Below are 117,590 nucleotides of genomic sequence, written 5' to 3'. Positions count from 1 at the left end.
ACCATGACATCTGAACAGACCTTTGTGCTCCACGTAATTCTGTTTTCTAAAAGCAGCTTCTGGTAGTCTGTTTTTCAAAGACGACACTTTCATTACATACTTAAACTCTAGTTCGTGTGGTCTAAAAAACAAAATAACAATATCATGTAATGTAATAAACACTGAAACTACAGCTTCATAAGTTTTGGTTTTCGAATATAAAGCAAACAAAAATATTATAACCACAAAAAATTCTTAAATCTATAAACGCCAGATCAAATAATGTACATATTCATAAATATTATAGATTTTTGAGTATGTGACCTCATAAACCATGGTCTGCAAATGTGTTCCCATTTTCTGAATGCATGCATTTCTGTTATAACCAAAATATCCAGACATGTGGAAGAATTATGCATATTGGAACGAGAATCTTCTAGAAATTACACTACGTAAGAACTTTTGATAATATGGGACTGCCGACCATGCAGTGCCACAGGATGAACCGCAGCCAGACTTGCATCATTTCCCCTGACTACCTTTTCCTTCTTTAAAACTCATTTTTAAATACTTGCAGACTTACAGATGCCTCCTTTCCCCCCAAATACCTCTTAATGTGTACCCTTAAGAAAAATATTTCCTTATATAACCACAAAACAATTAGCAAAAATCAACAAATTAACAATGATACAGGACAATTTTTTAACCTACAGACCTCATTCAAATGTTGCCAACTGTCTCACTAAGGTCCCTTGTAACAAAAGAAGGTACTTTTTTCTGGTTCAGGATCCAATCCAGGATGCCACATTGCATTTACGTATGTCTCTTTAGTCTCCTTCAGTCTGCAACAATCTCTGAGTCTTTATCTTCAGTGACCTTGATATTTTTGAATAATATAGACCATTTATTTTGCAGAATGTCCCTCAATCTGGGCATGTCTAACCTTTCTTCCTGATTAGATTGGCAGGAGCACCACAGACTGATATCGTGTTATTCTCTGTGCATCATAACAGGAAGCACATGATGTTTATTCCTCTCCTGGTGACATTAACTTAACCACTTAGTTAAGATGGTCTCTGTAGCTTCTTCCATTGTAAAGTCTTTATTTTTTCCTTTGCGAGATATGTAAATACCATCAAACTTTCACCTACTACATCAAGCCTCCACTGATTATTATGATGTTGCCAAAATGTGATTTCCAAATTCCATCGCTCTTTCTATACCTATTAGTTGCACTCTACAGTGAGAAAGAACTTTCCCTTCTCTCCCATTTATTTATTCACAGAATCCTTAATTTATTCTATGGGCTATAAATTCCCTCTCTCTTCTTAAAAAAGGCCAGTAGAAAGTAAATGATTTCTAATAGCACACCAGTTTTCATTTTATTTTTCAATTAAAGCATGTCTAACTTTCAACAGTTGTGGGTGCAAACTAAGAATAGATTAAACAAAAAGATATCACAAGATGCCCTTCACAGTTCTCTCTGCAGAAGCAAGTACTGTAATTCATCATAATGTAAATACATGTAAAGGCTACTCTAATACTAGTGTAGGAAAATCGTGTGAAAATTAAAAAGCTAGATACTGCAAACCTTATAAAGATTCTAATAGAATTCAGTGGCTAGAATCTGTTGCATCTGTTATCTAGGCAAGTCCAAGTTGTTTCTTGGGGAAAGTCAAACTTCTAGCATCAAGTAAATTAATTTAGCCTGAGAGATCATTTTCCCATAAATGGATTAAGATACTAAAATATAAAAAGTGATTTGTCAAAGATTATAAAACTAACTTATTTCAAGGCAACGGTCAGATTTATATCTGAATTTAGGTCTCCTGTGTCATGGCCCTGTGCTCTATACATCTCCCCAGGAGTAATCTAAAACCAAGTACAGTTGCTGTATTTCACACCAGTGCCAACAAGCAAGACCTCAAAATGAGAATCAAAAAATTATACAAGCATCAGTAAAGGCACTTATTCAATACTTACAGTTGTTTTGGAACCAATGTGCCGTAAGAGGACCAAAGGGTTATATCACACATCAGACAGCCTTGAATAATTAATTTCCCTTTCCATGGATAGATGAGAACTGTGAGAAATGAGGGTAAGAAAGAAACTGATTATTTTATTTATGAACAAAACATTTACTTAAAGAAACAGCTAAAAGAACCAATTAAATAATTTCTTACCATCTTCTTTGAGTTCAAGTCTAGGGGGAAAAAAAAGAAGCATATTTTATAAGAGCAAAGGAAAGAAATCCAGTAAAACAAAGTATGTACATAATTACTTACTTGCTTTTATGATTATGAGCTGGTGCTGCCATCTTTTTAGGTTCCCTGTACTGAAAAGCTACAATCACATAAGGACAGATCTGTCTGGGTCGCTCAATAACAGTGCTGCCTGAAAGTTCATAGAGGTAATACTGAAAGAAGCAAAATAAGTATTATCAGGGTAATACTACAGAATTCCACGTGCATCAAGTTTATTTCAACCCTACCCAACCCCAAAATTTAACTCCTTAGATTTAGAAATGATTTATTCCCAGGTGACTATACCTGATTCAGTTCAAAGGTGCGAAACTGACTTGTCTTGTGAGAAAACTTGTTAGTACTTACAGCCACGTGGCAATCATAGCCAGAAGATGGGCTGGTATAGTTAGTTGTATAATTCTCAGACACAAACTTGACTCTTCCCTAGAATGAAAATATTAAGACTAATCAAATGTTTTCAAATAGCAATAATCTGACTCTAGGATTTATTTAAAAGTAGCCTAATAAAGAACATATACACATGTTTGCTGTCAAGGTCCCGCCTCTTCATCAACAGGACCACCAAAGGCAATACTAAGAAGACAAATAATATAAATGGTACTTCAGTGAGCAATCAAAACCTGTATTCTCTCCCCATCAAACAGCTTATGATGTTGGGCAGGGCTGCCTTCTAAGCAGTAAAGTAAGGAAGACTGAGAGCACATAGGCAAAAACTAAACAGCAGTATCCACCAGACAGGGTGGGATATGGGGGCACGAAACCAATGGCGAGGCACAATCTGACATAAGCAAAAAATGTTTGTTACCTGAGCTGACAGGCACGTTGTCTGCGGCAGAACTACAGCACTTATCACAGAGCAGGAGAGGGAAGAGTAAGGGAGGGAAGCAGTGACTATGAGCCAATGCAATGCTACTTTCCCTCCAGTTCTTGGGGACAAGTTTTGGAATATGAAGAGTTCACACTCTTAAAAAAATCAGTAGTGTTAGGTTTATAACCAAAGAACTTAAGATAGTAGGAAAGCTAAAACAAAAGCAAAACCAAAACAAGACCACAGAATATGTCCTCAAAAAGCCCCCCAACCTCTAAAATTAGAGTTTTCCTACTATTTGAGTGAAAATTCTAATTGCGTGATTCATTTATACTGGACTATTTAAGGGCATTTAAAAATTTCTGAGATCATCAGTTGCAGGTGCCCCATGAAACTGTGAACAAGGTCTCAATGTTTTAGGGGTTAAAAAAATATATAAAGGTTTCTCATTTTGACAACTTAAATCAATGAATGTTGCTTTCTAAATTCGTCTCTTATAACTGAAATCACACTGCTTTATAAGCAGCTACTCGTTTTCTGTTATTTACTATTTAAAAAGTGGCATTGTGGGACAGGGTGAGAGGAAAGCTTTTCACTGAATACCTGTTGTATTATTTTGAAGCTTTTTTTAAAAAAACATATTCATAGATCATCTATAAAATGAATTCAAAAAAAGCTTTGTCCGTAAAGGAAAGCAAAAAGCAGTTATTTTCTCTGACTTTAGATAGCTGTCTTTGGCAAGGACTATGTGTAGCAAATGATCTGCAAAGAACATTATCACAGACTGATAATCTTTCATTTTTAAAAGAAAAATTACATAGAAGCACATTTAGTCTTTACCTTAATTAGATTAAAAATTACAACATAACCAGACTTCCCATGATACCAAGGTCTTGCATGAAGATAGTCTGAGTATTTGGAAATGTATACACCTATAAAAGTATAAAAATAGATTAATTTACACTTTAAAAAGATTATTTACACATGGGTTACCTTTAACTGAACAAGACAACACAAAAGACAAATAAATGCTAACATTAAAAAACTATTTTGAAACTGCTTACCTTTTAAAAACTATTTGAGATATTCTAAAGGTATGGAAACATTAGAGCTAAGATACAATACATCTGTTCGACAACCAGTTTTCTATTTGGGTATGGTAAGTGAAAAGGGATAAGAGTATCACATGTTTGGAAAAGTCTTCGTGAGTCTGTTTTTTCTCCATGCAATCATTCAGTGAAAAGGCCTATAGTAATCTGATTCTCAAGTTATTTTTTGCAAAACATCTCAGTAAGTACTCATATTTAAGAATGTGTGCTGAGGTCTACTACACTGCAGCTGTGTGCCAGGCAGCAGTGCCACAAAGGGAAATACAACGAGGTCCTGCCTTCAAGCAGCTTATTCTGCTGGGCTGTGAATTCCAGGGAGGCGGGGGTTATATCTGTTTTGTTCACCACTGTAGCCACATCACAGCCCACTGCAGCTTAATAGAGAAGTGAGTCTCAAGAGGGGAGAGACTCCTTTAAGTTACGACAGGAGAAGAGGATCCCCACCCGGCAGCAGCAGTGAGAATAAGGAGGAAAGGACACATTTCAGAGATATTCCTGAAGTATCTCTTTTGAAACATAAAAGACAATGGTGAGGACATGGATATAGCAGACAGAGCAATAAACTTGTGGCCAGGAGATTGGGTTCCAGTTCCAGGTTTTTCACTTACTGCTAATAATAACCATGTGACTGAGGAGTATGTCACTTAAGCGGGCAAGGTGGGCATGAGTATAGATACATAAATCACAGGGTTCTCAGGAAGATTTAAAAAGATCCATAAACTTTTAAAACTATAATACACTACAGTAATATAAAGGATTACTTTCATACACAGAACTATCCATTTCTATTTGAGCCCAAAACTATAGAACACACACAGGCAGTAGTGCTATTTTATTATTACCCCCAGTACATGTGATGAAGAAGATTGTGTATTTATAGGAGCAATCCAGCCTCTATCTACTCCACCACCCTACTGAAGCCAGCCTCTCAAACATCAACAATAAACTCATGTGACTGCAGTAAAGCGCAAAAATGGCCTTAATTTTTAGAGATGTAAGCTGACGTGTTTGCTTGTAATTCACTTTCACAATTTTCAGAAAAAAAAACTTTTTTAAACAAATGAAGAGAATAATGCAAAACATTATCTGTTAAACGTAGGTGATAGGTATATTATACTATGCTCTCTACTTTTTCTATGTTAGCATTTTTCATAATGAAAAGAAGGGGGGGGTTAAAAAGAGTAGGGGAGAAGGAAAAAAAGGTTTTAGGTAAACTGTTATTGGGGTTATGAACTTATCCCCTTTCATGTCCTTTAGAAGAGCTGAATATAAGTTTAAAAAAACATTTGTTTTACACAGAGTTACCATATGAGCCAGCAATTCCACTCCTAGGTATAAACCCAACAGAAATGAAAAAACATGTCCACATAAAGACCTGGACAAGAACGTACATAGTACCATTTTTTTATAATAGCCAAAAAGTAGAAACAACCAAATGTCCATCAAGTGCTGAATGGATAAAGAAAATGCGGTACAGTGGAATATTATTCAGTCAAAAAAGGAATGAAGTATATGCTACAACATGGATGAATCTCAAAAACACTAAGCTAAGTAAAACAGTTAGTCACAAAAGGTCATATACGATCCCATCTACATGGAATGTCTGGAATAGGCCAATCCATAGGGGCAAAAAGTAGAGTACTGGTTGCTTAGGCTGGTGGGAGTGGGGAGTGACTGATGAAAATGGTCTAAAATTGATTGTGCTGATGGCTGCATATTCATTTTAGTGAATATGCTAAAAAAAAATTGTATACTTTAAACAGGTGAAACGAATGGTATGTGAATGTTATCTCAATAAAGTTGTTATTTAAAAGAAATGGTCAGCAGGAATGTAGCCATGGAGCCCAGTAATCCTTCTCAGTGCTGATCTCCAACTTCTGTAGCATCTGACACTGCTAACACCCCTCCTTACAGCCTTCTGTTCTCTGTGAAACTCCACCTCCTGATTCTTCATCCCCTGGACTGCTCTCAACTCCCTCTTCCTAGCCTTGCCCCGTGGCCCCATCCCTTGCTCCCATAACCACCTGAAAGTTCTGCTCTTGCCATCTTTGCTGCCCCATGTAACAATGTTTTTGGCTTCAGCTAACACCCACCCGCTGCCACCTTGAACCCCAACCTCCAGTTCTAATCCCTTTTCCAACTATTTTTACCACCAGCAGGACAGCTTTCAGAAACACTTATGACCACCTCATTATTTCTCAAATTTAGCTCACTGAAGTAGTAGTGTTCATTTAGGTGTAAGCTCCAAGCTAAGCACTTGACACAGTCTCATGTAATCCTCACAGCAAATCTAGATGATAGTTTCATCTATTTTACAGATGAGGAAAGTGAAGCTTAAAGAAATTAGTGCTAATCCACATTCTTGACAGTAAGATTACCTTTCTCTTTTAACTCAACAGCTTCCCTACAATTTCCTCTCCTCCGTGTCTCTCTTCTACTGACAATATCAGTGCAGTGTAAGTTACCTTACATTTGATTCTTTGTTACTCCTCACATTCCACAGTTGCCAAGGTGCGTCAGTTCCCTCTATTATGTGTTCCTACTGCCATTATGATAATTCAGAAGAAATCCTCACTAGCCCCAGATGACTGCACTGAACTCTTGGCACTGAAAGATACCTTCAGTACCTTTTCTAGTCCAACCATCCTTTTAAAAAAGATAACTCCTATTAGAAAACCTTAAGTCTTAGACTCAAAGCTCATTTATATGTTTAAAGGTCTGCTTCCAAAGATCACTATTTATCATCAATGAAACTAGCATTTAACATAGGTATCTTATGTAACTAACTAAACCCCACTTCACCTTGTAAAAGAGATTCCTTTTCCTTACAGACGTACCTTTCCCTGGGTCACCCAGAGTGCTGATAGCACTGCTGCCAACACAGAGTCCACGCTGACATACCAACTCTGCCTTAAACAAAAGATCGTACTTTGCTTATCATATCGTTCTTGGGAGGGTCCATGAAATAACTCTATAATCTATATACAGACTTTCAATACAGAATCTGTACGTTCTATGCATTCATGGCACAAAGCAAGCTTACGTAAGGCAATTGTGTTTTAGTTAATATTAACAGCTCAAACTTTTTCGTGAAATTTTATTATTTCTGTTAACAAAAATGTCACCAGCAAAACCAAATTAAACAAGCTCACAGATAAGTCCTCTCTTGAAGATTTCTTTTTCAATTACAGCTTGGGAATCACTAAATTTGAAAATGTCTTCTCCGCAAATGCTTTTTTTTTTTTTTTTTTTTTAGTATGAATCCATAACATATCTTATTTGGAAGTTAAACAAACTCTCTAGTATTACTATATAATCCATAAGTTATATGGTAATGTTAATTATTCTTTAGCAAATCTATCCCTGTTCTTTAAAAATCATGACCTCAACCGAAATACTACCTTGGAATTACTTTAAGTTGGATTATAGATCTCTAGCATTGCTGAACTGTATCTAGAAGCCACACACATCTCTGGAGACATACCTGCACACAGTAGTCTCCTTCTCCACAATTTAGGTACAACCAACAATATGGATGTTCAATTTTCAAAATAAGGCATGAAACAATTCCAAGTAACTAGAATGCTGAACGTGTTCATCTTGTCCCCAAAATCATGTAATTTAAACTTGAAAAACCTCCACAAGAAATAGAAAATATCTATCTAAACAATGATCGAGAATAGAAAATATCCATTCACTCCATTAAAAGTCATTATTAATACTTAAGGGATCTGTATTAATCAAAATCTCACCACGAGCTTACAAATGTATTCAAGATAAAACTAAAGAAAACCTATGGAAAGTTGTAGAAATCCAATCTCTTTCATGACAAGCTTTCACTGTCATTTACATTGCCACCAAACTAACAAAAAAGACTGATGAACTGGTAATCTTACAAACTTTATAGACCTAAAATACCAATATTTAACTTTAATGATATAATTAATTTTGTACATTAACATCACAAAATTACTTTTCTACGATCGAATTCCCTTACCTGATTTTCAGTTTCAAACAGAAGAAACCCGTAAGTTTCTTGAAGTTCTTCGTGAGTACAGTTACTTGCTTTTTTTTCTTGGTAAAGAGTTTTGTACCGTATAAGGAGAGAATAATCAAATGTTATAAACATGTTATTTTGCCTTGAAAATTAACTTTTAAAAATGCATCATCTGAATTCCTCCTGCTAAAAGACTAATGACATTTATTATTTTTCTATTCCCTAGAATATATTATAATTACCTTTCAAGTGACTATTTCCAAGGATCTTTTATTTCAGCTGAAATGGGATAGCTAAAAAGAACTAGGCTTATATATCAAAAATAATGGGTCTCTTTCTTTAAAACTAAAATAAAACAGACACAGTGTGTACCAAGCACCTCACCTCATTTAAGAAAATGTCATTTTTCACCAGTCACTTGACTGTACTGAAAACCATGCTCAGATGCAGAGTCCAAGTAAGAAGTATGGAGAATTGAAACTGCCCTCTGGAAGAGAGAGTCTGAACTCAAGGACACTGTCTCAAAAACTGCAAAACACAAACAAAAATAATGCAACTGTTTAAGATAACCAAAGGATGGGGAAAAGTGGCACACTAAATATCACTGAATACTGATACAGGAAATATATCATCTATGATAATAGGAAATAATCATCTATTTCCTTCCTGTATGATTAAGACATTTACAATGTGTTTTGGCTACCATATCTGGACTATCTTAAAAGATCTCACATGTGAAAATAACCTAAATGGATTATAACTGAGGGTGAATGACTTTTAATGCAAGAATAAATCCCTTTTGGTTTCAAGCTGGGCGCTGTAGCCACACTGGGTAAAAGCAGATGCAACTGTAGTGTCAAGTTGGTGGTCAGCAACTGCTTAGACCAATGCTTCTCATTCTTAAATTTTTTTAAACCTAAGCCACATTTTGATAAACTTACCCTTCCTGTCTTCTCACCAAATCCCCAAGGAAGTCTGTTAGGTTCCTTGGAAGGAGCCTACTACTGCACACTCAGCAAACACATTAGAAATCATGTTTCTTTGGGGCTTCCTCACCAGCCTGTACATGTCTATTAAAATTTACTTCTTATGGGCTGTATTATAAAATCATCATTTTACAAAAATAAAACTTTATTACTTTTCTTGAAAGTGCTTTCTTCAAACCATACCCATGTGTTATCCCAAAGATGCTGGTATACCCCTCCCATGAGAGGCATGCTTCCTAATTGAGAACTACTGACTCAATCCAGTAATTCTCTTGATTGAGCCCTTGTGTCTTTTGATTTTACCAGTCCTCACTTAGCAAGAACTGAGCCTAATGAGTTCTCATAACATTGAACTATTTGATTTGTTTACTCCTTTCTATTTACATCCTCTCTATTCTCTTTAACAAGGTTGGGGGGGCGGATACACACTGATTATTTGTAAATAATAGAGAGAATAATTTATGTAAGACTGGAAGTTTGGGCCTTACAGTATAAATAAGTACATTAATCTGGCTTCCTACTTATGCCAGGACTCTGCCAATTACACTAGAGTTCAAAAGTTAAAGAAAACATAAGCTTTTTAATTAAAATTAATTTATGAACAACAGATTAAAAAACCCTAGACTATTACAGAAATCAAAACAAACATTTCAGTAAAATTCATTTGGACTAAACTGTCCTAATGCTTCAATTCCCAAGGTAATTTAAAAATGATTTTGATAATAATACTTCATCGTATCAAAAATAAAAGATTATAAATAGCAAGGAAAGAAAGAAAAGAGGATGAAACACTTAAGAATATTCTGAAGTTGGCACATCTGATCTATATCGATTGTATCTGACTTTGATTTTTCCTCAGTTTCACCTTCTCTCTTTCAATATCGGTATACCAGTGCTGTGAAAAATATGGATATTCTAAAGAGATTCAAACAGCAAAACACCAGTGATAACAATTTAAAAATTATGGCTTTCTTTAGCTACTTCCTCAAAACAAACTGGGAAGCCTATGCACTTGCAAACTCCTTTTACAAATAATCTGTACAGCTAGCTCAAATGCAAATCAGGATTCCTTTAAAAATTATAATTTTGGAAACCTAGTATTTAAATTTTTTAAAAGGCAATATAATATTTAAAGAATCTAATTATACCATGAGGCTCAATATTTGTGAAAGATGTTGCTTACAAGTGAAAGAAATAAAAGTTGTCATAGCTTTGGAAATGACCAATCTATGATTATCAACTTCCCTAAATTCTGCAAGATGTTAATAGATTATAAGTTTCACAAGTACTGAATACTACATATATCCCCAATTTTGAGCGTCAACGCACAATAATAAACTGAAAACTGTGAGAAATAATGCAATTTAAAAGACCCCATCTAATACAATGTGGGGAGTACTGCTCCCAATAAAGCTAGGACTAATGGTAATGATTTAAAATAAACAAGGAGGAACAAGTAAGAAATGACTTATTTTGTACTTTTATACTGTAACTTCTAAAACCATTTATTTATGGTTAAAAATGCTTCCTTTTTATGTCAGCACTCTCCAAATAGCCATATGTTAGAAAAGTAATAATTTTACAGTTGGCAGAAGGAAAAGCATATCAAAAGAGAAGTTAATGGAAAACCACAGTAAACCCTGAAGCTTTCATGACTTCATAATAAATGACCTCAATTATACTCTCAAGAAAGCACAAGTTTCCTGCTCTATAATTAAGGACATAATGAGAATTTTACTGATAAATCATTTGACGTTGTCTCTTCCCACACAATGCGCTTTCATTTAACCGCCTAAAACAAGCGTACAAAACGAGGAGCATTAAATAAATGGATAGTTTCATTTTTTGCTGAGCAATGCACATGCTCTAGTTTAACATTCAAGATGATCAGAATATTAAGAGAAAGAAGAGGGGGCTATTCCACAAAGAAATCTAAAGCAACATCTAAGAAGGTAACTTGAAAAGTACCTGTCTGTAAAGCATAAAGAGTGTCCCTTACGGTTTAAGTGATCAACAAAGAGCACATGGAAAAAACTGAAGTTGAATCAAAATGGCTCTGAAAACTGAGTTAATATTCTTTCCTGTAGCACCTGGCTTTGGGCACGTTTCTCTGCCATTTGTGGATTGGATCTTAAAAGTCAGGTCAAGCTTGGGTTTCCCTGGTGGCACAGTGGTTGAGAGTCCGCCTGCCGACGCAGGGGACACGGGTTCGTGTCCCGGTCCGGGAAGATCCCACATGCCGCGGAGCGGCTGGGCCCGTGAGCCATGGCCGCTGAGCCTGTGCGTCCGGAGCCTGTGCTCCGCAATGGGAGAGGCCACAACAGTGAGAGGCCTGCGTACTGCAAAAAAAAAAAAAAAAAAAAAAAAGTTAGGTCAAGCTTGACACAACAAGTTGGATTCTGCTCAAAGCGCCCTGCATCAATCTCCCCCATCTCAAAATCCATGACAGGGATACTGAGTGTCTGATTTCGGGACACTTTTTTCTCTCTTTATAACTTCTAATAAGAGAGATAAAAAAATTATAAACCAGCTTCTGATGCTATACCACAGGTATCTATTTTCCATTCTATAAGCATCTGGTCTGAAAGCAAATAATGAGATGAACAAACGTCAACAACTTAGGTGTCACAGTAATCTAACAGAATCTAGCCACTTCTACATCTCCCCCAGACTTACATGACCACAACTCCTGTTTGTGAATTAAGCAATAGCACTTATCAGAGACAGAAACACTAAGAACCCAACAATATGTGCCATTAAAGGCCCTTATTAGTAGAAGGCAACCTACACCTTTTAATACTCTCCATGCCTATATACTGTATCTCCTCTAAGTAGGTCATTTGACAGTTGTTGAAGGAACAGCCCATTCTTTAATCACCTAATCCTAAAATGTACTACCCTTACCTTTAAGATATCAAAGGACTGCCAGTTTAAGATATATACAGCTTTTTTAGAACACAATTTGGCAGAAAGTAACAAAAACTTAAATGGGCATACCAAATAACCATTCCATTTCTGGGAATCTGTTCCTCAGAAATATTAGCATAAGTGCAGGGGTTATATGTCCAAGGGTGTTCCATGCACCAACACCTATAACAGCAAAAACACTGGAGACAACCTAAATTGCCATCAATAGGGAAACACCTTGCACTTACTAAATAAAAACAAAGTAAATCTGTATATACTGACGTACAAAGATATCTATTGTATACTACTGAGTGAATAATATGTATTACCTGACATTTTGGTAAAAAAAAAAAACCATAAAAAATTATGTGTTTGGAAGTATACAGAAAAAGATGTAGAAAAGATGGGAAATCCAACCGTTAACAGTATATACACCAATGGTGATTGGGGAGTGGACAAAAAGGAGAACTTATACTTTTGCCTTATATATATCACTACAATTTAGATTTTTCTTACATAAGCATGTATTACTTCTACTATTTAAAATATCTCAATTTAAAATCAAGTAAAATAAATCATAATTTCAAAGAAATACAAATAGAGGAGTGTGACAATTTCTCTTGAACACACACACCTTTTCTGATGCAATTTGCAAACTTAATCACCTATCAATTTTGGACTAATAATTATAAGAAATCTGTAGCTACTGGAAGTTAGAATTTTTAAAAAAGTCCTTTCATTTTACATGATCTAAATTAAAATCTAAAAAACTGTACTGTGCAGCTTTGGATTCATTAGTAATAGCTTATAGCATTTAGTTTAGTACCCACTCTTCTCTGATATGAACCTTGTCTCGGGAATGTAGCTGGGAGGGTGGTCTTAATTCATTTGCACCAAGTATACCCCCGGACTTCTTGACATAGTCCTGTTCTCTGCTAATGTCATAAATGCTAAAATGAAAAAAGAAAAAATTAAATCATAAAGTGAATAGTTCTATTTCAGGCATATCTACTATATAAATAAATGTTTACTGAGCATCTAGTTTGCATTAGGTACAATTTTGTAATGTTTCCCTTCTTTGTCAAGTCTCCAGAGCTAAAGGCTAAATTTGCTGTATAAGTAGTAACACACATAGATTGAAGTGGTTTTCCCCCAATTCTTTAATTTCTAAAGAAAATTTTCTTCGCAGAGATAAACAGGAATCAATTTTGCCTCATTGAAAAAACCCTTTCAAAATGCACAGATTATAGAACCACACCCATGTTCTACTGGCTGGAAATAATAAAATCAAATAGAACACAAATAAAACCTCTCCCCACCCCTACATAAGTAATATTTGATTCACCCTTCATTAAACAAAACTATTAGTGATGACTATTATGTGCCTAGTACTATGCTATACCCTGCATTTTATCAAGACAAACGAGAAAAAGTCTCTATGATGAAAGTGTCCCGGTGGCCTGGAGATCTTAGAATGCGCTCACAAAATACTCCTAGAGTGAGTGTGTGACCTTTGGAAAGCAAGGGCTGTATCTCCTGGTGACAGTGGTCTCAAAGAGGAAAGCAGAGCTGGAAGTAAAGACCCTCCCAAACCAGATTACACTTGCAACTTAGAAAAGGAGTAGCAACAAAGGCACCATATTTTTAAAAACAATCCTCAGCTTCAGGAGCAGAGGAGGGAACCCTTAAGCCTGAAAACTGCTCTGTTGCATCCGTACACTGGGCTCAAACACATCTTCAGAGCTAGAATAAGATGAAGGCAGGGAGAGGGCATCTTTTCCTTTGTCCTCGGTGAGAAAGCTTTCCCAGAATTCTCTCTGCAGGCACCCCATTCTCAACTCATTGGCCAGAACTGAGTCACACGTTTATTCCTAAAACAATCACTAACCAAAGAGAGTGGAATTACCATAATGAGCTTAGAGTAACTAAGAGTCACACAGCCCCCCACTCTCACCCGCCCAAGCTGCTCCTGAAGCATGGGATCACCCCAAAAGCTAGACAAAATTGTGGTTTGGGGGAAGGGAAGAAAAAGGGAGGTGATTACTGGGAAGGCAGTCAACAACATTATCACACTAAGGTCTCAACAAGTTAGTGGTAGGTCTGCACTAGAATCCTGGTCTCCTGAATCCCAATTTAATTCTCCCCTCTTGACATAATGAACGATATAATCAATATTGCTACTTTTTCTAAAGAATCTTAAATATATTCACACAGTTCTACCTCAAATCCTTTTTGAAAAAAGGTGTACTATTATAAAACTATACATGCTATTTTTTGTAAAGTATACTGAATTTCTCAAATAATGAACTGCTTGCAGTTCCTCATGTGTATCGTGTTTCCACCTCTGCATTTGCTATTTCTATTGCCCTGAAAATGTATACACTAGTGCCCTTTTTTGGCTTATCATTTGAATACTTACTTAGATTTCAGGTATCAGTACCTCTCTGAAACCTTTCATGACATATCCCATCTCAATGACACTGGCTGTTGGTATCACTGGCTACCCACTGTATCATGTTCCAGATTCTCCCACATATCTATAGTACTGATTTCGTTATAGATTTTTCTTCCTGCCACTGGATTAGATGAAAAACTTTCTTGACTGGACCTTTATTTTCTAAATACTTTCTCACTCTTTTTGTCTAATTGTTGTGGCTATTCTATTTTTTAGGAGAGTTCTTCAGCTTTATTATCTAATCCTTTCTTGCTTCCTGAATAATTTCTCTCCCTTTTTTAAAAAAAGAATCTCTTCTTTTACGTAAGTTGTATTTTCTCTTTTCTTTTTAAAAGATACCACAGTTTACAGATACTTCTATTTCTATTCCACCCATATTCCTGCCCTGAGAAGTACTTGGTACCTCTAAATCCTGAGCCTTTTCCAGATTCTGTGGAGGGAATCGGCTTGCTTCTCTTGTTGGCTTACCTCTCTTCAGCCTTCAGCATTCTCTAATCCACTAAATCATTTAGTAATTGACCACCTTCTTTTGTAGTTTCCCAAATACTGATTTCATTTATCTTCTCCTTTCTCACTCTCTTGATCTTTGTGGATTTATATCTTTACTCTGTTACTATGATCTTAGTGGAATTTCCAGAGGAGTGTACAACTGGAGGTGTCACAGACATAACTGAAGTGTCTACTTAATGTAAGTCTTAATTTCTTCAATCAAAAAATGTGCAATATACCACCTACCATGGTAGCTACTATCACCATTATTTTTATTTTAACTTTTATAATTATGAAGACCTCATTTTATTTACTTATGTATTTATCACAGAACTAATTACATATCAAATCTTCAACAAATATTAATTTTAAAAGAATTAATTTTTAGTGTGTATTAACGCAATAACCATTGACTCAAATACATGAAAAGAACAGTCCAAGTAGATCTTCAACGATTTCTTTCAGAGTATTTATCATGGTTTATAATTACATAATCATAATTATTTCACTAATGTCTATTTACCTAATAAACCAAGCCTTATGAGGACAGGAATCATGTCTGTTTTGTCTACTTGTGATTACCCAGCATCAGCCCAATGCCTGGCACGCAGTGAATGTTCAGTAAATATGTATTTGATAATTAAATGAAAGAATAATACTTATGCAATTTAATCTGTTCCAAAACTCAGAAAAAGAGCTTCCCGATTTTTTTTATAAAGCAGTCAAATGCTAACACCAAAATCTGACAAAGAAAATACTAAGAAAGGAAACTATAGATCTCACGAATATTGATACTAAAATCCTAAAATATATGTATTGGCAAAGGGAATCCATCAGGACACTAATATAATAACAGAAGTCAATTAAGGTACATTTTAGGAATGTATGAATTGGTTCAATAAATAGGAAATCCATAAATTTAACTAACCACATTAACAGGTCAAAGTTATCATGAGGGGCTGCTGGAACATGGGATGAGGCAGGAGAGCCACATGTCAGACTGTCCAAAGGAAGTTACTATATACTTCTTTCCAAACAGATGACTTAGATAAGTTTTTGTTGCTGCACAGTATTTTTTTCATTTCTGTAGTATTATTTTGGCCATACTTAATCTACAAAACAAATTGATGCTTCCAAATAAAAGAAAGCTGTTCATTTAATGTAACACAGAAAAAATCCTACCATAAGTTGTTTAGGGGAAAGAAAAGCTGATAACAAAGGAGAAGTATGTATATATATACACAAAGTCTTAAGAACATATACTATGATTTAAACAATGGTCATCATCTGTATAATGCTTATCTGATGTTTTTCTTGTTTATTTGATTATGCGCCCACCACTAGATTATTAGCTTCATGAATACAGGAATTTATCCTTTTCCATGCTGTACCCCAGTGCCCAGAACAGTGCCTGGTACACAGTAAGGTTTCAATAAACATTTCATGTATTGAATGAATCAATCCATATTCCAAATCACTTCACTTCTCTACTTAAACCCTTAGCGGCTTCTCGTTGCCCCCAGAATACAACACACACTCCCTGCCATGGCCCTGTGAAATCTGACCCCTGCTTGCTTCCTCCACCTCACCTGATCCTCCCTCCTCTGGCTTACTACTACGGTCCAGCTACCCTGGTCTTTCCATTCAAGCTCTTTGCTCTTTTCAGGCCTTTGCACTTGCTGTTATTTCTGACTGAAACGCTCGCTCTCCTGTTTTGCCCTCGGCTTAGCTCCCTCTCTTCTTTGAGTGAAATCTCAAGTTATTCCCTCAGATAAACCTCCTCTGATCACCCCACCTAAAGTAGGTGTTTTCTTTAAATCACTCATTACAACATACAGCTATTTTGTCAATTTACTTTTGGGTGTGTGTGTGTGTCCATCTTCCCCAGCAGAATGTAAGGTCCACAGAGGCAGATACTCTTTGTCTTGCTCACAAAGACCTTCAGTACCCAGCAGAGCTCCTAGCACCACAGTACTCAACGCTCTACCAAGTTATCTTTGGGTAGGTCAAGTACAGGTAATTCCTGTTTCATTCTTTTTACAGCTTTACGTATTATCTGAAATTTTACGTAAGCATAAATATAATCTGGGGAACTAAAGCTATTTTCATTTTGGAAAAAAAGATCTTCCATGGCCCTAAGTAGTAGCAAGTTAGTTTTTAAAATGAACACAAAGTAAATGAATGGAAATAGCATTTCCCATAAGCCAAAACAGTAAGAGACCCATAAGATAAAGCTTCTCTATTAAAAAATAGAAAATACTACAGAATGAGAAATGTATGATTTTTATAACAATTTTTAAGTTCTTAAAAATTTTTAAACTTTAAAAATTTCTTAAATTAAAAAAAGTCTGCCATGTACAAAAGTTTAAATGTTTTCTAATGTCAAGATAATCACCCACAGAAAGAATAAAAACCAAGATACCCTTGCTATTATTTGAAGTGCAAAAGTCCATTTGGAATCACTGCTTTACAATTCAAAAGATTTCCTAAAATACTGTAAGTCTACACACACAGAAGAGTTGTAAAGAGTGATGCCATCTCTCTGGCAGTTCGGCAAGGGTTTCTCCACTCCACGCTCGCAGAATCCCATGAGTCAGGAGGCAAAGGCGCTCCGTAAACCCTTAAGTACATACAACCGTTTGTTCACCACCTACCTCGGCGGCCCCACCAAAGCTTCACTCCCCAAAACCCCCTGAAGGTGGGACACCTAGTCCGTCCCTTCTCCCAGTCTCCTCGTCACCCAGTTGTCTGGCAGGCAGCTCACCGGCCAGGTGGGAGGCCCCAGACGCAGGTGTCTCCAGGAGCCCCTGGCTGGGTGGGGGTTAGGGCCGGCCCCTCCTCCTCACCTCATGGCGTGTGGCGGAGGGGGCTGTCCCTCTGCCCAGCTGGCCCCTCCGGCCCCCTCCTGCCAGCGAAAGCCAGTGTGGCGGGGGCGGCGCGGGTTGTGCCTTTAAAAGTCAACGAGGGCGGGTGGCGAACCGCGAGCCGCGCACACGGGCACAGCCAGGCTACCTGGCCGTGCGCCGGGTCGGGGAGCCGCAGTCTGGTCCGAGGGCTGGACAAGCAGAGTGTCCTCAGTTCCCTGTTTCTGACGTCTCCCAATACTCTTAGGTGGACAGTTTTATTGTTATTTTACAACGATCGCTCCAAGCTTCAATTCCCTCGAAGGTCTTGCCTGCAGGTTATTCAGTAACCATTCTGGATTGCAAATCCTAGACCTAAACCGAAATCCATGTCTTTTCACCACAGTGACCCCAAGTTATTCTAACTCACCGCTGCTATAAAGCTTTCCCATTATTGTCTAGTAAACTCGCTGATTATAGTTTCATGGGGCTTTGCTCTGTAATTTACAAAAATAAAAGGTCTACTGAATATGGTTTTGGATACTCCATATATGCCCAGGAGATGCTGATACCAGCACCCAGGGTTGGGATGGGGTGCTTGTCCCTCCCACTAAGCCACACAGCCCTAACAAAACTCATGAAAAATAAAGTTGGAGCGTGTGTGTGCGTGTGTGCGTGTGTGCGTGTGTGCGTGTGTGTGTGTGTGGTGTTTGGCCTGATCTAAGGACGTCTTTCCTTTTGGCTTATGTTTTAACCAAGTAATCTAAGACATCCATATGCATTTCCTGGACCGTATCTGCACTTGCTAGCGGAAAACTAATCAGGAGCTCCTAGAGAATCATTGCCGCTATGGTATTGTACAAATAGAAAACATACAGGAAGACCTTAACTCACAAAGGAAATTACTTAAATTCATAAAGAATCACGTAGATTAATTACTATTGAAAATAGCAAAATCACTTTGCATATTTAACATATGCAATGGGAGAGCAACTGCCTTCTTCTTAAAAACTTTAAAAAATTATTTCCATTGCTAGGGGGAAAATTGGCTGCGGGTGGTAGTGGTGTGATGAATTGGGAGATTGGGATTGACATGTATACACTAATATGTATAAAATGGATAACTAATAAGAACCTGCTATATAAAAATATAAAGAAAATTCAAAAGTAAAAAAAAAATTATTCCCATTGCTAAAAATCCCTTTGTACTATGATTGTTTCATTTAACTGTGGCTTACTTTTAGACTTAATATTCAATTTTTGAAGACTGTTTGAACATTTTCAAAATCCATTTCTACTATAAAAAAGATTTCTATATATCAGACAGATGCTTATAATCTCATATCATATTTTGTTTTCTTTCTTGCTATGCTGTGTAAAAAGTCAACAGATTCTTTGGAGAACATACTTTCCATATTCAAGATTATGCACTTTTTATTAGAATCACTTCGAAGTTGATATGGTGCCATTTTCAGACATCTGTATAAAGGAACCGGCCTTTGCTCTGGCTCATCAAACCACGTTTACTAATTTGTGCTTCAGCATTAAACTATCAGCCTGCAATGAATGGCTGCATTAAACTCATTACTGTATTTATACACTACAAAGATACTGTTAAGTAGTTTTGTCCTTCTTCCAAGAAAATCCTAAGACTAAATTTCTCTCAGGGTCAATTACATTTTAAGACCTGCTTTAGATTATTTTGATTATCACATATAACAAAAGGGAAAGTGACATCTAATCCATACCATAACAATGATTTTTTTTTAATCACCACCACCCCTAGATATATCCCATCACAAATGCCCTGGGCAGAGAATAGGCCTATTTACTAAAGGTGGCTCATAGAGAAGTGGAGGATAACCACAGGGTGAAGCAGGTGCTTCAACTGGTCAAAACAGGCCTCAGGAGTTGGGGTCTTGAATAGTTAATGAGGAAGCAGGTGTACCCAAAGGTTCTAAACAGGGTCTATTTCACCGTACCAAGGAGGGCAGAGTCTTTAACACAGAATATTACCAAGGGATTTAGTTATCCAATTAAGTGTTACTCAATTCTTAAGAGAAAACAGAAAGTATGCCCCAGACACTTCTTAGAAAATTCATAAATGAAAAGAGAGGCCAAATTTAAAAACAAAAGGCCAATTGAGTTAAACAATAAAAACCAAAAGCTAGTTCTTTTTTTTAAAAAAAAGATTTTTTTTAATGTGGACCATTTCTTTAAAAAACTCTTTACTGAATTTGTTACAATATTGCTTCTGTTTTATGGTTTTTGTCCCCCCCCACCCCCGCCAGCCATGAGGCATGTGGGATCTTAGCTCCCCCACCAGGGGTTGAACCCACACCCCCTGCATTGGAAGGTGAAGCCCTAACCACTGGACCGCTAGGGAAGTCCCCAAACTGGTTCTTTTGGAATAAGTAACCTTTAGCAAATATAATCAATAAAGAGAAAAAATTAAATGTCAACAAAAGGAGGCTAACCACAAATACAGGGAAAAATTTCTAAAAGAATAAATTATCACACACTATACCAATAAATTTGAAAGTTATAAAAATATAATTTACTAACATTGGTCTAAGTGGAAGAAACATCTGAATAGACCAATTACGATGAAAAAACTGAAAGAGTAGTTGCAGTCCTACTCCTCTCAAAAGACCAGTTCCAGAGTTTTATTGTCAAGGTTCACTTTTCACTTATCAGATTATCAAAAATCCACGAGTTTGGCAATGCAGTCTGTTGGGGAAACTGTGGGAAACAAAGGAAAAGAAAAGCAAAAGACCAGGAGAAAATATTTACTATGAAGGTTATAAAAGATTTATTTATACATTAAGACAAACAGATCAACAGAACATAAAAATGGAAATTCACAGTTTAGGAATTATGAATAAGTCAATAAACACATTTCAAAACACCTCCAATTTACAGACTTAAAAAAGCCAAATAAACCCAAGCAAGATAAATATAGATACAGTGAAACAGCAGAAAGCTAAAGACAAAGGGAAAAATATTAAAGCAGCCAGAGACAAGGAACTGAAAGACTGACAGGTGACTTTTCAATAGCAATAATGGAAACCAAAAGACAGAGGAATGAGATCTTCAAATTGCTACAAGAAAATAACTGCCAACCTAAACTGCCATATTCAGCAAAAACATCTCCCTTAAGGGATGGTGAAACAAAGACACTTTCAGGTAAACACAAACTAAGAGAGTTCATCTATTCTAAAGGATAGACTTTAAGCAGAAGGAAAATGGCCCTAGGTGGATGGTCTAAAAGATAAAACAATCAATGAATAATAGAGAAAGTAGCAAAAATGTGGGAAATATAAAAAAGGACTGACGGCAAAACACAATAACAATTCTAAACAGGTCTCCTTCTGTCTTGTAAGAATATTAAAAAAAAATTAAACTACATAATAATAACATGTTAAGTCATGAGGGGCTGAATAAAATTAAACTACTAAGGTTCTTGTATTATGTAAGAGGAAGGTAAAGATATTGGTTATTTTTATTATTTAAAAAAATTTTTTTTTTGCGGTACACGGGCCTCTCACCACCGCGGCCTCTACTGTTGCGGAGCACAGGCCCCGGACGCGCAGGCCCAGCGGCCATGGCCCACGGGCCCAGCCGCTCTGCGGCACGTGGGATCCTCCCGGACCGGCGCACGAACCCGTGTCCCCTGCATCAGCAGGCGGACCCCCAACCCCTGCGCCACCAGGGAAGCCCTACTGGTTATTTTTAGATTTTGAAAAGTCAAGGATGCATGATATTTCTAGGATAACTATAAAAAGAGAAAAAAGTATAAAACTTCTGAAATAATATACGGGGAAAATGAAATGATATAAGATATTAAATAGCTATTTTTAAAAAATAACGAAAAAGGAGAAAAAAGAAATATAAAACAGCCAGGACAAATAGAAAGCAAAAATAAGAGCAACTGTAGCAAATGTAAATAGGCTATATCCCAGCTAAACATGTTTGAAAATTGCATTAAAATTCCAACTGATGCTCTTTAAAATAAGCATATCTAAAGCATACACATGCATACAAATCTATAGCTATCTCAAAAATAGTTTAATAAATGAAAAAACAAAAAATAAACACAAAAAGAAATATATGATAAGACTTCCCTGGTAGCTCAGTGCTTAAGAATCTACCTGCCAACGCAGGGGACACAGGTTCAAGCCTTGGTCTGGGAAGATCCCACATGCTGCAGAGCAACTAAGCCCATGTGCCACAACTACTGAGTCTGCAAGCCAAACTACTGAGCCCACGTACCACAACTACTGAAGCCTGCGAGCCTAGAGCCTGTGCTCCGCAACAAGAGAAGCCACCGCAACGAGAAGCCTGCACACCACAACGAAGAGTAGTCCCATCTCACCGCAACTAGAGACAGCCCGCACACAGCAACAAAGACCCGACGCAGCTGAGTATAAAATATAAACAAATAAATAAAAAAAGAATTAAAAAATAAAAACAAAGACATGATAGAGATAATCACAAAGCTAAAACAGGATTCACTAAAAAGACTAAGATCGATGATAAACTACAGGCAAGATGAATTAATAGAAAAGGAGGAGGGGAGTTGGGAACAGAAATATGCATTATCAGAAATGAAAAAAGGAGACATAATTACACATTCTTCAGACATTAAAAATAGGAAGAGGGCACTTTTAACAACTCTGTACCAATAAATATTACAAATTTAGACAAAATGGACAGAGTCCTAGAAAAAATCTAATCTACCAAAACTGACATAATTTTCTTTAAGAATCTAAGTAATCCTGCTACTATTAAAAAAATTAAATCACTAGTCAAGAATCTGCCACCACCACAACTTCAAACCCAAGTGGATTCAATGGTAATTTCTACCACAACTGGTTATCCATATGTGAATAAAGTTAAAATTACAGCTATACTCCAAACTACCCACAAATAACAATTCTAAATATACAGACATGAAATAAGAATGTTTAAAATTAAGAATTACTAGCACCACAAAGAGAAAAAGAATTTGCAACCTACTTAACTGTCAAAAGATTAGTACCTAGAGTATGTAAAGAAGTCCCAAAGTTCAACAACCCAATAAAAAACAGAAAAATGGACAAAGAATATGAGCAGTTAGTACAAAAAAAGAGGGGGGAAAGACCTTTAAGCATATATAAAGATGCTCAAACAGTCCAAGAAAATGTAAATTCAAATAAACTGATACCACTTTTCACTGATCACACTATCAAAACCTATAAATTTATAAGCATATTCCGTGAGGCGAGGTTTTAGGAAAAATAGTCACTTAGGTATACTGCAGGTAAGAGTGCAGAATCCAAGGAAAAGCAATTTGGCAATATTTACCAAAATTTCAAAAGCATTTACATATTGACCCAACAATCAGTTTTGGAAATTAACTGTATAGAAATCTCACATACAAAATGACAACTCTACAAAGTTACTCCATGCACCAGTGTTTTGTTTTTTCTAATAGCAAAAGATTAGAAAAATATCAAATACTCTATCTACTACAGATTAGGTAAAACTGGTACAGCCACAAAGTAGAAAACTGCTTTTCCTACTCTATAGAATGAGTATGCTTCCTCTATACTGATTTGTGAAGACTTCTAGAATATGCTGAAAAGTGGAGCAAAATAAAGGAGCATAATAGCAGAAATTACAGTAAGAAGGAGGAATATCAAAAAATACACTGGGGGAATGAGCTGGACAGGTACAGGGAAGAAAGACTTTCTTCAACGTATGCCTTTACATGTTTTTAAATTGTTTAAATAAATGATCCTAGTAACTTTTTTAGCAACAGGAAGAGTTCATCAACTAGTATATATAACATATTTCATTTTAATTCGTAGATATTAGTAAGAAAAAACAAGCAGCCTGTAGAAAAAAGACCCTGAGTTTCTTTTAAGTAATCAGAGAAATGCAGTTTAAAACCACAGTAATATATCATTTCACTTCTACCAGACCAGCAAAGATTTTAAAAGTTGGACAATGCCATATGTAGAGAGAATGGTGAGCAAAGGGAGGTTTCATTCACAACTGGTGGAGTATAAATCAGAATCACCATCTGGGGAAAGTTAGATATTATCTAATGAAATTGAACATGCAAATATCCTCCCAATGGATCTAGCACTTCCACTACAAATATGCCCGATCAACAGTACTGTGTATATGCACTTGGAGATGACTGAGAACATTTATGGCTCCACTAATTATAATGGCCCAAATGTTGGTAATAACCAATATGTTCATAAAGAATAAAATGGATCAACGTATAATATATTCTTAGAGTAGATTATTATACTTCAACAAAAACGAATGAATCACAGGAGTGGTTCTCAAAGTGGTGATGATAATGTAAGTGAGTTTTTGGTATTATATATTGAAATGTGCCATCATTTGGGAAATCTACATAATTCAGTGAACTAGTATCTTCCTCATGACCAATGCATGAGTGAAAGATCCCTTTAAAGTGCAAGCTACCAGACAAACATGTCACAAAGGAAGAAAACTACAGGCCAATATCACTGATGAACATAGATGCAAAAATCCTCAACAAAATACTAGCAAACAGAATCCAACAGCACATTAAAAGGATCATACACCATGATCAACTGGGGTTTATCCCAGGAATGCAAGGATTCTTCAATATACAAAAGTCAATCAATGTGATACACCATATTAACAAACTGAAGGAGAAAGAGCATATGACCATCTCAAGAGATGCAGAAAAAGCTTCTGAAAAAATTCAACACCCATTTATGATAAAAACCCTCCAGAAAGTAGGCACAGAGAGAGCTTACCTCAACATAATAAAGGCCATATATGACAAACCCACAGACAGCATCGTTCTCAATGGTGAAAAACTGAAACCATTTCCTCTAAGATCAGTAACAAAACAAGGTTGCCCACTCTCACCACTATTATTCAACACAGTTTTGGAAGTTTTAGCCACAGCAATCAGAGAAGAAGAAGAAATAAAAGGAATCCAAACCAGAAAAGTAGAAGCAAAGCTGTCACTGTCTGCTGATGACATAATACTATAGAGAATCCTAAATACTCTACCAGAAAACTACTAGAGCTAATCAGTGAATCTGGCAATGTAGCAGGATACAAAATTTATGCACAGAAATCTCTTGCATTCCTATAAACTAATGATAAAAAATCTGAAAGAGAAATTAAGGAAACACTCACATTTACCACTGCAACAAAAAGAATAAAATACCTAGGAATAAACCTACCTAAGGACACAAAAGACCTGTATGCAGAAAACTATAAGGCACTGATGAAAGAAATTAAAGATGATACCAACAGATGGAGAGATATACCACGTTCTTGGATTGGGAGAATCAACATTGTGAAAATGACTCTACTACCCAAAGCAATCTACAGATTCAATGCAATCCTTATCAAACTACCAATGGCATTCTTCACAGAACTAGAACATAAAATTTCACAATTTGTATGGAAACACAAAAGACCCCGAATAGCCAAAGCAATCTTGAGAAAGAAAAACGGAGCTCGAGGAATCAGGCTCCGTGACTTCAGACTATACTACAAAGCTACAGTAATCAAGACAGTATGGTACTGGCACAGAAACAGAAATATAGATCAATGGAACAGGACAGAAAGCCCAGAGATAAACCCACGCACATATGGTCACCTTATTTTTGATAAAGGAGGCAAGAATATACAATGGAGAAAAGACAGCCTCTTCAATAAGTGGTGCTGGGAAAAACTGGACAGCTACATGTAAAAGAAGGAAATTAGAACACTCCCTAACAACATAAACAAAAATAAACTCAAAATGGATTAAAGACCTAAATGTAAGGTCATACACTATAAAACTCTTAGAGGAAAACATAGGCAGAACACTCTATGACATACATCACAGCAAGATCCTTTTTGACCCACCTCCTAGAGTAATGGAAATAAAAACAAAAATAAACAAATGGGACCTGATGAAACTTAAAAGCTTTTACACAGCAAAGGAAAACACAAACAAGATGAAAAGACAACCCTCAGAATGGGAGAAAATATTTGCAAATGAAGCAACTGACAAAGGATTAATCTCCAAAATTTACAAGCAGCTCATGCAGCTCAGTATCAAAAAAACAAACAACCCAATCCAAAAGTGGACACGAGACCTAAATAGACATTTCTCCAAAGAAGATATACAGATTGCCAACAAACACATGAAAGGATGCTCAACATCATTAATCATTAGAGAAATACAAATCAAAACTACAATAAGGTATCACCTCACACCAGTCAGAATGGCCATCATCAAAGAATCTACAAACAATAAATGCTGGAGAGGGTGTGGAGAAAAGGGAAGCCTCTTGCACTGTTGGTGGAAATGTAAATTGATACAGCCACTATGGAGAACAGTATGGAGGTTCCTTAAAAAGCTAAAATTAGAACTACCATACGACCCAGCAATCCCACTACTGGGCATATACCTGAGAAAACCATAATTCAAAAAGAGTCATGTACCACAATGTTCACTGCAGCTCTGTTTACAATAGCCAGGACATGGAAGCAACCTAAGTGTCCACTGACAGATGAATGGATAAAGAAGTGGCACATATATACAATGGAATATTACTTAGCCCTAAAAGGAAACAAAACTGAGTTATTTGTAGTGAGGTGGATGGACCTAGAGTCTGTCGTACAGAGTGAAGTAAGTCAGAAAGAGAAAAACAAATACCGTGCAATAACACATATATATGGAGTCTTTAAAAAAAAAAAGTTCTTAAGAACCTAGGGGCAAGACAGGAATAAAGATGCAGACGTAGAGAATGGACTTGAGGACACGGGGAGGGGAAAGGGTAAGCTGGGATGAAGTGAAAGAGTGGCATGGACTTATATATACTACCAAATGTAACACAGATAGCTAGTGGGAAGCAGCTGCATAGCACAGGGAGATCAGCTCGGTGCTTTGTGACCACCTAGAGGGGTGGGATAGGGAGTGTGGGAGGGAGATGCAAGAGGGAGGAGATATGGGGATATATGTATATGTATAGCTGGTTCACTCTGTTATAAAGAAGAAACGAACACACCATTGTAAAGCAATTATACTCCAATAAAGATGTTAAAAAAAAATGCAAGCTAGACCAATAGGTTTTAATATCGCATAGTTTGAGAAGTTCATTGATTCCAAACTCTATACTTCAGCTAACCTTTAAGAAACTATTAGGTTTTGATGAGTATTAAAGAAAAATATAACTATTTAAAAGAATATTAAAATATTCCTCCCTCTTCTAAACATACAGCTCAGTGAGGCCGGATTTTTTCATATACTTCAACTAAAACAGTATATTGCAACTAACTGAATGCAGAAGCAAACATGAGACTCTAGTCATTAAATATATTTGCGAAAACGTAAAACAAAAACACTCTTGCCACTAACTTATTCTGGGTTTTGGAACACAGTTATTTTTCATTAAAAATGCTGTTTAAGATGTAGTAGGTTTACTATTATTAGTAGTAGTATTTTTTAGAGGTATACACCTCTATAAGCAATACACCATATACTTAATGGTATATGTAAATATACCAATATCTACGTTTAAAATTGGTTGGTTTCAATATCTAATATAATATTGATCCACAATATGATCCACAAAGGATCTTTGTGGTCCTCAATACTTCCTAGAACTGTGAAGGAGTCCTCAAGTTTCTGAATTGAGCTATAGGTACATGCTTCAACAGGGATGGATCTCAGAAACATAACGTTTAACGAAAGTAATTCACAGAGTACACAATATGATTCTACTTAAAGTTCAAAAACAGGTGAAAGGAAACAATATGTTGGGTAAGGATACATATATGGTTCATAAAACTGTAAAGAAAAGCAAAGGGATAATTAACACAAAATTCAGGACGACCATGGTGATGGGGGCAGAGAATCCTTTGTTTCTGGAGAAAGGCACACACCAAAGGCTTCTAAGGTACTTGTGATGGTCTATTAAGCAGAGTACACAGATACAGTTTTTTGTTTTTGTTTTTTAAAACAGTATATACAAATGGTATATTTCACAACAAAAATTTTAACAGAAGAAACAAGGAGGCATACCTATCCTCTTAGAAGAAAAAACTCAAAAGAATGTCTCTTCTCAAATTAATCTATAAATTCAATGCAATCACAAACAATATCTATCCCAGCAAGATTTTCTACAGAACTTGAAAAGATGATTTTAAATTTCATCTGGAAGAAAAATGCAAAAGAAGAGCCCAAAACTTTTTTCAAAAGAAAGTACCAAACTATATTATAAAGCTACAATAATTAAAACAGTGTGGTAGTAGATAAATGGGTCAAAGAAAAGAAGAAAATTCAGAACTCAATTAAAAAAAAAAATCAGCGAAGTATATGACCTGGCCAAAAATGCTTAATTTTCCTACTATCCAAGGAAGATAAACATTTAAATGAGATGTTATTTCAACTATTAGAAAATTAGTAAAATATTACCATCCGGTGCTGGCTAGTGGGGAGACAAAACACATCTTTTGAGAAAGTGAATATAAAAAGGTACAATCATTTGAGGGTAATTTAATAGCATTATTATCCATCATTCTCAGAAGCAATCAAGTCTACGATTCATAGAAATACTATGATGAGCGCATGAAACACTGCTTATAATGGCAAAAAAATCACTGCAGCATTTTAGTTATAAGGGAAAACTTGAAAATAATTTAAACGTCCATCAGTAGAGGAATGAAAGACTCATTTGACAAACAGATGTCATATCTATTTAATTACACTAAATAGATATATCACACTGCATTTATTTAACAAACACTACGTCTCAGTTAAGTTTTTAGACACTTTGCAGATTTTAATTCACTTAAGCAACTATGTCTGGATTACAGGAGATGCTCCTGATACAGCTCTTTTTAAAAAAGAACTGGTTACACTTGGACAAATGTCCTGAAAACACAAAATTTCAAACACTGTTCTTTGTCTTCCTTAAAATAGTTGTGAACACCGTGTCACTTTTAATGTTTCTCCAGTCTGAGTTATTTACTGTTGTACTGAGTATACTGTATAGAGCTATCTGGTTCTAGAAGGCAGTTTTTCAACAGAAAAGTATTTTTACACTATTAAGGAATAGCAGCTTTGTTATAAACCTCCTGAGTAAGCTTACTACCAATCTCAGAGCCTATAATATTAAATATATCCAAACCCCTTTCCCCTTCTAATGCTTTTTCAGGGGAACACCGTGGGCCCTTGGATCACCAACGTTACTGCAATAACACCGTACGCTTGCACAGCACTTAACGTCTGGAATATATTTTCAAAAACCTAACTGTTCTAATTTTACCTTACAGGGAGAATAAAGGGTAAAAGAGGTGTATTTAAATATATGGATTTCAAATAGACAAGTGGTGATTAAGAGAAACTTGAGGATTTTCAAAGGATCTTCCCCCCAATTTTGAGGTTAATGTGCCACGTTCTCCCACAAATGCTGCTTGGTGCCACCTTCAGACAAACTGCTGGGTTGAATGGACCAACCTACGATGACGCGCTACTTCTGTTTTCAGCTAAATGACCCTCCCTGGGGAAAGACCTCTTCTATGCCTACTTTAAAAAAGAAAAGGTCACACACGGCCAATGAAGTCTATGCAGAAGGAAAGCGGAGGTGCGGCCTTAACCAAGAATCCTTAGAAAAGTACTTCACTGCCAGTCCCAACCCAAGGAGCAAAGAAAGCTTCAGCTGGCCACTTCTTAACAACGTCCACGAGGATGCAGCGGTCCTCTCGCAGGCAACTCAAAGGAAGTGCTGAACCGCCCTACACTTCCCGCCTCCGAAAGGGGAAACAGGAATTCTGACGCCTTACACACCTGGAAGACGCTGACTGACTAGAAACAGGTGCAGATCGGTGTGTTAGCAGCTGAGAGCGGCCACAGGTGGAGTCAGAGCCGAAGCAGCAAAGCAAAAGCGATTCTGAAAATCTCCGACCCCCGCCCCTCCCACCCAGAGCAGCGCTACCAGGCAAGAACGCGTGAGTCAACTCAGCATCCAGGAGAAGCATGCAAAGTCGACTGGAACTCAATTTTTCATTAAAAAATAAAATGACAACAACGAACCCCGCACAACCCGAGCGGCCACGCCGGGCACTCGGCCCCGGAGGACGGGCTCCTCTCGCCTGCCCTCTGGGTGGGCGTCCACGAGAGGCAGTCTCACCTGTCCTGTGCGCCGCCGCCGCCCCCGCGGACCGAAGATAAGCGTTCAGTTTCCTCTCCATGCTAAAATGCTGTCCGCGCCTCCACACGCGCTTCCTCCCCTCAGGCCCTCGAGGCCAAGCGTGACAGATCCCGTCGGACCCTGCCAACCAGCCGCGCCCGGGCCAACTTCCCGGGCCGGGGAGCCTTCGGGCCGCCCCTTGCAGCGACTCCCCTCCTCCCGGTTCCATAGGGCCCGCGTTCGCACAGGCTCGTCAGCGGCGCGCGGGACCCTCCACGTCGCAAACAGTCCTTCCTCTCCGCCCTTGTGCCAAGAAAGCCGCCCGGGCGTCGCGGGGCGGCTCCGAGGCGCTGGCGGGAGTGACGCGGACCCGGCGTCCAGGCTCGGAGCCTGCAGGCCTCGCCGCGCTCGTCAGCCAAACAAACGCTGCTCCTGCCCCAGAGGGTCATAGGAAGGCACGAACGCTGAAACTCCGCTCCACCTGAGGTAACAAGTCGACTTTCTCAGTGACTGACGCTGGAACCCGGAAGTAAAACCCCACGCCCACAGGAAGCGGAGGTGGGGGGAAGAGAAAGTGAAAACTGAACTGTGGCGTCCCTAGGAGGCAGGAGCCAATCGCTGGGGAGAAGCCGACGCGCAGGCGCGAGCTGCGGCCCTCGTCCACGCGGCGCTCACCTCTCTCCTCTACGCAGGCGCGAGGCCGCGGCGCGGCCCGGGATTGGACAAAGGATTCTGGCGGGCGCGGTTGCCCGGCGGGCGGAGCTGGGCGTCTCGCGGGGCTGACGCGTCACCGGAAGCGGAAGGCGCGCAAGGAGAACCGCGGAGGCGCGGCCACGACGGCGTTGAATGTGTTGGCGCGCGTCTTTCGCCTCACCGTTGGGAGTATTTACCTCCTTGAGTCTCCTGCTACAGCTGCCGCAGCGTCGCTTGTCTTGTCTTGCCCAAAAGCGACGTTTACGAAATCACGTTGATCCATGTAACATTTGTTTATGTGGTGGGTTCCCTAGGAAAACACCGCTAGAAGCTTCTATTCCATGCAGAGTTAAGGGAATAGCATTACTATAGCAATGCTGTTACCACAAATAGCATTACTTATACCAATCAGAGACACTAGGTGATGCACTTAACCGTGAGCCAGACACTGGGCCACACTATGGGAATAGAATAATTTACTCATTCAGTAGCATCTTTTATTGTTTACTGTGGCCAGGTGCTGAATTAGGCACTAAGATTACAGTCATGAATAAGCCAGATAAGGACCCTGCACAGAGTGGAGCTTATTCTAGAGGTGGATGACAAACAGTAACAAGTAACACCACCACCACCACCAGAACAGAACTTAATAATAACTGCAGTGAAAACAAGCCAGAAATGCTGAGGATGGGGTTGGAGGCTGGAGGCCAGAGCAGAAAAGGCAGAGCTACAACGTCTCACTGAATAAGGGACATTGAGGTCAAACCTCAGTGATAAAAACAGACCAAATTAGTTCTTGGAAGATGAGGAGGAAGAACTTTCCAAGCAGAAGACAAAGTAAGTACAAAAGTCCTAGACATGAAATTGTGTTCAAGAACTGAGGAAGGTTGGCTGTAGAAGCAGAGACTGAGGTACAGCCGATGTTTTCAAAGTACATAAAACCAGTATGTACAACTCCCTGGCTTATCACAAAGCAAATATTCATGAAACCACCACCCTGGTCAAGAAATAGAACATTAAAACTGGAGCCTGTGCTCCGCAGCGGGAGAGGCCACAACGGTGAGAGGCCCGCATACCAAAAAAAAAAAAAAAAAAAAAAAGAAATAGAACATTGCCAAAAACCCAGAAGTTCCTTCTTGCGCCACCTATGGATCAATACCCACTCCCCTTACCTACCATCAAACCTAACAACGAATCTAACTTCCATGGTAATCTCTTCCTTTCCTTTCTTAGTAGGTTTGCTGCCTAAATATGCATCCCTAAACTTTATCATTTAGTTTTGCTTGTGGTTTGAACTTTATATAAACTGAATGGGTTTGTGCCTGGTTTCTTTGGAGTAACACTGTGAGACTCATGTTTCTGTGTACACAATTCTTTCATTTTCATTGCTATATATGTAGGGGTGGGTGTAGCACATTTTCTTTATCCATTTTACTGTTGATAGACATTTGCATTATTTCCAGTTCTTGGCTATGATGAATAATACCGCGGAGCACAGGCTCCGGACGCACAGGCTCAGCGGCCATGGCTTACGGGCCTAGCCGCTCTGCGGCATGTGGGATCTTCCCGGACCAGGGCACGAACCCGTGTCCCCTGCATCGGCAGGCGGACTCTCAACCACTGCGCCACCAGGGAAGCCTGCTACTCTTTTAACCCCGCTTCTCTTCACCTCCAGCCTCCTAAACCTATAGCTCGTCTTGCTCTTTCCTATTTGGGTGTTGGTTGATAAGGATTAGTGAGAACTTCCTAGTCAGGGGCCTCTACAGTAAAAGTTGCTAACATTTATTCAGTGCTAACTATGTGCCAGAAATGCTTCTAAATGCTTTCCAAGTGTTGGGTCACTTAATTCTCTCAACAATATTGTGATGAAGGTATCCATTTTACAGATAAGGTAACTGAGGCACTGAGAGGGGAAGATGCTTACTCAAGGACACAGTTAACAGATAGGGGAGCCATAGTTTGAATCCAGGCTTTACTCCAGAGCCTGCACTCAGACATTACGACTTGCTCAAGATACTGAAAACCTTCAGCGAGGCTGAACAGTGGATTATGAGTTTCCAGGGGACTAAGAGGGGTTGTGATTTGATGTTTTTAACACAGAATCCCTAAAATCACAAGTGATGTCTATTTGGCAGACTGGCCAGGCCTTAGAGCTTACGGCCTTTGGCTTACATTTGAACAGACTGCTGTTCTTCTGAACAAACGGTCTGGCATTTTTAAGGTTGGTTTATTACATGTCTAAAGACTGGATTCACTTATATCTTTCTTATTCCTGTTCTGATCTGGTTCCCAAAAGATGGCTGTGAACTTGAGAAGGGAGGAGTGTCTTCTTATTCATCTTTGTGTTTCCACAGTCTCCAGCCCTTAGGCTTAGTAGGTGCTCACTAAATGTTGGTCCACTGGAATTAAACCCCTTTAGTCTGTATCAGCCACCTTGAATTATGGGCCATGGTAAAGGTTCCCCTCTGGGACCACCAGGTAACCCTGTTCTGCTTGGCATTGACCTTTTTTTCTTTTTCCCTGCACACAGAAGCATTTTTTTCTTTATTCTGATTTAATGTGTGTGCGGGGGTTGGTTCTCTCTGATAACTACAACAGAGAACATATCATGCATTTTTGATTACTCTACATCTTTTGAATGTATGAGTAGAAAGGACTAGAAAATTTACCCTTCATTGCTAATTGCTTGCCTTCAATTTAAAGAGTAAACTAAATCCTGTTATTCTAGCTCAATCTATTTTATCTATTCTTTCAGATGCTTTCCTCTGTCATATCTTTCCTTTTTCTCCCTGTATCATTTTTCTTTTTTTTTAAGTTCTCAGCACAACCTCCAGGCTTGACCAGCATTCCTGTGTGCTCTCAGACTCCACCAAAGAAGAGGCGGATTGCTCTTCAATGATTTTATTATTATTTTAAAATTATTTATTTATTTATTTACCTATTTTTTGGCCATGCCGCGTGGCTTGTGGGACCTTAGTTCCCCGACCAGGGATTGAACCCGGTCCCTCAGCAGTGAAATTGCAGAGTCCTAACCACTGGACTGCCAGGGAATTCCATCTCTCTGTACCTTTTAATGAGCATTGCAGATCATTCATTTTGTACAACTTCTGATCCCCACCTTTTTGACAAACTTAATACCCATGCAAATATGAGTTTAAAGATTGAGGCACACTGACCGAACTCCCTAATCCCAGGCATCCCCAGGAGGCTACTGTCTCTCTTGAACAACCTTATCTCTGAGAGACCCTAGGTTCCTGGAATAGGGCAGATTCTGCTTCAGAAAGGAAATGTAGTCATACTCAGAACATCCCCTAGGCCAACCCAGAGCAGCCAGGGGTCTTCATTCCAAGGTTGGCTCTGAGCAGATCTGCTCTTCTCCAGACCCGCGCATGAAGCAGACTGACCTGCCGCCTGTGGGCATTCCAGCCCGTGCCTGCTGTGGACAGCCTCACTGTCTTCAGACCTCTCTGCTGGTATGTTTCCAACACTTTCACAAGAAAATTCCTAAGTCACTTCCTCCATGTGGCCTTCCTCCGATCAACCCCAAAGATCTGTGAGACCTCCTTTATTCTGTATCCCATCATCATCTCAATCCCAAAATTTAATTAAGGATTTTCCAGACTTCTTCTTTAGAATCTTTTCTGAAACAAATGGATTTGTGAGGATCTGGAAGTCATATATAAGCTTTCCTACAGTTATAGACTTTAAATGAAGTTTGGCTTCTATATTATATTGACACCTGTGAATCTGTTGCTTAATATCAATAAAAGCTCCCCAGACTCTCTGAGTGTGATGCTTTTCTTTCCAAAGGCACAGACCTAGGCTTCCTGGTGTCATCCTTCTGTATATAGCTGTGCTCAGGTCAGCGGTGATGGTCAGCAGCCTGCCCGGGGTGAGAGTCTCCCTAAAAGGGACCCCAGAAATTGATCTACCTTTCAAGAGGCTCCATCAGCATCCAGAAACACTGTACCCTATCTCGAAAGGCATCGGTCCTGCTGCTCTGCAAATCAATGTTCTCCAGGCCTCATTTTGGCAGCGTGGGCCCTGGAAGTCTTTCTGTGCTGTACTTCTGTAGCCTTCCTTCTTGTGCACCCGCACTGCAACCTCTGCAACTTCCCCTTACTTGGCGCTGGGATTTCAGGACCTAGGAATTTTCCACGATGTCCTTCTACATGCTTTTCATCGGCAGGCCTGGGCTGGCATGTCACACAAGGCTAGCTCCTTCGGCCAACCCCCTCTGCTTAGTCAGTGGCAGCTCCGCAAATGCTGGAGGGATGACTCAATGCACGGGAGTGTGTCCTAAATACTGCATTTGAAAGTGATAGTTTTCCTGAGCTTCTCATGACAATGACTAACCTCTCTGAATGTTTCTTTATGCCTGTGAATAGCTTATCGAAACGGATTAAGCATCCTTTTATGCATGTTCTTAGTAATACTGGCAATATAGTTCTTTTTGTTTGTTATGGAAATAACCCAAATTGGGAAAGGTAGCTTTAAAACTCCCCCGCTAACCAAAGCATGATCAATTGGGGAAAAAATTTTGAATTCTTTTCTTTTTCTTGTGAGAGGCATGGGAAATAATAGGAAAGGGAAAGTGGGGAGCACCACTCATCAAAAACATATTTTAAGAAATGTGCTGGCTTCTATTTCAGGAAGGTTTACATCAACACTGTTAACAGACAAATGAAGGAAAAGGAAATGTGGATCATTGGTATTGGTACTTTTCAGAAAGGCTGATTGATAATATTTTCTTGTATTTGAGATAATCAAGGACAGAAAGCAATGTCACAGGATGTGAATTACTCCTCATGACGGTGAGGAAGGTGCCTATTTTCTGTCTGTTGTACAGTATGTCTGGGAAGTCCCTCCCACACTGAGTCCTTGGTCTTTCTTCCTCTGGCCCTTTCACATGACTTTGACTCCTTATTGGCAGGGCCTTTTCCTAAGATTCTTTTGCTGATAATCCAGTCATGCTGTTCTCACACAAAGGCGAATACTAGAAATAGGCATGTCAGGCTATGACACAGCCTTCCTCCTCCTTTGAAGGGGTAATGACCTTATTCAAGATGCTTTTATTAGGTCTCCTCTGCAAGTTACCGGAGAAAAGTCATTGCATTTCATTCACACAACCATGCTGCCACTGCCAGTCTGGGTGGTTCTTCCAAGTCTCGGTCAACCCCCGTTTTACATGGCTGAGGCGAGGTAAGAAGTTGGACAATGAATTGTAATAACCTGGCTGATTTCTTACTTTGATTTAAAAAAAAAACAAAACTAATCATTATTATTTTTTTCTGCCTGTAAAAGTAGTCATTCCGACCATAGAAAATACAGGGAAAACATAAAGAATAAAATTAAAATCCCACAAAATATCATCGTTATTAAATTTTGGTATTTTTCCTTCTATATCTGAGTTAAGTTATCTTGTCCCACTGGATGGGTGGGACCAACAAAAGAATTTTCTTTTTCTGTTATGGCCAAATCTACTGTTTCAACCTGGGAGGATCTGTCAGTTTTCTCATAGTGTGCATCACAGAGTTTAAAACTACTTGGAAATACAGCCCAAGCTGGCTGTGCTTCTTCACCTGGTACCTGGCAGTCAGGACTAGAAGCTGGTGACACTTCTTTAATTAAAGAACTGAAGGAGGGAAAAAACAAAAACAAAAACAAAAACAAACAAAAAACAAACAAACAAAAAAAAACAACTGAAGGAGAAGTCTGAACCAACTTGAACTTCCTCTGCAACCTCAAGGGCACAGGTTTCTTTCGAAAGTATGAAAGCCACTGTCTGTAAGTTATCACCTTTTCTCTCACTTTCTCGTGGTTTCATTGACGTGTGATCAGCAGAGTTCACATCAGGCACCTCTTCAGGCTCAATTATTTCTTCCGCTGTCTCCTGAAGCTCTAAGCAGGGTAACGGGGCCTCCTGCTGCTGCTCCATCTCACCAGCGGATGCTTCTTCCCAGGGACTCGTGGGCGGTGATATGGTGAGAGTGAGGTCAAGGTCAGAATCCTCCTCTGATAACTCGAGGCTGACTTCCTCTCTATTCACAGATAGGCTGGTTTGTTTGGTAAATGCAGAATTAAATGTTTCAAAACTCATATGTTCACTGTTTAGACCACTCTTGTCATTCTTTAGTTCTGAAGAGCCATCCGAAGCATTCCTCACTGATGGGATGCAGTCAAGTGAATCTTTTTCTTCCAAGGGATCAGAAGCTGACGATGAGACTACTTCTTCAAGCTGGGACGACTCTACAGTGTCTTCCGAAGAGATGCTGAAGAGACTCTGGCTCGACAGAAAACATTCTTGAGAGAGCTTCATTTCTTCTCTGGGTAACAAATAACTAGAACTTTTAACTAGTGATAATGCCTCTGTTACAAGGCAATTATCAGACGGCGATGGTGAGCCTGCAACAGCCTGCCCTTTCTGTAATGAACACATTTCTTTAGCAAGTATCTCTCTACTCACTGAGAAGGCACAAAGGTACTTAGCGCCTTGTTGTCCTGACATTGCCAGAGAGGGAACGTCCCTAAGACCCTGTGTCTTTTCAAATGCGGACAAAGGATGTCTAAGGCTTGTAGCAGGTGATACTTGTTTAATCAACTCCACATTAAAGGGTGTAGGTTTATCAGCTCTGTTTACAACTTCTGTCTGTATCGGTGCATAGGCATTTTTTTCAAAACTGAATGTAACTCGTTCCAGATTAATCACTACATACTCCGTATCATCCTCCCCTTCCAAGGATGACTGACATTCTTTGATTATAAGGCTGCTATGCTGGATAAAGCCCTGCAAAGCACCTGTTTTTGTTTGCATTTTTGCATGAAAAACATCAACTTTGCTTTCAAGGGTGCTGTACACAGACTTTTGAAAAATCATTGACGGATTGCTGATCCCATCGTAAGTCCTGGCGAATGTGGACTGTGTGACAGTATCATTATAAGATGTCACCTGTGTGCCATCAAGTGGCTCAAAGGTTTTATCTTCAGCAGGAATAGAAGATCCATTAGTTTGGGTACTTCCAATGCTAGAAAGCACCAGATTAGAGGTCTCTAGTTTATCTGATGACTCTTGTTCGGCTTTCCCCCCAATTATCTGAAATGATAAAAGCAAAAGAAATAAATTAATTTAAAAAATCAAGGGCCAAATAGATCTTTTTTTCAAGCATTTACATATGTGAAGAACAGAACAGACAAAGATCAATTTTAGTTTGCTCTGTTCTTTTGAATCTTCATAGGGTAGAGATCAAGCAAATCCCTCTCTTCTTAGGCTTAAAATACCCCCCAAATAGGAATTTGTTTTATCTAAATACACACACACGAGAACTCCAAAACTTTCTTAGTTGCACAGCCTTGTTTTTTTTGTTTTTTTTTTAATGGACTTTTGGGAAGAAAAGTGGCTAGACCACTGGCAATTTAAAGACTTGAAAATGCAGACTGTTTGCTAAATAGCATCACTTAATTCAGAAATGCAGCAGTAGAGGAAAAAGTGCTCAATTAATTTAAATTATTTTTAGTAAGATTAAAAGATAATCTTTAAAGCAAAGAATAACTTATTTTAAACACCAGCTTTCAATTAGACTATAAATGCACTGTCATCTGGAATGTTCCCATGAGGAAACACTAATTATTATCTCTTGTACTCAGAATACACTGATAAGCAGCTTTCCCAAGGTATCAATCTCTATCCTGTTAAATAAAAGTCCCTTACCCCTTAGCTGTCTTCTTAGCTTATAACTGGACATAATCTCTCTCTCAGTTTAATACCTCCCTATTCAACAAAGCAGCAGAAAACACAGTGCAGCTTGCATTAATAAACTCAACTAAAAGGACTGATTTAAACAGTACCAGAAAGGATTTAGCATAAACAGTAACAGAAATACCTCTGGACAATTTTGATAACCTCATAAAAAGGCTGTTTCTTTTCTTCTTTTTTTTAAAGGCTGAAGAATGGTCTTGTTCAGAATATGGTAAAGTGGATTGACCATACAGTTGACCTACACCTGTAGCTCTGGAACACTACGGCCACAGATTTCCTGCCAGATTTTGAAGCAGTCGTGTTGTAAGTCAGGACCTGTGTTTCAAATCTCTTGTTAAAAACATTTCTGCCTTAGTCAAAGAAAGACACTGACCTGAGCAATTGGCAGGGAGGAGCTGAGACTTGGTTTTAAGGGGACACGACTGGCCAGATACAAAGCGTAGAAAACTCTTGATGGCACACTCATTCTGAGAACAGTTCTATGACCCTCCCAATCGTACTGTGGCTGATAATGTTGGGCCATAGTCGAGAATCTCACCATGCCTGTGCTCTTAGTGAAATGAAAACTTTGATAATCCTAGTTTGCCCTAGAATAGGGAGTGGTACAGGATTTAAAGGTGTGTGCACCTTTAAAGTATGGGTACAGTATTCAAGAAGATGACGGAAACATATTTCTAAGTATATGCTATAGAAAGTGTTAGGAATCGTTAATTTTAACATTCTACTTTCTACTTAATACTCTTTCATGTTTGCAAGAAAATCATTCCTAATTGGACATTACTAAAGTAAGTTAATATATATTACCACGACCGAAAATACTTTATAAGAAACTAGTGTGTGTATAAATATATATGTAATAATTAAAATCTGCCTGACTAAACATAAATACTTTCTTATTCTAAGGTAGTGATTTTATGTATCTCTTTGAGAATAAGATGAAATTTATGAACCCCATCCTCAGAAAAAGAACGCATACACACGTAACATATATTTTATGTGTACACATATAAACACACATATGTGCATATATATACATAAATACATCCACAGAATTAGACACTGAGAAACAGCTAGAGTGTCCAGATCTGAGTCTTGGCCGGACAATTTACTATGTGCCTCCAGGCCATTCTGTACTTCTCCATCCTCAGTCTTCTCACCTATAAGATGGGTGGCACGGTCCTTACCTCACCCGGCCGTGTGAGAATTAACTGAGCTAATGCGAGTGAAGGGCTCAGACCAGTCTCTGGCCCACAGCGTTCCACCAGTCTTCATTCTGATGAAGATGAGCATCTGCAGACACTCACAGACCCTCTGAGGCTCACCCCTGGACCTGCAAATCCCCACGGAAGCCCAGGTACAGAAACTCAATGTTAACACAGGCACTGAAGGTGCCCAAACCCATGTAAAATTATTCTGTAATAAATCTGCTCTGAAAGCTTAAAAAGGCAGGTATTTTGTCAATCCATTTACTTAGAATCTTGATACAACTTTTTAATTTGCTCCAATTAAAATTCGATTATCAGGCTTCCCTGGTGGCGCAGTGGTTAAGAGCCTGCCTGCCGATGCAGGGAATACAGGTTCGTGCCCCAGTACGGGAAGATCCCACATGCCACGGAGCGGCTGGGCCCGTGAGCCGTGGCCGCTGAACCCGCGCATCTGGAGCCTGTGCTCCGCAAAGGAAGAGGCCACAACAGTGAGAGGCCCGCATACCGCAAAAAAAAAAAAAAAAAAAAAAAAAAAAAAATTCGATTATCCGTCCTATCAGTTGAGAACAGTGAAATGAAACAAAGTGTATTTTTCATATTTACAAACAGTTATCTGCAGACTATGAGAGGTCTGGCATTTTATTTACTGTCTCAGGATTTGTTTTCTGTTTTGGTGGTACGCGGGCCTGTCACTGTTGTGGCCTCTCCCGTTGCGGAGCACAGGCTCCGGACGCGCAGCCTCAGCGGCCACGGCTCACGGGCCCAGCCGCTCCGCGGCATGTGGGATCTTCCCAGACCGGGGCACGAACCCGTGTCCCCTGCATCGGCAGGCGGACTCTCAACCACTGCGCCACCAGGGAAGCCCTCAGGATTTGTTTTTAAAAATATTTTTTAATATATTCAATTTTAGTTTCCTTTAAGGTTTATCAAAGATTTTTTATATTTATTATTACTGCATTTGATCCATAAACACTATTATAGGTAAACAGAATAAGTATTATTCACCTCTTTTAAAAGATAATAAGCTCAGAGAACAAGTAATTTGCCCCAAATCATACAACTAAAAAGCTACATAATTATGGTTGGCTCCCAGATCATCTGAGGCCTACGATTTTTTTCCTCCTTTTGTTTCTTCAATCAGGATGGTAGATAAGCTCCACCTGCAGACAATCCAGACTTTGTAAACTAAGTTTCTGGCATTCTAATCCTTTACATAGCTAGAGAATCCACTTTCCTAAAAGAAACCAATGCCTTGTTATGAATGTGATTTTACGTACAAAAAATATTTCTTCAAAAATAACACCAGCATTTACAGTATTCAGCTTTACCTACCTCATTATTACAGGAATAGATGAAATTCTGGCTTTCTGGGGTCTCTGGATGACCTGCTGTTGCAAACATTTCTTTCTGTTCATTCTGCACCCAAAGCTCCAAGCCTCTCACAGGCGGTGGTTTCATGAAAGGAAGCAGGGGGTCAGTGATTGGGAAGGACACTTTGGCAGTAGGACCTCTGGGAGCCTCATTAGTCTCCAACAGAGGGTCTACGGAGCACCTTTCCACACCGGAGGACTCTTCAATTTCACTGAATTCAAACGATTCTAACGTGCTATTTATGCACACGTATTTTGCTGGGTTGCTGTGTTCTACTACTTTTCGGGATGATTGTATGACTTTGTTTTGATTGCTATAAAACAGAGCTACCCACATATGAAGTAAAAGCTTCACTTCTTCCATGGTATCTGGTAAATCAGTATTCCAAGGCCTGAGATTTTAAAGAAAGAAGAAACCAAAATCATTGAAAATGACTGTTTTAGTTGATTATCTTATAAGTAAGTGCCTTAATTATTAACCTTAGTTTTTGTGTTCATTTTTATTTTAAAAATTACATGAACATGAAACAATGAGTAAAATAAAAATGAAGTTGATATAACAAATAATTACAGTGAATCTGCTTGGTATTATTCCCAAGTTACTGGATTTTACACACTTCCTTCTCCCTGCCCAGAGTTTAGCGCAAGTATCCCTTCTCGCTACATTTATCTCAACAGAAAAGTTCATCCATTTTCATCCAGGGTCACTCCCACTCACCCGTGTAGTGCTCTGACTACAGTCTTCTCCAGGGGGTTGTTGGTATACTTACTTGCCGTCTAAGCTGAACACGTAATCTGCTTCCCATGTGAAAGTGACCTTAAAGGAGCCGTCACAGCTGAATACGGTACGAGAGCGGCAGAAGTCCTGCAGGCTGGAGGGCAGCACCCCGCTCCTGCGCCTGAGCGCTGGGGCCTCGGAAAGCTGCTGCAGTGGGGAGGTGACCTGCTGATGCCGAAATGGCATCACTTTCCCCACTGGGGTTCCCGCTTCAGGGCCTTTTGTGCCATTCTTGGCAAACGCAGGGCCTGGGGCCCCTCTCTGCTGTAGATGCTTCTTTGAATGTTCTGCAAGGAGCAGGGCATAGGAACGCTCCACAGCAACGACAGAGCTTTGGCTTGCGTCGGAACTTTCTAGGGTTTCCTCGGGCAGTGCTGACTGGGCTTCTGCAGGGGCCTGAATGCCAGCAACCAAGCTTTCTTCCTCCTGGCTGACCGTGGGGTCTGATGTCAGATTACTCTTATCAGAGGAGGGCTTGGATGACGGTCCACCTTTTTGACTTTTAACTCTTCTATGATATTCATGGTCTGATGTACCACGCAAAGAATGTTCTTTAGAAAGCAAAACATCGTTCTGTGGCAATTCAGAGGAGCAGGGCAAGTTTCTGGGCTCAGAGGATGGTGTGGTAGAGGTAGCAGCGCTTAATGCAAGATCAGCCAACATATTTAGGGCCTGGGAGTCACAGTTGACAATGGAGTTTTCAGGTGGGTCTTCTGGAGCCACTGTGATATTTTCTGGTTGAGCTGTACTTATGCTAATAACATCTTCTTGACCATCTGAAATTTCTGATTGAAGCTGTGAAGAAGTTTCTCCTTTGGCTTCAGCATAAAAGAAAAAAAGACACATAACACTTGATTTCCATAGAATTAATTCTTTGTCATATTCCTATGGTTCAGTGAAAATCAACAGTTAAGTCAACATATTCAAGAAAAACCTCTTGATATGTTGCATAAATTGTATGTTAAATTTTTATTACCAGAGTGAGGTCTTGTCCAACTTCCTGATGTATTATAATGTATTTACCAAGGAACAAGTCTTAAGGAATGTGCATATTAATTTAAAAAGAAATCACCCTTCAAAACTGCATGTACTCAGGCTTCCCTGGTGGCGCAGTGGTTAAGAGTCTGCCTGCCGATGCAGGACATACGGGTTCGTGCCCCGGTCCAGGAAGATCCCACATGCCACGGAGCGGCTGGGCCCGTGAGCCGTGGCCGCTGAGCCTGCGCGTCCGGAGCCTGTGCTCCGCAACGGAAGAGGCCACAACAGTGAGAGGCCCGCGTACCGCAAAAAAAAAAAAAAAAAAAAAAAAAAAAACCTGCATGTACTGACCTACACACAAGGCATACTGCTCAGCTAAAGAAATATACAAAGAGAAAAAAACAAAAACAAGAAAACAAGACTCCTGCCCTCAGAGAGCTTACAATCTAGTGAGAATCTAAGAATTTCTAAGTTTAAAGTGTATATCATAGAAGGTTAATGTACTTTCTTAGAAATCATTTCCCTTGGCAAGTTATTAGAGAAACCACCTAAGTTCAAAATAGAGATGATTTTTAACCGTACTGATGTTTAATTATAATACGTTACGATACAAATAAAAAATGAGAAAAGTAAGAATATTCAGAATCGCCAATTAATTTCAAGTTTTAAAACTTCAGTTTCTGCATTAAAAACATTTCCTCTCTATTCTATCTGCAAAAAAGCAAATCTCCTCATCTACTGATAATTCTCCTTACAGCAGGTACTCAAATCTACCCACTGGCATTCGGTCAGAAAACTAACATTCTCAGGTGGTTTACTTGCCTTCTCAGGACTTTGATTCAGCCTTTTAAAATGTGATTATCATGAAGGACAAAGTTCTCAACAATACTGGGCAGTGAGTCCCTGTAGCAGGTGGCTGGATGGACAGAAAAGCCAACTGTGCTCCTCTTTATAATTAGCAGTAGCAGGTCTGAAATAAATTACTAACCTGTCTGCAAAGCCCAATGACAGTACATTTACAGAGAAAACTCTGGCCTATGAGATCATCAAACAGAATGACAAGAGTGTGTGTATGGTGAGGAGGGTAAAATTAATCAACCACTGCCCAGTTTTTATTTAAAATATCAAAGCCCAACGGGGTGAGGTACGAGAAAGTGGCCCAAAGAGGGCTGTCTCGTGAACCCTCCGGGTGTACTGGAAACACATTCATTTTAGGATCTGATGTGTTTACTGACACTAAGTTCATTCTATCCTTAAATACTATGGTTCTTACACTGAGTATCACTATGAGGAAGGTCGAATCTAGAGAACACTGTATTGAGTCAAGAAAAAGGGTTCATTTTCATATGTGTCATTTCAGGTAAATCATTTAATAACTGACTTGCTAGAGGTTTTCAATTAATTAAAAATACAATACTGATCATCTATCTCTTTTAAGAAATATAGATAAAATGATGCCAAATAAATTATAAAAAATTAAAGAGTTCAGTAAATAAAAACTATATTGAAAACTTTAAAAAGGACAGAAAACCATTAGTTTCAGTAACAAAATGATTGAGCCTTCTTAAACTCTGATATTTCAAGTAAAGGAAATGAAGTGGATTAGCATGGGTGATTAAGAAATAAAAGAAAAAATTAACACATTATTTAAAAGGTGGTAATCTTAAAATTTTAACTTGGAATGTGGCTGCACAATATATACAGACACTTGCAATACAAATCGCCCTATTTCTGAATACCCATTCTGGAAACTTTTCATTTTCTGGGCTCACTTTTCTGCCAATGCCCAGTTGCACACCTCCTCCCACTAATCGATTAGCCTACAAGTATATAGAAGCCAATTCAGCACAAGGAATTCTAATGACAAGGCTGGGAATACAATGCATTATGTATGTATCTATACTCATCCTGTTTACAAACTAATTGGAAAGACAGGACCAAGACACACCAGATGATTGGAAAATAGTATGAATTAACTCTTTAACGTTCTCAAAAACCCAAAAAAGAAATGGAAAAAAAAGGAGAAATGAGTGCAGATCAGAGCATCAGGAAATGACTCCGGGTGGACTTAGCTGAGCAGAGGGGACTGCACAGGAGTGACAACAGGCGTGGTTCGTGTGGGTGGCACCATGTGCCTGGCAGGGAAGGCACGCATTGGGAAACGGCAGGAGAGAAATGTGCACCCGTGGGTAAGACCACCTCGTAACTGCCTGGGGAGACAAGCAGAGAGGCTGTGTTGGGTATGACTCTCTACAGGCTGTACGGTGATATGACTGAGGAGCTTTCAGAAAAATCTTCAGCCATAAACAACATTAGCGAAACTGAGGAAAGGGACTTCCCTGTGGTCCAGTGGTCAAGACTCTGCGCTTCCAATGCAGGCAGTGTGGGTTCGATCCCTGGTCAGGGAACCGAGATCCCACATGCTGCAAGGTGTGGCCGAAAAAATTTTTTTAAACAATGAGGAAAGAAAAAACCAAGCTCATCCATAATACCATCACCCCAACAAAACAAGAGTTTCTTTCCCTGAATTCCACTAAATTTGAGGCTTTTAAAAAACCTAAAGGTAGATGAGAGAAAGTAGAATCATGAGATTAGACAGAAAACTGATGGAAATACAGAGATATGAGGAAATGAAGGTTTTTCTAAACAAAAAACACCACCACACATACAACACAGTAGGACTCAATACCGAAGATACTGTAAAATGTATAGATTTTGCAGCTTGGTGGAGCTGCACTCTACTCAGAGAGACGGGTGTGAAGAGGGACATGGAGCTGGGAGAAAAGTGAGGTCCGCGGTGATGAGGGAACGTGCCAGCAACGAGGAGGTTCCAGCAGGTGGAACACGGAACCAGCAGTCAGCTGCTGGCTCACAGAAGGAGACTTGGTTATTCACTTCCGCACAAGTAGAAGTAGAAAAGTAAAACTGCTTTTAAAATTAATTTAATGCCTTTTGAAACCAAATACAGGGGCTTCCCTGGTGGCGCAGTGGCTGAGAGTCCGCCTGCCGATGCAGGGGACACGGGTTCGTGCCCCGGTCCGGGAAGATCCCACATGCCGCGGAGCGGCTGGGCCCGTGAGCCACGGCTGCTGAGCCTGCGCGTCTGGAGCCTGTGCTCCGCAACGGGAGAGGCCACAGCAGTGAGAGGCCCACGTACCGAAAAAAAACAAGAAAAAATACAAGTGAAATACAGGATTCGAGATTACTGACTGCTTTGAACCATGTCTTTACAGTTCCCTCTGGACAAACTTATAATATCTTCTATAACTGATTATGGTCCAGAAAAATACTGCCAGATGCTACCTGCTTGTGAATTTAGTCATTAAAAAAGGCCATTTATACTTTAACTCTGCTAAACAGTTCATGTTCAGGCTTTCTGCAGAATGAAAAGTAGGGTCTATTTAGTGAAGGTATGAATCTTGGCACTTTCTTATTTATTCACAATGGGAAACCAAGTTACTTGTCCTGTCAGTGTCTGAACTAAAGAAGACCACAAGAACGTGACAGATTTCAACTGATCTTATACTGTTTCAATATACTACTTTATAATCTCGATTAGTCTGTATTACGGTGCTGAAATTTACAGGAAGAGGACTTCTTACCAGGTTGTGGCTGCTTTCTGATTCTGGGATTCTGATTGCCTTTTACTATATTTTCCCTCTGTTTTTGTGGAGAATTCTTCACAGGTGGCTCAGCCCTTGGAACAGTTTTGACTGGAGATGTCTCTCGTTTCCTTGCCCTTTTAGCATTCGTTGACCCTGGAACATCTTTAGAAATAGGAGCTTCTTGGTTTTTCCAATCCAATTTGGTTGTCTGTACAAACTGTGCAGTCAGCACTTCAGCACCTTATGCAGAAAAGACACCGTTTTCTAAGGGGTAGGGGGCGCACATATTTATCAGCATAGCTTTCCTTTGATTTGTTTTGGGGGGAAACTTTAATAATGGGGAATAAAATATAAAATTTGGGGTATTTCATTAAAAGATTTTTGAACTTGCTAAGTGTTGGTCTATATCCCTAATTAGGATTAGGAGAAAAATATCAGAGTAATAACTTTATAGAAACAAGGCATGACTTAATTTTTAAAAAAGATTCCATAATCTTTGCTGACTGATGTGGCAGGTAAGGCTGAACATGCTAGTTCACAGCACAGGGTGACGGATAATTCAATTTACACAAAAGCGACACAGCTCCCATAAAGCCATATGGTTAAAACCATGATCACACTGTAGAGAAGAGACTGTAGGTTCACAAAGAGCCATCTTACATATTTTCCTTCACTACACCTAAATATCAAAGCTTTAACACTGCCTGAAAAATCATCTCTTAAGAGAAGACAGAGGAAGGTACATTGAAGAAAGTCCTCTTCTGATTTAACTTCCTATAAATCTATTATAATTGCTCATTTCTCTAACAAAATGCTCAGCTTTACTTCTCGCAGGGAAGGAAGGAAAGAACTAAAGGTGGGGGCACATGAGGAGAAAAAACTATTAACAACCTGCTTGTATCACACGCAGAAAGTGTTTCAATCCTTTAAGAGTTAAAAAAATATGTTAATAAATGTTCCCTGTGAAAACGTTTTCCCCATTGACTATATAAAATAATCACACGTGTGAATGTTTGCAAATATTTTAAAATCACGTTATATGGAAAATACTATTTCTAATTGATTGAGAACAGAAAACATATTAAACAGTTTCAGAATGTGATGGTTATTAGTGAAATGTAGAAAAGAGACCAGTTTCATTTTATTCTTTTGAAGGTTAGAAAAATAAACGGTTTTTTAAAAAAGCTTTTAGACTCTCTTAATGTTGTACATTTCCCTGGGTCTAATTATTTTCTTCCCTACTAAACTATCAAAGGCAATAAAGCAGCAGTTTTGTTTTTAGAGTAAGACTTCTGATTTTATACTGGTTACAATTTCTAAAATTTTTAGCATAAAAAAAGGCAAAATATAAGTCAAGCAGGAAAACTGTTAAGACTAAATTAAGAAGAGAAAGAAAATAAGATGAGATGATCAAGACTAGGGGAAGCGTAACATCTGCACGGGCGGGAGGGGAACATCTCTCACAACCTAGGTCCTGCGAGGAAAAGGAGAAACACGAAACAGGTGACCCTGCACGGACTGCCCTGCTTATTTGCATCACTCAATGACATGTTTCTCAAGCTGCATGCAATAACCCATGGGTGTATTATAAAATAAACTTAATGGGCTGCAACCAGAATTCTTTGTTAAATGAAACAGAAGATATCAGATTGTATTACACATAGTTAGGGTAAATGCTTCCTGAAATTTCTGTTTCAGTAATGTATGAATTTGTGTGTACTGGACTACAATATACAATGTATTTCTTTTCTATTTTTTTTTGAGCTTTTGTGGTATTATATTTAGTCATCTTGGCTGGTTTAATCACATCGTTGTTGTTGTTCATTTTTTGGCCACACTCTGTGGCATGTTGTGTCTTAGTTCCCTGACCAGGGATCAAACCCGTGCCCTGTGCACTGCAAGTGTGGAGTTGTAACCACTGTACTGCCAGGGACATCCCTAAAACATATTTCTTATAGTGGATGAAATTAGCACACTTGAGAAACAGTGACAACATATATGTTGAATTATAGGTAACTTATTTAATACCTTTAAAATGGTTCATATAGAGAGAACCCCAATATGGTTGGCCTGGAATTTGTGAGGAAATGTAGAGTGTGAGTTGCTGCTTCATACTGCCGTTCTTTCTACCACCCTCCTAAACACACACACACACACAATTTCTCAAACTATAATTGGCCAGAAATAACTACTTGTTAAACCACAGGGTAAAATCTTAATTATCTAGGATCCTGGGGATCCACACACCTCCAGTGTTTCTTCTTTAGGCATCAGAATTTTAAAATTCAAAATACTATAGATAGGGTTGGCAAATTTTTTCTGTGAAGGGCCAGACCTCAGTCACAGCCGCCCACCTGTGCCAGCACAGTGAAGTACAGAGACAACAGGTAATGCCTGAGGGACCCTTTGGCCCAAGTCTGCTCACCTCTTCGCTAAGGGGTCATAGAGCATAAGTTCCCTAGTTTTAAACAAAATACACCACACATAATCTGAGATGACTCTAAGCCAAAATTGTGTTATTTGTCGTGCTCTGTTCACTGAAGTGCATTTGACTAACATTAAATGGCTCTGGACGCTGATTCTCCCTCAGTTTTCAGGGGGCAACAAAACCACTTGAGGAACTGTTTCAATATATATGTCTCGAGGCCACTGGACCTTGTTTCAGTAGGTCTGTAGTAGGATCCAGACGACCACTTTTAAAACACACAAAGGACTAGAAATTCTGCCCCAGGATGCTCTAGTTCTGGGAGAGTCCAGGCACTTTCCCCCCTCTTTAAACATGTTCAGGCTATCACTTATCAGTTTTTGCCATCTGTTCTTAGTGTGCCTGATTTTAGCAGATCCTCTTCTTCCACTCGAATTTGTCCGAGGACAGTTCAGAAACTGAATGACCTTATTTCTTAGACAGGTAAGTAAATAACTGAGTGATGATTTGAGCAGTTTTACAAGTGAAATACAAGCTTTTGGTGGGTGGGCTTTTGTCCTATTTCTTGATTTTCATGTCATCTAGATTAGCGCTTCTCCAACTTTAGCATGCACACAGATCACCTGGAGAGAGCTAACGGACACTGTCAAGCTACAGTCCAGGATGGTCACACAGGAACAGGGTTAACACACAACAGTTATTACTAATTGCTCATCTGAAAATCCTTACAGACCATGCTTACCGTTTTCTCTTTTCTGACGGAACTTGAGAGATGTGCGAGAGTCTGGACGCTTCTTTGCTCCACCAGGAGTTCTTCTGGGAAAGGGACGGCACAACTTCACCCTTTTACTCTGTACCACGGGCAGCGTGCCTGCTTTTCTCTTACGCTGAACTCTCAGATTTGATGCGGGACTTAATGGGACCAGAGTTCCCTGCCTTGTTTTAAACATCTCTTCAGAATTCTTTTGTGTTTCTGTTTCTTTTCTTACTTCTGCCGCTGAGTTGTGAAATTCAGCACCTGGAGTCATAACTAAAGAAAATCCAGCATCACAAATTCCATCTGAAATACCTTATTTCTTGGACAGGTAAGTAAATAACTGAGTGATGATTTGAGCAGTTTTACAGGTGAAATACAAGCTTTTGGTGGGTGGGCTTTTGTCCTATTTCTTGATTTTCATGTTATCTAGATTAGCGCTTCTCCAACTTTAGCATGCACACAGATCACCTGGAGAGAGCTAACGGACACTGTCAAGCTACAGTCCAGGATGGTCACACAGGAACAGGGTTAACACACAACAGTTATTACTAATTGCTCATCTGAAAATCCATACAGACCATGCTTACCGTTTTCTCTTTTCTGACGGAACTTGAGAGTTGTGCGAGAGTCTGGACGCTTCTTTGCTCCACCAGGAGTTCTTCTGGGAAAGGGACGGCACAGCTTCATCCTTTTACTCTGTACCACGGGCAGCGTGCCTGCTTTTCTCTTACGCTGAACTCTCAGATTTGATGCGGGACTTAATGGGACCAGAGTTCCCTGCCTTGTTTTAAACATCTCTTCAGAATTCTTTTGTGTTTCTGTTTCTTTTCTTACTTCTGCCGCTGAGTTGTGAAATTCAGCACCTGGAGTCATAACTAAAGAAAATCCAGCATCACAAATTCCATCTGAAATACCTTATTTCTTGGACAGGTAAGTAAATAACTGAGTGATGATCTGAGCAGTTTTACAAGTGAAATACAAGCTTTTGGTGGGTGGGCTTTTGTCCTATTTCTTGATTTTCATGTTATCTAGATTAGCGCTTCTCCAACTTTAGCATGCACACAGATCACCTGGAGAGAGCTAACGGACACTGTCAAGCTACAGTCCAGGATGGTCACACAGGAACAGGGTTGACACACAACAGTTATTACTAATTGCTCATCTGAAAATCCATACAGACCATGCTTACCGTTTTCTCTTTTCTGACGGAACTTGAGAGTTGTGCGAGAGTCTGGACGCTTCTTTGCTCCACCACGAGTTCTTCTGGGAAAGGGACGGCACAACTTCACCCTTTTACTCTGTACCACGGGCAGCGTGCCTGCTTTTCTCTTACGCTGAACTCTCAGATTTGATGCCGGACTTAATGGGACCAGAGCTCCCTGCCTTGCTTTAAACATCTCTTCAGAATTCTTTTGTGTTTCTGTTTCTTTTCTTACTTCTGCCGCTGAGTCGTGAAATTCAGCACCTGGAGTCATAACTAAAGAAAATCCAGCATCAATAAATTCCATCTGAAATACCGTACTTCTTAGACAGGTAAGTAAATAACTGAGTGATGATTTGAGCAGTTTTACAAGTGAAATACAAGCTTTTGGTGGGTGGGCTTTTGTCCTATTTCTTGATTTTCATGTTATCTAGATTAGCGCTTCTCCAACTTTAGCATGCACACAGATCACCTGGAGAGAGCTAACGGACACTGTCAAGCTACAGTCCAGGATGGTCACACAGGAACAGGGTTAACACACAACAGTTATTACTAATTGCTCAGCTGAAAATCCATACAGACCATGCTTACCGTTTTCTCTTTTCTGACGGAACTTGAGAGTTGTGCGAGAGTCTGGACGCTTCTTTGCTCCACCACGAGTTCTTCTGGGAAAGGGATGGCACAACTTCACCCTTTTACTCTGTACCACGGGCAGCGTGCCTGCTTTTCTCTTACGCTGAACTCTCAGATTTGATGCGGGACTTAATGGGACCAGAGCTCCCTGCCTTGCTTTAAACATCTCTTCAGAATTCTTTTGTGTTTCTGTTTCTTTTCTTACTTCTGCCGCTGAGTCATGAAATTCAGCATTTGGAGTCATAACTAAAGAAAATCCAGCGTCACAAATTCCATCTGAAATACATGGAGGCTGAGGACAGTCTGCCAATAAGTCTAGTGCAGTAGATACTTCCAAAATGTACCCATTAGGATTTGAAGAATAAGATCTCAACTGAGTTAAAGACTGTAAAGGGCACTTTTCAGCTGGAGGAGTCAAGTCAAAACCACTGGACACTTTGCCAAAGAATGCAGTCTCTTTAATTCCATCCTGAGAAGCAGCAGTCAATGAAGGACTTTTGTCCACCTTGTACAGTTCTTGGAGATTATGCTTTACTAATGTGTTTGGACAGATTCCTTTTTCAGAAAATGATTTCTTTGCTTCCAGCAGGGCACAATTAAGGGCAGGTAAAATAGGTACCACCTTCAATGAGATGTCATCTTCAACTTTCAAGTCTTTCAGCCCTAAAATATATACACATGTATTAAAAACCCAAAGTTCTTGTTTTTTCAAAAACATGCAGGAAAAAACGCTTTAGATTACAAAATTACAGGATGGTTAAATATGATACAGTGTTTCAAATGGTAATCTAAATAGCAATTAATAGAAGACTTATGGATGCACTTAATGAACATATATTATCTCCATATATATGAAAACACGCACACACAGAACCAAAAAAGAGTCACTCAGATGGGATCATCAGGTGAGAATGAAGAAGGCAGGCCTGCCTGCAGCTCCATCTCATCTGACCAGGAGCCCAGCGTGGGCTCAATGCACCGGCATTTAGAGTTGGCAGAATTACTTTTCTATTCTCATTTTCTGCTTTTAAAATGTATCTAATCTGTACCTTATATGACCTACTTCAAATTCTCTTAAGAAGGTAGTCACAGGTGCAAACTTTCAGTTATAGGATAAATAAGTACTAAAGATGTAATGTACAACATAATAAAAAATAATTAACACTGCTGACGTTACATATGAAAGTTAAGAAAGTAAATACTGGGACTTCCCTGGTGGCGCAGTGGTTGAGAATCCACCTGCCTTTGCAGGGTACACGGGTTCGAGCTCTGGTCTGGGAAGATCCCACATGCCATGGAGCAACAAAGCCCGTGCACCACAACTACTGAGCCTGCGCTCTAGAGACTGCGAGCCACAACTACTGAGCTTGCATGCCACAACTACCGAAGCCCGCGTGCCTAGAGCCAGTGCTCTGCAACAATAGAAGCTACCACAATGAGAAGCACGTGCACTGCAATGAAGAGTAGCCCCCGCTAGCCGCAACTAGAGAAAGCCTGCAGCAACGAGGACCCAACGCAGCCAAAGAAGGAAAAAGAAGGGAAATACTAATAGTTCTCATCACAAGGGAAAAAATGTTTTTTCTATTTTCTTTAATTTTGTATCTATATGATATGATGGATGTTCACTAGAATTACTGTGGTAGTTGTTTCATAATGTATGTAAGTCAAATCTTTATGCTGGTAAACCCTAAACTTATATAGTGCTGTATGTCAATTATATAATATCTCAATAAAACTGGAAGAAACTAGAGTTACAACACAAACCAGTTGAACTAAAAGAAAGTAAACCCTAAGTAACCCCCAACTCTCATGGTAACTACTGCTATATATTTCATCACCTTCTCTAGCAAATGCAATTTTTTAATATTATGTAACTAGACTGACTAGTCTGTATTTTACTTCCTCTCCCTGGTTCACTCTCTGACTGAAATGCTAATTTTTCAGCAACTCAATAACCTAAAGGAAAAGAGTACAGGAAAAAAGAGAAAAGGTCAGGTCACTGAGAAATAGGTAATAAAATCCTAGAAAATGTAATTTATCAGTAATAAAAAACCCACAGATAATAAAGACCTTTGGTGCCTACTAAACTGAAGTATACCATTCTTTTTAACGAAAAAGTAACTGCAAAATTAAGAAACACCTAGCTGAATACATTTATACTTGAGCAGGTATCAGGAAAAGAATGGCAAATAAAAATAAATGGGAAAATGTGGCTAGCCATTAAAATAAAAATTCCTTTCTCTGCAGTTCATTTAGATAGTAAAAGAAAAATAAAACATGACAAAGTTCTTATGTACTGCTAACAGTTCACGATAAAGCAGCAGTTTTCTAGACAACTTCATTATTTCAAGAATTTGGAAAGGCAGAAGTCAGAACGATTTGTAACAGGCTATTATGAAATCTAAGAAAAAGAACTTTTTAAGTCTGCTAAGCGAAGAGTCACTCAATTTAAAACAAATAACCACAGCACTGAACATTTCTGAGTGACCAGAAATAGAAAAGTGTCTTAACGAACTAGAGGAGGCTGTGAGCATTGAACACAACAATCCAATGTTTACTCAAAAAGAAATCCTGTGCTGTTCAACCCCAAATGGTACAGGAACTAATGTTTCTTATTCAGGTGGTAGTGTACACCTAAAAATAAGAATAAAGGCAGAGCTCCTGCATACGGAGGGAGGCAGTGTGGGAACAGAGCTGGAAGCCAGCTCAGACTCAGCTGTTTGACCCTGGGCAAGTTTAAGTTTCAGTTTCCTCATCTTTGAAATGGTCACAATAAAAGTACCTATTAAGGGCTGTGAAATCAATTGTGCCTAGCAGAATATCAATGTAGTAAATGCTTGAAAAATGCAAGCAGCTATCGCCATTATGTTATTATAACTGGTAATATTTTGCTTATTCCAAACAGGTAATGCCAGCAGTTCTCTGCTTTGAGTAGCTGAATACAATTTAAAAACATCAATTAAAAAAATTTTTTGGATTGGTTGTAGCTTTATAAATACTATATACAAATCATGTTTAAACATACACAGTGTGATTATAAAACAATGAGGAAAATTTCCTCATGTGACAAAAAGAAATGACTCATTTACTTTAATTTATTTATTTGCTCAGCAAGCATTTATCATTTTTTAGGTGCCTGACATTGCTAAGCAGTAGGGATGCAGTAGAATACAAGAAAGGCAGGCATTAAATAATTATAAAAATAAATATTTAAATTATATTGGTGAAAAGCCTAGGGGTCCTCATTGAAGGAAGAAGAGTGGTGATGGGAATAAATAAAGTGATATTTAAACTGACACCTGACAGCTATGGGTAAGTGGCTAGACCAGCACTTCTCCTCCAATTTTATTCATTATCTACCCCCACCAAAGACAGCCTTTCTAGACTTTGTTTCCTAACTGCCCTCTGAAATTCTAATACCACAGATATACTGTATATCTATTTACAGACTGCAGGAGCAATATTTTTTGCCCCAGCAGGCAATTCCTGGTTCTGGCTTGGGGGGCGATCAACATCATCTGATCGGGGGAAGGAGACAAGTAGTCCAGACAGAGGGAAGTGCTTCTGTGAGGACCTTAAGTCCTACTGACGGGGAGACTATGATAAAACCAACTCCCAGCTCTTGTTGTTCCATAACAAATGAATCCAGTTTTGGACATGCTGAATGTGAGGACCATCTGAGACATTTAAGTAGAAAGAAATGTCCATAGGCAGGTGGATATCTGAGCATGGAGCAGACAGGAAAGGATAAGCCTACAAAGAAAGGAGATGAAGGATTAACCAGGGAGAGTAAAGGAAGAAAGTTATTTAAGAGAAGAAAAGAGTTACCAGGGTCATATGCTGCTGAGAGTTTAAGATGAGGACTGAAAAATGGCCCACAGGTGCAGTGAACTGCCAGTCCTGGTCCTTACCTGCTGACGGGGATGAATGGAATAAATGCAACCCGTGAAGACCCATCTGCTCCTCTCCAAAACCTACACAGAATGAGAATCAGAAGAAACGTGAGGTTGCTGATCTTATACAATAAAAGTAAACATACTGAAAAACATTTATTCAAAAAGTTGTTCTTACTTGTTTCTGACATTAAGGCTGACGACGTAAGTAAAATGAAAAATTCTCGATCTTCTAAGCATTTGACGATTGCCTTAAACATAAAATAGCAAGAAAGAAGATTCAATTCCTCTCTCCTTCTCCCTCTACCACATTCTTCAGTGATTTTTAAGCTCATGAAAAGTTAAAGAAAAAAATTCTTGAAATGTCAGTATTTATGGGAATCAGGACAATTTTGTCCCCAGTATCAGAAACTGCAAGCTCCTTAGCATTCAAGTAATCTTGGCCTTGTTATGGCTACATATAATAAATAACTAGAACATCATGGGTTAGTTTTAGGATAGTGTTCAATTACATAACAAATCAATCAGAAACAACGTCTTTCATTTTTTTTCATTGACATGTTGGACATTTCATACTGCTAAGTAGCCGCTCTGTTCCCATTTAGCCACTACAAATTCAAGGTCAATCAGACCTATGATTAACATGTTAAGCTCATTTTAATACAAAACATATCACAGAATCCTGGGACTAGAAAAACTGGAAGATACCATCCATTAGAAGAATCCTTTCTACAGCTTCCTAAGAGATGAGTAATAAAAGGAAATAACATCATTAGGTCCCCTGGTTATAAGAAATGCAGATGAAAATAAATACTTCTATTTTCCCTCTACCACAGTCTTCAGTGGCATCTTCTGTCATTCTAAATCACAGAGATAACAGCTCTTCTTCCCCATTAGTCACCATTTCAAAAGCCTATATACCCTTAACAAAGATAAAATTCAATGTCATACAATAATTTCTCAGTTAAAAAAACAGAATAAAAGATACCACTTTATAAAGTGATAAAACATACTTCAAAAATTGACAGGTCATAAGCCTACAAATATGATAAATCAATAAATTATTCAACAACTCAAGTATGAAAAAAAGACTTCTTTTCTAATTATTTATTGGAACTAATTATGAGACTGAAACTTCACCCACAGGAACAATCACTATTGTGAGTCTCCAAACATTTCTATCACAGCCCCTATGCATTGGTTGGTTTACATTTTTGTCTCCTATAGTCTTGTAAGTTCCTTGATGGCAGGGACAATTTGTCTTTTTGCTTCTGGCACACAGTAAGCACTCAAGAAAGAATTACTGAATAAATGTATCAACAGTTATATATACCCATATCTTTGGTATGTATCAGCAAACAGATGTAATTCTTGCTTTATCTTTTTATCGGTGTAAAGAGTAAAAGTGACAATAATTAGCTACATTATTCTGAATTTTAGTTTTGTAATATAGATGAAAGTAAAATCCTATATCTGCTTAAAACTGTACATTCCTTTATTCCAAAATATGTGCACGTAAAACAAATATGTAGTGTATCTTATTAGTCTCTCAAATTATGCGCTGAAAGGGCTATATAAAATTCCTATTTTAACCTTTGTGGGGAAAAAAATCATAGAATCTTTGAAATATCTACTTCTAGCCTTTTCCATTCACACACAGAAAAATCCAGCCATACATGTCTTTACCACCTTTTAAAGAAGAGACCTTCCTCAGTACTGTTCTTGAAGTCCAGTGTTGTAGGTACAAGGGACATTTACTGCTCGTCCACTATACACCAGGCACCAAGGTGTCAAAGATGCTTAAGACATGATACCTACCCTCAAGGAGCTCGATGTCTAGGTAGGGAGACCGATATGTAAAGATTATTCATTATAAAATGAGGCAGGAAAAGCAGCCTGGAGCACTGAGAGCGAAGGACCTTATGTGATAAGTAATTTCTGTTAAGTAATTAACACACAAACTGTGAAGTAAAGCTGGGCACCGAGTCTCCTGAGTTCAATACCAGAAGCACTCACAAGTAGACCCTTCACTAATGCATTTTCTCAAAGTATCTTTGACCTTCCTTCCTTTGAATTTCCAAATATAAAATGAACTACACTACTTCGAAAACACATAGCCTGTAGTCCCCGTCGATACTCGGTGGTCACCTGCTCAGCATCCTGTGTCAGCCACTGCACCTCCTTACTGCAGAATGGGGGCCCTGACCTCGCACCCAGCTCTGGAAGGTGGGCTCTGAGTGGCCTGAACTAATCAGTGCGGGCCATTCCCTTTCTAGTTGCTGCTGAGAGACATGCAGATGATGGAACTGGTCTAAGGACAGAAGCCATGGTTTGGAGGACGGGTTCTCTCTGCATGCAAAAAGGAAGCACGCAGCCCTGACTGGCAGCCTAGGACAGAACTATTGCACAGAGGAGGGAGAAGCTGAAAGAAAAAGAGTCCTGAGCAAACAGCACTTGAACTTGCTTTACCATCTAAAACTCAAAAGTAAGCCTATCAAAACTCTTTATTGTTTAAGCCAGTCTGAATTTCTGTTACGTGCAACTCAAGCATCTTACCTGACACTTCCCCCAAGGCAGCTCACCTATCTATTCTGTTAATTTACCGGTTTCATACTGTCTACTATGGGGATAAGTCCGTTGTGCCACTAAAGGGCTGAGCAGACTTGTTTGCTCACTTCCACCATGCACACTGTTTCCTTTGGGATGTTTGGGAATCACTCACTATAAGGTCAGCATCTACTCCTATCCTCAGACCGAGGAGCCCTGGTTAACACAGTGGAGAGGTCTTTGGATGTTACATATTTCTCAGTAGAATCGTGCTTTTCTACGCTATGAAAGCAATAGAAGCAGCAACTTTTTCTTCTTTATACACCTATGTGTTGACAAGGGTCACTTTTAAAGAAATATCCCACAAATCAATCTCCTTTGATTAATGCAGAAATACCAGGGATCTACTCAATTCTTCCATCATAAAACAAAAACAACAACAAAAAAGGATTTGAGAAAAACTGTCCTCCTATACTTAAAACCAGGAGTATGAACTGACTAGTGAGGCACAGAAAAAGTAAACTAAGATACAAAGGGGATGAACATGTTAGCCAATACATATCATGTCAATAAATATTAAATGATAAATATCCTCTTAAGGGAATTTCCTGGCGGTCCAGTGGTTAGGACTTGGCACTTTCATTGTTGTGGGCCCGGGTTGGACCCCTGGTCAGGGAACTAAGATCCTACAAGCTGTGTGGCGTGACCAAAAAAAAAAAAAAAAAAAAAAAATCCTTTTGAGCAAGCTAAAACAATTCAATCTAGGCAGAGCCAACTAATAAACAGATATCAATTTCTCAATTTAAGGAAAACATAATAATAATATTTTAAACTGATGATTCTTACCAATTGCTCCCTTTTAATGTACTCTGTTAGTTTATCTACTTTTTCCCCTTGTTTGTTGGACAGTTTCACCTCATACATATTGAAGCACATATCTTGGCAACAGACTGTGGAGAAAATCAGAAACACAGAACATTTCCTATTTTAAAATGCTATTGTGAAAAATTCCGTTTCTCCCTAGACCCACCGTGTGGCTGACATGGTTGGTCTTGGTGCTCCGGCCTGGTGTCAGGCCTGAGCCTCTGAGGTGGGAGAGCCGAGTTCAGGACACTGGACCACCAGAGACCACCCGGCTCCATGTAACATCAACCGGCAAGAGCTCTCCCAGAGATCTCTGTCTCAACGCTAAGATCCAGCTCCACCCAATGGCCAGCAAACTCCAGGGCTGGACGCCCCACGCCAAACAACCAGCAAGACAGGAACACAACCCCACCCATTAGCAGAGAGGCTACCTAAAATCATACTAAATTCAGAGACACCCCAAAACACACCACTGGACGCAGCCCTGCCCACCAGAAAGACAAGATCCAGCCCCACCCACCAGAACACAGGCATCAGTCCTCTCCGCCAGGAAGGCTACACAAGCCACTGAACCAACCTTACCCACTGGGGGCAGACACCAAAAACAAAGGGAACTACGAACCTGCAGCCTGCGAAAAGGAGATCCCAAACACAGTAAGTTAAGCACAATGGGAAAACAGAGAAATATGTAGCAGATGAAGGAGCAAGGTAACAAACCATCAGACCAAACGAAGAGGAAATAGGCAGTCTACCTGAAAAAGAATTCAGAGTAATGATAGGAAAGATGATCCAAAATCTTGGAAATAGGATGGAGAAAATACAAGAAACGTTTAACAAGGACCTAGAAGAACTAAAGAGCAAACAAACAATGACGAACAACACAATAAATGAAAATAAAAATTCTCAGGAAGGAAGCAATAGCAGAATAACTGAGGCAGAAGAATGGATAAGTGACCGGGAAGATAAAACAGTGGAAGTAACTACCACAGAGCAAAATAGAGAAAAAAGAATGAAAAGAACTGAGGACAGTCTCAGAGACCTCTGGGACAACATTAAAAGCACCAATGTTTGAATTATAAGGATCCCAGAAGAAGAAGAGAAAAAGAAAGGGTCTGAGAAAATATCTGAAGAGATTATAGTTGAAAACTTCCCTAACATGGGAAAAGAAACAGCCAGTCAGGTCCAGGAAGTGCAGAGAGTCCCATACAGGATAAATCCAAGGAGAAACATGCCAAGACACATATTATTCAAACTATCAAAAATTAAATACAAAGAAAAAAATCCTAAAAGCAGCAAGGGAAAAGCAACAAATAACACACAAGGGAATCCCCGTAAGGTTAACAGCTGATCATTCAGCAGAAACTCTGCAGGCCAGAAGGGAGTGGCAGGACATATTTAAAGTGATGAAAGGGAAAAACCTACAACCAAGATTACTCTACCAGCAAGGATCTCATTCAGGTTCGATGGAGAAATTAAAACCTTTACAGACAAGCAAAAGCTAAGAGAATTCAGCACCACCAAACCAGCTTTACAACAAATGCTAAAGGAACTTCTCTAGGCAGGGAACACAAGAGAAGGAAAACACCTACAAAAACAAACCCAAAACAATTAAGAAAATGGTACTAGGAACATACATAGCGATAATTACCTTAACTGTAAATGGATTAAATGCTCCAACAAAAAGACATAGCCTGGCTGAAGGGATACAAAAACAAGACCTGTGTACATGCTGTCTACAAGAGACCCACTTCAGACCCAGGGACACATACAGACTGAAAGTGAGGGGATGGAAAAAGATACTCCATGCAAATGGAAATTGAAAGAAAGCTGGAGCAGCAATTCTCATATCAGACAAAATAAACTTTAAAATAAAGACTATTACAAGAGACAAAGAAGGACACCACATAATGATCAAGGGATCAATCCAAGAAGATATAACAACTGTAAATATTATGCATCTGACATAGGAGCACCTCAATACACAAGACAAATGCTAACAGCCATAAAAGGGGAAATCCATAGTAACACAATAATAGTAGGGGACTTTAACACTCCACTTTCACCAACAGACAAATCATCTAAAATGAAAATAAATGAGGAAACACAAGCTTTAAATAACACCTTAAACAAGATGGACTTCACTGATATTTATAGGACATTCCATCCAACAACAACAGAATACACTTTCTTCTCAAGTGCTCATGGAACATTCCCCAGGATACATCATATCTTGGGTCACAAATCAAGCCTTGGGAAATTGAAGAAAATTGAAATCGTATCCAGTATCTTTTCTGACCACAACTTTATGAGACTAGATATCAATTACAGGGAAAAAAACTGTAAAAAATACAAACACATGGAGGCTAAACAACACGCTACTAAATAACCAAGAAATCACTGAAGAAATCAAAGAGGAAATAAAAAAATACCTAGAGACAAATGACAATGAAAACACGACCCAAAACCTATGGGATGCAGCAAAAGTTCTAAGAGGGAAGTTTACAGCACTACAATCCTACCTCAAGAGACAAGACAAATCTCAAATAAACAACCTAACCTTACACCTAAAGCAATTAGAGAAAGAAGAACAAAAAAACCCCCAAAGTTAGCAGACGGAAAGAAATCATAAAGGTCAGATCAGAAATAAATGAAAAAGAAATGAAGGAAACAATAGCAAAGATCAATCAAACTAAAAGCTGGTTCTTTGAGAAGATAAACAAAATTGATAAACCATTAGCCAGACTCATCAAGAAAAAAAGGGAGAAGACTCAAATCAACAGAATTAGAAATGAAAGAAGGAGAAGTAACAACTGACACTGCAGAAATACAAAGGATCATAAGAGACTACTGCAAGCAACTATATGCCAATAAAATGGACAACCTGGAAGAAATGGACAAGTTCTCAGAAAAGCACAACCTTCCGAGACTGAACCAGGAAGAAACAGAAAATATAAACAGACCAATCACAAGCAGTGAAATTGAAACTGTGATTAAAATTCTTCCAACAAACAAAAGGCCAGGACCGGATGGCTTCACAGGCAAATTCTATCAAACATTTAGAGAAGAGCTAACACCTATCCTTCTCAAACTCTTCCAAATTATAGCAGAGGGAGGAACACTGCCAACCTCATTCTACGAGGCCACCACCATCCTGATACCAAAACCAGACAAAGATGTCACAAAGAAAGAAAACCACAGGCCAATATCACTAATGAACATAGATGCAAAAATCCTCAACAAAATACTAGCAAACAGAATCCAAGAACACATTAAAAGGATCATACACCATGATCAAGTGGGGTTTATCCCAGGAATGCAAGGATTCTTCAATATACGCAAATCAATCAATGTGATACACCATATTAACAAATTGGAGGATAAAAACCATATGATGATCTCAATGGATGCAGAAAAAGCTTTTGAGAAAATTCAGCACCCATTTACGATATAAACTCTCCAGAAAGTAGGTAGAGGCGGAACCTCCCAAGAACTGAATCACAGAGCTACTCTACACCTTTCACAAAAGACCCTTTTAAGAAGTACTTAAGGGAAAACAGAAGTAAGAGGGCGAGAGAGAGAGTGCACATGCACGCGTGCATGTGTGTATGAAAGAGAGGGTGGAAAAGAACTGGAACAGAGCTCAGGACATGCAGTGTACCATGACATCTGAACAGACCTTTGTGCTCCACGTAATTCTGTTTTCTAAAAGCAGCTTCTGGTAGTCTGTTTTTCAAAGACGACACTTTCATTACATACTTAAACTCTAGTTCGTGTGGTCTAAAAAACAAAATAACAATATCATGTGATGTAATAAACACTGAAACTACAGCTTCATAAGTTTTGGTTTTCGAATATAAAGCAAACAAAAATATTATAACCACAAAAAATTCTTAAATCTATAAACGCCAGATCAAATAATGTACATATTCATAAATATTATAGATTTTTGAGTATGTGACCTCATAAACCATGGTCTGCAAATGTGTTCCCATTTTCTGAATGCATGCATTTCTGTTATAACCAAAATATCCAGACATGTGGAAGAATTATGCATATTGGAACGAGAATCTTCTAGAAATTACACTACGTAAGAACTTTTGATAATATGGGACTGCCGACCATGCAGTGCCACAGGATGAACCGCAGCCAGACTTGCATCATTTCCCCTGACTACCTTTTCCTTCTTTAAAACTCATTTTTAAATACTTGCAGACTTACAGATGCCTCCTTTCCCCCCAAATACCTCTTAATGTGTACCCTTAAGAAAAATATTTCCTTATATAACCACAAAACAATTAGCAAAAATCAACAAATTAACAATGATACAGGACAATTTTTTAACCTACAGACCTCATTCAAATGTTGCCAACTGTCTCACTAAGGTCCCTTGTAACAAAAGAAGGTACTTTTTTCTGGTTCAGGATCCAATCCAGGATGCCACATTGCATTTACGTATGTCTCTTTAGTCTCCTTCAGTCTGCAACAATCTCTGAGTCTTTATCTTCAGTGACCTTGATATTTTTGAATAATATAGACCATTTATTTTGCAGAATGTCCCTCAATCTGGGCATGTCTAACCTTTCTTCCTGATTAGATTGGCAGGAGCACCACAGACTGATATCGTGTTATTCTCTGTGCATCGTATCAGGAAGCACATGATGTTTATTCCTCTCCTGGTGACATTAACTTAACCACTTAGTTAAGATGGTCTCTGTAGCTTCTTCCATTGTAAAGTCTTTATTTTTTCCTTTGCGAGATATGTAAATACCATCAAACTTTCACCTACTACATCAAGCCTCCACTGATTATTATGATGTTGCCAAAATGTGATTTCCAAATTCCATCGCTCTTTCTATACCTATTAGTTGCACTCTACAGTGAGAAAGAACTTTCCCTTCTCTCCCATTTATTTATTCACAGAATCCTTAATTTATTCTATGGGCTATAAATTCCCTCTCTCTTCTTAAAAAAGGCCAGTAGAAAGTAAATGATTTCTAATAGCACACCAGTTTTCATTTTATTTTTCAATTAAAGCATGTCTAACTTTCAACAGTTTTGGGTGCAAACTAAGAATAGATTAAACAAAAAGATATCACAAGATGCCCTTCACAGTTCTCTCTGCAGAAGCAAGTACTGTAATTCATCATAATGTAAATACATGTAAAGGCTACTCTAATACTAGTGTAGGAAAATCGTGTGAAAATTAAAAAGCTAGATACTGCAAACCTTATAAAGATTCTAATAGAATTCAGTGGCTAGAATCTGTTGCATCTGTTATCTAGGCAAGTCCAAGTTGTTTCTTGGGGAAAGTCAAACTTCTAGCATCAAGTAAATTAATTTAGCCTGAGAGATCATTTTCCCATAAATAGATTAAGATACTAAAATATAAAAAGTGATTTGTCAAAGATTATAAAACTAACTTATTTCAAGGCAACGGTCAGATTTATATCTGAATTTAGGTCTCCTGTGTCATGGCCCTGTGCTCTATACATCTCCCCAGGAGTAATCTAAAACCAAGTACAGTTGCTGTATTTCACACCAGTGCCAACAAGCAAGACCTCAAAATGAGAATCAAAAAATTATACAAGCATCAGTAAAGGCACTTATTCAATACTTACAGTTGTTTTGGAACCAATGTGCCGTAAGAGGACCAAAGAGTTATATCACACATCAGACAGCCTTGAATAATTAATTTCCCTTTCCATGGATAGATGAGAACTGTGAGAAATGAGGGTAAGAAAGAAACTGATTATTTTATTTATGAACAAAACATTTACTTAAAGAAACAGCTAAAAGAACCAATTAAATAATTTCTTACCATCTTCTTTGAGTTCAAGTCTAGGGGGAAAAAAAAGAAGCATATTTTATAAGAGCAAAGGAAAGAAATCCAGTAAAACAAAGTATGTACATAATTACTTACTTGCTTTTATGATTATGAGCTGGTGCTGCCATCTTTTTAGGTTCCCTGTACTGAAAAGCTACAATCACATAAGGACAGATCTGTCTGGGTCGCTCAATAACAGTGCTGCCTGAAAGTTCATAGAGGTAATACTGAAAGAAGCAAAATAAGTATTATCAGGGTAATACTACAGAATTCCACGTGCATCAAGTTTATTTCAACCCTACCCAACCCCAAAATTTAACTCCTTAGATTTAGAAATGATTTATTCCCAGGTGACTATACCTGATTCAGTTCAAAGGTGCGAAACTGACTTGTCTTGTGAGAAAACTTGTTAGTACTTACAGCCACGTGGCAATCATAGCCAGAAGATGGGCTGGTATAGTTAGTTGTATAATTCTCAGACACAAACTTGACTCTTCCCTAGAATGTAAATATTAAGACTAATCAAATGTTTTCAAATAGCAATAATCTGACTCTAGGATTTATTTAAAAGTAGCCTAATAAAGAACATATACACATGTTTGCTGTCAAGGTCCCGCCTCTTCATCAACAGGACCACCAAAGGCAATACTAAGAAGACAAATAATATAAATGGTACTTCAGTGAGCAATCAAAACCTGTATTCTCTCCCCATCAAACAGCTTATGATGTTGGGCAGGGCTGCCTTCTAAGCAGTAAAGTAAGGAAGACTGAGAGCACATAGGCAAAAACTAAACAGCAGTATCCACCAGACAGGGTGGGATATGGGGGCACGAAACCAATGGCGAGGCACAATCTGACATAAGCAAAAAATGTTTGTTACCTGAGCTGACAGGCACGTTGTCTGCGGCAGAACTACAGCACTTATCACAGAGCAGGAGAGGGAAGAGTAAGGGAGGGAAGCAGTGACTATGAGCCAATGCAATGCTACTTTCCCTCCAGTTCTTGGGGACAAGTTTTGGAATATGAAGAGTTCACACTCTTAAAAAAATCAGTAGTGTTAGGTTTATAACCAAAGAACTTAAGATAGTAGGAAAGCTAAAACAAAAGCAAAACCAAAACAAGACCACAGAATATGTCCTCAAAAAGCCCCCCAACCTCTAAAATTAGAGTTTTCCTACTATTTGAGTGAAAATTCTAATTGCGTGATTCATTTATACTGGACTATTTAAGGGCATTTAAAAATTTCTGAGATCATCAGTTGCAGGTGCCCCATGAAACTGTGAACAAGGTCTCAATGTTTTAGGGGTTAAAAAAATATATAAAGGTTTCTCATTTTGACAACTTAAATCAATGAATGTTGCTTTCTAAATTCATCTCTTATAACTGAAATCACACTGCTTTATAAGCAGCTACTCGTTTTCTGTTATTTACTATTTAAAAAGTGGCATTGTGGGACAGGGTGAGAGGAAAGCTTTTCACTGAATACCTGTTGTATTATTTTGAAGCTTTTTTTAAAAAAACATATTCATAGATCATCTATAAAATGAATTCAAAAAAAGCTTTGTCCGTAAAGGAAAGCAAAAAGCAGTTATTTTCTCTGACTTTAGATAGCTGTCTTTGGCAAGGACTATGTGTAGCAAATGATCTGCAAAGAACATTATCACAGACTGATAATCTTTCATTTTTAAAAGAAAAATTACATAGAAGCACATTTAGTCTTTACCTTAATTAGATTAAAAATTACAACATAACCAGACTTCCCATGATACCAAGGTCTTGCATGAAGATAGTCTGAGTATTTGGAAATGTATACACCTATAAAAGTATAAAAATAGATTAATTTACACTTTAAAAAGATTATTTACACATGGGTTACCTTTAACTGAACAAGACAACACAAAAGACAAATAAATGCTAACATTAAAAAACTATTTTGAAACTGCTTACCTTTTAAAAACTATTTGAGATATTCTAAAGGTATGGAAACATTAGAGCTAAGATACAATACATCTGTTCGACAACCAGTTTTCTATTTGGGTATGGTAAGTGAAAAGGGATAAGAGTATCACATGTTTGGAAAAGTCTTCGTGAGTCTGTTTTTTCTCCATGCAATCATTCAGTGAAAAGGCCTATAGTAATCTGATTCTCAAGTTATTTTTTGCAAAACATCTCAGTAAGTACTCATATTTAAGAATGTGTGCTGAGGTCTACTACACTGCAGCTGTGTGCCAGGCAGCAGTGCCACAAAGGGAAATACAACGAGGTCCTGCCTTCAAGCAGCTTATTCTGCTGGGCTGTGAATTCCAGGGAGGCGGGGGTTATATCTGTTTTGTTCACCACTGTAGCCACATCACAGCCCACTGCAGCTTAATAGAGAAGTGAGTCTCAAGAGGGGAGAGACTCCTTTAAGTTACGACAGGAGAAGAGGATCCCCACCCGGCAGCAGCAGTGAGAATAAGGAGGAAAGGACACATTTCAGAGATATTCCTGAAGTATCTCTTTTGAAACATAAAAGACAATGGTGAGGACATGGATATAGCAGACAGAGCAATAAACTTGTGGCCAGGAGATTGGGTTCCAGTTCCAGGTTTTTCACTTACTGCTAATAATAACCATGTGACTGAGGAGTATGTCACTTAAGCGGGCAAGGTGGGCATGAGTATAGATACATAAATCACAGGGTTCTCAGGAAGATTTAAAAAGATCCATAAACTTTTAAAACTATAATACACTACAGTAATATAAAGGATTACTTTCATACACAGAACTATCCATTTCTATTTGAGCCCAAAACTATAGAACACACACAGGCAGTAGTGCTATTTTATTATTACCCCCAGTACATGTGATGAAGAAGATTGTGTATTTATAGGAGCAATCCAGCCTCTATCTACTCCACCACCCTACTGAAGCCAGCCTCTCAAACATCAACAATAAACTCATGTGACTGCAGTAAAGCGCAAAAATGGCCTTAATTTTTAGAGATGTAAGCTGACGTGTTTGCTTGTAATTCACTTTCACAATTTTCAGAAAAAAAAACTTTTTTAAACAAATGAAGAGAATAATGCAAAACATTATCTGTTAAACGTAGGTGATAGGTATATTATACTATGCTCTCTACTTTTTCTATGTTAGCATTTTTCATAATGAAAAGAAGGGGGGGGTTAAAAAGAGTAGGGGAGAAGGAAAAAAAGGTTTTAGGTAAACTGTTATTGGGGTTATGAACTTATCCCCTTTCATGTCCTTTAGAAGAGCTGAATATAAGTTTAAAAAAACATTTGTTTTACACAGAGTTACCATATGAGCCAGCAATTCCACTCCTAGGTATAAACCCAACAGAAATGAAAAAACATGTCCACATAAAGACCTGGACAAGAATGTACATAGTACCATTTTTTTATAATAGCCAAAAAGTAGAAACAACCAAATGTCCATCAAGTGCTGAATGGATAAAGAAAATGCGGTACAGTGGAATATTATTCAGTCAAAAAAGGAATGAAGTATATGCTACAACATGGATGAATCTCAAAAACACTAAGCTAAGTAAAACAGTTAGTCACAAAAGGTCATATACGATCCCATCTACATGGAATGTCTGGAATAGGCCAATCCATAGGGGCAAAAAGTAGAGTACTGGTTGCTTAGGCTGGTGGGAGTGGGGAGTGACTGACGAAAATGGTCTAAAATTGATTGTGCTGATGGCTGCATATTCATTTTAGTGAATATGCTAAAAAAAAATTGTATACTTTAAACAGGTGAAACGAATGGTATGTGAATGTTATCTCAATAAAGTTGTTATTTAAAAGAAATGGTCAGCAGGAATGTAGCCATGGAGCCCAGTAATCCTTCTCAGTGCTGATCTCCAACTTCTGTAGCATCTGACACTGCTAACACCCCTCCTTACAGCCTTCTGTTCTCTGTGAAACTCCACCTCCTGATTCTTCATCCCCTGGACTGCTCTCAACTCCCTCTTCCTAGCCTTGCCCCGTGGCCCCATCCCTTGCTCCCATAACCACCTGAAAGTTCTGCTCTTGCCATCTTTGCTGCCCCATGTAACAATGTTTTTGGCTTCAGCTAACACCCACCCGCTGCCACCTTGAACCCCAACCTCCAGTTCTAATCCCTTTTCCAACTATTTTTACCACCAGCAGGACAGCTTTCAGAAACACTTATGACCACCTCATTATTTCTCAAATTTAGCTCACTGAAGTAGTAGTGTTCATTTAGGTGTAAGCTCCAAGCTAAGCACTTGACACAGTCTCATGTAATCCTCACAGCAAATCTAGATGATAGTTTCATCTATTTTACAGATGAGGAAAGTGAAGCTTAAAGAAATTAGTGCTAATCCACATTCTTGACAGTAAGATTACCTTTCTCTTTTAACTCAACAGCTTCCCTACAATTTCCTCTCCTCCGTGTCTCTCTTCTACTGACAATATCAGTGCAGTGTAAGTTACCTTACATTTGATTCTTTGTTACTCCTCACATTCCACAGTTGCCAAGGTGCGTCAGTTCCCTCTATTATGTGTTCCTACTGCCATTATGATAATTCAGAAGAAATCCTCACTAGCCCCAGATGACTGCACTGAACTCTTGGCACTGAAAGATACCTTCAGTACCTTTTCTAGTCCAACCATCCTTTTAAAAAAGATAACTCCTATTAGAAAACCTTAAGTCTTAGACTCAAAGCTCATTTATATGTTTAAAGGTCTGCTTCCAAAGATCACTATTTATCATCAATGAAACTAGCATTTAACATAGGTATCTTATGTAACTAACTAAACCCCACTTCACCTTGTAAAAGAGATTCCTTTTCCTTACAGACGTACCTTTCCCTGGGTCACCCAGAGTGCTGATAGCACTGCTGCCAACACAGAGTCCACGCTGACATACCAACTCTGCCTTAAACAAAAGATCGTACTTTGCTTATCATATCGTTCTTGGGAGGGTCCATGAAATAACTCTATAATCTATATACAGACTTTCAATACAGAATCTGTACGTTCTATGCATTCATGGCACAAAGCAAGCTTACGTAAGGCAATTGTGTTTTAGTTAATATTAACAGTTCAAACTTTTTCGTGAAATTTTATTATTTCTGTTAACAAAAATGTCACCAGCAAAACCAAATTAAACAAGCTCACAGATAAGTCCTCTCCTGAAGATTTCTTTTTCAATTACAGCTTGGGAATCACTAAATTTGAAAATGTCTCCTCCGCAAATGCTTTTTTTTTTTTTTTTTTTTTAGTATGAATCCATAACATATCTTATTTGGAAGTTAAACAAACTCTCTAGTATTACTATATAATCCATAAGTTATATGGTAATGTTAATTATTCTTTAGCAAATCTATCCCTGTTCTTTAAAAATCATGACCTCAACCGAAATACTACCTTGGAATTACTTTAAGTTGGATTATAGATCTCTAGCATTGCTGAACTGTATCTAGAAGCCACACACATCTCTGGAGACATACCTGCACACAGTAGTCTCCTTCTCCACAATTTAGGTACAACCAACAATATGGATGTTCAATTTTCAAAATAAGGCATGAAACAATTCCAAGTAACTAGAATGCTGAACGTGTTCATCTTGTCCCCAAAATCATGTAATTTAAACTTGAAAAACCTCCACAAGAAATAGAAAATATCTATCTAAACAATGATCGAGAATAGAAAATATCCATTCACTCCATTAAAAGTCATTATTAATACTTAAGGGATCTGTATTAATCAAAATCTCACCACGAGCTTACAAATGTATTCAAGATAAAACTAAAGAAAACCTATGGAAAGTTGTAGAAATCCAATCTCTTTCATGACAAGCTTTCACTGTCATTTACATTGCCACCAAACTAACAAAAAAGACTGATGAACTGGTAATCTTACAAACTTTATAGACCTAAAATACCAATATTTAACTTTAATGATATAATTAATTTTGTACATTAACATCACAAAATTACTTTTCTACGATCGAATTCCCTTACCTGATTTTCAGTTTCAAACAGAAGAAACCCGTAAGTTTCTTGAAGTTCTTCGTGAGTACAGTTACTTGCTTTTTTTTCTTGGTAAAGAGTTTTGTACCGTATAAGGAGAGAATAATCAAATGTTATAAACATGTTATTTTGCCTTGAAAATTAACTTTTAAAAATGCATCATCTGAATTCCTCCTGCTAAAAGGCTAATGACATTATTTTTCTATTCCCTAGAATATATTATAATTACCTTTCAAGTGACTATTTCCAAGGATCTTTTATTTCAGCTGAAATGGGATAGCTAAAAAGAACTAGGCTTATATATCAAAAATAATGGGTCTCTTTCTTTAAAACTAAAATAAAGCAGACACAGTGTGTCCCAAGCACCTCACCTCATTTAAGAAAATGTCATTTTTCACCAGTCACTTGACTGTACTGAAAACCATGCTCAGATGCAGAGTCCAAGTAAGAAGTATGGAGAATTGAAACTGCCCTCTGGAAGAGAGAGTCTGAACTCAAGGACACTGTCTCAAAAACTGCAAAACACAAACAAAAATAATGCAACTGTTTAAGATAACCAAAGGATGGGGAAAAGTGGCACACTAAATATCTCTGAATACCGATACAGGAAATATATCATCTATGATAATAGGAAATAATCATCTATTTCCTTCCTGTATAATTAAGACATTTACAATGTGTTTTGGCTACCATATCTGGACTATCTTAAAAGATCTCACATGTGAAAATAACCTAAATGGATTATAACTGAGGGTGAATGACTTTTAATGCAAGAATAAATCCCTTTTGGTTTCAAGCTGGGCGCTGTAGCCACACTGGGTAAAAGCAGATGCAACTGTAGTGTCAAGTTGGTGGTCAGCAACTGCTTAGACCAATGCTTCTCATTCTTAAATTTTTTTAAACCTAAGCCACATTTTGATAAACTTACCCTTCCTGTCTTCTCACCAAATCCCCAAGGAAGTCTGTTAGGTTCCTTGGAAGGAGCCTACTACTGCACACTCAGCAAACACATTAGAAATCATGTTTCTTTGGGGCTTCCTCACCAGCCTGTACATGTCTATTAAAATTTACTTCTTATGGGCTGTATTATAAAATCATCATTTTACAAAAATAAAACTTTATTACTTTTCTTGAAAGTGCTTTCTTCAAACCATACCCATGTGTTATCCCAAAGATGCTGGTATACCCCTCCCATGAGAGGCATGCTTCCTAATTGAGAACTACTGACTCAATCCAGTAATTCTCTTGATTGAGCCCTTGTGTCTTTTGATTTTACCAGTCCTCACTTAGCAAGAACTGAGCCTAATGAGTTCTCATAACATTGAACTATTTGATTTGTTTACTCCTTTCTATTTACATCCTCTCTATTCTCTTTAACAAGGTTGGGGGGGCGGATACACACTGATTATTTGTAAATAATAGAGAGAATAATTTATGTAAGACTGGAAGTTTGGGCCTTACAGTATAAATAAGTACATTAATCTGGCTTCCTACTTATACCAGGACTCTGCCAATTACACTAGAGTTCAAAAGTTAAAGAAAACATAAGCTTTTTAATTAAAATTAATTTATGAACAATAGATTAAAAAACCCTAGACTATTACAGAAATCAAAACAAACATTTCAGTAAAATTCATTTGGACTAAACTGTCCTAATGCTTCAATTCCCAAGGTAATTTAAAAATGATTTTGATAATAATACTTCATCGTATCAAAAATAAAAGATTATAAATAGCAAGGAAAGAAAGAAAAGAGGATGAAACACTTAAGAATATTCTGAAGTTGGCACATCTGATCTATATCGATTGTATCTGACTTTGATTTTTCCTCAGTTTCACCTTCTCTCTTTCAATATCGGTATACCAGTGCTGTGAAAAATATGGATATTCTAAAGAGATTCAAACAGCAAAACACCAGTGATAACAATTTAAAAATTATGGCTTTCTTTAGCTACTTCCTCAAAACAAACTGGGAAGCCTATGCACTTGCAAACTCCTTTTACAAATAATCTGTACAGCTAGCTCAAATGCAAATCAGGATTCCTTTAAAAATTATAATTTTGGAAACCTAGTATTTAAATTTTTTAAAAGGCAATATAATATTTAAAGAATCTAATTATACCATGAGGCTCAATATTTGTGAAAGATGTTGCTTACAAGTGAAAGAAATAAAAGTTGTCATAGCTTTGGAAATGACCAATCTATGATTATCAACTTCCCTAAATTCTGCAAGATGTTAATAGATTATAAGTTTCACAAGTACTGAATACTACATATATCCCCAATTTTGAGCGTCAACGCACAATAATAAACTGAAAACTGTGAGAAATAATGCAATTTAAAAGACCCCATCTAATACAATGTGGGGAGTACTGCTCCCAATAAAGCTAGGACTAATGGTAATGATTTAAAATAAACAAGGAGGAACAAGTAAGAAATGACTTATTTTGTACTTTTATACTGTAACTTCTAAAACCATTTATTTATGGTTAAAAATGCTTCCTTTTTATGTCAGCACTCTCCAAATAGCCATATGTTAGAAAAGTAATAATTTTACAGTTGGCAGAAGGAAAAGCATATCAAAAGAGAAGTTAATGGAAAACCACAGTAAACCCTGAAGCTTTCATGACTTCATAATAAATGACCTCAATTATACTCTCAAGAAAGCACAAGTTTCCTGCTCTATAATTAAGGACATAATGAGAATTTTACTGATAAATCATTTGACGTTGTCTCTTCCCACACAATGCGCTTTCATTTAACCGCCTAAAACAAGCGTACAAAACGAGGAGCATTAAATAAATGGATAGTTTCATTTTTTGCTGAGCAATGCACATGCTCTAGTTTAACATTCAAGATGATCAGAATATTAAGAGAAAGAAGAGGGGGCTATTCCACAAAGAAATCTAAAGCAACATCTAAGAAGGTAACTTGAAAAGTACCTGTCTGTAAAGCATAAAGAGTGTCCCTTACGGTTTAAGTGATCAACAAAGAGCACATGGAAAAAACTGAAGTTGAATCAAAATGGCTCTGAAAACTGAGTTAATATTCTTTCCTGTAGCACCTGGCTTTGGGCACGTTTCTCTGCCATTTGTGGATTGGATCTTAAAAGTCAGGTCAAGCTTGGGTTTCCCTGGTGGCACAGTGGTTGAGAGTCCGCCTGCCGACGCAGGGGACACGGGTTCGTGTCCCGGTCCGGGAAGATCCCACATGCCGCGGAGCCGCTGGGCCCGTGAGCCATGGCCGCTGAGCCTGTGCGTCCGGAGCCTGTGCTCCGCAATGGGAGAGGCCACAACAGTGAGAGGCCTGCGTACTGCAAAAAAAAAAAAAAAAAAAAAAAAAAAGTTAGGTCAAGCTTGACACAACAAGTTGGATTCTGCTCAAAGCGCCCTGCATCAATGTCCCCCATCTCAAAATCCATGACAGGGATACTGAGTGTCTGATTTCGGGACACTTTTTTCTCTCTTTATAACTTCTAATAAGAGAGATAAAAAAATTATAAACCAGCTTCTGATGCTATACCACAGGTATCTATTTTCCATTCTATAAGCATCTGGTCTGAAAGCAAATAATGAGATGAACAAACGTCAACAACTTAGGTGTCACAGTAATCTAACAGAATCTAGCCACTTCTCCATCTCCCCCAGACTTACATGACCACAACTCCTGTTTGTGAACTAAGCAATAGCACTTATCAAAGACAGAAACACTAAGAACCCAACAATATGTGCCATTAAAGGCCCTTATTAGTAGAAGGCAACCTACACCTTTTAATACTCTCCATGCCTATATACTGTATCTCCTCTAAGTAGGTCATTTGACAGTTGTTGAAGGAACAGCCCATTCTTTAATCACCTAATCCTAAAATGTACTACCCTTACCTTTAAGATATCAAAGGACTGCCAGTTTAAGATATATACAGCTTTTTTAGAACACAATTTGGCAGAAAGTAACAAAAACTTAAATGGGCATACCAAATAACCATTCCATTTCTGGGAATCTATTCCTCAGAAATATTAGCATAAGTGCAGGGGTTATATGTCCAAGGGTGTTCCATGCACCAACACCTATAACAGCAAAAACACTGGAGACAGCCTAAATTGCCATCAATAGGGAAACACCTTGCACTTACTAAATAAAAACAAAGTAAATCTGTATATACTGACGTACAAAGATATCTATTGTATACTACTGAGTGAATAATATGTATTATCTGTCATTTTGGTAAAAAAAAAAAAAACCATAAAAAATTATGTGTTTGGAAGTATACAGAAAAAGATGTAGAAAAGATGGGAAATCCAACCGTTAACAGTATATACACCAATGGTGATTGGGGAGTGGACAAAAAGGAGAACTTATACTTTTGCCTTATATATATCACTACAATTTAGATTTTTCTTACATAAGCATGTATTACTTCTACTATTTAAAATATCTCAATTTAAAATCAAGTAAAATAAATCATAATTTCAAAGAAATACAGATAGAGGAGTGTGACAATTTCTCTTGAACACACACACCTTTTCTGATGCAATTTGCAAACTTAATCACCTATCAATTTTGGACTAATAATTATAAGAAATCTGTAGCTACTGGAAGTTAGAATTTTTAAAAAAGTCCTTTCATTTTACATGATCTAAATTAAAATCTAAAAAACTGTACTGTGCAGCTTTGGATTCATTAGTAATAGCTTATAGCATTTAGTTTAATACCCACTCTTCTCTGATATGAACCTTGTCTCGGTCTTCTCTCACAGGGAATGGAGCTGGGAGGGTGGTCTTAATTCATTTGCACCAAGTATACCCCCGGACTTCTTGACATAGTCCTGTTCTCTGCTAATGTCATAAATGCTAAAATGAAAAAAGAAAAAATTAAATCATAAAGTGAATAGTTCTATTTCAGGCATATCTACTATATAAATAAATGTTTACTGAGCATCTAGTTTGCATTAGGTACAATTTTGTGATGTTTCCCTTCTTTGTCAAGTCTCCAGAGCTAAAGGCTAAATTTGCTGTATAAGAAGTAGTAACACACATAGATTGAAGTGGTTTTCCCCCAATTCTTTAATTTCTAAAGAAAATTTTCTTGGCAGAGATAAACAGGAATCAATTTTGCCTCATTGAAAAAAACCTTTCAAAATGCACAGATTATAGAACCACACCCATGTTCTACTGGCTGGAAATAATAAAATCAAATAGAACACAAATAAAACCTCTCCCCACCCCTACATAAGTAATATTTGATTCACCCTTCATTAAACAAAACTATTAGTGATGACTATTATGTGCCTAGTACTATGCTATACCCTGCATTTTATCAAGACAAACGAGAAAAAGTCTCTATGATGAAAGTGTCCCGGTGGCCTGGAGATCTTAGAATGCGCTCACAAAATACTCCTAGAGTGAGTGTGTGACCTTTGGAAAGCAAGGGCTGTATCTCCTGGTGACAGTGGTCTCAAAGAGGAAAGCAGAGCTGGAAGTAAAGACCCTCCCAAACCAGATTACACTTGCAACTTAGAAAAGGAGTAGCAACAAAGGCACCATATTTTTAAAAACAATCCTCAGCTTCAGGAGCAGAGGAGGGAACCCTTAAGCCTGAAAACTGCTCTGTTGCATCCGTACACTGGGCTCAAACACATCTTCAGAGCTAGAATAAGATGAAGGCAGGGAGAGGGCATCTTTTCCTTTGTCCTCGGTGAGAAAGCTTTCCCAGAATTCTCTCTGCAGGCACCCCATTCTCAACTCATTGGCCAGAACTGAGTCACACGTTTATTCCTAGAACAATCACTAACCAAAGAGAGTGGAATTACCATAATGAGCTTAGAGTAACTAAGAGTCACACAGCCCCCCACTCTCACCCGCCCAAGCTGCTCCTGAAGCATGGGATCACCCCAAAAGCTAGACAAAATTGTGGTTTGGGGGAAGGGAAGAAAAAGGGAGGTGATTACTGGGAAGGCAGTCAACAACATTATCACACTAAGGTCTCAACAAGTTAGTGGTAGGTCTGCACTAGAATCCTGGTCTCCTGAATCCCAATTTAATTCTCCCCTCTTGACATAATGAACGATATAATCAATATTGCTACTTTTTCTAAAGAATCTTAAATATATTCACACAGTTCTACCTCAAATCCTTTTTGAAAAAAGGTGTACTATTATAAAACTATACATGCTATTTTTTGTAAAGTATACTGAATTTCTCAAATAATGAACTGCTTGCAGTTCCTCATGTGTATCGTGCTTCCACCTCTGCATTTGCTATTTCTATTGCCCTGAAAATGTATACACTAGTGCCCTTTTTTGGCTTATCATTTGAATACTTACTTAGATTTCAGGTATCAGTACCTCTCTGAAACCTTTCATGACATATCCCATCTCAATGACACTGGCTGTTGGTATCACTGGCTACCCACTGTATCATGTTCCAGATTCTCCCACATATCTATAGTACTGATTTCGTTATAGATTTTTCTTCCTGCCACTGGATTAGATGAAAAACTTTCTTGACTGGACCTTTATTTTCTAAATACTTTCTCACTCTTTTTGTCTAATTGTTGTGGCTATTCTATTTTTTAGGAGAGTTCTTCAGCTTTATTATCTAATCCTTTCTTGCTTCCTGAATAATTTCTCTCCCTTTTTTAAAAAAAGAATCTCTTCTTTTACGTAAGTTGTATTTTCTCTTTCCTTTTTAAAGATACCACAGTTTACAGATACTTCTATTTCTATTCCACCCATATTCCTGCCCTGAGAAGTACTTGGTACCTCTAAATCCTGAGCCTTTTCCAGATTCTGTGGAGGGAATCCGCTTGCTTCTCTTGTTGGCTTACCTCTCTTCAGCCTTCAGCATTCTCTAATCCACTAAATCATTTAGTAATTGACCACCTTCTTTTGTAGTTTCCCAAATACTGATTTCATTTATCTTCTCCTTTCTCACTCTCTTGATCTTTGTGGATTTATATCTTTACTCTGTTACTATGATCTTAGTGGAATTTCCAGAGGAGTGTACAACTGGAGGTGTCACAGACATAACTGAAGTGTCTACTTAATGTAAGTCTTAATTTCTTCAATCAAAAAATGTGCAATATACCACCTACCATGGTAGCTACTATCACCATTATTTTTATTTTAACTTTTATAATTATGAAGACCTCATTTTATTTACTTATGTATTTATCACAGAACTAATTACATATCAAATCTTCAACAAATATTAATTTTAAAAGAATTAATTTTTAGTGTGTATTAACGCAATAACCATTGACTCAAATACATGAAAAGAACAGTCCAAGTAGATCTTCAACGATTTCTTTCAGAGTATTTATCATGGTTTATAATTACATAATCATAATTATTTCACTAATGTCTATTTACCTAATAAACCAAGCCTTATGAGGACAGGAATCATGTCTGTTTTGTCTACTTGTGATTACCCAGCATCAGCCCAATGCCTGGCACGCAGTGAATGTTCAGTAAATATGTATTTGATAATTAAATGAAAGAATAATACTTATGCAATTTAATCTGTTCCAAAACTCAGAAAAAGAGCTTCCCGATTTTTTTTATAAAGCAGTCAAATGCTAACACCAAAATCTGACAAAGAAAATACTAAGAAAGGAAACTATAGATCTCACGAATATTGATACTAAAATCCTAAAATATATGTATTGGCAAAGGGAATCCATCAGGACACTAATATAATAACAGAAGTCAATTAAGGTACATTTTAGGAATGTATGAATTGGTTCAATAAATAGGAAATCCATAAATTTAACTAACCACATTAACAGGTCAAAGTTATCATGAGGGGCTGCTGGAACATGGGATGAGGCAGGAGAGCCACATGTCAGACTGTCCAAAGGAAGTTACTATATACTTCTTTCCAAACAGATGACTTAGATAAGTTTTTGTTGCTGCACAGTATTTTTTTCATTTCTGTAGTATTATTTTGGCCATACTTAATCTACAAAACAAATTGATGCTTCCAAATAAAAGAAAGCTGTTCATTTAATGTAACACAGAAAAAATCCTACCATAAGTTGTTTAGGGGAAAGAAAAGCTGATAACAAAGGAGAAGTATGTATATATATACACAAAGTCTTAAGAACATATACTATGATTTAAACAATGGTCATCATCTGTATAATGCTTATCTGATGTTTTTCTTGTTTATTTGATTATGCGCCCACCACTAGATTATTAGCTTCATGAATACAGGAATTTATCCTTTTCCATGCTGTACCCCAGTGCCCAGAACAGTGCCTGGTACACAGTAAGGTTTCAATAAACATTTCATGTATTGAATGAATCAATCCATATTCCAAATCACTTCACTTCTCTACTTAAACCCTTCGCGGCTTCTCGTTGCCCCCAGAATACAACACACACTCCCTGCCATGGCCCTGTGAAATCTGACCCCTGCTTGCTTCCTCCACCTCACCTGATCCTCCCTCCTCTGGCTTACTACTACGGTCCAGCTACCCTGGTCTTTCCATTCAAGCTCTTTGCTCTTTTCAGGCCTTTGCACTTGCTGTTATTTCTGACTGAAGCGCTCGCTCTCCTGTTTTGCCCTCGGCTTAGCTCCCTCTCTTCTTTGAGTGAAATCTCAAGTTATTCCCTCAGATAAACCTCCTCTGATCACCCCACCTAAAGTAGGTATTTTCTTTAAATCACTCATTACAACATACAGCTATTTTGTCAATTTACTTTTGGGTGTGTGTGTGTGTCCATCTTCCCCAGCAGAATGTAAGGTCCACAGAGGCAGATACTCTTTGCCTTGCTCACAAAGCCCTTCAGTACCCAGCAGAGCTCCTAGCACCACAGTACTCAACGCTCTACCAAGTTATCTTTGGGTAGGTCAAGTACAGGTAATTCCTGTTTCATTCTTTTTACAGCTTTACGTATTATCTGAAATTTTACGTAAGCATAAATATAATCTGGGGAACTAAAGCTATTTTCATTTTGGAAAAAAAGATCTTCCATGGCCCTAAGTAGTAGCAAGCTAGTTTTTAAAATGAACACAAAGTAAACGAATGGAAATAGCATTTCCCATAAGCCAAAACAGTAAGAGACCCATAAGATAAAGCTTCTCTATTAAAAAATAGAAAATACTACAGAATGAGAAATGTATGATTTTTATAACAATTTTTAAGTTCTTAAAAATTTTTAAACTTTAAAAATTTCTTAAATTAAAAAAAGTCTACCATGTACAAAAGTTTAAATGTTTTCTAATGTCAAGATAATCACCCACAGAAAGAATAAAAGCCAAGATACCCTTGCTATTATTTGAAGTGCAAAAGTCCATTTGGAATCACTGCTTTACAATTCAAAAGATTTCCTAAAATACTGTAAGTCTACACACACAGAAGAGTTGTAAAGAGTGATGCCATCTCTCTGGCAGTTCGGCAAGGGTTTCTCCACTCCACGCTCGCAGAATCCCATGAGTCAGGAGGCAAAGGCGCTCCGTAAACCCTTAAGTACATACGACCGTTTGTTCACCACCTACCTCGGCGGCCCCACCAAAGCTTCACTCCCCAAAGCCCCCTGAAGGTGGGACACCTAGTCCGTCCCTTCTCCCAGTCTCCTCGTCACCCAGTTGTCTGGCAGGCAGCTCACCGGCCAGGTGGGAGGCCCCAGACGCAGGTGTCTCCAGGAGCCCCTGGCTGGGTGGGGGTTAGGGCCGGCCCCTCCTCCTCACCTCATGGCGTGTGGCGGAGGGGGCTGTCCCTCTGCCCAGCTGGCCCCTCCGGCCCCCTCCTGCCAGCGAAAGCCAGTGTGGCGGGGGCGGCGCGGGTTGTGCCTTTAAAAGTCAACGAGGGCGGGTGGCGAACCGCGAGCCGCGCACACGCGCACAGCCAGGCTACCTGGCCGTGCGCCGGCTCGGGGAGCCGCAGTCTGGTCCGAGGGCTGGACAAGCAGAGTGTCCTCAGTTCCCTGTTTCTGACGTCTCCCAATACTCTTAGGTGGACAGTTTTATTGTTATTTTACAACGATCGCTCCAAGCTTCAATTCCCTCGAAGGTCTTGCCTGCAGGTTATTCAGTAACCATTCTGGATTGCAAATCCTAGACCTAAACCGAAATCCATGTCTTTTCACCACAGTGACCCCAAGTTATTCTAACTCACCGCTGCTATAAAGCTTTCCCATTATTGTCTAGTAAACTCGCTGATTATAGTTTCATGGGGCTTTGCTCTGTAATTTACAAAAATAAAAGGTCTACTGAATATGGTTTTGGATACTCCATATATGCCCAGGAGATGCTGATACCAGCACCCAGGGTTGGGATGGGGTGCTTGTCCCTCCCACTAAGCCACACAGCCCTAACAAAACTCATGAAAAATAAAGTTGGAGCGTGTGTGTGCGTGTGTGCGTGTGTGCGTGTGTGTGTGTGTGTGTGGTGTTTGGCCTGATCTAAGGACGTCTTTCCTTTTGGCTTATGTTTTAACCAAGTAATCTAAGACATCCATATGCATTTCCTGGACCGTATCTGCACTTGCTAGCAGAAAACTAATCAGGAGCTCCTAGAGAATCATTGCCGCTATGGTATTGTACAAATAGAAAACATACAGGAAGACCTTAACTCACAAAGGAAATTACTTAAATTCATAAAGAATCACGTAGATTAATTACTATTGAAAATAGCAAAATCACTTTGCATATTTAACATATGCAATGGGAGAGCAACTGCCTTCTTCTTAAAAACTTTAAAAAATTATTTCCATTGCTAGGGGGAAAATTGGCTGCGGGTGGTAGTGGTGTGATGAATTGGGAGATTGGGATTGACATGTATACACTAATATGTATAAAATGGATAACTAATAAGAACCTGCTATATAAAATATAAAGAAAATTCAAAAGTAAAAAAAAAATTATTTCCATTGCTAAAAATCCCTTTGTACTATGATTGTTTCATTTAACTGTGGCTTACTTTTAGACTTAATATTCAATTTTTGAAGACTGTTTGAACATTTTCAAAATCCATTTCTACTATAAAAAAGATTTCTATATATCAGACAGATGCTTATAATCTTATATTTTGTTTTCTTTCTTGCTATGCTGTGTAAAAAGTCAACAGATTCTTTGGAGAACATACTTTCCATATTCAAGATTATGCACTTTTTATTAGAATCACTTCGAAGTTGATATGGTGCCATTTTCAGACATCTGTATAAAGGAACCGGCCTTTGCTCTGGCTCATCAAACCACGTTTACTAATTTGTGCTTCAGCATTAAACTATCAGCCTGCAATGAATGGCTGCATTAAACTCATTACTGTATTTATACACTACAAAGATACTGTTAAGTAGTTTTGTCCTTCTTCCAAGAAAATCCTAAGACTAAATTTCTCTCAGGGTCAATTACATTTTAAGACCTGCTTTAGATTATTTTGATTATCACATATAACAAAAGGGAAAGTGACATCTAATCCATACCATAACAATGATTTTTTTTTAATCACCACCACCCCTAGATATATCCCATCACAAATGCCCTGGGCAGAGAATAGGCCTATTTACTAAAGGTGGCTCATAGAGAAGTGGAGGATAACCACAGGGTGAAGCAGGTGCTTCAACTGGTCAAAACAGGCCTCAGGAGTTGGGGTCTTGAATAGTTAATGAGGAAGCAGGTGTACCCAAAGGTTCTAAACAGGGTCTATTTCACCGTACCAAGGAGGGCAGAGTCTTTAACACAGAATATTACCAAGGGATTTAGTTATCCAATTAAGTGTTACTCAATTCTTAAGAGAAAACAGAAAGTATGCCCCAGACACTTCTTAGAAAATTCATAAATAAAAAGAGAGGCCAAATTTAAAAACAAAAGGCCAATTGAGTTAAACAATAAAAACCAAAAGCTAGTTCTTTTTTTTAAAAAAAAGATTTTTTTTAATGTGGACCATTTCTTTAAAAAACTCTTTACTGAATTTGTTACAATATTGCTTCTGTTTTACGGTTTTTGTCCCCCCCCACCCCCGCCAGCCATGAGGCATGTGGGATCTTAGCTCCCCCACCAGGGGTTGAAGCCACACCCCCTGCATTGGAAGGTGAAGCCCTAACCACTGGACTGCCAGGGAAGTCCCCAAACTGGTTCTTTTGGAATAAGTAACCTTTAGCAAATATAATCAATAAAGAGAAAAAATTAAATGTCAACAAAAGGAGGCTAACCACAAATACAGGGAAAAATTTCTAAAATAATAAATTATCACACACTATACCAATAAATTTGAAAGTTATAAAAATATAATTTACTAACATTGGTCTAAGTGGAAGAAACATCTGAATAGACCAATTACCATGAAAAACCTGAAAGAGGAGTTGCAGTCCTACTCCTCTCAAAAGACCAGTTCCAGAGTTTTATTGTCAAGGTTCACTTTTCACTTATCAGATTATCAAAAATCCACGAGTTTGGCAATGCAGTCTGTTGGGGAAACTGTGGGAAACAAAGGAAAAGAAAAGCAAAAGACCAGGAGAAAATATTTACTATGAAGGTTATAAAAGATTTATTTATACATTAAGACAAACAGATCAACAGAACATAAAAATGGAAATTCACAGTTTAGGAATTATGAATAAGTCAATAAACACATTTCAAAACACCTCCAATTTACAGACTTAAAAAAGCCAAATAAACCCAAGCAAGATAAATATAGATACAGTGAAACAGCAGAAAGCTAAAAACAAAGGGAAAAATATTAAAGCAGCCAGAGACAAGGAACTGAAAGACTGACAGGTGACTTTTCAATAGCAATAATGGAAACCAAAAGACAGAGGAATGAGATCTTCAAATTGCTACAAGAAAATAACTGCCAACCTAAACTGCCATATTCAGCAAAAACATCTCCCTTAAGTGATGGTGAAACAAAGACACTTTCAGGTAAACACAAACTAAGAGAGTTCATCTATTCTAAAGGATAGACTTTAAGCAGAAGGAAAATGGCCCTAGGTGGATGGTCTAAAAGATAAAACAATCAATGAATAATAGAGAAAGTAGCAAAAATGTGGGAAATATAAAAAAGGACTGATGGCAAAACACAATAACAATTCTAAACAGGTCTCCTTCTGTCTTGTAAGAATATTAAAAAAAAATTAAACTACATAATAATAACATGTTAAGTCATGAGGGGCTGAATAAAATTAAACTACTAAGGTTCTTGTATTATCTAAGAGGAAGGTAAAGATGTTGGTTATTTTTATTAGTTTTTAAATTTTTTTTTTTGCGGTACACGGGCCTCTCACCACCGCGGCCTCTACTGTTGCGGAGCACAGGCCCCGGACGCGCAGGCCCAGCGGCCATGGCCCATGGGCCCAGCCGCTCTGCGGCACGTGGGATCCTCCCGGACTGGCGCACGAACCCGTGTCCCCTGCATCAGCAGGCGGACCCCCAACCCCTGCGCCACCAGGGAAGCCCTACTGGTTATTTTTAGATTTTGAAAAGTCAAGGATGCATGATATTTCTAGGATAACTATAAAAAGAGAAAAAAGTATAAAACTTCTGAAATAATATATGGGGAAAATGAAATGATATAAGATATTAAATAGCTATTTTTAAAAAATAACAAAAAAGGAGAAAAAAGAAAACTAAAACAGCCACTTATTCACATGTTTACAGATAACTTTGGGGTTATGTGCTGGTTCCCTGGGAGAGTAGCCCTCCCAGTCTCACAGGGTAAAACAAACTGGAGTATTTTGTGAAGGTGGAAAACTTTATACTGCTATTTAAACTTTTTGATATACTTGAAATTTACTAGAAAATAAAGTACTTATCAAAACAACCATGTCATACCATGCCAGAAATACAGACATCAAACTCTGTTATAGAGGCCAAGCCCTACCCAGATCCAGTTCGCCCATAGTGGGGATGCTAATCACCCTTGTAGGAGTCCACATACTACAAGAGGCACCATGGGAAGATTATATTGGGAGCCACTATGTCTTGGGTGCTGTGGATGACCTGGATGTAGATGAAACAGTGGGATTTCTGAATTCTAGTTTTCCACATTCAACCACCAAAAAACTGTTACAACTAAAAAATGAATTCAGTAAAGCTGCAGGATACAAAAAAAAAAAGAAAAATCAATGCACAAACATCATTTGTGATTCTATACACTGATAATGAACCATCAGAAAAAGAATTTTTAAAAAATCCCACTACAATTGCATCCAAAAAGATAACTAGGAGTAAATTTAACCAAGGACGTGAAGGACCAGCACACTGAAAAGTGGAAGACACTGATAGAGGACACTGAACAGACGAAAATAAATGGAGGGGCTTCCCTGGTGGGGCAGTGGCTGAGAGTCCGCCTGCCGATGCAGGGGACGTGGGTTTGTGCCCCGGTCCGGGAAGAACCCACATGCCGCGGTGCGGCTGGGCCCTTGAGCCATGGCCGCTGAGCCTGTGCTTCCGGAGCCTGTGCTCTGCAATGGCAGAGGCCACAACAGTGAGAGGCCCGCATACCGCAAAAAACCAAAACAAAACAAGGGCTTCCCTGGTGGCGCAGTGGTTGAGAGTCAGCCTGCCGAAGCAGGGGACACGGCTTCGTGTCCCGGTCTGGGAGGATCACACATGCCGCGGAGCGGCTGGGCCCGTGAGCCATGGCCGCTGAACCTGTGCTTCTGGAGCCTGTGCTCTGCAACGGGAGAGACCACAACGATGAGAGGCCCGCGTACCACAAAAAAAAAAAAAAAATACTGTGAAAATATGCATTCTATGGTGGGAATTCCCTGGCCATCCAGGGGTTGGGACTCTGTGCTTCCACTGCAGGGGGTGCGGGTTCGATCCCGGGTTGGGGAACTAAGATCACGCATCCTGCATGCTACATGGTGTGACCCAAATTTTTGTTTAATTTTTAAAAAATATGCAGTCTAGCAAAATTAATGTACACATTCAATGCAATCCTTCCCAAAAGTACAAAGACACTTTCCATAGAAACAGAACAAATAATCTTAAGCTGTGTGTGGAACCACAAAGGACCCAGAAGAGCCAAAGCGACTCTGAGGAAGGAGAACGGGCTGGAGGCGTCTCCCTCCCTGATTTCACACTACATTACGAAGCTACAGTCCCCAAAAAGTGTGGAATTGGCACAAAAACAGGCACACAGACTAGAGGAACAGAGCAGAGAACCCAGGAATCAACCTACAGGTATGTGGTCAGTTAATTCACAAGAAAGGAGCCAAGAACATACACCAGGGAAGGGACAGTCCCCTCAATAAACGGTGCTGGGAAAATCAGATGCTACACGCCAAAGAACAACACTGCACTCTGTCTACAGCACACACAAGAGGGGACAAAAACCCAGTTTTCCAGATCAAGCCCTTCCTCTCCTGGGTCCTCTGAAGACAGACACCCTCAGCGGTCAGCCACGCACAGGAACCTTCTGCCCACTTTTCCTCACCTTCTCCCTCAGTGGCATCACCTCCCAGCAGGTCGTGAGGAGACCAGGCTCCTGTCAGCATGAACTGGACCCCACAGTGTCCCAAAGCTGAAGGCCCAGCGGGTCCTGAGGAGACCCGAGACCCGGCTCCTGTTAGTGTGGACTCGACCCCGGCTTGTCCTGAAGCCTGGACATCAGCGGGGACTCAGCCCAACGTGTTCCAGAAACCAAAGCCCCAGCAGGTCCTGAGGAGACAGGGCTCCTCTCAGCATGAACATGAACAGCATGATCTGAACAGACATCCCACCAAAAAAGATATACAGACAGTAAAAGTCATACAGAAACAAGCTCAAGGGCTTCTCTGGTGGTGCAGTGGTTGAGAGTCCACCTGCTGATGCGGGGGGCACGGGTTGGTCCCCCGGTCCGGGATGATCCCACATGCTGCGGAGCAGCCGGTTCCGTAAGCCATGGCCGCCGAGCTTGCGTGTCCAGAGCCTGTGTTCCGCGATGGGAGATGCCACGACAGTGAGAGGACCGCGTACCGCAAAAAAAAAAAAGAAAAAGAAACAAGCTCAACATCATATACCATTAGGGAATTACAAATTAAAATCATGAACTATCACAGCACACATATTAGGACTGCTAAGCTCCAAAAATATGACAATACCAATTGCTAGAGAGTGAGGAAAAAAAGGAACTCTCCCTCATAGCTGGGGGGATGCATGTGCAGCCACTTTGTAAGACAATTTGGCAGTTTTTCCAAAGCTAAACAAGTCTCATGTTGGCATCCAACAATCATACTTCCAGTATTTAGGCAACTGCTTTGAAAATCTATGTTCAAATGCAAACAAGGATGCAATTATGAAGAGCAGCACTTCCATAATGGCTAAAAACTTGAAGAAATCAGGATATCCTTCAAAAGATGAATGCATAAGCAAATTGGGGTACATCCATGTCAACGCGAGTAAAATATGTCACCCCAAAATATGTCTCTCTGGCATAAGGATTATTGGTCTGCTTTAAAAAAAAAACAAAACAAAACAGGGCTTCCCTGATGGCTGAGTGGTTAAGAGTCCACCTGCCGATTCAGGGGACACAGGTTCAAGCCCTGGTCCGGGAAGATCCCACATGCCGCAATTCAACTAAGCCTGTGAGCCACAACTACTGAAGCCCACACATCTACAGCCTCTGCTCCGTGACAAGAAAAGCCACCACAATGAGAAGTCCGCACACCGCAATGAAGAGTAGCCCCTGCTCGCCACAACCAGAGAAAAGCCTGCACGCGGCAACGAAGACCCAATGCAGCCAAAAATAATAATTTTTTTAAAAAATCTCAGAAAACTGAGATTGCTGTTTTATGAAGGACATTTACAACAGGGAAACCTCCAATTATAAGGGTATGTCCCTCTTTGCACCAAAAATAGAAGGATAATTAAATATTAAGTAACTCTTTTCAAAGGGGAAGTCCTGACTTAAATGTGCAAACAGTCATACCCTTGTTTACTGTGCTTTGCATGATAAGCTGCCATAACTGGCCTTCCCCGCTTCCCCAGCATCTTTCTTCTGTTTTTAGCTGAAGACAGTATTTAAGGGGATGGTTTTGGTCATTTCAGGGCGTGACTCAGTTTCCCGTGGTATCCCCCCTGTATTCAGAAGGTATACATGTTATTAAACTTCGGCTTTTCTCCTGGTAATCTGTCTTTTATTACAGGGGCAGGGGTGGCCTCAACCAAGAACCTAGAAAAGTAGAGGGAAAATTGTTCTTCCTCCCATACACGTGCAGTGGAATACTACTCAGCAGAAGAGAATGCACCACCAACCTATGGAAAGACATGGATAAATCTTCAGTATACACTGCTAAGTGAAAGACTCCAGTCTGCGGAGGCTGCACACAGCATGACCCCATTGATGACATTCCGGGAAAGGCAAAGCTACGTAGATGATAAGCAGATCATGGGGTGGGGGTTTGAAGTAGTCCATATGATACTCTAGGGTGGATGCCTGTCACTATGCATTTGTCTAAGCCCACAGATGTGCATAGCCCAAGGGGCCAATCATAATCTATTCAAATTTAGTTATTTAGGATGTAGGAATGTTGGAGGATGGAATACATAATGTCACAGAATCTAATTGTATTAGAAATATATGGAAACAACTCACTGTACAGGATGGGATAAAAGGTGCTGACCTAAGTCACCTTTGGAAATGAATGGGATCTGTAGACTAAAGGCAAAATGGACCGTATATAAACAGTGGGCTTTATTCTAGGAAGTTCTTTCCAGGGTGTAGTAGCTAACAATTCTGAAACCTCTGCACATGTAACCTGGAAAGGAGCAATGCACAGATAAATGGCAGATGGTGGGAGCCAGGGAGCTAGCCACAGCCTTGCTGTGGGAGTGGGAAGTTACAGATAAGCAAGGGGAGAGCCTCCGCCCTCGTAATCCTGGATATAGGCTTCCTGGGAGGATGTTGACCGGCCGGGGAAAACACACAGATCTTCATGCTGGGAAGACCCTGCAGACATAGGAATTTCTCACCCCATCTTTCCACCCATACCTGCTGGAAACATTCAGCCCTCCATAATCAGTCAACATCTCCCCCCCCCCCGGGCAGATAAAGGAGCATGAGGGTCTTGATTACCCTAAGCTGTCCCAGAATCCAGGCCCTGAGGGTGGAGCCAGGTTGGGGGTTCCTGGGCCTCTGAATCCAGGCCCTGGGTGTGGAGCCAGGTTGGGGGTTCCTGGGCCTCTGACCAGCAGGTGAGAGGAGGGAGGAAGACGGGTCCTGAGGACAGAGGTTCCCTCAAGTCTGTGAGCCCAAGAGCCCCGATGGGGTTCATTCCCTGTGCGGATATGGGCGGAGCCTGCAGTGGTTCTCTTCCACCTGGGCCCTTTGATGAAGCCATGGCAGCACTGGGCCCTGACGTCTCCTGGTGGTGCCTCAAACTCTGACACAGCAGTTTTACAAAGGAACAGGAGAATGGAGCTGAGCCCCTGACGGCCACTCCTTTGTGGCTCTGAGTTGCTTCCACCAGGACCGCAGTCACCTGCACATAGTCTGCTGTGACCTACCGGCCCCCATTGGCCTTTCCTCTCCCTCCCTGTGATGATGCCCGTGACGTTTCCAGCCTGGACCCCTCTCCCAGGCCAGACGCCTCTGTCCAGCCACTGCACCCTCATCTCACCTTGGGGGCTAACAGGCCCCTCAGAGGACTGGGCCCACAGCTCCCCACACCCAGGAGCAGCCCCACCTTCCCAGGTTGCCGATCCCAGGCACCGGGTGTAACCGAGCAGGACCCTACTTGGCCTTCCCAGGACAGACCCCTCCCCCACATGCTCTGCTGTAGCTCCTCTCTGAAGTACCTGGATAACAGTACCTGATGCACGCTTCCTGAGTTGTTTTACAGATGCTAAAACCACCACCAAGTGGAAGAAATTAACTACTTGATGATCATGAACAGGTAGCCCCGCAGCTTCTGGCGCCTAAGAATTTATAATGTTAGCTGCCTGTTACCTCACCATCAACCAGAGAATTGTGCACCAGCTGATCACATACCCTGCGACGCCCCTCCTTCACCTGGCCTTTAATATTGCTTTACTGAAATCCTTCAGGGAGCTTGGGGTTTTAGAGCACAAGCCACCTGGCCTCCTTGTATTGGCACTTTTACAATTAAAGCTGCACTTTCCTTCACCACACCCGGTGTCAGTAGACTGGCTTTACTGCACTCGGGCAAGCCGACCCATGTTTTGTTCAGTAACACTGGGGCCTCCCAGGCTCCCACCCTCCTTTTGCCCCAGTGGCTGTCATCTGCTCCTCCAGTCTTGTTGCAGCAAAAGTAGAAATGAAGTTTTCCTTCCCCTGAGAACAAGGAAAACAAAGGGAACAGCGAACAGGCTAGAGAAGAAACATAACCTGGCCTGAAAGTGTTCATCACTCCTTGTTTTACTTTGTCACTCATCTGTAATAATTCGATTTGTACTTTTCAAAGCTAACCTCACTCCTTGACACTCTGTAATTTACATTTAGCACCCATCACCCCTGACTCTGTGTGAGTTACATCCCCTGCCTCTCACTCCCTAACCTTATTATATCCAGCACTTACATTCTATTCGACCCTCATAACAAATCACCCCCTATAGTTTTTGCATTTCAGAAACGAGGTCACCACCGATAAACCAGAGGCAAATGTATGCAATTACCAGACTGCTGGACCCCAATTACCAGGCGGCCTGATGCCAGCTATGACTGTTTTGAAATAATGCAAAGGAAAGGAAGAATGCAAGACCTTCACTACTTTTATCCTCATCCTATACGCCGGACTGCGAGAGCCCCACGCATAAAATTTTCCCTGATTCTCAAGGAGGGGGGGTGCCCAGTTCTTGAGGTGCTAGCCAGCTGTGTCTTTCCTTCTGCCTGGCAGAAACATAAAGCCATCTCTCTCTTCCTCCAAAATCCCTGTCTCCGTGTTTCTGTTTGGCCTCAGTGCACAGGGAAGCTGAGATTTCGACAACAGTCTGTGGCCAGTTCCCACGCTAATTCCGCTCTACGCCCACAGCCCTGGCCCAAGCCCCATCTGGTGCCTGGTTCCTCCATCAGGCCTGACAAAGCTGCCTGCCCGCACGGTGCGTCTCACATCCCACCCCAACCTGGTCTTTCTGAAGCATAAACGAGACTGACTCTCTCCCGCCTGTAATCCCCCAAATGTTTCCCCACTTTCGCTAGGGTATCTGCCGGGAGAGACATCTGCCAAGGCCCTGAGAGTCCCCGGCATCCCCACTAGGCTGCTGGCTCCTGAGTTCCCTGACAATGAGCACCTCAGCAAGCCGGGCGACACGGCAGGAAACCCCAGAACTGCTCACCTCAGGACTGGGCCGGCACTGCCACGGCCTGATCAGAGACAGCAGAGAAGGGTTCCCCAGCTGGGACACAAACTCTGCACGAGTGGCCTCTCCTTGAGCCATTACATCAACTCGTGTGACTTGAGGGAAGGAAGGACTGAAGCACACTTGGTTCCTAAGGAGGATGGTATAGGCTCAGTCACGTCCCTCCAAATTCACATGCTGAATCCCTAACCCCCAGGATCCCAGGATGTGGCTGTATTTGGAGATGGGATTTTTAAAGAGGTGATCAAGGTAAAAATGAGGTCACTAGGGTGGATCCTAATCCAATAGGATTGATGTCCTACAAGAAGAGATAAGGACACAGATAGGCACAGGGGGAGACCACGTGAGGACCTGGGGAGAAGATGGCTGTCTAAGCACCAAGGACAGAGGCCTCAGGAGAAGCCAGCGTGCACACACCTTGATCTCCGACAGCATCCAGGACTGGGAGATAGGTCTGTTACCCAAGCTGCCCTGTCTGTGCTATTTGTTACGGCGGTCCTGAGCAGACTCACCCGCAGGGTTAACTCAGGGCTCAGACTGGACACAGCCCGCTCTCCATCCCCCTGTACGTGGGTTACAGGAACCCCAGGAACTGAGGAGGGGGTCCCTGAGGGGAGGCACAAGATAGAAGATGCTAGGCATTAACATGGCTGCATTCATGTTAAACGTGCCTGAAGTCCAAGCACACGAGATGGTTTTGTCCTGTATGTACATTGGCACCTTCAGTCTGAACTGCAGATCTTGGGCTTCACCAGCTCCACTGAGAGCATTAGCTTCACCTGCTGTGGACCGTCTCCTATAGGATTTCCAGAACCACAAAGCACTGAAGCTTCACAGGACCCAGTGTCTGTGCGCTACCGTCCAGGTGACCGTCACAACAGGGCCGTGCGGCTGGCCATCAGAACCCATTTCCCTTTTTCCTGTTCACAGCTACCCTGCACCTCCCAGCCTTCCCACCCCTTCCAGCTGGGGCGTAGTGTCTCCTGTTACCAAGGGAAACAGGTGAAGTTGGTGAGGGACTTGGCCAGCCTGCATCCTACAACAGAGGGCATGAAGCCCAGCTGTTCACTGCACCCTGCTGGTTGGAGACCTCACCTGGAAGCAGGGAGGAGAAACAAGGGGGCCAGAGCCGGGACCTGACACTCACCTGCCCTGGACTCTCACAAGAAGGGGACACACACATCTTGAGCTCCAGCCCAGTTTTGGGAGACACTTTGTTCCAGCAACAAACTTTACCTTAAAAGCCAAGGTGCTTTACAAAGCCCTCCCCAGCTGTCACAGAAAGTCAGGCTTCATCTCATCACACTTTTCTCAAACCCCAGCTCACGCTGAGACCACCTCTCGGGTGATGGTGCTTCAGAGAAGCCCCTTTAAAAGGTCCCTGGAGTTCAGCTCTCCCAGCCCTGCCTTCAGTTTAAGGGAGAAGTTTCCTTGACAACCAAGCTTCACAATCTCCCAAACTCTTCTCCTTCAAACGTTCCTATTCTAGGCTGGATGAGCCTAAAGAGACAGTGCTGTCATCACGTGCCAGAAAACGATTCCAAGCCCGTAGTTATTGGTCACATGATGCTATTGATGATGAAATCCCAGGAGAGCCAGCTTTCCAATATAACCATTTCTGGACTCGGCACTGGGTCCCTTTCCACGGACAGGGTGGAGTGGCTGTTTCCACGTGCCCCGTGGTAGAAGAGCTCACCTAATGCAGCCAGGACTCCATCCTTTCCAGGTGATTCCAGGGTCCTCACTCTGCCCAGACCGCACCCACATGGCTGCTGTCTGTGCCAGTCTATACGAGACCTTGGCAATCTCCTAAAATGAGGGTTATTTTATACACAGGCAATGGGTTGAATGCTGGCCCCGAAAGATGTGCACCCCTCAGAACACGTGAACAGGACCATATCTGGGAAAAGGGTCTTTCTATATGTAGTTAAAGAGCTCGAAGTGAGGTCATCCTGGGTTAGGGTGGTCCTCAATCCAACTGAGAAAGTCCTTATGAGAGACAAAAGAGGAGAAACACAGACACAGAGGAGAAGCCACGTGAAGACAGAGGCAGAGACGGGAGGGATGCAGCCGCAAGCCTGGGAATGCCTGGAGCCCCCAAAAGCTGGAAAAGGCAGGAAGAACCCTATCCTGGAGCCTTTGGAGAGACTTCTCTCCTGCAACACCTTGATCTCAGATGTCTGGTCTCCAGGACTGGGGGAGGATGAATTCCTGTTGTTTTGAACCACCCAGCTTGTGGTCATTTGTTACAGAAGCCACAGAATGGTCACACAGACCCTGCTCTGTAGGATCCTGGAGTGAGGGCCTTATTAAAGGCCCACAGAGGCTGGGTTACAGAACCCTTACGGTCAGCATTGGGCCTCAGAAATACTAAAGCAGTGGCTGGACACCAGAACGTTGAAGGGTCAGTCAGAAGCCCATCCCTAAGGGTGCCGGCTGCACACGGCCTCCCCAGGTTTTTACGCCTGTACCTGTTGGGGATAAGTATTTCCATCCTGATTCAGGACTTCTGATGTCACCCTTCACGTTGCTAATCAAAAACCCACTAGTTATACAGATGAAAACCCTATCAGGGCACTTGCTCCAGTGGTAAACAATTCTGAAGTTGGTCAGAGGCGGGGGATCGACTCCCATGCAGCCAGCAGCTCCCCCGCAAGGAGTGTCCTCATTGCAAGGCTGGGGGACGGTGCCGAGGCGTCTGTGAGTAAACGTGAGCTGAGCCCCAGGCCAGCTGCTGCTGAACTGTTCCCACCCTTCCCAGGTAAAACACCTGAATGTGTGCAAGGACTTGAAAGCCTAGAGGAAAGGGCTTGGAGTCACACCAGCCACAGCACGCAGGCCGACTTGGTGCCTGCAGGCCAGCCAGGATGGTCCTGGCCCTGGGCACTCTTCTGGAAGCTTTCCATTTCCCTGCCTGAGATACCCCTCCTCTCCCGGCCCCCACTGCGTTTTTCCTTCCTCACCTCTGCCCAGGGAGAAATTCCAGCAGAAGGTATGGGTGACACATCCTGTCCTTTAGCAGGTGGCAGCCCAGCAACTCCTGCAGAAAGTCCAGCAAAGCCCCACTCACACCGGGCCACCAACAGAGCCGTGGCCCCTCACTCCCTCCCAGCAGCCCAGCCCCGAGACTGCTGATGGGGCAGAGAACATGGCGTCAGGCCCAGCTGCAGGGGCTCTTGCTGCCTGGAGCGGTGTTTATATTGACCTCAACGCAGGCACACCTGGGGAGAGCTGGCCGGCAGGGTCAGGCTGCCCAGGTCAGCCAATCCTCGCCCCTCAGGGTCTCACAGTTGCATTCTAGCCAAATTCTAGCTCTCACATTCCTGCCCCAGTGCACCTGGGGTCGGGGGCAGCAGACCCAGGCTCTGTTCTGGCAGAAGCTCCCTTTCTGTGAACAGGGCTTCCCCCACTCCCATTATCCTCACTGGAGACTCAGGAGGCCACAGCATCGGGGCACCTCCAGTACCAGGACCCCACCCTAGGGAATCTCTCAAGAGTAGGGACCAGGCCTGCAGGTGGAGGGGAGGAGGGAGCCGGCCTCTTCAGGATCCCCGGGGCTAGGAAGCCTCCTACGCAGGAGGGCCTTGGACTCAGATTAACTGCCACCCAGGGTCTCCCACCCCTCCCCTGGTAGGGGGGCCCTTCAGATTCCAGGGCCCCAAGATCCTCCCCACCGACTTCTGACCCCAACTGCAGGGTAGGGGATCCCCTCCGCGGCTTCTTTTTTCTTGCTCCCAGAATTCCCTGAAGCTGTTATACTCAGGGCGGGATCAGGGCTGCTCCCTGCAGGGCCAGACCCTGATGTCCGGCCAGACCCCAGCCGGCAAGAAAAAGGAAGCCCCGTCTCCGCGGCTGAAAACACCAGTGTGGGACGTTTGCCGTCCACTTCACCTGGCGGGGAAACGGGCACACTGAAGTGGAGAGTGATGGGGTGCAGGTGGGAAATGCGGGTGCTCGGTGCCTGGAGAGGAGGGCTCCTGAGAGGGTGAGGTCACAGGGTGCAGGAGGGGGCCGGGAGATGGGCAGGGGGACGGGCAGTGCGTGTCCGGCGCTGGAGCACGTGCATCCTCGCTTGGGCCGGCCCCCTGCCCTGAAGGCTGCGTCTAGTAACACAAGGGACCCTGGAAGGGGGTTTGCTGTGTGGCCGGTTCACTAAAGCTCGGTGTCTGTGGGCACATGGGCCCAGCTGCAGTCCCGGTGAACACACTGTTCTCTCCAGGGAAATGAGGTGGACACTCAGTTCCCGGTCTGTGGATGGTCTAGTCCTCTGGGTGTCTTGTCTCTTATTGGGGGTCACTGGGGCTTTAAACTCACTCCGTGGAGTACAGGAGGAGAGGGAGGCACACGCCCCGGGGCTCACTGTGCCTGGGCTCCTGGGGAGGACCTCTCTGGCCCACATGTTCACAGGCCTCAGGCACCCCTGCTCGACATTCCCCTCCAGAGACTCGGCAAGAGGACCTGCCCTGTGAAACGGGGCGCCTGGCTCGGGGGGCTTGTGGGTCCCTTCTCAGATGGCCACACTCAGGTCTCGGGGTGGGTGCGGTGGCCTGTGACCACTCGCCAAGTCACCACGCTGCTGCGGCTCCTTTCTGGGGCCTGAGATGCCCCGGGGTGGCTGGGGGAGCGGGGCAGGTTGCTGTGATGGGGAAGTGTGGGACGGGGGTCCTGGGCCCTGGGTCCCTCACCGAGGAGGAGAGGGGGTCATGCCCAGAGGGGTGGAGGCCGGTGACGGTCCTGGGTGTCAGCAAGCACAGCGCCGCGCCCCGCAGGCCGGGTGTGGGATTCCTGTGGCCCCGGCACAGGACACCAGACGGGGGGCGTGGTTGGGACAGGGGACGCTTCCCCTCAGGCCTGGAGCCCGAGGTCAAGGTGCTGGGGGCCCGCTCCTCCGCGCCTTCTGGGGTCAGTCAGTCCCAGGCCACTCCCAGTCCCGTCTCTGTCTCTGCCATGACATCGCCTTCTCCTCCATGTGTCAGGGTCCAAATGCCCCCCATGAGGACGCCCGCACACCGGTCAGTGACCTCAGCTCACCCCGGGCAGCTCTGTGGTGGCCCATCGGCACACAAAGTCCCATACTGAGGTCCCGGGAAGTCCGTCTTCCGGGGCCTCTTGAGGTGACAATCCTCGTGGTCGACACAGCTCGTGGGGGCTTGTGGGTCCCCCAGGCCGGAATCCAGGAGCCTCATGGAGGACGGGGTGTCCTGAATCAGGGAGGACGGACGGAAGCGCAGAGGGGGGAGGGAGGCCGAGGGGCGGTCAGCCCTGCCCTCCAAGGACGGGGGGAGTCTCTAGAGGGCCAGGTCGGAGCTGGCGGGGGGACGCGGTGCTCAGAGGCGGGCGGCCTGGGCTGCAACGTCAGGGTCGCTTAGGGCAACCATAACCCAGTTCCAGCCCTAATGCTGACCCTTCAAAGCACCAACACCAAGCCACATCTAATCAAGTCACACAAATACAGCATGAGAAAGAAAAGTACACCAGTATACCTTACAAATATGAACACAAGAATCCTCCACAAAATTAGAACAACATGGAGCCAACAGAACATTAAATGCATGATGCCATAAGCAAGTATCTCTACACTGGAAATGTCAGGTTGTTCAACATATTAAACCTAAGCAATGTACTGAAGAACTATAAAGAAGTGAAGTCAAAGCACACGATCCTATCAATTACTGCAGGAAAAGCTATAATCAAAATCCAGTGCTATTTCATGATACAAGCACTCAAGAAAATAGGAATAAAAGGAAGTTTGTTCAATATGAAAAAGAGTAGTATACAAAGCCACAGCAAACACCATGCTCAATGTTAAAAACTGGAAGATTTACTCCTGAAATCAGGAACAAGGCCAGGAAGGTGGCCTCCACCACTGATAATAGTGTACTGGAAGTTCTACCCAGGGTTTTGAGGGAAGAAACCAAAGCCATCCATATGTGAATGGAAAAATTAAAACTGTGTGCATTCACAGAACACAGATCACACCATCTTATATATAAAACTTCCTATAACAACAACAAATTATTTGACTAATCACTAATTCAGCAAAGTTATAGAAAAAATATCAATTCACAAAAATCTATCTTATACATATATACTAGCGATAAATAATCTGAAAAAGAACTTATGAAAACAATTCCATTTTAAATAATGTCAACATTAATATTTACGAATATATTTAATCAAGATACAAGACTTGCTTTTCTGTATGTAAAGCTGTCTGTACGTTTGAAATTACTGGAAAGTCAAGTACTTTGCAAAACACCATGTCAAAACCATGCCAGAAAGGCAGAGGAAACATCAAACTTCCATACAGAGGCCAAGCCTTACCCAGATGCAGCTCACCCCAAGTCCACATGTCATTTAGAGGCACTGTGGAAAGACTTATTAGAACTTCCCAATATAAAGGACTTCCCTTTCTTCCCTGTTGTGGATGACTTAGATGTGGTAGAAACAGCGGGATTTGGGAAGTTCAATTTTCCACATCATTCCACCAAGAAAATACTGTTAGAAATAATAAATGAATTCAGTAAAGACGCAAAATCAGTACACACAACTCAACTGCATTTCTAAACACGAATAATGAACCATCAGAAAGAGAAAAAAAACCTATTTACAGCTGCATCAAAAAGAACAAAATACCAAGGAATAAATTTAACCGAGGATGTGCAAGACCTGAAAACTTTAAGACACTCATGAAGACATTGAAGAAGACACAAGTCGGTGGAAAGACTCCCCGTGCTCATGGAATGCAAGAATTACTGTTGCTAAAACGTCCGTTCCACCCAAAGCGGTGCACACAGGGAAGGCAGGCCGTCCTGAAATTCCAATGGTGTTTTTCACAGAAATGGAGCAAATCTTCCTAAGATGCGTGTGGAGCCACAAAGGACCCCGAAGAGCCAAGGTGACCCTGAGAAACCAGAACGGGCCGCAGGCATCTCCCTCCCTGACTTCACACTTCATCACGAAGCTACAGTCCCCAAAACAGTGTGGAACTGGCTCAAAACAGGCGCACAGACCAGAGGGACGGGACGGAGAGCCCAGAACCCACCCCGCACTCTGGCGGGGGAGGGGGCCGTTAAGTTACGACCAGGGGGGCAGGGACACACCGAGTGGAAGGGCAGCCCCACGGTAAACGGTACGGGGGAGACTGCACACCCCATAACCCACGCAGCTCCACCGCACACCAGCCTGACCAAAAACCCAGCTTTGCACACCAAGCCCTTCCTGGGTCGCACGAGGACGGACCCCGGCAGCCGTCAGTCGCCCCCAGGAAGCTTCTCCCCACTGTTCCTCACTGTCTCCTCACCTGTTCCTCCGGCGTCGCCTGTGTCCTCAGGAAACCCAGCTCCCGTCAGCGAGGACGCAGCCCCACGTTGTCCTGAAGCCGAAACCCCAGCGAGTCCTTGAGGAGACCGAGCGCCCGTCAGCAGCCACAACCCGGCGCTGCCTGAGGAGACACAACTGCCCTCAGCTGCGCTCAGAGCTGGGTCCACGGGGAACTCGCATGCGCTGTGGGTCAGAGAGGCGGGATCAGCGCCACCCTGTGGTCGGTACGGGAAGTGCAGGCCACCCCTCCCTCACGGGTCACTGGAGACAGCGACCCTGCTGGCAGAACTGCTGAGCCCATTAAATTGTGGAAACTCAAACAAATGAAGACAATATCCCATAGCTTCTCCAAAGTAGTTAAGGAACAATGAATTGGAAGCCGTATGGAATAAAATGAATGTAGACACAAGCTTGACAACTTACAGCAAATTCACTCAAAATGATTCAGAGACAAGTTTTAAATGCAAAACTATTCAAAATTATAGGAGAAAACATCACAGAAAATTGATATGACCTTGGGCTTGGTCATGTCCATCACAAGCTTTGTGGTTTTAACACACAACGCAAAAAAGCAGTCCAGAAAGAAAAACAAGGGATTCTGTGGACTTTATAAAATTAAAGATTTCTACTGTGTGAAAAACCTCATTCAGAAAATCGAAAGACAACACACACTGGGGGACAAAAACTGCAAACATATCTAATAAAGAATTTGTCTCAAAATATACAAAGAACTACAACACAACCCCATTAAAAATAGGGAAAGCTCTAAATAGACACCTGGTCAAAGAAGGTACAGAGATAGTATACAAAACTATGCCCAGGACTGGGGGGCAGAGAAACAGTGGTCCAGTTCAACTCCCTGAGTCATGTGTGACCCAGGAATAGTCCTGTCCTTCCTGGAGGCCTCAGAGAGATGGGGAGGGAGGAAGGGGAAGAGGGCGGATTCTGCTTAAACCTAACTCTAACCCCGACCACTCTCACCACTTTCATTCAACATGGTCTAGGTAGTCCTAGACATAGTAATTTCATGAGAAAAAGAAATAAAAGGAATCCAACGGTAGAGGAAAAAGTAAAACTGTCACTGTTTGTAGATGAGATGATGTTTTATATTTCATTTATTTATTTATTTATTCATTCATTTATTTATTCTGGTTGCGCTGGGTCTTAGTTGTGGCAGGTGAGCTCCTTAGTTGCGGCAGGCAGGCTCCTTAGTTGTGGCATGAGAACTCTTAGTTGTGGCATGCATGTGGGATCTAGTTCCCTGACCAGGGATCGAACCCAGGCCCCCTGCATTGGGAGCACGGACTCTTAACCACTGGACCACTAGGGAAGTCCCGACATGATGTTTTATTTAGAAAATCCTTAAGATGACCCCCCCAAAACAAATAGAATTCATTGGAAAATTCAGTTAAGTTGCAGGATACAAAATTAACCTATAGAAATCAGTTGCATCTCTATCCACTGGCAACAAATTTTCAGAATGAGAAATTAAGAAAACAAACCCATTGACAATGGTATTAACAAAAATGAAATACCTAGGAATACCTCTAACCCAGGAGGTAAAAGACCTGTACTCAGAAAACTGGAAGACACTGATGAAAGAAATTGGAGACGACACAGACAAATGGACAGATATAATGTGTTCATGGATTGGAAGAATTCATATTGTTAAAATGATTCCACATCCCAGAGCAATCTAGAGATTTGATGCCATTCTTATCAAAATACCAATGGAATTTTATGAGAACTAGAACAAAGAATTCTAATATGTGTAAGGAAACAGGAAAGAACCTGAATAGTCAATATGATCCTAAGAAAGAAGCACAAACTTGGACATATCACACTCCCTGTTTCAAACTATACTACATATCTAGAATAATCAAGACAGTATGGTATAGGAACAAAAGAAATACACAGAGATCCATGGAACAGAATTGAGAGCCCCAAAATAAACATAGGCATATATGGTCAATTCATCTATGACAACGGAGGTGAGACTATACAATGGGGAAAAGATAGCCTCTTCAATGAATGGTGGTGGCAAAACTGGACAACAACATGCACAAGAATCAAACTGGAATCCTTTCTTATACCACCTACACAAGCAACCTCAAAGTGAATCAAATACTTCAACGTAAGACCTGAAGCCATAAAGCTCCTCGAAGAGAACATAAGCAGTATGCTCTTTGACATCCGTCTTAGCAATATTTTCTGGATCTGCCTCCCCAAGCAAGGGGAACAAAAGCAGAATAAACCAATGGGACTCCACCCAACTTTAAAGCTTTTCAATGGCAAAGGAAAACATGCACAAAATGAAGAGGCAGCCTACCGAATATGAGAAAATATTTGCAAACAGTATGTCTGAAAAGGGGTTCATATCCCAAATAGATGAAGAACCACACAACTGAACCTCCAAAAATCAAAAACCCAATTAAAACTTGGGACCGAACATTTTTCCGAAGAGTACGTACAGATGGCCAAGAGACATATGAAACTATGACCAATATCACTTATCATCAGGGAAACGCACATCAAAAGAACAATGAGATTATCACCTCACACCTAAAAACTTGGCTATCTTCCAAAACACAACAACTAACAAGCCTTGGCGAGGATGAGGAGAACCCTCACGCCTTCTCTTGGGAATGTTCATTGGTGCAGCCTCTGTGGAAAACAGTACAGAGGTTCCTCAAGAAATTAAAAATAGAACTACCATATGATGAAGGAATTACACTTGGGGGTATCTTTCTGAAGGAAACAAAAACACGAATTCAAAAAGATACACACAGGGAGATCAGCTCAGTGCTTTGAGACCACCTAGAGGGGTGGGATGGGGGGGGAGGGAGGGAGACGCAAGAGGGAAGAGATATGGGAACATATGTATATGTATAACTGATTCACTTTGTTATAAAGCAGAAACTAACACACCACTGTACAGCAATTATACTCCAATAAAGACTTAGAAAAAAAAAGAAAAAAGAAAACAAAAATACGGGAATGCATCGAAATCACATATACAATGGACACTTAGGTTTATCTCGTACGTCTGAAGCACAGTTACTCCTTTTTGACAGTCAGATGCATTCCCCTCCTCAATGCCAAAGCAGATGTACAATTCATATCCAAAAGACCACAAAACAGGCCACTTTGGTGAGTAAAATTGAAGTTAAATCATGTATAAGCCAGAGTGACTTCCTCATACCTCAATATGTGAAGAGTTTTTTTCCCTTTTGATTACAAGTCTTTCAATAGAAAGCATCGATGATCAAAATGTCAATCCCTCAGTGCCAGAATGATTCAGCTGTTTGGCCCACGTGTAGATCATGTCCCTCAGCGCTAGGCCTCCTGTATATTTGCCTAGTTAATCTACATTGGGGGAATACTGATCAGGTATTATGAACTTGCTCAGAGGAATGTTAATGAGAAAACGCTTTATATAGGCCATACATTTTATTATTCATACCCAATTGTCACACAAGCATTGCACATGTGCTTTTAGCAGTAGACCTAAAGCAAACAGTGATTCATCATGTGTAGTTACATTCTCATAACTTCACTAGGTAATTTTCCTTTCCTCTTACACATCAGGGCAAAATGAAGCCAACACAGTAACTTTCATAAATACACACTTCCATACACAGGTGTCATTTATCCAATTGCTCCAAGTCCTAAGTAGCTTGAGGGGAAGGACTTCCCTGTGTCTGGAAAACACAGATCAACTCCAGTAACAAAAAAAAACAAAAACATTATAACCATATTCACCAGTTCACTGAATAACCAATCCTTCTGTTAACTGTTTACGAAGCCATCCGATTCTCCATTAAGATTTTTCATTTCTTACCCAGTGTGGCATTATGATATGAAATTTATCAGAGACCTGTGCTTGCCAAAAGGTCCTTCACATAGATCTTCTTGAAGATGGAGCACTTTTGCAAAGTGTTAGAGCACAACAGTAACTATCTATAAATCACATAAAGACTTAAAAGGTCATGGTTAAGCATTTGACCACAATGTAAATGACAAAAGAAACCATTATTGCTGTTACATACAACATTTAAAAATAACTAGAATTATGACTGATAAAACTTTACCAGGACATACTAGCTTTTTAGGAGTTCCATGTAATTTAACATACTAATCAAACGTTTCTCTCTTAGATGGCTCAAGGGCCTTCGAAAGCAGCTCAAAGCTATCTGGACATCAAAAGAACTGTTAGAATTGGCCAAACAACACTTATTCACTGAACCAAAGTAAAGAGATTTCGAACAAAAATACAGGTCACAGACAGGCAAAGGAACTCACAAGCTGTTCAAAATCAAAAGCAGCATTCCAAGAAAACTTTGGAGGGAGAAACCAAATCCAGGCTTGCCCTAACCCACTGCCAACAAAATCCATCTTAGAAAATCCTGGTCATGCACAACTCTTTCCTCAGTGTTCCCTTTGCACAAATGTTCATCACCTTCTGTATCCATCTTATGTTGCCCCTTATTTTTTTCCGCATTCAGACACAACCAACTCTACTACAAAGGGACTTTCTTTTCTCTTTGTACCATCAGCCTGTTACCTAGCTGCTCACTTTCTTTATTACGTAGCTTCATAAATGCTTGAACATATGGAACTTCTTTTGTCTTTCTCTTCCTGTGACAAAAGAACTCTAGCTGAAGGATAGTATAGTCATTTAGGCTCCCACTCAAAGACCACCATTCCTCATTTTTCAAGAATGTATCCATACATTGCCCAGACAAAATTACAATAGAATTTCATTCTTTTTTTAGTCTTAGGTTTACAACTATAGGTTGACCAGTCTGCCAGGATTTTGCCCATTGGCTATCACATGGAACTGAAGAAGAAGCACTTCTTATGCTTGAACCATAGAACACTCATACACGGACTAAAAACAAACAAAATCCTAAACACCAATGGAAGCCTCAAACCAAAGGAACCAGAAACCAAACAGAAACCAAAAACCAAACAGCACAAGACTCAAATCATCTTCCAAGTCTCAACTTAGCCTGTGACTTCTGTCCAAGTGGTGCACCTTCCAAATGAGATTTCCTGGAATGAAAAGTCACCCAAATGGGAACCAAGGTTCCCCCAAATGTACGGGGTTAAAAGGACCTCAGACTGCATGCCAGGGGAGTTACCACACGCTGGCTGAGGTGCTGCAACCTCCCAAATGCTATTTTTCTGGTTCCCCAAAATAATCCCTTGGAGTAGGACATTCGGGGCAGCCCAGGCAGGAGGAAGAGAGGAACGTCCTCAAGGCAAAGACGGCCTCGGCAGCTGCTAGGGTGCTCCCTCTTCCACCATCTATTCCCTCCCCAGAGTTCTAACTGCTGGGATGACTGGGGCACAGCCTTTCCAGGCAAGGGTCCCAGGTGGTCTGGCCTCTAAAGGAATTCTCCAACACTACACTCTCTCGAAAGAGGCTGGCGTGGAGAAAATCTCAGTGCCCGATTGAGTCAGGGGACCCACAGGGGCCATCCCCAAGTCAGCCCCACATTGGGTACTAAATTTGATGTCGAAAACTCGACCACTGTGCACCAGTGCCAAATCGAATCTGAGAGAGAGTGGTTTGGAGGAAGTAGAAAAGAATAGCTTTACTGCTTTGGCAGCCATACGGGGACACAGAAAACTCGTGCCCTCAAAAACCATGCGTCCCAATGCAGGAGGATCTGGTGAGGAGTTTTACAGCAATGGTTTAAGGACGCAGTTGCTCCTAAGGTTTCGTGTGTGTACAGGGCCTTAACTCCCTTTTAATCTGGCCTCAGATGGTCTCTTGATGAGCTTCTCTGAAATAAAGAAGACTAAAACCTTCTATTTTGTGGGGGTTTTAGGTTGGTAAAGAGCCCAAAGATATGCTTACCTGTATCCCTTGAGGCAAAACCAGGATCCTGCCCCAAGGCTGCACTATTGTTTTTTGAGGGTTCCTCCATTGTCTCTGCAGGCCCTCCCTTCCCTGATTAGCAACTGTTCTAATCTGCCCTTTGGAAATCAGGGAGGGTCCTGGAGGCTCTAGTCTAAATAAGGCCCTGACACTACACCTAACTCCAACCCTGATACTCTCCCTAAGCAAGGCCCTGAGACTACTCCTAACTCATTCCCTGACACTGTACCTAACAAAGGCTCTGATGCTAATCCTAAATCAGACCCTGACACTGTATCTAACTAAGGCCCTGCTGCCATAAATATCTAAACTCCTGACATTATCCTGAGCTAATATCCTCACCCATGTCTTACTAAGGTCCTGAAACTGTCCCAAAGGAAGCCCTTACACTGTCCCTAAAAGAGGCCCTGAGCGTGACTTTAACGAAGACCCTAATGCTGCTCCTACAGAGGCCCTTATGCTGCTCCTAAGGCATGCCCTGACACTGTCCCTGACTCAGGCCCTAAGGATAGGCTTCACATAGGCCCTGTTGCCGTATTTCAGTTAGGCTTGACGCTGTCCCTACATCAAGCTGTGACACTGGTCTTGATTAAAGACCTGACACTGGTCCTGATTAAAGCCCTGACACTGGTCCTAACTAGCACCCTGATGCTCTCAATAACTAACGTCACCACGCTATCCCTAGCTCATTTCCTGAAACTACCCCTGGCCTGGAACCTGACTCTGTCCCGAGCTAATTTCCTGCCTCTTATCCTCACTGATGACCTAATGCTATCCCTAATTAAGGCCCAGAATAGTCCTAACTAAGGCCCTGACACTGTCACTAACTAAGGCCTGAAATCTTCACTAATATAGGTCCCGCTACCGGCAATAACTAAAATACGACACTATCCGGAGCTAATATCCTGACCCATTTCTAGACAAGCTCCTGACACTGTCCCTTAGAAATCCCTGTTGCTCTCCCTAAGTCAGGCACTGACGCTGTCCCTACCTGCAGTCATGATACTGGTTCTAAATAAGGCCCTGATACTCTCAGTGACTAAGGTCTTGACACTACCCCTAGGTCATTTCCTGACACGATCCCTAAACTTCACCCTAAGCCTGTGCCTTGCAAGTGTCCTGCCTCTTATGCAAACTGAAGCCCTTATGCTGTGCCTAACTCAGGCCCTGAATTTAGGCCAAAGACCGTGACACTGTCCCTAACTGAGGCTAGATGCTCTTCCTAAATCTGGCCCAGAACTGTCCCGCACTAAAGCCCTAACAGTATTCCTAAATCAGGCCCTGACACGGTACCTAACAGAGGCCCAGATGCTAGTCCTAACACAGGCCCTGACACTGTGTCTTACTAAGGCCCTGCTGCCGTCAATATCTAAAGTCCTGACGTTATCCTGAGCTAATATCCAGACCCATGTCTTACCAAGGTTCTGAAACTGTCCCAAGGTAAGCCCTGACGCTGTCCCTAAGTGACGCCCTGAGGCTGTCCCTATCAGAGGCCCTGAGAAGGTCTTTAACGAAGACCCTAAAGCTGATCCTACAGAGGCCCTTATACTACTCCTAAGTCATGCCCTGACACTGTCCCTCACTCAGGCCCTCAAGATAGGCCTCACTTGGGCCCTGTTGCCATACTTTAGTTAGGCTCTGATGCTGTCCCTACATCATCAAGCCCTGACACTGGTCCTAACTAAGGCCCTGATGCTCTCAATAACTAAGGTCTTCACACTATCCCTAGCTCATTTCCTGACACTATCCCTGGCCTGGAAGCTGACTCTGTCCCGAGCAAATTGCCTGCCTCTTATCCTCACTGAAACCCTAATGCTCTCCCTAACTAAGGCCCAGACTTGTCCTAACTAAGGCCCTGACACTGAAAGTTCCTGAATCTGTCCCTACATAAGCCCTGAAGCTGTCCCTATGTGAGACCCTGAGGCTGTCCCTAACAGAGGTCCTGATGATGGCTTTAGCAAAGCCCCTGATGCCGATCCTCCCGAGGCCCTTATGCTGCTCGTAAGTCATGCCCTGATACTGTCCCTAGCTAAGGCCCTGACACCTCACTCAAGCCTTGTCGCTCTTCCCAAATCCGGCTCTGACGCTGTCCCTACCTGACTTCCTGACACTGGTCCTAAATTAGGCCCTGGTGCTCTAAGTAACTGAAGTCTTGGCACTATTCCTAAGTCATGTCCTGACACTATCCCTAGACCTTAACCTAACCTTGCCTTTAACTAATGTCGACCCTCTTACGCTAACTAAATCCCTGATGCTGTCCCTAACTAAGGCCTTGAAATTAGTCCCGAGGCCGTGACGATGCCCCTAACTGAGGCATGGAGGCTCGTCCTACCTCAGGCCCTGACACAACACCGAACTCAGTCCCTGACACTGTACCTAACAAAGGCTCTGATGCTCGACCAAAGTCAGGCCCTGACACTGTCTCTAAGGACCAGCGGCCATCAATATCTAAAGTCCTGACATTATCCTGAGTGAATATCTTGACTCATGTCTTACCAAGGTCCTGAAACTGTCCCAAAGTAAGCCCTGATGCTGTCCCTAAGGGAGGCCCTGAGGATGTCCCTAAATGGCCCTGAGAATGTCTTGTACGCAGACCCTAAGGCTGATCTTACAGAGGCCTTATACTACTCCTACGTCATGCCCTGACACTGTCCCTCACTCAGGCCCTAAAGATAGGCCTCACTTGGGCCCTTCTGCCATACCTTAGTTAGCCTCTGACGCTGTCCCTACATCATCAAGCCCTGACACTGGTCCTGATTAAGCCCCTGACACTGGTCCTAACTAAGGCCCTGATGCTCTCAATAACGAAGGTCTTCACGCTATCCCTAGCTCATTTACTGACACTATTCCTGGCCTGGAAACTGACCCTGTCCGGAGCTAATTTCCTGCCTCTTACCCTCACTGAAGCCCTAATGCTCTCGCTAACGAAGGCCCAGACTAGTTCTAACTAAGGCCCTGACACTGTCTCTAACTAAGGCCCGGAATCTGTCCCTAATATAAGCCCTGCTGCCAGCAATAACTAAAATCCAGACACTATCCTGAGTTAAGAATCTGAACCATTTCTAACCAAGGTCCTGACACTCTCCCTAAGAAAGCCCTGTCTCTGTCCCTAAGTGAAGGCCTGAGGCTATGCCTAACTCAGGCCCTGAATCTATGCCTCACTGAGGCCTTGACACTGTGACTACCTCAGGCCCTGATCATGTCTTTAACTAAGACCCTACTGCTCACCCAACAAAGGCCCTGATGCAGCTTCTACATCATGCCCTGACAGGGACCCCAGCTAAGGGCCTGACGCTAGGCCTCACTCAGTCCCTGTGGCTCTCCCTAAGTCAGGCTCTGACGTGGTCCCTACCTGAAGCCCTGACACTGGTTCTAATTAAGGCCCTGACACTCTCAGTGACTAAGGTTTTGACACTACCCCTAGGTCATTTCCTGACACGATCCCTAAGCTTCACCTTAAGCCTGTCCCTTGCAACTCTCCAGCCTCTTATGCTAACTGAAGCCCTTATGCTGTGCCTAACTCAGGCCCTGAATTTAGTTCCAAGTCCGAGACAGTGTCCCTAACTGAGGCCTAGATGCTCTTCCAAAATCTGGCCCAGAACTGTCCCTAACTAAAGCCCTAACACTATTCCTAACTCAGACCCTGACACGGTACCTAACAGAGGCCCAGATGCAACTCCTAACACAGTCACTGACACTGTGTCTAACTTCGGCTCTGCTACCGACAATATCTAAAGTCCTGACATTATCCTGAGCTAATATCCTGACTCATGTCTTACCAAGGTTCTGAAACTGTCCCAAAGTAAGCCCTTACGCTGTCCCTAAGGGAGGCCCTGAGGCTGTCCCTATCAGAGGCTCTGAGAATGTCTTTAATGAAGACCCTAATGCTGATCCTACAGAGGCACTTATACTACTCCTAAGTCATGCCCTGACACTGTCGCTCACTCAGGCCCTCAAGATAGGTCTCACTTTGTCCCTGTTGCCGTACCTTAGTTAGCCTCTGACGCTATCCCTACATCAAGCCCTGACACTGCTCCTGATTAAGGCCCTGACACTGGTCCTAACTAAGGCCCTGATGCTCTCAATAACTAAGATCTTCACGCTATCCCTAGCTCATTTCCTGACACTATCCCTGGCCTGGAACCTGACTCTGTCCCGAGCTAATTTCCTGCCTCTTATCCTCACAGAAGCCCTAATGCTCTCCCTAACTAAGGCCCAGACTAGTCCTAACTACTGCCCTGACATGGTCTCTACCTAAGAATCTGTCCCTAATATAGGCCCTGCTTCCAGAATCTGTCCCTAATATAGGCCTTGCTGCCGGCAATAACTAAAATCTGGACACTATCCTGAGTTAAGGATCTGACCCATTTCTCACCAAGGTCCTGACACTCTCCCTAAGAAAGCCCTGTCTCTGTCGTTAAGTGAAAGCCTGAGGCTGTGCCTAACTCAGGCCCTGAAGTTATGCCTATCTGAGGCCTTGACGCTGTGACTATCTCAGGCCCTGATCATGTCTTTAACTAAGACCCTACTGCTCACCCAACAAAGGCCCTGATGCAGCTCCTACATCATGCCCTGACAGTGTCCCCAGCTAAGGGCCTGACGCTAGGCCTCACTCAGGCCCTGTGGCTCTCCCTAAGTCAGGCTCTGACGCTGTCCCTACCTGAAGCCCTGACACTGGTTCTAATTAAGGCCCTGATACTCTCAGTGACTAAGGTCTTGACACTACCCCTAGGTCATTTCCTGACACGATCCCTAAACTTCACCCTAAGACTGTCCCTTGCAACTCTCCAGCCTCTTATGCTAATGGAAGCTCTTATGCTCTGCGTATCTCAGGCCCTGAATTTAGTCCCAAGGCCGTGACACTGTCCCTAACTGAGGCCTAGATGCTCATCCTAAATCCGGCCCTGACACTGTCCCTAACTATGGCCCTAACACTCTTGCTAACTCAGGCCCTGACACGGTACCTAACAGAGACCCAGATGCTAGTCCTATCTAAGGCCTTGACCCTGTCCTTAACTAAGGCCCTGCTGCCATCAATATTTAAAGTCCTGACAGTTTCCTGAGCTTATTACATCCTGGCCCATGTTTCATTAAGGTCCTGAAACTGTCCCAAAGTAAGCCTTGACGCTGTCCCTATGTGAGGCTGTGAGGCTGTCTCTCACAGAGGCCCTGATAATGTCTTTAACAAACCCCTTAGGCTGTTCCTACTGAGGCCCTTATGCTGCTCCTAAGGCATGCCCTGACACTGTCCCAGCTAAGGCCCTGACTCTAGGCCTTACTCAGTCCCTGCCACTCTCCCTAAGTCAGGATCTGATGCTGTCCCTACATGAAGCCCTGACACTGGTTCTAAATTAGGCACTGATGCTCTAAGTAGCTATGGTCTTGACACTATCCCTACGTCATTTCCTGATGCTATACCCAGACCTTAACCTAACCTTGTCTTTAGCTAATGCTGAGTCTCTTATGCTAACTAAATCCCTGATGCCGTCCCTAACTAAGACCCTGAATTTAGTCCCGAGCCCGTGAACCTGTCTCTAACTGAGGCCTGGAGGCTGTCCTTAACAAAGGCCCTCAACTTATCTTTAAATGAGGCCCTGACACTCTCCCTAATTAAGGACTGAGGCTATCTCTGCTTAAGGCGCTGAGTCTGTCTTTAACTACTGGCCTCACTCTTTCCCTAACAAAGGTCCTGACACATTCCCTAACTAAGACCCTGACACGGTCCCTAATAACCTGAGCTGTCCCTCATTAATGCCCTGATGCGGCCCATAAATGATGTACTGAAGTCGGCACGAAGGACCAGACGATGTCACTAATGACCCAAAATGTCTCTTACTAAGGCCCTCAAATTACCTCTAACTGAGGCCCTAAAGATGTCCATAACTAAGGCCCTGACACTATCTCTAACTAAGACCCTCAAGTTATCTTTAACTGAGGCCATGACAGTGTCCCTAACAAAGAACCTGACACTGTCTCTAACTAAGGCCCTGAGTCTGTCTTTACCTAACGGCCTCACTCTTTCCCCAACTACTCCATGACGCTGCCCCTACCCAAGGCCCTGACGGTGTGCCTAATTGCCTGAGCTGCCTTTCACTAATACCCTGACCCTGTCCATAACTAACGCCCTTATGATGTCCCTAATGAACAGCCTGAAGTGTCTCTTACTAAGGCCCTCAAGTTTTTCTCTGAGGCCCTGACACTCTCCCTAATTAAGGCCTTGACACTGTCTGTAAGTAATGGCCTGATGCAGCTCCTACCTGAGATGCTGATGCTCTCACTGAGACCTTGAAGCCTCTACGTGAGAAGCTGACACTGTCTGTAACTAATTTCCTGGCTTTTTCCTTAACTAACATCCTAATTTTGTCCCTAAATAACACCCTGACACTGGTCCTAAATAAGGCCCTGATGCTGACCCTATCTAAGGCCCTGATGATGTCCCTAATAGACTTAGATGTCCCTCATTGTTGGCCTGACCCTATCCCTCACCAAGCACCTGACCCTCTTCCTAACTAAGGCTGTGATGATGTCTCTACCTGAGGCACTGTCACTGTCTATAATAACGGCCGACTCTTTCCCTAACACCCTGATGCTGTCCCTAATAGCCTCATGTATCTCTCAATAACGCCCTGATCCTCTCCATAACTAAGGCCCTGAATATGTCCCTAAGTATGTCTCTGACGCTGTCCTTAACTAAGGCCCTGATACTCTCTCTACGTAAGACACTGACACTATCTATAATAATGGCCTGACTCTTTCCCTAACTAATACCCTGATGCTATCGCTAATTGAGGCCCTGAAGATGTCCCTAATACCCTTAGGTGTTCCTCTGTATAACCCTGATCCTGTCCATAACTAAGGCCCTGAATATGTCCCTAGGTAAGTCTCTGACGCTGTCCCTAACTAAGGCCCTGATGCTGTCTCTACCTCAGAATCTGAAATTCTTATGTCCTGACTCTCCCTAACATCCTGACGCTGCCTCTAAGTGAGGCCCCGACACTCTTCTTAACTAAGGACTTGCCGCTGTCCCTACCTAAAACCCTGACACTGTCTGTAACTAATGACCTGATTCTTTCCCTAACTAACACCCTAGTTTTGGCCCTAACTAACGCCCTGACACTGGTTCTAATTATGGCCATGATGCTGGCTCTAAGGCCCTGAAGATATCCTTAAGTAACAGCCTGAACTGTGTCTAACTAAGGCTCTCACGTTATCTCTAAGTGAAGCACTGACACTCTCCCTAACTTAGGTCCTGATGCTGTCCCTTATAGTCTAAGCTGTCACTAAATAATGCCCTGATCCTGTCCATAAGTAAGGCCCTGAATATGTCCCTAAGTGCATCTCTGACGATGTCCTGAACAGCCTGAACTCTCTTCAAGTTATCTCTGAGGCTCTGACACTGGCCCTTCCTAAGGCCTCACCCCGGGGTTGTCCCAGGCTGCTGGGCAGTTTTCTCTTGTCCGCATCTCTAGCCAGCTGCTGCCATCAGCCACTCTAAGATTCTGCGATACAGTGGTCCCATGTGGGATGTGCCTGTGTAGGCTCAACTGCATTAGGAGAGTCATGGCCACTCCGCCCTCCAGGGGACTGCAGCTCAGGGTAGGAGCCTCTCAGCCAGTGTCTGGACACAGGGTTCTGTGTCCTTGTTTGTTGTAAATCCCTTGGAGTTACCTCTCACATTTTTGAATGGATATCCCCCGCTCTGCATATTTATAATATAAATTATTTACCACATTAAAATCCAGGAATGACATTCTTAGAATGAGCAGGAGAACACTGCATGCCCCCCCAATGATCTCTTACTTGGAGGATTTAAAATTCTAATGAGAAAACACTCACTCTCCTCACCCTCTTGGGCGTCAGCACAAGGTGGGAATCAGCTGCATCCTTTATTTATCCCTCTGATTTTCCAGAACCTTTCCTTCCAGGAGAAATCTCTGGGCTCTTCGGGAGCTGTGAGTGGTGGCCGTCAGGTAAATCTGAGACTGAAAAGCAAGAGGAAGAGAGACAGAGGAGGAGATAAGAAGCGGTGACGGGGAGAAGCAGGGGCGTCCACATTCAATCGCAGGCTGAGAGTCTGAGTTAGTGTCCAGCGAAGCTAAGGACCACCAGGGTCTGGCCCCACTGGCCTTGTCACCTGGTGTGGGGACTGCGGACAGCCAAACTCCCATGGCCACTCTCAGAGAAATCAGGGAGGTGGGAGGGCACCCCTGAGAGCCAGATGGAAAATGGTCATGCTGTGAAATAACAAGATGCCCTTTCAGAAAAGTGAACACTGTCCCCTTGGTTCTCAAAGACTTGCAAACACTCTGTGTCCTTCTGGAGGCGTGCTGAAGCCTTCAGCCTTTGAGGGCAGTAATGGGAGTGCATCTGGGCTCAAAACCATCCAGCACTCACTCCCTGAGGGTGCTGAGGATGACCCGTGTCCACCCCTCGGGTGCTGTGGGGCCTGAAATCCCCTGATCACCGAGGACGGGAGGGACACTCGGTGACACTCCCCTGGACCACCGGGGGCTTGGCTGCTGGGCTACAGTCCTTTATCAGATACATGGTTTGCAAACATCTTGGGCCATTTTGGATGGTGGATTATCTTATTCCTTGCTCCTTTTATACACAACTGTTTTTCATCTTGAGGAAGTCCAACTCATCTATTTTGTCTTTTGTTGCTTGTGCTTTTGGTAGATCTAAGAAATCATGACCAAATCCAAGGTCATGAAGATGTACTCTCATGTTTTCTTCTCCGAGTTTTATAATTTTGGTTCTTGCATCTAGGCCTTTGGTCCATTTTGCGTTGATTTTGTATATGGGGTGGGGGGAGGTAAGGGTCCAACTTTCCTCTTCTGCATGTGGGTATCCAGTTGTTCCAGAACCTGTGCTCACTGTTTGGGCGAAAATACTGCAAATGATGCGACCAACAAGGGCTTAATTCTAAAATATACAAACAGCTCATACAACTCAAAAAAGAAAAAAAATCAAAAAATAGGCAGAAGGTCTAAACAGACATTTCTCCGAAGACATACAGATGGCCAAGAGGCACCTGAAAAGACGCTCCACATCACTAATTATTAGAGAATGCAAATCAAAACTACAGTGAGTTACCACCTCACAGTGGTCAGAATGGCCATCATTAAAATGTCTAGAAATAAATGCTGGAAGGGGTGTGGAGAAAAGCGAACCCTCCTACGCTACTGGTGGGAATGTAAATTGATGCAGCCACTATGGAAAACAGTATGGAGGTTCCTCAAAAACTAAAAACAGAATTACCATATGAACCAGCAATCCCACTCCTGGGCACACATCCAGACAAAACTATAATTCGAAAAGATACGTGCACCCCAGCATTCACAGCAGCACTCTTCACAACAGCCAAGATATGGAAGCAACCTGAATGTCCCTCAACAGATGAATGGATATAGAAGATGTGGTACATATATACAGTGGAATATTACTCAGCCATAAAACAGAATGAAATAATGTCATTTGCAGCTACATGGATGGACCTAGAGGTTATCATACAAAGTGAAGTAAGTCAGACAGAGAACAACAAATACCATATGATATCACTTATATCTGGATTATAAAATGAGACCCAAATGAACCTATCTGCAGAACAAAAAGAGACTCACAAACATAGAAAACAGACTCGTGGTTGTCAAGGGGAAGACAGGGGAGAGGAATGGATTGGGAATTTGGGATTAGTAGATGCAAATTATTATATATAGGATGGATAAACAAGGTCTTACTGTACAGCACAGGGAACTATATTCAATACCCTGTAATTAACCATAATGGAAAAGAATATGAAAAATATGTATAGGGCTTCCCTGGTGGCGCAGTGGTTGAGAGTCCGCCTGCCAAAGCAAGGGACACGGGTTAGTGCCCCGGTCCAGGAGGATCCCACATGCCGCAGAGCGGCTGGGCCCGTGAGCCATGGCCGCTGAGCCTGCGCGTCTGGAGCCTGTGCTCCGCAACGGGAGAGGCCACAACAGTGAGAGGCCCGCGTACCGCAAAAATATATATATATATATGTATATATGTATGTATGTATATATGAATCACTTTGCTGTACAGTAGAAATTAACACAACATTGTAGGTCAACTATACTTCAGTATCAATTAGTTTGAAGGCACTTTTATAAATTAGGTCTTATTTCTCTTGTCCTTTCATCCTGGGACAAATGTATAACAGAAACATTTGTTTACCTCCAGTAATAACCTGGATTACTCCAGGATGAACTCATATCGCACAGAACCTTAATTGTTGAACAAACCATGAATACCAGTTACACCATGGGATGTCCTGATCCAATATGAAGGTTGGAAACCTTGTATCAAGCCTGCAGAATCCACTAAATTTGGAAATTCAAACTGAAATGAAGCCACCTACCCCATGACTTCTCCACAACTAGTTATACAACATCAATTGGAAACCATATACAATCAAATGAATGTAGACAGAAATGACTATAGCCTTCCTTTTTTTGCCTTTGAGATGAAGACGGTATTTAAGGTGATGTCTTGGGCTGTTTCAGGGTGTTACTCAATTTCCTGGGTATCTGCCATGCACACAGGAGGTACACATGTTAGTTAACTTGCTTGTGCAACTATATGAAGGTAGTTAATACCACAAAACTGTATGCATAAAGTGAATTAAATGCTAAAGTCGTGTTTTGTATTTTTAATGACAATGAAAAACAAGTGCAGCGCTGATATTTGTTACAAAAATGAACATTAAAAACATTCTTAGTGAAAAAAGCCACACAGAAAAGGCCACCTAGATCCCATATTCATCTTGTCTGCTTCAAATCCATCACGGTTGTCCAAATGCGGGGGAAACTCAGTAATGGGTCCAGAAAAAGAAAACTGGATCAGGATGGAAAAAGACATTTTCATACAGTTGGGACAGTAGGTGAAAGTTGAAGTGGGGCTGAGTATTAAATTATAATGTGGACATCAGGATTTCTTCATTTAGGGGTTATGTGCTGGTTCCGTGGGCAAAACACACTGAGCATTTTGTGTGAAGTGGCAAACGTGAGTACTTTTTGCCATTACTGCAACTTTTCGGTACATTTTAGATTACTGGAAAGTAAATTACTTTTCTAGACAACCATGTCAGTATCATGCCAGAAACTCAGATAAGACAGATATCAAATTTTGTTATAGAGGCCAAGACTTACCCAGACCACGTTCAACCAAAGTTGTGATACTTATTTCCCTTGTCGGAGTCCGCATGGTATGAAGAGGCACCGTGGGAAGAGTATATTAGTAGCTACCATCTCTTGGGTCCTGTGGATTACCTGGGGTGCAGTAGAAACTGTGAGATTTTAGTATTTAAATTTTTCACATTACTTCAAAAAATATGTTAAAAAATAAATTCAGTAAAGTTGCAAAATATGGAATCAATATACACAAATCAGTTTTGTTTCTATACACTAATAATGATCCACCAGCAAGAAAAATTAAGAAAACAATCCCATTTACAATTCCATCAAAAAGAACGAACTATTTAGCAATAAATTTAACCAAGGACATGAAAGACCTATACTCCGAAAACTATAAAGCATTGATAAAGAAACTGAAGACACAATAGAAAACAATATTCCATGCTCATGCATCAGAAAAATTACTATTATTAAAGTGTTTGGGAGAGGGGGAAGATGGCGGAAGAGTAAGACGTGGAGATCACCTTCCTCCCCACAAATACACCAGAAATACATCTACACGTGGAACAACTCCTACAGAACACCTACTGAACGCTGGCAGAAGACCTCAGAACTCCCAAAAGGCAAGAAAGTCCCCACGTACCTGGGTAGGACAAAAGAGAAAAGAATAAACAGAGACAAAAGCATAGGGACGAGCCCTGCACCAGTGGGAGGGAGCTGTGAAGGAGGAAAAGTTTCCACACACTAGAAGCCCCTTCGCGGGCGGAGACTGCAGGAGGCGGAGGGGGGAGCTTCGTGGCCACGGAGGAGTGCACAGCAACGGGTGCGGAGGGCAAAGCGGGGAGATTCCTGCACAGAGGATCGGTGCCGACCGGCACTCACCAGCCCGAGAGGCTTGTCTGCTCCCCCACCGGGGCGGGCAGGGCTGGGAGTTGAGGCTCGGGCTTCGGTCGGAGCGCAGGGAGAGGACTGGGGGTGGCGGCGTGAACACAGCCTGCAGGGGGTTAGTGCGCCACGGCTGGCCGGGAGGGAGTCCGGGGAAAAGTCTGGACCTGCCGAAGAGGCAAGAGACTTTTTCTTCCCTCTTTGTTTCCTGGTGCGCGAGGAGAGGAGATTAAGAGCGCCGCTTCAAGGAGCTCCAGAGACGGCGCGAGCTGCGGCTAACAGCGCGGACCCCAGAGACGGGCATGAGATGCTAAGGCTGCTGCTGCCACCAACAAGAAGCCTGTGTGCGAGCACAGGTCACTCTCCACACCCCGCTTCCGGGGAGCCTGTGCAGCCCGCCACGGCCAGGGTCCCGGGATCCAGGAACAACTTCGCCGGGAGAACACACGGCGCGCCACAGGCTGGTGCAGCGTCATGGCGGCCTCTGCCGCCGCAGGCCCGCCCCGCACTCCGTGCCCCTCCCTCCCCCCGGCCTGAGTGAGCCAGAGCCCCCGAATCAGCGGCTCCTTTAACCCTGTCCTGTCTGAGCAAAAAACAGATGCCCTCCGGAGACCTACATGCAGAGGCGGGGCCAAATCCAAAGCTGAGCCCCGTGAGCTGTGCAAACAAAGAGAAAGGGAAATCTCTCCCAGCAGCCTCAGAAGCAGCGGATTAAAGCTCCACAATCAACTTGATGTACCCTGCACCTGTGGAATACATGAATAGACAACGAATCATCCCAAATTGAGGAGGTGGACTTTGAGAGCAAGATTTATGATTTTTTCCCCTTTTCCTCTTTTTGTGAGTGTGTATGTGTATGCTTCTGTGTGAGATTTTGTCTGTATAGCTTTGCTTCCACCATTTGTCCTAGGGTTCTATCCATCCGGTTTTGGGTTTTTTTTTTGGTTTTTTTGGGGGGGGGTTAAATTTTTTTCTTAATAATTATTTTTTAATTTAATAACTTTATTATATTTTATCTTACTCTATTTTATTTTACTTTATCTTCTTTCTTTCTTTTCCTCCTTCCTTCCCTCCTTTCTTCCTTCCTCCCTCCCTCCCTCCCTTTCTCTCTTTCTTTCCTTCTTTCTTTCTTTCTACTTCTACTAATTCTTTCTTTCTACTTTTTCTCCCTTTTATTCTGAGCCATGTGGATGAAAGGCTCTTGGTGCTGCAGCCAGGAGTCAGTGCGGTGCCTCTGAGGTGGGAGAGCCAACTTCAGGACACTGGTCCACAAGAGACCTCCCAGCTCCACATAATATCAAACGGCTAAAATCTCCCAGAGATATCCATCTCAACACCAGCACCCAGCTTCACTCAACGACCAGCAAGCTACAGTGCTGGACACCCTATGCCAAACAACTAGCAAGACAGGAACACAACCCCACCCATTAGCAGAGAGACTGCCTAAAATCATAATAAGTTCACAGACACCCCAAAACACACCACCAGACGTGGACCTGCCCACCAGAAAGACAAGATCAAGCCTCATCCACCAGAACAC

The 117,590-nt window shown here is 41.3% G+C and overlaps 1 protein-coding gene, 2 long non-coding RNA genes and 2 pseudogenes across 3 annotated transcripts; all 5 read right to left on the bottom strand.

Moving 5' to 3' along the window:
* Window positions 1-1,968: 1,968 nt before the first annotated feature.
* On the bottom strand, window positions 1,969-3,812 carry LOC149750387 (uncharacterized). The gene is made up of 4 exons (XR_016392296.1): window positions 2,529-3,812; window positions 2,265-2,395; window positions 2,163-2,182; window positions 1,969-2,062 (listed from the first exon to the last, which is right to left on the bottom strand). It is a non-coding gene; the product is annotated as an uncharacterized LOC149750387 (long non-coding RNA).
* Window positions 3,813-8,541: 4,729 nt separating this feature from the next.
* LOC149750386 (protein TASOR 2 pseudogene) lies at window positions 8,542-37,849 on the bottom strand (annotated as a pseudogene).
* A 3,951-nt stretch (window positions 37,850-41,800) lies between these two features.
* On the bottom strand, window positions 41,801-46,684 carry LOC149750385 (protein TASOR 2 pseudogene; annotated as a pseudogene).
* A 2,215-nt stretch (window positions 46,685-48,899) lies between these two features.
* On the bottom strand, window positions 48,900-51,089 carry LOC149750384 (uncharacterized). Its single transcript, XR_016391835.1, has 3 exons — window positions 50,782-51,089; window positions 50,180-50,467; window positions 48,900-49,865 (listed from the first exon to the last, which is right to left on the bottom strand). It is a non-coding gene; the product is annotated as an uncharacterized LOC149750384 (long non-coding RNA).
* A 232-nt stretch (window positions 51,090-51,321) lies between these two features.
* Window positions 51,322-59,690, bottom strand: LOC149750383 (protein TASOR 2-like). Its single transcript, XM_089908306.1, has 4 exons — window positions 58,713-59,690; window positions 55,498-55,570; window positions 55,338-55,400; window positions 51,322-52,089 (listed from the first exon to the last, which is right to left on the bottom strand). The coding sequence occupies exons 1-4, from the start codon at window positions 58,800-58,802 to the stop codon at window positions 51,326-51,328; spliced, it is 990 nt and encodes a 329-aa protein (XP_089764432.1). The 5' UTR covers window positions 58,803-59,690; the 3' UTR covers window positions 51,322-51,325.
* Window positions 59,691-117,590: the final 57,900 nt, after the last annotated feature.

This window comes from Delphinapterus leucas, chromosome 2 (genome assembly GCF_059928025.1).
Source record: "Delphinapterus leucas isolate spDelLeu-1000000601 "Yukka" chromosome 2, BTC_Dleu_Yukka2, whole genome shotgun sequence".
NCBI lineage: Eukaryota > Metazoa > Chordata > Mammalia > Artiodactyla > Monodontidae > Delphinapterus > Delphinapterus leucas.
The sequence above is the reverse complement of the archived record's forward strand: the minus strand, read 5'-3'. Positions and strand labels throughout refer to the sequence as shown.

What these genes read in the sequence shown, in the direction of transcription:
- LOC149750383 (XM_089908306.1), bottom strand. Translation starts at nt 58,802, where the DNA reads ATGTGCTTCAATATGTATGAGGTGAAACTGTCCAACAAACAAGGGGAA. An exon ending in ACATTAAAAGGGAGCAATTG is followed by an intron (nt 55,571 to 58,712) that starts GTAAGAATCATC and finishes TTTATGTTTAAG; the next exon opens with GCAATCGTCAAATGCTTAGA. An exon ending in CCATTCATCCCCGTCAGCAG is followed by an intron (nt 52,090 to 55,337) that starts GTAAGGACCAGG and finishes TATATATTTTAG; the next exon opens with GGCTGAAAGACTTGAAAGTT.